This window comes from Pseudophryne corroboree, chromosome 5 (assembly GCF_028390025.1).
Source record: "Pseudophryne corroboree isolate aPseCor3 chromosome 5, aPseCor3.hap2, whole genome shotgun sequence".
Lineage (NCBI taxonomy): Eukaryota > Metazoa > Chordata > Amphibia > Anura > Myobatrachidae > Pseudophryne > Pseudophryne corroboree.
Window position 1 is genome coordinate 166,407,157 of NC_086448.1, and position 144,179 is coordinate 166,551,335.

At 44.7% G+C, this 144,179-nt stretch overlaps 1 long non-coding RNA gene across 1 annotated transcript; it reads right to left on the reverse strand.

Annotated features, from left to right (window-relative positions):
• Positions 1–4,383: 4,383 nt before the first annotated feature.
• Positions 4,384–107,001, reverse strand: LOC134928890 (uncharacterized). Its single transcript, XR_010178102.1, has 3 exons — positions 106,857–107,001; positions 90,875–91,027; positions 4,384–4,488 (listed from the first exon to the last, which is right to left on the reverse strand). It is a non-coding gene; the product is annotated as an uncharacterized LOC134928890 (long non-coding RNA).
• Between the last annotated feature and the right edge of the window lie 37,178 nt (positions 107,002–144,179).

Consider the following 144,179-nt stretch of genomic DNA (forward strand, 5'->3'; position numbering starts at 1 on the left):
ATTATATCATTTACTTAGAAAATTCTTCTTCATAATGTCAGCTTCAGTATCAAATGTCTCAAGATTAGTACAGTTGCATCTGAGACATTGAAACTGACTGTTTGGTATGCTATGAATCCAATTAACTAGGTGGTTGCTTTCTTGATCAATATACGAGTTAAAATCTGTGGGTTTAAGGGCCCTACACACTGGCGGATCCGCCGCCGAGCTGCCCGACGGCGGATACGGCCGACGAGCGACCCGGCGGCAAGGGGGCAGTGACGGGGGGAGTGAAGTTTCTTCACTCCCCCCGTCACGCGGCTCCATTGAAGTGTAGGCAAATATGGACGAGATCGTCCATATTGGCCTGCATGCATAGCCGACGAGGGACCAGCGATGAACGAGCGCGGGGCCGCGCATTGTTCATCGCTGGAGCCTCCACACTGAAAGATATGAATGAGTTCTCGTTCATTTATGAACGAGATCGTTCATATCTTTCAAACAAATCGGCCAGTGTGTAGGGCCTATTAGTGTCCTTTTTTTGTCATCTATTACCCTCTGAATAAACAGTAAGGTCCAGAAGGTTAACCTTATTGGAGCTGATGTCAAAAATGAGTTCAATACCCCTATTATTGTTATTCAAATGATTACAAAAGGAGTCTAAGGACATTCTGTCCCCGCCCCAAATAAAGATAATATCGTTGATGTTGCTGGCCCAGAGCACTAGACTAGCACCCCACTAGTGGTCTATCCATATTGTCTGAGCGTCTCAGTGGGTCATGAATAAACTAGCATACCCCAGTGACACCCTAGTGCCCATCACCATGCCTGCTTGTTGAAGACAGAAATCACCTTCATACCAAAGAAATTATTGTTGAGAGTGAAAGAGATACCATCCAAAATAAACAGTCTTTCCCTAATGTTGATACATTATTTATTAAGATGGTATTCAATAGCATAAAGACTATGCTGATGTTGTATGATCGTATATAAATGATTTGATGTCAGCAGTTAAAAATAACCAGGTTTTCATACAATATCTGCAAGTTTTTTAATTATAGCAATGGCATCTTTTAAATAGGATTTCATCTTTAAAACAAGTGGTTGTATTTTTGAATCCAAAACCCCTGACAAATTGGCAGTTATATGGGGGAGATTCAAATGTTTGAAAATTCGATTTGGGTGTCTGTTTTTCCCTGTCTATTAGATAGGAAAAAACAGACTCCCAACTGACTTTTCAAACATTTGAATCTCCCCCATAGAGTTCACTCCAGTCACAATTGGGTGGCTTGGGGGATTGTGTAGGCTTTGTGCACCTGGCAGTAAGTATATTACCAGAATAGATGGATTGTCCAGTTTAATATACACTGCCACATTCATTGTCAAAACACCAGTGCCTGTATACATTTCTAAACAAACACAATTTTTTTTCTGTATATTGGCTGAGGGAATCACCCTTCAATTTTTTTATACTGTAGGTACAGTATCTTTTTCAGAGAATTGTCGCATCAGTTCTTTATAGTAGTCATCTTTATTAAGAATGACTACCACCTGCCCTTATTAGCGGGCTTCATGACTATCTGACTGTTACTTTTCAGTAATAATACAGGTTGAGTATCCCATATCCAAATATTCCGAAATACGGAATATTCCGAAATACGGACTTTTTTGAGTGATTGAGATAGTGAAACCTTTGTTTTCTGATGGCTCAATGTACACAAACCTTGTTTAATACACAAAGTTATTAAAAATATTGTATTAAATGACCTTCAGGCTGAGTGTATAAGGTGTATATGAAACATAAATGAATTGTGTGAATGTACACACACATTGTTTAATGCACAAAGTTATAAAAAATATTGGCTAAAATGACATTCAGGCTGTGAGTATAAGGTGTACATGAAACATAAATGCATTCTGTGCTTAGACTTAGGTCCCATCGCCATGATATCTCATTATGGTATGCAATTATTCCAAAATACGGAAAAATCCAATATCCAAAATACCTCTGGTCCCAAGCATTTTGGATAAGGGATACTCAACCTGTATATGTCTTAGAGAATATAAGGGTGTTCTCTTTGAAGTGACCTGCTGCAGTGCATCACTGAAGTGCAGAACTACTTCATTGTTTAATTGTTTACTTGCTAAGATCAAGTATGGTCCCACCAGTGTGTAGTTGCTCCAAGGGTTAATTCTCAGCACCACTGTTACACACTTAGGGTTACCACACCAGTGTGACACACTTAGGAAATAAAAATGTACTGTAACTATACAAACAGTGTTTTGCTAACTGTCTATTGATTATCCACCTCAGCCAATACTAACACTAAGGGGGAATTAATTTGATAGTGCTGGCACCAGTGTGAATAACTGATGTGGAAACTGTAGAGCACCAAGTGCCATTGGTGTTAAAGGTGAATGTCAGCTACGAAGGTGCGTGACGGTTGACCGACGTGCTTCAGTGGAGCAGCTCACTGTCAAAATGAACCTGGGGGCTACCAGACGTGTGTCTAAAATGACAGTTCAGCCTATGTAGCTGCTGTCCATGCTGCACACAGTGGTTACCCTGGCTATGAGCTGGTGGTCATAATAATGTGACTCAACCGTGTAGAAGTAGGTTACAAATTTTATCAATACAGTGGCAATTGTCCAGTAAGCTTGGACAAATAATAATAATAGTAATAACAACAATAATAATAATAAAATGATAAGTTACATAAATATATAGCCAGTGTAGAATGCGGCACTCAGGATATGAAAGAGAGTCATAGGCAATATGGGTATATTGATACCTATATTGCCTGTGACTCTTTCATATCCTGAGTGCCGCATTCTACACTGGCTACATTGATCTTTATGAGGGCACCGGGAGCAGCTGAGCATTGCTATATGGAGTGCCGGTCCTACAACTGTATATATATATGTGTGTGTGTGTGTGTGTGTGTGTGTGTGTACATGTATTTTGAAGGCTATGCCCCATTAGCTACTGTTATTATGACATTGGGGTAATTCAGAGTTGATTGCAGCAGCAAATTTATTAGAAGTTGGGCAAAACCATGTGCACTGCAGGGGGGGGGCAGATATAACATTTGCAGCGAGAGTTAGATTTGGGTGGGTTATTTTATTCTGTGCAGGGTAAATACTGGCTGCTTTATTTTTACACTGCAATTCAGATTTCAATTTGAACACACCCCACCCAAATCTAACTCTCTCTGCACATGTTATATCTGCCCCCCCCCCCCCGCCCTTGCAGTGCACATAGTTTTGCCCAACTGCTTACAAATTTGCTGCTGCGATCAACTCTGAATTAGGCCCATAGAGAATGAAGGAATGCAGTTATAAAAAAAAAAAAGCTTTGACACAGAATAGCAACTGACACAGCAACAGGGTAAAACTGTGTCCATGATTAATATACACTCCTGCTGTGTCCCTGGTTCAGGTTGTGGAAGTGTTGCATTGTTTGTAATTTATCAGAACTGCTTTCAAAGATCAAAGGATTGGCTTTTAATGTTTCTCTGAAATAATATGGATATGATTCTTATTTAATGAAATGTGTTTGCCGGTATATAATTACCACAGCAGGCTACTACTTATTTCAAGGAGGAGCATGCTAGTTAGAATCGTTCACAGCATTTATATATGGATTTATTTTAACAGAACATGCTTTGAAAAAGACTTATGCTAGATGGAACGTGCCAGAAAATTAGGATTTGATTTATAAGGCTGTTGAGTATTGATGAATAGTCCTTTGACATCTTAAAGCTGAAGAACAATTCCAGAGTGCGTTTTGTATCAGGAGGAGACTACTCAGTATGGCTTACAGATGGCATCTTATCATGTCCTGATTAAGGGTCTGGCTGCACTAGGCTAATACACTTATAGGCCCTACACACTGGCCGACAATCCTCAAAGATATGAACGATCTCGTTCATTATTGAACAAGATAACGTTCATATCTTTGAGTGTGGAGTCGCCAGCGATGAATGATGCGCGGCCCTGCACTCGTTCATCGCTGGTGCCCCGTCGGCTGTGCATGCAGGCCAATATGGACGATCTCGTCCATATTTGCCTGTACTTCTAGGGAGCCGGGTGACGGGGGAGTGAAGAAACTTCACTCCCTCGTCACTGCCCCCCTTCCCGCCACCGGGTTGCCCGTCGGCCGTATCCGCCGTTGGGCAGCTCGGCGGCGGATCGTTAAATGTGTAAGGCCCATTACATCACTCCTCTCCCGCCCATGTTTATGTTCATGTTCCACAACAAATCAATGAAAAATTCCTTTGACCTAAATTAATTCCCATTCTGAGATCCTAATACATTAAATGCCTTCCTCACAACACTAGGCTCATGAGTTTAATAACTGACCAGAGCCCTACTTGTGTGGGCTTTGTATGTTCTCACCTTGTTTTAAATGTTTTCCTATGGGTGCTCCAGTATTCTTCTATAGTTCAAAAATATCCTGGTAGGTTAATTATTCTCTGTTCCCCTGGAAACTCAACAGTTCACTGTTCTCTTCAGATTTACGAAATAAAGATTATTAACAATATTAATTTATTGCATATATTATTCTCAAGATAATGAGTTATTGGTTACTGTTATTGTGTCTCTATTACACTTTGAAATATAGTTCATTATTTGTAATAATATAAATATTTAATACTTGGTTTTGGATGCTCCTTAAATGTGAAAAATGGTTTATTTATAGAAATTTATCAAGAGTATAGATTTATCCAAACACTGTTTTAGTAGCTTTATGGTATTACATGGAAGTCAGTTTCCAACTCCACTTCCCTGTTTTGATCCCCCACATCTACAGCGGAAGAATGTGTACACCTAGTCACCCCCTCTCTCACCCCTGTCATGGAAAGAGTTTTCACTATAACCCCCCATCCCTTACTATTCAATCCCATGCAGTGGTGTAGCTTACATTATGACATACTGTATGTCATGTTGCAAGGTTAGTTTGTGTGATGCGGCAACTGCTCTTCAGATAGGTTGTCTCTTGTTGTCTACACTAGATTACTTTCTGTCCATTCTTCTGTGAGAGGGGTGGTGCGGTGCGATGCCTGCTGCCGCGCAGGTGTAGACTAGCTGCTTACCAGGCGTCGCACACTCTCACCTTCAGGCCGTGAGATAAATCGATAGTCCTGGTACACTAACTGCACCCAGACACGATGTTCTGCATGGAAGACGATAGAGTAAGAACCGTCCCTTCCTAAAGAAGACCAAATCCCACAATAGGGATTTCGGGCTTAGGTGAAGGTCATCCTCAGCACTCTTGGCCTCAGAGCCCGAATGATCACCTATAGGTACTTGTGCACCAGGTGAAAATTCAACCTTGCACCGGGGTGCAACGTCCACCGTCCGCCCAGGAGAAAGGAGCATATGTAGGGATAAACACACCCCGATAGGGACACGCAAACAGAGATGTTTCTCACTGTCAACAATCTTGCACTTCACCTGCTTCTACACTTACAGGAGACAAAAACACCTAACTGGTGGAACACCACTACACTAACTGCAACAACAGAGCCCTCAGACTAACTGTGTGTTTGTGTGTGTGTGTGTGTTGCGACAAACTAACACAACAGCTCTAACAAACGTTGCCCTGCACGTAAACAACAAACATTACAGAACAAAACTGTATGACAGTGTCGTCCCTTTAAATTCCTATCTGTTTACTGTTGTTACAGCAATCCCTACATACCCAGAGCTGGACAGCCCTTCCATATCCCTAGCTGTTATGGCTACGTGAGGGAACCCAACTACTACGTGTGTGGAGTTGGACCGCTCCTCCACACAGGGGAATGTACCTAACCTATTGGGGAATGAGCGCTGTATAGCCCACCCACCTCCTTGTACACTTCTTAGTTGGACCTACTGCCCAGGATTTTCCAGTGGCTCAGGCTGCCTGCCTAAATGAAAGACACTCTATTGATCTGTGCATAATGCACCGAACACCTTATTAATTATAAATGAAGCTCAGGCCTATGGGCCTGCCTACTGAGGGCACGATGGAGTATCCTGGGACTAGTGCCCAGTACCACCCTCATGTGGAGCTCACTTAAACCTGGGCCTAATGCTCCCTTATTAGCCACAGATAATAGGTCTGACTTTGACCCACGGGCCTAGCGCCCGCCTAACATGGAGCCGATTGGGTGACCTGGGCCTAATGCCCAGACTCACCTTATACACATAATGGGGGTGGGGTTGACACTGAACTAATAGGGCCTAGTGCCCTCTAATGTGCCCACATGCTATAAGCCTAAATTTAGCCATGGGCCTAATTCCCGCCTACTTTTCCCCCCACATGCCTGAGACCTGACTGTGACCACGGGCCTAGTGCCTGACTGCCCTGGTGGTCAAGATAGGGGGTAGGTGACAGGTGCCCTCACCAAGGGCCTACCTGTCCATTGGAAGAGGCACCAGGGGGGAGCTTGGTTTTGGGATGGGGGGACAGCCTCGGACTTCACCCCTGGCCTTTGGGTGCCTGGAGGGGGATCTCTTGATTTAAGGGGTCCCCACTCCCCCAGGGAACCTCAGCCAGGGGTGACTAGTTGGGGGGAGTGATGCTTTGGCCTCAGGGACCTATATAAAAGTGTCCCCCAGCTGCAGCATCACCTCCCTGGCTAGTGGAGCCCGGTGCTGGTTTAAAAAATCCGTGGTACCCCTACGTCTTTTGTCCCCCATATTTTTGGGACCAGGACTGGCCCAAGAGCCCAGTGCTGGTTGTCTAAATACTGGTTGTCTAAATACCCTACAAATTTTTCCTCCAGTATTTAAACAACCAGGAACGGCTCAAAGAGCCCGAGGCTGGTTATGCTTAGGAGGAGGGACCCCATGCAATTTTACTTTTTAATTTTAACACTTTTAGTCACTTTTACACAGAGAAGCATGCAGGGATCTCACTGATCAGTGCATGACTATCTAAACACACCAGCCAGAAGCTTGTCTATTTGAAAGCTCCATTTTTGTACAAATTCTATACTTTCCCGGCAGTGTTTGGCTATTGTCGGCAGTGATTTGAGAATACAAATTATTAGTAAATTCCCGTCTTGTATAAAATAACAGCTATTTTTGACCGATGGTCTATTGATTCGTATTTTTTTGGATGGCTGTGTATCTCAATACGAATAACCCCAACATTGCCGATATTTGTGTTTAGTAAATTCCCGAGATGATACTTAGAAAAAAAAGCAAACTAGAATGGCTTCGGGAGCTTAGTAACTTTCCACCTTTGACTGAACAGAGTCACATATTCAGGATATCCTTAATGTTAGGATCCAGAGCCAGCAGCAAGAATCCAAGTCACAATGTTTGTCCAAGAGCTTACTTGGCACTTCTAACTACTGCTACAGTATTAACTGAGTGTAGAGCTTACACAGGTGGCAAGAGGCTTTTATATTATATTATTATAATTATTACTCTTATTATAATTATATCTATTATACACGCACCCCATCCTAGGGGTAGGGAGCACGTGAGTGCACCCCTCTCCTGGAAATGGTGAGTACAGTAGATCCTCGTGTGTGCATAATAGGGTTAATTTTTAATTGGCCCATTTGTGATCATATCTCTCTCTCTCATGCACCCCTAAGCTCATTTACTTTTAACCTGGATGAGCTGCTGTTTAGGTGTGTTGGTGACTATTTCACTTTGAAAGCCAGTAGTCAGTTGGCATGTGAGCTTTAAACCAGGTAAGCACACTTGTGTAGTTGTGTTGGTGACTGTCTTACCTTTTAAAAGCCATAAGTGTGGCAGGTAAGCTTTAAACTAGGTAAGCACATTTTCCCCTATGAGACAGCAGTAGCCAGGTTCCTAAAAAATGTATGTGAAAGTTTATGTGATAGAGTAGGACGGGTGGTATTCATGTGACCGCCGGTCTGCTGACCGACAGTCACATGACCTCCTCCACCATCCCGCCGGCTCAGTATCCCGATGGTCGGCATGCCGACCAACAGGGACTATTTCCACTCGTGGGTGTCCACGACACCTATAGAGTGGGAATAGAACCCGTGGCGACCGCAGGTCGCCACCAAACCCGCTAGGGGCTTGCTGCACTCTCACCTCCCCGCAGGAATCCCGGCGTCGGTATGCTGCCCGGCGGTCAGGAGATCGCCGGTCAGCCATACTACACCCAGTAGGACTTGCAGTGAAATGGGGTCCCGTGGAGTGGGCCGCAAGCTTACATGCATTGTACAATTCATAAACCAAAACCCCATTGTTTATTCAGATGTATACTAAAGCATTAAGGTGAATTAAGCTGTCAAGGAGAGTGCAGGGATCTCTGTATATGTATATTTGAATTCGGTGGTCACAACCCACCACACCCCAACCTAGGGGTGGGGAGTACGTGAGTGCACCCCACTATTGGGAATGGCGAGTGCACAGTCCATTAGGCAGCACTCCCTTACAACATCAACTGCCCCGGTGCCCTCCGATAGTCCTCCCCGGCCAGGAGTCCAAATGCAGTCAGTCGTAGTCAGCGGCACTCAGGTAACAAAAGAGACTTAAAATACCTGATGACTTTAAGTCTCTTTTGTTACCTGAGTGCTGCCGACTACGACTAATTATTTATATATATATATATTATTGAAGACCTTTTTAAACTTTTATTAAATTAAAAAATTCCTGACAATTTTCACCCCAAAAATTGTCAGTAAAGTGGTTGATGATGTTTCACTATAAAAAAAAAAGCCTACCATCTCCTGCACATGACTATTCTAGGGTTCAGATTTATGCTTTGATTATTTTATTGTTTCTTTTCTATACAGGTAATATATGCATTGATACCAGCCAGTGTATTATCACCATTTTTATTTATATTGTGAGTTCTTAATCATGCCAAAAAATGTAGAATAATAAAATATTGATTACTGGCACTTTCTTTTATTTGTTTGTATTTTTGAGAGGGGCTATGTCTTACACTTTATTATTTACAGAGTGGGAACACTAGTGTTTTTATAATGGGTGCACACAGGTCCCCCTCCTCTCTTGAAACGCTCCTGAGTGGGCAGCTACTGTAGGTATAGGTAATGTCCTTGAAATTGTCTGTTACACTTCGGGGTTCCAGGCTCCAATGTGTGACAATAAAATTCTGATTACTGGCGCTTTGTTTTGTTTGTATTTTTCATATGTGGGTTGAGTTATTCCTATAGCTGAAAGCAGCAAGTAGTCAGGTGATTACACTCCGGTAAACCTGCTAACTAATGATACCAGGGCCGGCTCCAGGCACGTTCGGCTTGAGCGGCCGCGCAGGGTTTTTAAGGGCGGCTGTCACTTTCAAATTTGGTGCCGGCCGCTAGCCAATCAGTGCTCGCGAACCGGCTCCTGATTGGCTGCCGGATTGTGAGCTTTGATGGGCTCACGAACTGGTGCCATATTTGAGATGCCCGCCGCACTGCCACAGGAGATGGGTAGACCGTACTTACTGAGGGGAAGGAGAGGCACGCGCTGAACTCTCCTCCCCTCAGACACCAGCAGCATGCCCTGTCCGTGGAGGCCAGCGGTGGTGCAAGGAGAAGGGGAGCCCGGCAGCGGTGTTTGAAGAGGAGCCCAGCAGCGGTGTTTGAAGAGGAGCCCAGCAGCGGAGGAGCCCGGCGGCGGTGTTTGAAGAGGAAGAACCCAGCAGCAGAGGAGCCCGGCGGCGGTGTTTGAAGAGCAGCCCAGCAGAGGAGGAGCCGGCAGCGGTGAGCAGCACTACTGGGGCCATATCTGGATCTGGCACTGTGGGGCATATCTGGATCTGCCACTGTGTGGCGTATCTGGATCTGGCACTGTGGGACATATCTGAATCTGGCACTGGGGGCATATCTGGTGATATATATTTATCTGGCAATGGGGATATATATTTATCTGGCACTGGGGGCATATCTGTATCTGGCACTGTGGGGCATATCTGTATCTGGCACTGTGGGGCATATCTGTATCTGGCACAGTGAGGACATGTGTATCTGGCACTGCTGGGGGGCATATCATGTGTATCTGGCACTGCTGCGTGGCATATCATGTGTATCTGGCACTGCTGGGGGGCATATCATGTGTATCTGGCACTGCTGGGGGGCATATCATGTGTATCTGGCACTGCTGCGGGGCATAGCATGTGTATCTGGCACTGCTGCGGGGCATATCATGTCTATATGGCGCTATACTGGAGACATTATGTGTAAGGAACACTGCTGTGGCTATTATGTGTAAGGCTGCTAATTGTGTGTGTGTGTGTGTGTGTGTGTGTAGAGGGGGTGTGAAAATTTATTTATTTAATTTATAGTTTGATAATATGAAGTTGTGAGGCCACGGGCATTTTTCCAGGAGCACGCACGCCTTCAGCGTGCACATGGAAGGGGGGGGGGGCTTCGAAATTTTGTCACTCGGGGTGCTAGTTGGCCTAGAGCCGACCCTGAATGATACATACAGTATATCTGATTACATTCTGCCTATGATAGCATTGACCATGTGCCACCTACCTGTATATAATAACCATCCCGGTAAATTACTATTGCCATGCAGTCATCCACAAATGTCATCAGCCACCTGCAAGGTATGCAGTTAATATCCCAATGGTCGGGGATCCCGGTGGTGGAAATACCGACGCCGGAATTCCAACAGCAGTGGAAATGCCGGCGGCCGAAATCCCACCCGCCGCCCTCAATTCCCACTAAGGTGGTGGTCCACGCCACCACCTGAGGGGAAATATCATAGTGTAGCAACCTACGGTCGCCACCGGGCCCGAAGCATGGCGAGCGGATACGCTGAGCTCAATGTCGGGACTTCGGCGTCGGCCACCTGACCGCCAGGATCTCGAATGTCACGAAATCATACTGAATCCATCTGCAGAATATCCACATTTTCGCAATTTCGACGGGTGAAATGTCGACATTCTACAGGGACCAGACAGTTTGGGTTAAGCTATGGCAGCAGAGGGTTAGGGTTAGACACTATTGGAAGGATTGTGGTTAGAGTATGGGAGGGGAGGTTAGGGTTAGGTACCAGTAATACTTCAAGAAGCCAGACAGGATCCACCCAAAATTATCAGGACATCACATTAGACAAGTGGCATAACTATAGAGGGTGCAGGGGGTGCAGCTGCTATGGGGCCCCAAATGCAATTCCACTACACCCTCTAAAACAATATTTTTCTTCATTTTTTTCATTTGTAATCACTGCTGTTGCGCCGGGTTTGGAGCCAGGCAGTTTACTTACAGGGAGGGAGGATGGAGAAGGGAGGCAGGAAGCGGAGCCACTTGTTCTGCAGAATCCAGAAGCATGGATGCACCTGCAGAAGCGTCGCCGGTGGTGCGTGGCTGATGAATATGCACTGTATAAACACAATCTGCACGTCCGTCAGCTTCTGCAGGTGCTTCAGGATACTGCAGAACAAGCGGCTCTGCCTCCTACATCCCTCCTAACTCGCGGTAAGTACACTGCTGGGATCCGAACCCGAAGCGGTAGCAGTGATTACAAATAATAAAATGAAGAAAAAATAAATAAATAAATAATAATAATAAATTTATAGAGGGTGCAATGGGATTGCCATCGAGCCCCCACAAGCTACCAAGCCCTATAACAGCTCCATCCCCCTCACCCTGAATAGTTAGAGGGGCCAGCCATGTCTGTCCATATATGCCCACTTTCATCTGTCCGTCTATGGCCCCTCCCATGCATCAGTCTATGCCCCTTCCTGTCTGCCTGTCTATGCACCCTCCCATCCATTCATCTATGCCCCTTCCTGTCCGTCCGCCTGTCCTATGCCCCCATATGGTACGAATGCCTGTCCGCCCATGGCCCTGTCCATCCGTCCGTCCATCTATGCCCCCTCTATTCCATCCATCTATACTCCCATATGGGGCTCTATCCGTTCTTCTGTCAGTCTATGCCCCCTCCCGCCTATTCATCTATATCCTTATATGGTGCTCTGTCTGCCCATGCCCCAATCCAGCCATCCCCCCTGTCCGTCTATGCCTCCACTCTTCATCCTGTGCTGTGTCTCTCCTGCTCACTCCTCCCTCTCTCTCCCTAACACTCTCTGTTTCTTGATCCTCCCTTTCTCTCTCTCCCTGACACTGTCTCTCTCTTTCTCTCATTCCCTCTTTTTCCATGAAAACCCTCTCTCCCTCTCTAACTCTCTCTAACACTCTCTCTCTCTCTAACTCTCTCTCTCTAACTCTCTCTCTCACCCTGACACCCTCTTTCTCTCACTCTCCTTTCTCTCCTGCCCCAGAGGGACATTGTAGTGACAAAGGCCGAGGGGGGGGGTTTCAAGGTTTTGCTATGGGACCCACAAAGTTCTAGTTACGCCCCTGTATCAGACGATGTATTGGACAGTATATTGTTCCAACTGTAAGTTATATTTCAGTTTGGACACACGCCTCCACTTCTACATCTCTTTACACATTCGAAATCTGACCCACCTGCAGTTCAACATGGTTTTCCCAATCCAGAATTGGCCCCATACTCTATGTACTGTACATAACTCAGCAAGTCTGACGTCTAGTGCCCCAGTCACACCAATCAAGTCTCATCTTAAACCCTAAAACTCCACCCATCTTTCTTTTTGATAACAACTTGATGAATGTAACTTATGTTCTATGTCTGTCTATGAATATATCTTTTCTTTTAAGAATTCTATGTTATGTAAAGTAAGCAATATGGCAGATCATACTTGGTAGGTATGATTACGCACATAAATACAATTATTTGCTCAAATTTGCCTATAGCCATGTGTTTTATCTATAAGGCCCCAGTGTACAGCTGCATGGTCCATGAGTTTGCTGACAACGCTTTTCTGCCTCTTATAGATTTTCAAGAGATACAAATGATTTTCATAAATGATTTTCAGCGTAGCCAAACCTATTTAGAGTAAAAGCATCTATTCCACACAGTTGTCTTGTACTATTTGGTTAGAAAATAAAATATGAACAAGCTATTTCCCATCTGTAGTGTACATTTCTGCCTTAGCTTGCACACTGTGTTTTCCCTTAGAATACTGGGACCATCTCTGCCAAGTTCTGATCGGGTCTTGGCTTCATTACCATCATGAGACGAGTAATGACATTTTTCCATAATGCACTAAAAAATAAATTGATCTGCTAATGACAGATGTCTGCAATGGCGTTTCAAGGTCAGGACATAGCACTTTAAAAAAAAAAAAAATATTGGAATGTTGTTATGTAAAGTGAAATTCCACATCCACAGTTAGAACCGGCCTATTTTATTTCTTGCCACCATAAATACTGTGTTTTTCTTGTGAATACAAACCTGGTAAGAAAGCATGATGATCTACAATCTTATGCTTTACATTTCCCATCTGCTATGGTTATTATTTTATGTCTGTGCTAAATTTAGTAGTCAGTAAACTCTTCCCATTTACCGGGTTTGAGAAATTTTGCAGATCAGCACCATTGTTGTCACCTTTTAAGGGGCACATCCAATGAACAGCAAAAAATGTTTTGGCTGAAATTAATGTGCCTATCATGCTCCATTTCTGATTAACAAAGATATGCGTGCTCCCCATTCATGCACCATCCAATTGGAAAAAACTTGCGCTGTAATTTTTGCTGTTATGCTGAAATAAACAGATCGGAAAAAAAGACTCTCACTCTGATCTGTTTGCTGACATACTTACCTCTGGCTCTGAGCGCACTATCAAGTGGAGACACTAAGGAACTAATCTTTGCCTTTAGAATTGCCCAAATCTTGGTTCCTAGATTATCTTACGTTTGAAATGATTTGACTGGTGCGGAATCACAATACCTTTTCCTACATGTTATGTTGAAATATGCAGAAATGTATTTATTACCAGAAATTTATATATTGCACAAATATTCCACAGCACTTTTCAAAGAATATTTGGCCCGTCGCATCTGTCCCTGCCCAGGGAGCTTACAATCTATTTTCCATACCGCATGCACACTAGGGTTCATTTTTTGTTGGGAGCCAGTTAACATAACAGTATTTTGTGGGAGTGTGGGAGGAAACTGGAGTACCCAGAGGAAAGCCACGCAAGCATGGGGAGAATATACAAACTATACAAAGTTAAGGTGCATATACACTAGGCGACGTGCTCTATGAGCGACATCGGCTAGTGTTTGCCCCTCCCGGGCTGGGCGGTCGGTGGCTGTCCGTACACACTGAGCGATATGAACGTTCATATCGCTAAGTGACGTCACTCAGCAGCCGGGTCGTGCAGTCAGCTCCTGGACGACAGTCCAGATTGTCTTATCGCTGGTGGCATACAAACTTGCCGAGAAAATGAGTGACGTCACTCAGGAAGGGGAAAGAGTGACGTCGCTCAGGAAGGGGGAAATGAGTGACGTCGCTCAGGAAGGGGGAAAATGAGCGACGTCACTCATTTTCTCGGCAAGTGTGTATGCACCTTTAGGGCCATGGAGGGAATTGAACTCATGTGCTGTGAGGAAGTAGTACTAACCATTACACCATCCATGCTGCCTGTAAAAGATCTCTATTAATGTTCAAAAGCAAAATATTTGAGACTTCAAATAGCAGATATGTTTTTATTTTTAGCAACAGTGAAAACATTATAGGAAGCAACTTTTCAGCAAATAAATGTTCTGGTTAAATTTAGGGGTGCACACACATGCCTGTAAGGTGATTTATGAGTTATTTTAAGCCACTTTAAAAAAAAATGGTTAAAAACACCTCTCTGTGATTGGGTATAGGGTTACACTGTGGTTAGGAATAACTTTACATTGAAAAACCCACTGTCAACATTGTAGCGGTAAACATTCTGGTAAATAATGTCGACAATATGTCAGTGCAGACATTGTAAATGCCAACATGTTCAATGTCCACATTCTTACCATGTTGACATTCTGAGTGCTGACATTCAGAATGTTAAAATATACCACACGCCTTCTACGTGTGCAAGTCGACATACAATAACACATCTTATAATTTAGGGCCTAATTCAGACCTAATCGTAGATGTGCGAAAAAACACACATCTATGATCAAAATCTTTGGCATATGGGGGGACACCCAGCACAGGGCAAGTCTACCCCACATGCCGGGTCCGGCCACCCCCCCAGAGACATGCGAAAGCATCGCACAGCAGCGATGCTTTTGCACCTGATGAGTAGCTCTCTGCCTATGCAGCCTAGCTATTAAGGCAGGCGGCTACCCACCATGTTTAGGGTCGCTGCTGCTGCATGTGACGCCTGCATTGTCCGGACCATGGCCCCCAAACGCCACTACAATGCCGCCGACATGCCCCGTGACCGCCTTTGCCTGATTAACAGTGACATGCAGCGACCAGGTCTGAATTAGGCCCTTAGTTTCTACGGGGCATATTTATCAATACTATTTTTGCTAACGTTATCACACCCTTTTTTCATTATTATACAGAAATGTATCAAAGGACAATTGTAGGTGAGCATTTGCAAATTCTCCTCCATGTCCTTAATATTGCATTTTTTTTAGCGAGCAGATTGCATTTTCCATACTTGTAATTAGAAATGTTATATGCTCAAATTTACTAAAATCTAATTGTTAAAAAAATACCGGAGGGAGCCCTGTGATAATAACACCATCTTCAGCTACTTTAGCTCATCCTTCCCTATTGGTCACTGAGATCAGCCATGTGTGTCTGGTAGACCACAGACTGATTATGTGTGATGAACGGTGTCACAGCAAGAGCACAGGATCAGATGACTGGAGCTCACCGATCACCGGTCCTGGGTGCAGAATAGTGTAATCTTTGCGAACAATACACTGAAAAGTGCAGGGAAAGGATTCACAGGGACAGAACTTTCTCGCAAGCTCTATCCCTACATGCAATATTTGAAACTTCCTTTGCAATCAGATCGGTTCTTGGTGCGGGCAAGAAGTGCCTGCGCCCGGGCGCTGCGGCCTGGGGGAGCGGCCGCAGTCACCCCGCAGGCACCGCCGTCTACCCGCACCCCGCTCCCCGGCTGCAGCAGACGCCGTGGGCAACCGCTGCAGCCGGCTCCAGTGACAGACACTAGAGGTCATTATTGACCTCTAGTGTCTGTGCGGCGCTGCTATGGGAGAGACGTCATGACGTCTCTCCCATAGAGAGGAGCCGCGGGAGGCCAGGCGGAGCAGCAGCAGCAGCGGTCGGGAAGCAGGAGCGGGGCAGTGGTAAGTATTTTTTGTGTGTGTGTGTGTGTTTGTAAGCGGCTATTAAGGGGCACAACTACTGGGGGCAAAACTTTCGCACTGGGCGCCACAAGGTGTAGAACCGGCCCTGTTTGCAATGTATTCAAATATTACATCGCAACTTTTCTTACATCACATTTGCATCTGTGAAGTGGATTGTGATAAATATGCACATAATCCTTTTGTTCCTAAACAATGTAATCTTGCATCTATTCTGATATGAAAACTGTTTTCCTCTGGGAAAGGGAAGCCAGGTCAGCACAACAGGGAGCATGGTACCATCATAAGGGGGTGTTCCAGGGGTGTGGAGGCATGATTGAATCATCGCATTGTAAAGCAGGGGGCAGGGCTACAATGAGGTGGTTTAGTGCGAATTGCATCATCGACCCACCCACTTTCCCTCTGGAAGTGGGTGTCTGTGGTGATTTATGAGCAAAAGCAAGTGGGTGCGGGGTTGTAGGCCAGCTCCAGAAGACTTGCCCACTTTTCCAGGTGACCGGAAGTGCCACTCAATTTTAGGTAGCCTACTTGCCATTCTTATGCACCATTTCATTTGCTGACTCTAGCAGCTTCTGGAGTCCTTGGTTTTGTGGATATTGTTTGACAGGAGTTTTTAGCTAATTATAGGAAATGCTTTTCTAAAATGGATTACTCCATGAAAGGGTCTAATGCAATGTTAACATGGTCGCTGCCCAGTTACCTTCCATAAACGCACATTTCATGGTACGTGTAGCCTGTCGATGAACCATACTTACCTAATTTCCCAGAAGCTGTGGGAGACTCACTATTTTTTGGGTAGTCCCCCACACCCCTAGAAGAGTGGGTGGCTCTCCTGCGTCCTACCTACCTCCTAGTAAAGTGGGCAGGATGGGGAGATGCAGTAATACCGTGATTCGAAAGTGTGGCTTGAGGGGGTGGGGCTAAATGGCATCAAACTGTATAACCGAATCCATGCATTTTGCCACTATGGGGATGGGGCCTAATGATGAACAAACTTGCCATCTGCAGCTCCTCTATGGACTTCTCCATGAGATGAGAACTTAAAACTCGTCAAGTATGCGATGAACTGATAAATCGATACACATTTGCAAGCTTTACCAATATGCATAAGTATGGTATGGAGTACGCACAGTCACCATTATCTTTTTACATCACTTCCTCGGTATGCAGATATATGTGAGATCTGTCTGCATTTCCACTTATGAGTCAGCTCCTTTATGTCCGGCCAGCTTCACACTTCTCCTATACTGAAAATATGCTGAATGTCTGTGCTATGCCATACTGTATGTCTTTAAAATAGGAATTAAGGCATAAAAATACAAGTCTTTACAAAGCAGGAACTAGAAGGGTTTATGCACAAAATCTATTGATCATGACATTAACAGGTAAATTATTGCAACCTAAAATTGTACTTAATCCCGAAGGGGACATTTTAAGAAACATACTATAGTTTGCTTGATTAGCTTTGCCAATTTGGTTTGCAAACCATGTCAAAAGTAGCTTGCGCTCATGGATCCACTTTTACAGATCGAATACATTTTTTTTAAATCATGTGACCTAATTACAGTATTCAAACATTCTGCATGTAACTGAGTGAAATTGTCAGTTTGTATAGTTAGCATTACTATATGTCACATCTCATTGTGCTACATCATGTACAGGTACAGAAAGTGACAGAAGACAATGTCCTCTGGTTTTCTGTTTGCCCTATGAAACATATCTGTCAGATACATAATAATTAAAATAATTACAGTGGTATTCTATACGACAGCGGTGTCTCTAATGTTATGTTCTTCTAATTGAAGTTGTCTTAGAGAGTCAAGGGCATGACATCTTCCATGATGGTAGTGCAAAGTATGATTTATTTGTTTTATATACTAACAGGAAGTATTGCAAAAAAAGAAAGAGAAGAGTGAGAGAGAGATAGATAGAGAAGAAAGAGAGATGAGAGAGACAAGCATATTAATCATCACTTAATTTCGGCAAAAGTAGGTGAAAATTAACATTTTCACCTACTTTTGTAAAAATTATGTTTTGGGGCCATTTATCATGAAGGTAACGCAGGAGATATCACATATCTCTCCTGCTTAACTTTCAATGCCAATCTGGCACGGGCACCCTATACATAAGTATGGGTACCTTATTCATCAAGCTCTGAAAAAAACAATATTTTTGCTGCTTGACTGCGGGAGCATTTGCCATCTTCATATGGGAGCATTCGCCATCTGCATTACCTATGGGAAGCCATCCTGACTTGCGAACAGGGATCCTTCTGGATACCTCTGCCCCTCAGGGCCGGTTCTAGACCTTGTGCGGCTAAGAACCTGATGTGTGACATTGAAACTGCTGTGATTTTGATAATTTTTCCCCACTGGAATTTTGTTGTTCAAAAAATGTATTAAAATACAAAATCGTTTTTTTTGCACAAAAAAACACCAAATTTATTTTTGTATACTTCTATTACCTCACCATCATTTTATTTTCTACATTATGTAAGAGAATTAGCAGAAGCCTCAACTTAAAATACGAAGGTATAGCAGACAAAGGGGCTGCATGTGGAATAATGGGAGGGGTTTTTCAACAGGGATGTATTATTGGGGGTGGAGTTTTCTGATTAGTTATGGTAAGACATGGAAAATCCATCTTCTCACCATAGCAGATTATCATCAGCCCTGTGTACTGGTTAAAATGAGTACTGAGCTGCTGGAACTTCTGACGTACAGGGACTCAAGATCAAGATGTACCTGCTGTGTCTAGGCTACTAGGGCTCAAAAGATCTGTCTCCCTGTGCCAGGGCCGTCTTTCCGTATGGGCTCAATGGGCTCTTGCCCAAGGGCCCCAGGAGTATAAGGGCCCTAGGCTGATAACTGAGGGTCCCCTCTTTCCAGGGGTACCAGATTTTTGAAAATCGGCCTTGGGGAACCGGAGATATCCAACGTGAAAGCAGTGGTCCCCATCCGAGCCTGTTAATTGCTCTTCCCAGCCAGATATCTCAGGTTCTGTCTGACTTAGAGTTTTTCTGAGGGTATAATCCAAAAGCTGGGACTCTCCCCTTTTGCTGGACACTGGCAGCTTGTCTCTACTGTGCCCAGAACCAGAGATATCAGCCTTCCAGCAGCTGGTCCCTGCTCCAGCTCCACGCGCCTGGTATACAGTTTTATATATTCATTGGAGGATTGCTCTGGCTCCTGAACTCTGATCCCCAAGTCCCCAAAACCTTCTGAAAGGTGGGAATCTCTAGTTTTTTATCCCATTCAAAACAAAGAAATATATTTTCAGGAACTTGAGATATATGCAGTCAAGCAAGCTGCCCTCCCACCAGAAAATGATGAATATTAAGCCTACTCCACTATCCATCCCTCCCCTGTGTATTAAACACCCCCTACCACCCCAGAAGTCATGTACCGGGGCCCCTTCATTCAGCCCAATGCCTTCTTCTACAGTTTAGTGTTCTCCCTCCCGCCCCATCTGTGCAGTAAAGGAGCAATTAGCAGAAATTACTGCTCCAGGTCCTACATGCTGAGCGGAAGATAGAACACCCCCTACCACCCACGGGACATCAAAGCTGCCGCTGATAGCACCCCTCACCCCTACCGCTGGAGGATGGGTAGGGGGCCCAATGCATTGCTGTGCCCAGGGGCCTACACTACCGTTAAGACGGCCCTGCCCTGTGCAACTAAGACCTTCAACTGTTCTGTAAAAAAAAAGTAAAGTTTAATTCTAAATAAATTTTCGTGCTTTTTACTACACAGTATATCTACAGCATACAGTGCTACACTACTGTCGGAAAACAAATCCACAGTGTATATAACACTGCAATTAAAAGTTAAGTGTTCTTCTGAGGAAGAATTAATTTTGCAGGATTGCACTCAAAGCGTACCTGTCACCCCTATTTATAACCATGTTGCATATCAATTCACTAGAAACCAGCATCTTATGAATATACTGTACGTCAGGTCTCATGAATATGTGTCAGACAGTGCCTCAGCAATTTAGCTAGTTACTAGCAAATTTATTGGCTGCATTCTGGTTCAGCCCACAGTTTGGATGCCTCCAATGTGTACAGTGTCGGACTGGGGCATGTAGGGACCACCGGGGGAATACAATGGTAGGGGCCCATGTTTAAGGGTGTGGCCAGTCTCTAGAGGGGGTGTGCCCAGCCGCCACATTGGTTTGCCAAACCATTTTGCAAGTGTTAGTCCCCTACATAAATATGTACATTAAATATGCATGCATGATAATATACTAGATTAGTAACAGCACAGTCTGGAACCTGATTCCTAGAGGAGGGGCTGGACTCCCAGGCAGAAGGGACCACCAGTGGTTTCCCCTGTACCCCTGTGGGCCAGTCCAACCCTGAATGTGTACTGATTACAGGACCACATAAATAGTGAACTAACTGTAACTTTTAGCCGGGAGTTCTAATAATTAAGCTATTAAATTTCCAGATTCAGAAAGAACTGGTTGATGTGCTCAGTTTCAACCAAGTGAAGGTCTACTGGGCGGAACATTTTACCCTTTTGACCCCCTTTGGAGTCTAAAAAAATCCCTACTTAGTGGGTGGATGCAAATAACTGTCACAGTTTCAAGACCACCCGGCAGGTCACATGTTCCAGGTCACCCAGCAGTTTGTCGAAGTCAGAAAATATTACAACACATACATTGCGTGCAAACACCACATAGATGGCCTCCGTGTGCCTACGTGTTCGGCTGTGATTGCACATGTTCGCAAATTACGTATGGTCGCTCCCGCGGTCCTGCGCATTAGAGCGTGGTATGAGTAATTACAGTGGAATTTGTACTCTCATGGAAAAGCCACAAAGACATATCATAAATCTAATCTATATATTGTATAAATCCCACACTTTGCTTTTTCTTCTAAATAGCATGAAGATCGGTCACACATAAATTAAAACTCCCAGAGACTAAAATACAATGGCCTTATTTGCAATAGGCTTTGAAATTCTATGAAGAAGGCAAACACCTTTGTTTACTAGGATAGCCGAGTTTCTATTTTAAACAATAAGTACTGGATTGTCATTGTCTCACCTGAAGACAAAAACAAACGAAGAGACAATACCCAAGAACCGAAGCTGCGAGAAACTCAATTAGCAAATAGCTAACCAAGATACAAACCAGACATTTAGAAATCTGAGATATTGTCATTCATAGTTTGAACTCTTGGAGATGTATGTGTTTGTATGTGTATGTGTGTATATATATATATATATATATATATATATATATAGAGTATATGGATATATGTATATCTTGAGGATGGAAATAGATAATTATATCATGTGTGGGATCATATTGTTCAGAGTCACGTAAACATTAATCTGATGGGAATAAGAATATTATTACATATTACCACATTAAGTTATTAATAATACCAGATTTATGTATGATTAATGTGATCGGTGTAACTGGTCATGGGGCGGGAACTGAGATGCAAACAACAGAAACCACATCTCAAGTCCTAGCCATCGCCCACTTCTTGAGCTGACCAATGATCTCCGGTGCACAGGATATGTCCCACCCCCGAACAATGGAAGAAGAGCACACAGGGTCTATTGTATTATGTTTTGATCTACTGTATAAAAGATCCCTGCTGCAGGCCTGGTCACACAAGACTCACAAAGTTATCTATCTAGATGACCGAGGACCGGACCGGGAAGCACAAGAAAAACCAAAGTATGTATAATTGACTGTAGCCATTATTCTTTTGCATTGTATTGCTTTGTTATTGTAACCCCCTTTCAGTAATAATACGCTGTGGTGTCGGAACCCAGTAGTTTAATTACAATCTGGTGTCGTGTCTTCCTTTCCCGGCTAAGGTTTAAATTGTATTACTATTATCACATTGCATAGCTGTTAAGGGTTCACGGTGTATCATTGGGTGTGTACGCGCTGTGTGTACTTTGTACAGCCAGTGCGGCATTTGTACGCAAAGTCCGTACTCGGTACGGGACTCTGTACGCTAACAGTGTAAAAAGTCCGTAGGTTGCGGATTAAGTATAGCGGCCGCAGCGGCTTCATTTAAAGTGTATGAAATGTCTTTTTAAAATGTTTGCTTTTAGTCCTGTATGAAAATCAGCATTCTCATTTGGGGGCATCGTCCAGTTTTCCACATACTCGCAGCCTAACAGGTCACAGCAGACTTAATCTATCAGCAAAAGGGCGGACAGAAAGTATCCTACGTAACCTTTTCTTGGTCGGTGGATACACTAAAAACCCTACTTGTGTGCTGATTAGATGACGTCTGTTCTGTATGGTTTGTAGAGATGCTGGTAGAACCCGTAAAACAAACAGGGAAAAAACTATTTAAAAATCTGAGAATTTTTTGGTGCCAAAAGTGTACACAACAAAAGGCACCCATACTTTGTATACCCTCTCACATTGTTGCCATAAGACTCAGATTGCTAGATTCATTTAGATCTGTGTGAAACCGGATACATTTGTTGCTATATAGTTAAAACTAAAATAAATGTTTAAGGAAGTAAGTGTAAAGCACAATCGTAGTCTGGCCTGGTTGTAAAGGTTTATACAGAAAAAAAACTGTGTGTTGTGTTAAGTGAGCGATTATAGTTAGTATTGCTCACATTTATAGAAGTTGTGGGATTTGATTTATTGCGGACGTACGGTTTTGTACACGTGTCTCGGACAAAGTACAGGACTGCGCACGCAGCGTAAGAGACACGCATGATCGCGTGTTTACGCAAAGTGCGTAAGAGTACGGGCGCTAAGTACAAATTACACAATAGTATCGTTTAGTTAAAAGGTGGGACAGTAGCCATGCTACAATAGCACAAAACTGCCCGGTTTCAAAAGCAGATTAGTATAAAACTTTTGTTTAAAACTGTATTGCCTCTGGGGTAAAGCTGCCTATCTGAATGAATTAGAATTTTCTGTACAGAAAAACAAAAGTGTATTTGAGTGAGTGAAAGCGGACAGAGTGGAACTGAACCCAGAAACTGAAGTGGTCTGAAGTGGTAACACCTGGTTAGTAGAGGCCAGGCGGCGTAGGGTTCGCTACCCTGTGTGATTAGAACTGAAGTGGTCTGAAGTGGTCTTAGTGATCCCATACCACTAAGTGCTAAAGTGGTCTGGAGTGATCTAGGCTAGGTGGTCCAGTTGAAAGATACCGAAAAAATTTTTTTCGCTGCCTCTCTCAGGAAAATATTCCAAACAGAACTTCCACCGAAAGAAATTACGGTGTTGTAAGGTCTGATAGGAGCCCTAAGTTGGGTACATTGCCTTCGCTATCAACAGTGTATGGTAGTACTGGCCAGCGTGGGCAAGAGCGAGTGGAAGGCGCTTGGAGATACTTCCACTGTCTACGTACATTGAGTATTTTGGTGTTTGTGGGAATTTTTTTTTGTTATTAAAAGAGACCCACAAATATGGGAGCCAGTTGCTCAAGTAAGGGACGTTTAACCAGGGTTCAGGTTGAAGAGCCGCGGCCCAGGGTGTCAGCGAAGTTTAAAGGAAAAAGTATTGTGTGTGAAATATGGTCCACACGCTGAAGACTTTTTGTCTGAATAGGAACGTATGACTGACAAAGATAGGGCACCATTCCCTAAAGTGGGCAGCTTTGAACCAGAGGTATTGCAGAACTCAAGCAGTAAAATATGTCTTCTTAAATCCAGAAAACAAAGGATTAGACATAACGATTGTTTAAAATTATGGCAACTAGAGGGGGAGATGCAAAGGGAACAAACTCGTAAAGCAGGTTCCAAACTTAGCAGGAATGGAGACACAAACACACCATTACCGACACAGGTCGAAGAAAAAAAGATGACTGCAATCAATGGTACATCTGTAAATGATAGTAGTGTGCAAAAACAATGTATTAACCCTAATTTTTGCAAGATGTATCCTGTTTTGAAGTCTTTTCAAGGTTATAGGTCACAGGAAGATGAAGGATAGAGCCAAATCACAGCCCTCCTCCAAGCAGTCACCTTGCAGGAAACTCAGGTGGGGCCTGTCCAACCAGGTAGAGCAGTAACAATATTCCCCAATGAAAGAACTAGTGAGGTCACAGCTACCGGTAAGTGTGAGACAGTTTATTGCACAGAGACAACAACACCTCACAGTAAACAGATTAGGAACGGAATGGTAGGATTACATCCTGTCTTGGAAATAGTAACTCCCAATAGGAGGACCGATAGTCAGGGAGTAGTCCTCACCAGGAATAATGCAATGTTTTGCCCGTGGCCCAGAGATGAGCTGCGGTCAATCATTTCAGAATTCCCCGACCCTCGGAAGCATTTAGCCAGATGTCAGAAGTTTATCAGAGATCTGGGTAATGCGTATGAACCGATAAACAAACACTGGCGGATATTTTTGAAAGCGTGCCTACCCCCTAATATTGACACCCAAAAATGTATCACTGATTGTAGATTAGAGTCGGATAGTCGTATGACTGACAAACACAATCAGGAGAACTCAGAGCAAATTAACATGCAACTAGAGTTGTATTTCCCCACAACTGTTAAGTGGAGAAGAATTTTGCTCCATAAAACAGAGGGAAAATGAAATGACATCTGAATATTTCCATCGGGCCCTGCAAATAATGGATAGATACATTGGGGTATCAAATACAGGGAACGATGCGAATTACAGGGAGGTGGCTGTCTCTGTGCTAATGGACGGACTCAATAAGACAGTAAGGGACAGGGTACAAACAACTTTGCCTAATTGGAGAGGGGTCACAGTAACTTGTCTTAGAGAGTGCGCAATTGAACACTACAAGAATATTGTTAGGCGTAGAAAATAACAGGAGGAGAGGCTGAGAATTGAACGTATACAGGCCCTTACACCAAAGTCTCATCAGCCTAAACCGCAAAACCCTGGTGGTAAGAAAAGGCCAATAATATGTTACACTTGTAAAAATAAAGGACATTTTGCTAGAGATTGTAAGAGTAGTAGAGCACATAGCCAATATAGACCCCTAGACAGAGAAAACAAGCCACGTTATTAAACACAGACGGGATCAAGGGACATATAATAAGGAATCACGAGCCATATAGAAAACAGATTCGGTTAATGGGAAGAACGGAATAAATGCAACTTTACCCTTTTAACAAAATTTACTGGGGTTGAGAAGAGGTCTCTAAACTTTTGCTTCTTTCTCTAGCAGAAGTGACCTCTAATTAACTTAACATAAGTTTTGTTAGAGATGGTATACATATAGCGTGCTCCCGCCCAGAAAGTACGAATTATGGGGATCATTCCGAGTTGTTCGCTCGCAAGCCGTTTTTAGCAGCTTTGCACACGCTAAGCCTACGCCTACTGGGAGTGAATCTTAGCATAGTAAAATTGCGAACGATGTATTCGCAATATTGCGATTACACACCTCGTAGCAGTTTCTGAGTAGCTTCAGACTTACTCGGCATCTGCGATCAGTTCAGTGCTTGTCGTTCCTGGTTTGACGTCACAAACACTCCAAGCGTTCGCCCAGACACTCCTCTGTTTCTCCGGCCACTCCTGCGTTTTTTCCGGAAACGGTAGCGTTTTTTCCCACACGCCCATAAAACGGCCTGTTTCCGCCCAGAAACACCCATTTCCTGTCAATCACATTACGATCGCAAGACCGATGAAAAAGCCGTGAGTAAAATTACTAAGTGCATAGCAAATTTACTTGGCGCAGTCGCAGTGCGGACATTGCGCATGCGCATTAAGCGGAAAATCGCTGCGATGCGAAGATTTTTACCGAGCGAACAACTCGGAATGAGGGCCTATGTTGGATACCCACGAAGACTAATGTTGCATTTCACTGTTTTAGATGCATGTCCATCACAGGTAGAGGAAATGATCTCAAAGATACCGGGTTCCCTATGAACTTAGAATGGACAGGACACTGGATTGATGGCTGGGATAGTCCCAGTAGAGATATAACACACATAGAATTTTTTTTAGGGGAGCAGACCGAGTAGAGAATCATTCCCCCGTAGTGCCCAATCCAGATGTAAAATTTTGTAAAATCTTCTTTGCCTCTACAAACGTATCTGTTACTAAACTCTATGTGATTTGTCTTCAAAGTTTCCTCTTCATCTCTTGCGTTCACCGACAGGATTACAGTTCAGACGCCACATGCCTACTCTGTCTTTCAGAGCTCCTCCCAAATCCAGTATATCTCACCAGCGTAAGGACATAAGGACACCAGTATTTATGCAGTGTGCCTGGTCATGCACAAAGGGTGGAGAATGAGAATACTGGTGAAGGGAGACTGTGCACAGACACCGATATGCATGATGTTGTGACAGCCTGTTGGTGAATGCCAAACCTGACATTTTTCTTTTCTTAATTTACTATTTTTTTTTCCTCTCTCTTCTCTCATCCAGAGATGGTTTACTTCACACAACTGATAACACACGATAGTTAATTTAATGTGCAAAATGTGTGTTCCCTAAAGGAAAAGGCAGTCTGGAGGTCAAAGGGGTATGGCCAGGAATCCTCAGGACTGTGGACAGGTGGACAAGGTTGCCTCTTATACAGGTGGGAAGGACCATACCAAGTCTTGTTAACCAGCACGACAGCATTGAAGGTCGCCGAAAGAGAGACTTGGGTCCACTCGTCCCACTGCAAGAAGGTCGCTGACCCGGAGAGAACTCGTGACAAAGAGCAGAGTGTAGAAAATCTCGTATCACTGGAGTGTCTGTTCCGGGAAAGTTGAGAGGCAAGACTGTTGAAAGGCATCTGAGCACAGAGAGTAACAAGACCTAGAACGGTTGTCGTACCACTTTCTTTTTTCACCTCCCCCTGCATTTTTTCCTCTCTTTTCTCCTTCTTATTTTCCTCCTTTCCCCTAACGAAATGGATCGATCACAAGAGACTGCGTTTCGGGTTCTGTTAGTAATTCTGGTTTTGATAAGGACAGTTTGTTTTGGTGAGGGTCCCAGAGAGGTTGAGCAGGGATCTGGAATGGGTTCTGATGGCAAGTATGAATTTGTAGGATCTCAGGATCAGCACATCACTTTAGTAAAGGCTGGCATCAGTAAGCGCTCTGGTAGTCAGGGAGCCCGGAGGCACTGTGAGGGGTTATTGTCTGATGAATATTGTATTTGTAGGAATTGTGAGAATATAATATAATATAATTCCACTGCTCCTTACATCTCCAACCTCCTTTCCCTTCATACTCCCTCCCGCCCCCTACGGTCGACTAATGACCATCGCCTCTCCACCGCCCTGGTCACTGCTTCCTATGCACGAGTTCAGGATTTTGCCCGTGCTGCACCCCTTCAGTGGAACGCACTCCCCCGCTCCATTAGACTCTCCCCAACCTTGCAAAGCTTCAAACGGGCACTAAAAACCCACCTATTCATCAAAGCATACCCTCCCGATGCATAACCCAGTGCTTAAGCCGCGCCTCCACCCCCCTGCCTCATGCCGTGAACATCTCAGCTTTGCTTGCATACTGCCATCAGGCTACCTCCCACTTGCCTGCACCTCTTGTCATCTGTCTGTCGCCCCTCCCCAATAGATTGTTAGCTCTTCAGAGCAGGTCCCTCTTTCCTCTTGTTATCTAAGCCCTCGTCTCAACACATTTCACTTACAGCTCTCCCCTACTCAACGACCATCTTTATCCTGCTAGTAAAGGCTCATCTCCATCTATGGCCACCAGCCTCTAGTAGTACGATGATCACTCCCTCAATACTTACATCTTAGCTGTATTATGTCTTGAGAATGTGTGGTGCTCTGTTACCTGTACTCTATTTCTGTTATTGATTTACTGTAATGCAATGTTTTGTCCCCTGTACTGTCCTTTGTACGGCGCTGCGAAACACATATGGCGCATTATAAATAAAATGTTATAATAATAATAATAATAATATAGTTGAGGATGGGTACATCCAGAGATGTCAGTCCAACCTTAATATCGACATGGACCGTCATCCGTTAAGTGATTACCACTCACTAGTGGGTAAGGTCTTAAACCAGACAGAATGCTGGGTGTGCTCAAAGGTACCTCAAGGTCAGAGCAAGTCAGGATTAGTACCTTACCCTTTAGCAATAGATGAGGTACTCGAATTACGGGGTGGGAGACCGGTGGACAAGAAATTAAATATCTCTAGGCCCCCTAGTTTAAAGCTCCACCAGTATCATGTAGACATGTCCTTATTGTGTTTTAATATTTCCAATTACCGAAAACTGGGAAATTGGGAAGTGACGTGGAATAACCAGACAATGACCTTTTCACACAGAGCTGATAGCATACCTATAGACTCTGAACTTGTACGCCAAATAGCCAAAAGTGGGAGGTATTTCCGGTATAGGTATACTCGTGGAAGCAAGACCATGTGGGTTGGAAAAGTATCGCCAGGGTATTGTGCTCATATCATCCAGCCCGATACTTTTACTGAGCAGATGGGAGAACTAGGGATTGGTTTCTTTACTTGGAAAATTTGTAATATGGTAATGTTATATTTTGTCCCCTATGTTCTCCCAGATGATGCCTCTTTCATATGTGGAAGGAAGGCGTACAAGTGGCTTGCCCCAAGCTCAGAGGGATTGTGTTATATTGGGAGAGTACTGCCAGAGGTCATGACCATAGCCCATGATAAGATGAAAGACGTTCACCGCAGTGCTCAGGCTCCTTATACTCATACTCACTATGAACACATCATCAAGAGACACCTCATAAATAGGGCAGAGCACGGAGCCTCTGATTTAATCCACAAATCCACCGGGATTCAGTTCCTTCTCGCATTAGACATCACCCGTACTGCCAGAGGAACTATAAATTATAGGTATATCCATCACTGAGATGTATGACGACACCTTCAGGTTTGCGGGAAGGGAGTTACAAGCTTACAAGCATAGGTGTGCGCAGGGGGGGTGCCTGGTGCGCACAGGCACCCCCTAATGTCTGGCACCCCGATCTCACATGCCTGATGCAGCAATCGCCGAACATGCTGATTACTGTCTCCTCTGCGCTGCACCCGTCAGGATTGCATTGCTGACCGGACACCTGGGTTAATCAAGGGTGCCAATAACACCGACTTTCAAACTTCCGGCTCCACCTCCATGTACAAAAACAGCGTGATGTGAAGTGATTACGTCATGCTGCTCGCACGCCCACCCGGCACACCCGCCACACGCCCACCTCTCTTCTTCTATGCTATGCCAACGCCAGCCACTGATGAGGATCAGCATGCAGCCAGCGTTCCTCTTAGGAAGACAAATTCAATACTGGCAGGCGATCGGCAGCAGCATTGACACGTCTCTCGTTTTTCCGCCAGCAGCAGTAATTGGCTGTGACTGTCAGTGTCAGTGAGTGACTGACTTGTAAGTAAGCTGCTGCAGCTTGCAGGGGAAAGAGAGGGGGAGCCAGACCAGGCTGAGGAGGAGCAGTGTAATTGCAATGTGTGCCATCAGGGGTGTTTGTTTGTTGCACACCACAACATCTGACAATGTATCTACTTTATTAGGATTGGTACAAGGGTGGATATTTTATATTACATTGACCATTAATAGATGGTGCTAGACATGCCCAAAAGGTGGTGCTAGACACACCCCTCCGATGGTGCACCCTCTAATAAAATGCGCTGCGCACGCCTATGCTTACAAGAAGGAACTGATTCAGCACAGGATGGTCCTTAATTATGTCACAGCCGTGACAGGTGGGTACTGTGTTACTCTAGCAACTCAATATGGTATGAAGTGCTGTACGTATATTACAAACAGCACTGACGACCCCACGGAGATCATCGATCAAAAGATGGACGATATCTTACAGTTGAAGTGGGAGTTCAGGAGGAAGCACAACCTTACCTTAGCGACTGTGAGTAATGAACTGACCGGCTGGGTCTCATGGTTGAACCCACGCAAATGGTTCTCAGGTTTAGGAGAGTGGGCTCAGAATGTCATTATGAGTGTGGGGAAGTTTCTCCTTTGTATCCTGGGAGTCGTCATAATTATTGGTTCGATAATTAGGTGTGTTTGAAACCTAATGCGGCGCAAGCACGGCACAAATTTGATGAGTCTAAGGAGCGAGGGCGCTGTCATAGCAGCAGATTTAATTTATGACCCATCCATAGAGACAGCGTTATGATAAGGATTGCAAATGAATTTCATGGCCTGTTTCTTTCACCCGTTTTTCTTTTGTTTCCCCCTCTGCCCAGATACATCCATGCGGAAAAGACATCAGCCCTACCCAAAATGTTTATGTGAATGTATTTTATATATGTGTCTTATCTTCATCTCTGCAACCTCCAGTAAATGGCACACATAGTCGACAGGTGATATCCCCATATACTAGCACTCACATATGTTTCCCCCTCCATGTATCATCAACAAAATGTACACCCCATTTGTTGGAACAAAAAAAAAGCTGAAAAGAGCTCGGTAGTGTTTGGTGGCCCATTTACAGACCCTTAATACGGGATGAGAAGGATTTAATGTATACTTCGCAACACCTCGAAGCTTATCTAGAACATATACGGCAAGATGATACATGCCCCTCAGACATGGATTCATACATACATGCTTTTTACTATCCCACTAGGTCATACATTTCCCACCTACAACTCTTCCCCGATCATCCAAGCTTTTGTATATATTGAATAGGTAATATTTTTTTTCCTGTTTATTGATTAGTTAGTGGCAGTTATTGATGACTGCCAAAGGGTGGACTGTCGAAGTCAGAAAATATTACAACACATACATTGCGTACAAACACCACATAGATGGCCTCCGTGTGCGTACGTGTTCGGCTGTGATTGCACATGTTCGCAAATTGCGTATGGTCGCTCCCACGGTCCTGCGCATTAGAGCGTGGTATGAGTAATTACAGTGGAATTTGTACTCTCATGGAAAAGCCACAAAGATCATACATCTAATCTATATATTGTATAAATCCCACACTGTCTGCTTTTTCTTCTAAATAGCATGACGATCGGTCACACATAAATTAAAACTCCCAGAGACTAAAATACAATGGCCTTATTTGCAATAGGCTTTGAAATTCTATGAAGAAGGCAAACACCTTTGTTTACTAGGATAGCTGAGTTTCTATTTTAAACAATAAGTACTGGATTGTCATTGTCTCACCTGAAGACAAAAACAAACGAAGAGACAATACCCAGGAACTGAAGCTGTGAGAAACTCAATTAGCAAATGGCTAACCAAGATACAAACCAGACATTTAGAAATCTGAGATATTGTCATTCATAGTTTGAACTCTTGGAGATGTATGTGTTTGTATGTGTGTATATATATATATATATATATACACATATATAATTCCTAACAAATTGTAATAGCAGGAGTATGTGTGTGTATACGTGTGTATATATATATATATATATATATATAATATATATGAGTATATGGATATATGTGGATATATGTATATCTTGAGGATGGAAATAGATAATCATATCATGTGTGGGATCATATTGTTCAGAGTCACGTAAACATTAATCTGATGGGAATAAGAATATTATTACATATTACCACATTAAGTTATTAATAATACCAGATTTATGTATGATTAATGTGATGGGTTTAACTGGTCATGGGGCGGGAACTCAGATGCAAACAACAGAAACCACATCTCAAGTCCTAGCCATCGCCCACTTCTTGTGCTGACCAATGATCTCCGGTGCACAGGATATATCCCACCCCAGAACCAATGGAAGAAGAGCACACAGTGTCTATTGTATTATGTTTTAATCTACTGTATAAAAGATGCCTGCTGCAGGCCTGGTCACACAAGACTCACAAAGTTATCTATCTAGATGACCGAGGACCAGACCGGGAAGTGCAAGCGAAACCAAAAGTATGTATTATTGACTGTAGCCATTATTCTTTTGTATTGTATTGCTTTGTTATTGTAACCCCCTTTCAGTAATAATACGCTGTGGTGTCAGAACCCAGTAGTTTAATTACAATCTGGTGTCGTGTCTTCCTTTCCCGGCTAAGGTTTAAAGTGTATTACTATTATCGCATTGCATAGCTGTTAAGGGTTCATGGTGTATCATTGGGTGTGTACGCGCTGTGTGTACTTTGTTCAGCCAGCGCGGCGTTTGTACGCAAAGTCCATACTCGGTATGGGACTCTGTACGCTAACGGTGTAAAAAGTCCGTAGGTTGCGGATTAAGTATAGCGGCCGCAGCGGCTTCATTTAAAGTGTATGAAATGTCTTTTTAAAATGTTTGCTTTTAGTCCTGTATGAAAATCAGCATTCTCAAGTTGCACAGGGAGAGTTCACCAACTGTTCATTTTCTAGATCACAATGGTTTTGCATTTTAAATGGCAGGCAGACGTTTTGCCGCAAAACTCACAAACGAAGCAACCAATTACAACACCAAAATAATTCCGCAAATTTACAGATCAGGCTTTAATTTGATATATGATGTGCCCTGCTCAGACAACGATAACATAGAAATAAGTGACTCATAAAAGTTGTCCTTGTGCTATTAATATATAGATAGTGCATGGAATACTGTATGTCCATGTGGGACAGGAGAACCCTTGCCTGTGAGAAACCATGTTTTTTCTTATAATTTGAAATGCTCCAGTTAAATCACTGCATAACTCAGAAGAGTGTTACAATTGCAAAAAAAAACATACAGTTACTGTATAAAATGAGATTATCAGCAAACAAATCATGTTACTGTCACTTCTAGCAGAGTTTGAGGATCCGGCAGCAGAGATTTGCCCGAGGAGGTAGCAGGCTGTGAATGAACCAGATGAGGGGGCTGGATATAGTTCCTTCGCATGGGACACGGACCAATGAAGAACGTAGGCGGGGTTTGAGAGTCAATGGAAAGTATTTATTATGTACAGGGCTGAGGTAGAGAACCGAGGCTGGAGCACGATGGTTAAGACGTGGCTGGAGGCAAAGAACTGTGGACTGTGATTTGAAGGACGAGACTGTAGATGATGAACTGTGGATGATGGTTGAAGACGTGGCTGGAGACGAGGATTGTGGACTGGTTTGGAAAACGAGGGTGAAGATAATAATCTGCAGGCGGTGGTCGGTGGTACAAAGGCGTGGCTGGTGAAGGAGATCTGTGGAGTGTGGCTTGAAAGACGAGGCAGAAGACCCGGGGCCGACTGTGCCCAAAGAGTCTTATTGGACCGGGTTTTCCAGGGGCGCTTCCACAGGCAGTAGCAGGGTAGGAACGGCAGGGCTGCAGCAGCAACAGAGAACCGACCAAGCAGGATCAGGAGGAACCAGAATACAGCAGGAATCCTGGGAGTACAGGCTAAAGCACCTACAACAGGGTTGTAACTTGAGGCACTGGCATCCCTGTCCTAAACCAGCCCCCTTTTATAGGGAGAGCTTCCCCTGGATTGGCTGTAAGAGACAGGAAACAGGAACTATGCTCAAAACTTGGTCTGCAACATGGCGGCACCCAGTAATGCAGACCTTTTAGCAAAGCCACATTGCTCACTGCCCCTGGTCTCCTAGCAATGGCTCAGCAAGAGCGACCCACTGTAGCGACGTCCCGCCGCCACGAGCGGACCCCCTCACCGCCGCTACTGCTGCCCACAGATCTGGCGCAGCAGCCCACCTCTGCCCGCACATTGCCAAGGAAGCCAGCCCCGCGGCCCCAGCGTACCGGTAAGACTCCGGACGCTGACTCTTACTATCTAAAGAATAGTGTCTTTGTAGCTGTACCTACTGTGGTCATCAGTTGTCATCAATTCATATTCTGAAGATCACCTTAAACATGTCCATGCAAATCTGACTGAATCTGCAGTGAGAAATCCTCATGATTTTTTGAAGTTTAGTAACCTGGATCTAGTTGGCAGGTTCCTTTTTGTGGATTAGAGGAAACTTTTTTATTTTACCAGCAATAATTAAAATAGATTTTTGAATTATATAATTCAATATATGAATTATTTGTTCGCTTGTCTGTATTACTTTATTTGATTTATCAAGTTCACTCCAAATATCTGTATTTTTATACCAAGCAAAAATTCAATAAATCCCATGTTTGATGTGTGTTTAATTTTTTTTCACTAGATGTTGTCCTCAGCACTGCCAGGTTTATTTTCCCCTAACTCTCCTTCTGTCTCTACCTCTTACTCCACCCCCCCCCCCCCCCAAGCTGTGTATTTCTATTTCTCCATCTCACAACTTCCTCTTTGTTCCCTCCTCTTTTTCAATGTAACTTTTTCTCCCCCCCCCCCCCCCCCCCCCCCTCCCCCCCAATCTGTTTCTCTCTTCTCCCTTATGGTGCCCATACACTTGTGAAATTATCGGTACTAGCCTTCGATTTCGACCACAGCTGTGAGAGAAATCGGGGGATTGTATGCACATTTTAGGTGCCTTTCGACGCGATGCGCGGGCACGCCGGTCGAATCTCTTGTCTCAAGATATTATGTGCTGCACTTAATATTTATCAAATCGAAGTGCGATCGCATGTGTTTTTAAAAACACATGCTGTATATCGCACTTCGACGTGCGATAGGCACCCGCTCCCACTCGGCGGTGACGTGCCCATCACGTGACTACCATGCGATCTATCACATGATCGCATGGTAATCACTTTGGCAGTTCAGGTGCAATTTCATCGCACCTGAACTGCTGGTGCGATGCCCCGTGATGTCGCGTCGCTGGGCATCGCACAAGTGTATGGCCAGCATACCTCTGACTTGCTCTTCTCTCTCCTCTTGTTCTCCTGCATCTCTGTGTCCATGTCTCAGTTTCTCTCTTATATCTCTATCTATTATTGATCTTCTCTCGTCTCTCTTTTTATTTCAGCTTTAATACCTCATCCTCCACATGGTCTTCAGTTCAGATATTGTCACACTGACCAGAACATGCATGCACTATGCACTTCCCTGCACTGGCTAGAGCGTGTACAATGGACCTAAGGCACATTCATGCTTGAATTGTGTTTTTAACTTCATGGAGGGCTAGTCTAATTATTTTGAAATTGTTTAGAGGGTCTCATGGGCACAGTTGCCTGGTGGGTATGGGTAAGTTTTTTCTTCAATAAACTCAGGTGTGCTCTGTGCATGTCAGGTCCAAAGTGCACGCATGAGCACCAAAGTGATAACATGATTTATATTAGTACTTAGTTTTATTATAATGACTAATAAAATCAGCTGTGTTTTTGAGATAATTTTAAAGTGTTTCATTGAATTATAGATTGTGTATCCATATCCTCCTGGATTATTTAGATGTAACAGCACCACCTAGTGTTGAAACTAGGCAAACTGTTAACTGTATTGAAATAAGTTGTTTACTGTTCTGTGTACGCTTAATAAATTGTCACTATGCACATTTTATAAATGCTCATAGTACTTTTTTAAATTAATTTTCAGAAAGGTATAGGCTAGGAGAAGAAGGACCTGAAGGATCTACATGTGTTGGAGCAGACTCCGGAACTAGGATCCAGTCCCTGACTGCTCAGCATACAGCTGAAGTCATCTGGACACACAGCACCCATGCACTGCTAACTATAGGGGAGATGTACTAAGCCTTGCAGGAGATAAAGTGTAGAGAGATACAGTAGGAGCCGATCAGCTCCTAACTACATGTGTTTCAAAAATGGCAGGAGCCGAGTGTCTGGTTCTGTATCTCTCTCCGATTTATAACTCAGGGCCGGATGTACTTTTGATGAAGCTGGATGTCTTGTAACCAGCGAAACGTGTAGAACCCGAACTTGTGAGCCGATACCACATCAATTGATTCTGGACTCCTGTCATCCATCTCTGGCATCAATTGGACATTGTGCTCCACCATTTGGATCAAGCAGATAAGCACCTTTCATTTGGACTCCCTTCTGGCCATAAATGGACAATTCCTAAGCCTGACAGCACATCAAGGGACGACCATAATCGATTTCTGATAATATCCATCATTTATATGCTGACTGTGATCCTTTGGAGGAGGTCCTAGCCTAGTGAAGATTTACCTTTAGGAGTCAATATAGTGGATCATCTGAGAATCAATTATTTCAATTTTATGGCATTTTTTTTGTCCTATCAATTTGATGCCATTGTTTTTTACTAAAAGCTTTTATTTTAAACCTATATCCTTTTATACAGTATATACTCTTTTGAATGTGTACTGATAAATAAATTGTCTAATATTTATTTTACAACAAACCACCCAGATTGTCTAAATATTTACAGCCAGCACTGGTTCCTATATTGCTTTTTGGGAGATGTACTAAGCCTTGCAGGAGAGAAAGTGGAGAGAGATAAAGTACCAGTCAATCGGCTCCTAACTGCATATGTTTGAAAAATGTCAGGAGCCGATTGGTTCTGTATTTCTCTCCAATTTATAACTCAGGGCCAGATGTACTAAGCCAACCAGCTCCCAACTGTCATTTTTCAAACCCAGCCTGTGACATAGCAGTTAGACGCTAATTGGCTGGTACTTTATCACTGTGAAATGTATCATTTTTCAAGGCTTAGTACATCTCCACCTAAATCTTAGTAGATCGACCACAAAGAATGAGTGTCCCTTGACTGGACAGCACTGCCTGCTTTTAATCAGACTCCCAGTGATTCCCTCCGAACCTACTGGCTATACCTGCTTTCCAGCTAGCTATACCCAGGAGCCATCTCTGGCTGGGGATCCTCAAGACGTCCATTAATATGACTGCAGAAATTGACTGTAATTGTTTTCTAGCAGACATCAGTATGGAATTGAACAATCTACTGGTTAAACCATATTATTCTAAGTCCATTGCATATCAGATTGTGGACTGCAAGTACTTCAGAGGATACAGGTTGAGTATCCCATATCCAAATATTCCGAAATACAGAATTTTTTGAGTGAGAGTGAGATAGTGAAACCTTTGTTTTCTGATGGCTCAATGTACAGACACTTTGTTTAATGCACAAAGTTATTTAAAATATTGGCTAAAATGACCTTCAGGCTGCGTGTATAAGGTGTATATGAAACATAAATGCATTATATGATTATACTTAGGTCCTATCACCATGATATCTCATTATAGTATGCAATTATTCCAAAATACGGAAAAATCCGATATCCAAAATACTTCTGGTCCCAAGCATTTTGCATAAGGGATACTCAACCTGTATTTGTTTAACCATAGCGTAACCAGGACTACACCTTCCTGTCACCAGAAATATACCAGCAGTACCTGTGCAATCCATCCGATTTATACAAATTTAAACTGTTATTCAGGATAGGTTTGCAGATACCACAGCACAATTACCTTTGAAAGGCAAAGATTTTCATCCATTGAACTATAAGTAGGTCCAGAGACTAATTTCATTTAGTGTGTGATATACTGAATTAATACAAGAAGATTTGCACCCTATGTACCTTTGTGTTTGCCCAATCTTTGTGTACATCACCCTCCTTCTTCCTTACACACTAGTGTTATAATACACTGACCTATACATCCTACTAGCACCTGTTCATCCCCCCCCCATCCCCAGTAGTAACAAGCAGTAATCTGTCACACCCCTGTCCGTTCTCCAGACCCATCCCCCTCTCCGTCTCTCCAGACCATTATCCTTCTCCTTCTCTCTGGTTTTAGCCTGATTCCCCTCTCTGGCTCCAGCCCTATCCCCCCTCACTTTGGCTCCCGCAGCCTCAGTCTCTGGAGATCCAGCCAAACTTACCTTTTATACCTCCTGCTGCTCCTCTTCATGGCTCCACTGCAATTCGACTGAGTGATGAATAAAGAAAATTATTTCCATGGCCACTGGGCTCCTATTCCCTCCTTATGCCTTAGCTGCTGGTTTTCCAGTCCCTCTTCATCCCTCCGTAGAGGGACTGTCGCAGCCGCCAGGCTCCCAGTCCTGCTTCATGCCTGTGTCATGCAGTGTTCCCTGCAGCGGCACAGACAGGGCCAGCTGAAGTTTTCAAAACCTACGGCAAACTGGTCTCTGTAGTCTCCTCAATGGCTGGGACCCCTCAGAGTTTCAGGGCCTGCTACAACTGTACCCTTAGTACATCCTGTAGCCAGGCCTGGTTTTACCAGTCACAGGCCTATCATTAATCATCACACAGTGACAAGAGGGTGCAGAGCCGTTTTCTACTACTCTCCCATTTTCTATTAACCACAGAGACATCGGACCTGTTGTTGCTATAGATTACAGTGACAGCCCCACAATCCTATTTAGTCAGTACCATTACAAGGGTTTGAGCCTTATTAAGAGTTGTATGCAAACCCAATGGTTTGTGTACAACTCTGATGTCGGGAGGACTGGTCCTGGATAGTCGCACACAGTGCCCTCTAAGCTGTAGCCTGGCTGAAAGGCTGTGGCTATTCTGTGGTAGGTAGAGGGCGGCGCCGTGCAGCAATCCTGGAAATAAGGACATGTCATCCCTCTATCCTGGGATTGCTGAGGCCAGGGTGTGCATCTTCTAGCACAGATTTACTATCCTCTGCTATAGATCTGAGATGGCCATCTGAGTAACCTGAGGGTTTTTGCAGATGATCTGATGCTGCGGTCTTGGATGCAGCAGTGCATCACAAAAGCTAGCCGGAGGTGTCTATGTACACAAGTACTGTATATTAGTATTAGTATATTTACACACAGCAGCCGCATCCAAAGACACAGCAGCTGTGTAAATATGTAATTCCTAGAAAAGCCTGGAGAAACCATCCTGGTGGGCCTAGTTTAGCAGAGCATGCAAAAGGGATATTTAATTTTAATGACCAAGATTGTTGAAATGACATAAAGGTGCGCAAGACCATTTACACTGTGAAAATGCTCAGAGTTGGGTTTCTCGTCCCCTACTGCTGATATGACACTGTTTAGTCCATCTGGAATATGATGTATTAAGAATAAATAAAATTCTGTCGAATAAAATTTTGAAAGGGGACTTTGGTTGTCTTTTATTTAATCACATTTTATTTGACATTTGTGCATGTGTCTTCATTTTGTTTTTTTACACCTTTGGTTTTACCGGCAAGTTGAACGAGGTGCAGTTCCCATTCCAGAAGTTCCAACAGGCCAAAAGAACTATCAGCTTTCTCATAATGTATATTTATACACAGGGCACTATACATGGGGATTCTTTTATTACTGGCCGATAAGTGTCCCTGCAAATGCATTTCTATGCTTTTTACAAAGCAGTTATAGGTCTTCAGTGTGAAAAGTGCATTTTTAGGTGTACTCTGAGTAGTCAAATAAAAGAGCTACATATGTACAAATTGTCACATACAAGACAATTCCCTTATTTTATAACTCGAATGGTCAGTTTAAGCCATAACTGAGGCTAAACTAAGATGTTTTTAAGGAGAAAAACTGAGATCTTTTACTTTAGCTAATAGTAGAATGCTGTTATATAAATTGTGCGTTTCCAGTACCTTTGCCATAGAGTGGAATGCTTTTAAGAGCAGCTTTCTTTCTTCCTAAGTTTATCTCCACTGTGTTCAGTGGATGGAGGTGAGGGCATGGATTCCAGATGACCCTTGCTCTACAGACCAGAGCAATGATAATCATTTTGCTGAGGGATAGCGGCGGGGGCGGAAAATGGTTGCGATATTCATCACAGATGCGATCGCATTGCAAATGCAGGAAGGAGGTGGTATGCACCTCTTCCTACATATGCATTGAAAAGGATTGCAATTGCAAATTCTTTCTGAATTAGGCCCAATGTTCCACACCTTTATGTTTGCTTGATGTATCGGAGCTAAATCATTCTTACAATTTATGATTGATAAAATATTGCTTCAATATTGTGACAAAATAATTAGTATATTCAAGGTATTCAATTTTGAGGTCTGTTGCTAACTTACAAAGGCATTTCCCAAGAGCAGCATATACACTATAATCACTTGCAATTTTTTCCCCGAACACCGCCCTGAAAATATTTTTTTTAAAACTTGTCCACGAAGTTTTTATTAGAACCCCCCCCACCCCACTGTTTTTGTAATTTTAAATAAAAATTTAAAAAATTCAAATATCGGAACATCGGTCACCATCGCAACATCACGACCATCCATCCTGATGTTGGTAAGGGAGAGAGAGCTGTTGGGTGAGAGGGAGGGTGACGCTGGGCTGTCCGGTCACTGCTGGCCTCAGATCGGGATGGGGGGGGGAGAAGGGATGTGGGGGCAGAGGTGTGCAGAGCTGCAGCTGTTTTTCCTTTTGTAATGCCGGCAGGATGGGTGATGATGGGCTGTCTGCCTGATCACTGCTGGCTGCAGTGATCGGGACAGAGGGAGGAGGTGGAAGGGAGGCCGGAGCTGGGTTGCCACTGATGCACGATCACAGAACGCAGTGATGGGGATAGAAGAAGAGAAGAAGGGTAGGAGGGGGGGTTTCCAGTGGGTGCACTGGGGGTGGGGTGGGAATAGGGGTGCTGTATTTCTGCCAAATCACTGTAGCTAGCAGCAGGGATGTAACGAGGGAGGCTCCAGTGGATCGCGAGCTTCAGGCGCTGTAAAAGATAAAGGGTGCGCAACCACCTGACCAACCCCCTCTCTCCGTCTGCTATACCATGGGCCGCTGTACAGGCAGCCACAGAGCAGGAGGAGGAGAAGCAGAGGGGCGGACACTGATTCGGACTCAGAGACTAGGTAGGGTACAATCAGACCAGAGGCGACAGCAGGAGACACTGACAGTTAGCACATGCAGGAGCTCTCCCGCCCTCTTTATATGTCTCACTGTCTGCTTGTAGCTGTGTAGCAGGGTTATTTCTGTCCTGCAATACCACTCTCTGCCCCAGCTGCTGCAGCACCTCTCTATATCCAGATGCTGCAGCACCTCTTTCTGCCCCAACTGCTGCAGCACCTCTTTCTGCCCTAACTGCTACAGCACCTCTCTCTGCCTTGGCTGCTGCAGCACCCCACTCTACCCGGCTGCTGCAGCACCTCTCTCTACATTGATACTGCAGCGCCTGTCTCTGCCCCAGCTGCTGCTGCAGCACTTCGCTCTCTGATATAAGCGTTTCTACTGTGGCATAATGTGTATAAGTGGCTCTACTGTGGCATAATGTGTATTTGCGTCTCTGCTTTGGTGTTACGTGTATAAGTGGCTCTTCAGTAGTGTAACATGTATAAGGGACTCTACTGTGTGTCGTAAAGTGTATAAGGGGTATTACTGCGTAGTGTAATGTAACGGACACTACTAATTGGTGTAATGTGAATAACGGACTATACTATGTGGTGTAATCTGAATAGGTACCATTATGTGGCCAAGCCCCATAAAGCCACGTCCCCATATTTTGGTGCGTGCCTTCGATGCGCACTGTTCCTATATTAAACATAGGGAATGCCCAAATGAAACTTCCACCCTTACCTCCACAAGGTCAATTTTTTAAAAATATTTTTTCTTTTCAAATGTAACATGCCACCACATGTTGGCCAGGCCCCCAATTCAGTACAGGGGAGGGGGCGCCAAAACATAACCTTGCTCTGGGCACCACGGCACCTAGCTACACCTCTGGCTAGCAGTGATCAGGATACACTGGGGGTAGAAGCAGTTGCAGGAGGACTGGCAGTTTTCTGCGAATGCGTGTTTCTGACTGGTCGCATGACTCGCATCAGATGTGACCATGTCAGGGAAAGACCAGCCTGGTGTGGTCACATCTGATGCGACCATGCCAGGCAAGTGGTCAAAGAGCACTGGAGAGACGATCAAGTCACGGCCTGATTCTGACGCACACGCATTGCCAATGTCAGACACAGTGAGACACACGCACTGCCAAAGTCCTGGAAAATGTTACTGCGCACACGTGAACCAAAGTATCCAATGACATCTGTAATTGCGTATTATAGTACTTTGCTAACACTTGAGAAGGGGTTTGTGATCCCTGGTCCTTTCAAGGTGGAGACTGGAAGGAGATAAAAAGTAAACGCAAAAAGTGTCAGTTGTGTGTTATTGGTGTGTTACGGGCGGGTCAGGGAACGCTGCTTCAGAGGCCATGTTTAGTTGGATCTGAGGAGAGTGGCTAGAGTAGACTCTACAGTAGGCTAGCACAAATGTTATTGGTGAGACTGATGTTGCGCCATTGAAGTGTTTACAATCTCCATCACAAATGCACAGATCACGGAGCCTGAAAGTAGGCATCTCAGCACTCATGCAATCCATCGCACGGTGGAGGACAAAGGGATGGCTGAGATTAGCATTTGCATACTTCTACAATGGCTATTGAGAGAGCAGCTGCATAACCAGCCATCTCTGAACCAGGCTCTGTATCATAGAGCAGAGATGGCTGCACACTGACCAGGAACAGGAATAGTTTTCCCGGGATCTGATACTTTCTGCTTTCTTGTTAGCAGCTTCATTATTTATTACTGCAACTGGTATGCAACATGCATAAACAGAGCAGGCTTGTCTTCTCTTCTGGAACATCTAGGAGAGTCTCAAATTTGCATGAAGTGTAGGCCATACTTTCCAACTCCCATATTCTGCGGGAAACACTAGAGATGAGCGGGTTCGGTTTCTCTGAATCCGAACCCGCCAGAACTTCATGTTTTTTTTCACGAGTCCGAGCGACTCGGATCTTCCCGCCTTGCTCGGTTAACCCGAGCGCGCCCGAACGTCATCATGACGCTGTCGGATTCTCGCGAGGCTCGGATTCTATCGCGAGACTCGGATTCTATATAAGGAGCCGCGCGTCGCCGCCATTTTCACACGTGCATTGAGATTGATAGGGAGAGGACGTGGCTGGCGTCCTCTCCGTTTAGACACTTGATTTACTAATTTTGGGGAGCATTAGGAGTACTCAGTAGTGTACAGTGCAGAGTTTTGCTGATAGTGACCAGTGACCACCACTTTTATTTATAATCCGTTCTCTGCCTGAAAAAAGCGATACACAGCACACAGTGACTCAGTCACATACATACCATATCTGTGTGCACTGCTCAGGCTCAGGCCAGTGTGCTGCATCATCTATATATATTATATATCTGTCTGACTGCTCAGCTCACACAGCTTATAATTGTGGGGGAGACTGGGGAGCACTACTGCAGTGCCAGTTATAGGTTATAGCAGGAGCCAGGAGTACATAATATTATATTAAAATTAAACAGTGCACACTTTTGCTGCAGGAGTGCCACTGCCAGTGTGACTAGTGACCAGTGACCTGACCACCAGTATATAATATTAGTAGTATACTATCTCTTTATCAACCAGTCTATATTAGCAGCAGACACAGTACAGTGCGGTAGTTCACGGCTGTGGCTACCTCTGTGTCGGCACTCGGCAGCCCGTCCATAATTGTATATACCAGTGACCTAACCGTGGTTTTTTTTTCTTTCTTTATACATACATACTAGTTACGAGTATACTATCTCTTTATCAACCAGTCTATATATTAGCAGCAGACACAGTACAGTGCGGTAGTTCACGGCTGTGGCTACCTCTGTGTCGGCACTCGGCAGCCCGTCCATAATTGTATATACCAGTGACCTAACCGTGGTTTTTTTTTCTTTCTTTATACATACATACTAGTTACGAGTATACTATCTCTTTATCAACCAGTCTATATATTAGCAGCAGACACAGTACAGTGCGGTAGTTCACGGCTGTGGCTACCTCTGTGTCGGCACTCGGCAGCCCGTCCATAATTGTATATACCACCTAACCGTGGTTTTTTTTTCTTTCTTTATACATACATACTAGTTACGAGTATACTATCTCTTTATCAACCAGTCTATATATTAGCAGCAGACACAGTACAGTGCGGTAGTTCACGGCTGTGGCTACCTCTGTGTCGGCACTCCGCAGCCCGTCCATAATTGTATATACCAGTGACCTAACCGTGGTTTTTTTTTCTTTCTTTATACATACATACTAGTTACGAGTATACTATCTCTTTATCAACCAGTCTATATATTAGCAGCAGACACAGTACAGTGCGGTAGTTCACGGCTGTGGCTACCTCTGTGTCGGCACTCGGCAGCCCGTCCATAATTGTATATACCACCTAACCGTGGTTTTTTTTTCTTTCTTTATACATACATACTAGTTACGAGTATACTATCTCTTTATCAACCAGTCTATATATTAGCAGCAGACACAGTACAGTGCGGTAGTTCACGGCTGTGGCTACCTCTGTGTCGGCACTCCGCAGCCCGTCCATAATTGTATATACCAGTGACCTAACCGTGGTTTTTTTTTCTTTCTTTATACATACATACTAGTTACGAGTATACTATCTCTTTATCAACCAGTCTATATATTAGCAGCAGACACAGTACAGTGCGGTAGTTCACGGCTGTGGCTACCTCTGTGTCGGCACTCGGCAGCCCGTCCATAATTGTATATACCAGTGACCTAACCGTGGTTTTTTTTTCTTTCTTTATACATACATACTAGTTACGAGTATACTATCTCTTTATCAACCAGTCTATATATTAGCAGCAGACACAGTACAGTGCGGTAGTTCACGGCTGTGGCTACCTCTGTGTCGGCACTCGGCAGCCCGTCCATAATTGTATATACCAGTGACCTAACCGTGGTTTTTTTTTCTTTCTTTATACATACATACTAGTTACGAGTATACTATCTCTTTATCAACCAGTCTATATATTAGCAGCAGACACAGTACAGTGCGGTAGTTCACGGCTGTGGCTACCTCTGTGTCGGCACTCGGCAGCCCGTCCATAATTGTATATACCACCTAACCGTGGTTTTTCTTTCTTTCTTTATACATACATACTAGTTACGAGTATACTATCTCTTTATCAACCAGTCTATATATTAGCAGCAGACACAGTACAGTGCGGTAGTTCACGGCTGTGGCTACCTCTGTGTCGGCACTCGGCAGCCCGTCCATAATTGTATACTAGTATCCAATCCATCCATCTCCATTGTTTACCTGAGGTGCCTTTTAGTTGTGCCTATTAAAATATGGAGAACAAAAATGTTGAGGTTCCAAAATTAGGGAAAGATCAAGATCCACTTCCACCTCGTGCTGAAGCTGCTGCCACTAGTCATGGCCGAGACGATGAAATGCCAGCAACGTCGTCTGCCAAGGCCGATGCCCAATGGCATAGTACAGAGCATGTCAAAACCAAAACACCAAATATCAGTAAAAAAAGGACTCCAAAACCTAAAATAAAATTGTCGGAGGAGAAGCGTAAACTTGCCAATATGCCATTTACCACACGGAGTGGCAAGGAACGGCTGAGGCCCTGGCCTATGTTCATGGCTAGTGGTTCAGCTTCACATGAGGATGGAAGCACTCAGCCTCTCGCTAGAAAACTGAAAAGACTCAAGCTGGCAAAAGCACCGCAAAGAACTGTGCGTTCTTTGAAATCCCAAATCCACAAGGAGAGTCCAATTGTGTCGGTTGCGATGCCTGACCTTCCCAACACTGGACGTGAAGAGCATGCGCCTTCCACCATTTGCACGCCCCCTGCAAGTGCTGGAAGGAGCACCCGCAGTCCAGTTCCTGATAGTCAGATTGAAGATGTCAGTGTTGAAGTACACCAGGATGAGGAGGATATGGGTGTTGCTGGCGCTGGGGAGGAAATTGACCAGGAGGATTCTGATGGTGAGGTGGTTTGTTTAAGTCAGGCACCCGGGGAGACACCTGTTGTCCGTGGGAGGAATATGGCCGTTGACATGCCAGGTGAAAATACCAAAAAAATCAGCTCTTCGGTGTGGAGGTATTTCACCAGAAATGCGGACAACAGGTGTCAAGCCGTGTGTTCCCTTTGTCAAGCTGTAATAAGTAGGGGTAAGGACGTTAACCACCTTGGAACATCCTCCCTTATACGTCACCTGCAGCGCATTCATAATAAGTCAGTGACAAGTTCAAAAACTTTGGGTGACAGCGGAAGCAGTCCACTGACCAGTAAATCCCTTCCTCTTGTAACCAAGCTCACGCAAACCACCCCACCAACTCCCTCAGTGTCAATTTCCTCCTTCCCCAGGAATGCCAATAGTCCTGCAGGCCATGTCACTGGCAAGTCTGACGAGTCCTCTCCTGCCTGGGATTCCTCCGATGCATCCTTGCGTGTAACGCCTACTGCTGCTGGCGCTGCTGTTGTTGCCGCTGGGAGTCGATGGTCATCCCAGAGGGGAAGTCGTAAGCCCACTTGTACTACTTCCAGTAAGCAATTGACTGTTCAACAGTCCTTTGCGAGGAAGATGAAATATCACAGCAGTCATCCTACTGCAAAGCGGATAACTGAGTCCTTGACAACTATGTTGGTGTTAGACGTGCGTCCGGTATCCGCCGTTAGTTCACAGGGAACTAGACAATTTATTGAGGCAGTGTGCCCCCGTTACCAAATACCATCTAGGTTCCACTTCTCTAGGCAGGCGATACCGAGAATGTACACGGACGTCAGAAAAAGACTCACCAGTCTCCTAAAAAATGCAGTTGTACCCAATGTCCACTTAACCACGGACATGTGGACAAGTGGAGCAGGGCAGGGTCAGGACTATATGACTGTGACAGCCCACTGGGTAGATGTATGGACTCCCGCCGCAAGAACAGCAGCGGCGGCACCAGTAGCAGCATCTCGCAAACGCCAACTCTTTCCTAGGCAGGCTACGCTTTGTATCACCGCTTTCCAGAATACGCACACAGCTGAAAACCTCTTACGGCAACTGAGGAAGATCATCGCGGAATGGCTTACCCCAATTGGACTCTCCTGTGGATTTGTGGCATCGGACAACGCCAGCAATATTGTGTGTGCATTAAATATGGGCAAATTCCAGCACGTACCATGTTTTGCACATACCTTGAATTTGGTGGTGCAGAATTTTTTTAAAAACGACAGGGGCGTGCAAGAGATGCTGTCGGTGGCCAGAAAAATTGCGGGACACTTTCGGCGTACAGGCACCACGTACAGAAGACTGGAGCACCACCAAAAACTACTGAACCTGCCCTGCCATCATCTGAAGCAAGAAGTGGTAACGAGGTGGAATTCAACCCTCTATATGCTTCAGAGGTTGGAGGAGCAGCAAAAAGGCCATTCAAGCCTATACAATTGAGCACGATATAGGAGATGGAATGCACCTGTCTCAAGTGCAGTGGAGAATGATTTCAACGTTGTGCAAGGTTCTGATGCCCTTTGAACTTGCCACACGTGAAGTCAGTTCAGACACTGCCAGCCTGAGTCAGGTCATTCCCCTCATCAGGCTTTTGCAGAAGAAGCTGGAGGCATTGAAGAAGGAGCTAAAAGGGAGCGATTCCGCTAGGCATGTGGGACTTGTGGATGCAGCCCTTAATTCGCTTAACAAGGATTCACGGGTGGTCAATCTGTTGAAATCAGAGCACTACATTTTGGCCACCGTGCTCGATCCTAGATTTAAAGCCTACCTTGGATCTCTCTTTCCGGCAGACACAGGTCTGCTGGGGTTGAAAGACCTGCTGGTGACAAAATTGTCAAGTCAAGCGGAACGCGACCTGTCAACATCTCCTCCTTCACATTCTCCCGCAACTGGGGGTGCGAGGAAAAGGCTCAGAATTCCGAGCCCACCCGCTGGCGGTGATGCAGGGCAGTCTGGAGCGACTGCTGATGCTGACATCTGGTCCGGACTGAAGGACCTGACAACGATTACGGACATGTCGTCTACTGTCACTGCATATGATTCTCTCAACATTGATAGAATGGTGGAGGATTATATGAGTGACCGCATCCAAGTAGGCACGTCACACAGTCCGTACTTATACTGGCAGGAAAAAGAGGCAATTTGGAGGCCCGTGCACAAACTGGCTTTATTCTACCTAAGTTGCCCTCCCACAAGTGTGTACTCCGAAAGAGTGTTTAGTGCCACCGCTCACCTTGTCAGCAATCGGCGTACGAGGTTACATCCAGAAAATGTGGAGAAGATGATGTTCATTAAAATGAATTATAATCAATTCCTCCGCGGAGACATTGACCAGCAGCAATTGCCTCCACAAAGTACACAGGGAGCTGAGATGGTGGATTCCAGTGGGGACGAATTGATAATCTGTGAGGAGGGGGATGTACACGGTGATATATCGGAGGGTGAAGATGAGGTGGACATCTTGCCTCTGTAGAGCCAGTTTGTGCAAGGAGAGATTAATTGCTTCTTTTTTGGGGGGGGTCCAAACCAACCCGTCATATCAGTCACAGTCGTGTGGCAGACCCTGTCACTGAAATGATGGGTTGGTTAAAGTGTGCATGTCCTGTTTTGTTTATACAACATAAGGGTGGGTGGGAGGGCCCAAGGATAATTCCATCTTGCACCTCTTTTTTCTTTTCTTTTTCTTTGCATCATGTGCTGATTGGGGAGGGTTTTTTGGAAGGGACATCCTGCGTGACACTGCAGTGCCACTCCTAGATGGGCCCGGTGTTTGTGTCGGCCACTAGGGTCGCTAATCTTACTCACACAGCTACCTCATTGCGCCTCTTTTTTTCTTTGCGTCATGTGCTGTTTGGGGAGGGTTTTTTGGAAGGGACATCCTGCGTGACACTGCAGTGCCACTCCTAGATGTGCCCGGTGTTTGTGTCGGCCACTAGGGTCGCTAATCTTACTCACACAGCTACCTCATTGCGCCTCTTTTTTTCTTTGCGTCATGTGCTGTTTGGGGAGGGTTTTTTGGAAGGGACATCCTGCGTGACACTGCAGTGCCACTCCTAGATGGGCCCGGTGTTTGTGTCGGCCACTAGGGTCGCTAATCTTACTCACACAGTCAGCTACCTCATTGCGCCTCTTTTTTTCTTTGCGTCATGTGCTGTTTGGGGAGGGTTTTTTGGAAGGGCCATCCTGCGTGACACTGCAGTGCCACTCCTAGATGGGCCCGGTGTTTGTGTCGGCCACTAGGGTCGCTAATCTTACTCACACAGCTACCTCATTGCGCCTCTTTTTTTCTTTGCGTCATGTGCTGTTTGGGGAGGGTTTTTTGGAAGGGCCATCCTGCGTGACACTGCAGTGCCACTCCTAGATGGGCCTGGTGTTTGTGTCGGCCACTAGGGTCGCTAATCTTACTCACACAGCTACCTCATTGCGCCTCTTTTTTTCTTTGCGTCATGTGCTGTTTGGGGAGGGTTTTTTGGAAGGGACATCCTGCGTGACACTGCAGTGCCACTCCTAGATGGGCCCGGTGTTTGTGTCGGCCACTAGGGTTGCTTATCTTACTCACACAGCGACCTCGGTGCAAATTTTAGGACTAAAAATAATATTGTGAGGTGTGAGGTATTCAGAATAGACTGAAAATGAGTGTAAATTATGGTTTTTGAGGTTAATAATACTTTGGGATCAAAATGACCCCCAAATTCTATGATTTAAGCTGTTTTTTAGTGTTTTTGGAAAAAAACACCCGAATCCAAAACACACCCGAATCCGACAAAAATAATTCGGTGAGGTTTTGCCAAAACGCGTTCGAACCCAAAACACGGCCGCGGAACCGAACCCAAAACCAAAACACAAAACCCGAAAAATTTCAGGCGCTCATCTCTAGGAAACACACAGTTTCTCGGGTAGTACCCCCGCAGCCCGGAAGAGTGGGCACCCCTCCCGCAGTGAAGTTGGCAGAATGTGAAGCTAAATAGTAGACTCCGCGGACCCGGCAGAGGGGGTGATATGCTAATAGCGTCACTTTAGCCCCTCCCCTGTGCAAATATTGCCACACAATATTGCCACACAAGTTTTCCCATAAGGGGCCGGGGCTAGTGACGTGATTTGCTCAACCCCACCCCCGTCACTGCCCACCTGCTTATCCTCTCTGGGCATCTCCCAGAGAGGAGATTAATAATGTTGGTAAGTATGATGTAGGCAGCCTCCTGCATCCTACCCACGTCCTATTAATGTATGTAGGATAGGGAGAACAATGCAGGGAATTGTGGGTCCTTGTGAAGAAGACAGGGTCATTATGACATTTCTCATTGAAACACGTAATTTCGTCATTGCCCCCTCACAATGGACCTGTGATTTGTGCCAAACCCTGCCCCACAACCAGTTATCCATCAAACAATGATTATTGGTTAGTTTTCTAACTTTCCATCTTCTTCTGTTGCCCTCACACACTTCCATACCCACAGGTATATAACTACAGTGCTTTATGGACACCCAATAGTATTAATATACATTTATTTGGAGCTTTCTATAGAGACTCTGCCCAACTTTGGCTACATACTTTTCTCTGGCAGTTTCTTGGGAACTATTGCTTCCCTATATTTTTCTCTATTGAAGTCTTCACCTCATTGTCTTGCCTATTATGCTTTCCCCAAAGCCTGGTTAACTTTTTCTACTTGTGATAAGCCACTTTCTTATGAACCAGGGATCACAGTGGCAGCAGCAATCTGAATTTGTAAGACTAAATTGCCCACAATGCATTGCGTTTTTCAGGAAACGCACCAGTCTTCTTAGATATTGTCCCAGTAAAACTTCAGCTCCCAAAATACACTGCGTGCACAGAATAGAGAGAGACAGAGAAGAATTTTATAAAAATGGCACAAAACGAGATGAGAAACCTACAAAGAAGGGACAGAGCAGAATCCTTTTTGTAGAGAGAACACGACTAGAGATTACGCATTGTACAGTGCTGTAGGACAGCACTAAAGCTTGGTACACATTAGACAATATTTTGCCCAATTTATCGTTTTAAGACGAATCATAACAACAAATCGCCCACATCGTCCAGTGTGTACATACTGCCACGCACTCCAGTGCATCTTTTGCAGTGCAGCCAGATTTAAAGATACAGTATCTTTAACGATTTTATTCAAATGATCTAATGTGTACACACTACCTGATATACAGTGTATACATTAGGGATGTGCGCCGCCCCCCTCATGGGTTTTGGATCTTTATCTCCTTCAAGTTTTGGATCTGTATTTGATTTGCCAAAACCACCCTTGTGGGTTTTGGTTTTGGATCTGATTTATTTATTTTTTACAAAAAATCATAAAAATAGCTAAAATAACAGAATTTGGACCTGTTTTTGTTCCTACAGTGTTATTAACTTCAATAACATTCATTTCCACTTATTTCTAGTAAATTTTGATCACCTCACCGCTCACAATATTGTTTTCATCCAGTTTAGGCCAAAAGGTGGCACCGAGGTAGGTGGTTGACTAAGCTAAGCGACAGCAGTAGGCAGCACAAACATGTGGCACTTAAACTACCAACATGGCACATCTAGGAAACACCAAAAATTAATTTACACCCGGCGCTGATAAAAAATTATTCCCAACAAATCCTAGTGGTCAAATACCAATTCAGAAATAATTTTAATAAGCAGCAGGAGAGCCCTGACTTGGGGTTAACAAGTCAAATCAAGCACCGGAATTCCCAGGTGCATATATAAGATGTTTTGGACCCCTGCAACAATATTGGACCTCTATCTTGTCACCGCTATTGCTACTGACCACCAACCGAATAGGAACCGGGAGGCGAGAGACCGTGCATTGGTACTTGCATGCAGCACACAGAGGTTAGGACTCACAGAGCCCTGAGGTCGGGAAAATACCTCCAACAGCAGGAGCCAGCACAGGTGCTGGATCCCGCAGCCAGAGACCACCTCGTTCGATACTGGGACTCTCCCTTGCTGACACCGCCGGCAGAAGCCACACGTAAGGCTCCAGTGTGGAGCGGTTTGACATACTGCACTATTTATTGCTGAGTGGCAAGTTATTGAGGAACTTTGATACAAAGTAACTGTTTAGGAATCAAATTGATATATGGGGATAACCCAAATCGGCATTGATTTTATAGAATATAAAAGTGAATCTGAGTCGACAGACTGAGTTTTAACCGTATACACTAATATATACTTCTGTGCACAGAACAAGTTTGGATCCACCTCCTTAGAGTGTTTAATGTATTGCATGTGATTGTATATTGCTACTTTTAAGACCGGTCAAGTTTCTATAATAGTGAAATATTTTTCTTCTTCATAATAAATTTTATATTATATATTAAATACAAAGTTTGGTTTTGTTGGACTTTCAGCCATATCGTATTTTAAATAGCGCAAGAGGGCATTCGTTTGAGTACATCTAGGAAACAGAATGGCACTGCAGTGGCAGACAGGGTGGCAGTATAATAAACTATGAAAATGTTTGTCATCTACACAAGAAAACAGTCAGCAATGTACGTGCATGAATATTACACTGCAATACCACCTACAGTGTCACAATACTTGGATGAAATTGGGGTACCATCTACCGTGTCACAATATGTGTATGAATATTACATGTTCATACCACCTACTGTGTCACAATACATGGATGAAATTGGGGTACCACCTACATTGTCACAATACGTGTATGAATATTACACTGCCGTACCACCTACAGGTCACAATATGTGTATGAATATTACCACCCACAGTGTCACAATACGTGTATGAATATTATAACTGCAGTACCACCTACAGTGTCACAATACTTGGATGAAATTGGGGTACCACCTACCGTGTCACAATACGTCTTTGAATATTACACTGGATGGACAAACAGAGCACCCTTGCAGGACACATTAGCCCCTTGATGGACAGACAGAGCATCCCTATATGAACAGAGCACCCCTGGAGGACACAGCAGCCCCTTGATGGATGGACAGAGCACCCTTAGATGGACATAGCACCCTTGGACGGACACAGCAGTCCCTTGTTGGACACAGCAGCCCCTTGATGGACAACACAGCACCTCTGGATGGACACAGCATGGACACACCACCCTGGACAGACACAGATCGTCTGCACTATACTGTACAAGCTCCATAGCTGGAATGAAAATGGGCAGGGACCTTTATAGAATCCAAAACCAGCGAGTATCCGAGAGCGGGAGGATGATGTTTTGCCTTGATTGGGATCAGAGTCAGGCAGGAAACTTGAGCTGGACTTGGTTCCCACTCGGACCGGGTAAGTTCGGGTGGGTCTGGTTCTCTGCTTATCTCTAATATACATTGTATATATCATTAATGAGCAAACAACCTAAAGATGTACAATATATCATTAGGTATTTTGAAGGAACAAACAGAGTGTACGCACTATGGGGGTGATTCAGACCACAGGCGTTTCTACAGAGGAGGGTGCCCGTGTGCACCTCCAGGTGGGCCCCCTCCTCTGTACGGCGCTGTAGACTCCGGCATTGTGCCGGAGTGTACTGCACATGCGCAGGTCTCCGGAAACATGGCGCCCACCATGATCCGGAGACCAATTTGGCTACCGAGCATGCGCGACGGCCGTTTTGGCGGCGATTTCCGCCGTGATTGCAGCTCCCGGCGATGGACTCCGGAAAGGTAAGTATTAAAATGGGTGCAATGGGTACAGTATGGGCCCCCCTGGACCCAGGGGCCCGTGTGCACCGCACCATTTTCACCCATTATAGAAATGCCAATGATTCAGACCTGATCGTTAAGCTGCTAACTTTGCTGTCCTGCGTTCAGATGTCACCGCCTCCAGGTAAGTATAAAGTTGTTTGATATCACTTGCACTTGTGAATCCTGATGATGGGGTATCATTCCCCGAAATGTTGTAATGTTTGCACTATGTAGTGTGCACTAAAGTTTTCTTTGTCTACGAGTCTTGGAGTGCCCCCTTGTTCTTATATATTCTGGTATTTTATATTATAAAATCCTGAACGTCAGGATTCCGGCGGCCGCAATACCGACAACAAGTCTGTGGAGTTTTTTTCTGGCTACTGCTGAATGAGGAGACATATATAGGACCCTGTCTATTTGTCAGTCTCGGGCCCCACAATTTCTGATGGCAGCCCTGTTCTGATGGCAGCCCTGTTGATACCACTTATAATAAATTGAATAACCCCACTAGACCTTACATAAAGTTAATATATATTCCACATAATATGAATAACACCCACATTGTTAACAATGATACCAACCAAACATTACATATATAGAAAAGACAGGAGAGAGGGGAGAGGTGGGATGGAGAAGACAGGTGGAAGATGGATCTGTGATTCCCGAGTCCCACACAGCTCCTTCCACATCTCCAAACCCCAGAACAAGTGAAAAACAAATGCCGCCATCAGAAGGCAAGAGTCACCTTCCCTATGGCAAGATTCTGCATGTACTAACCAGTGAAACTGGCCCTGACAATTAGCCCTCTTCTAGATTTCCATTCTTAGAGTCCTGCATTTGGCATCACACTCTGTTACATAATCTCCAATTGATTCTCATACATTCACACTTCCTAACCTTTTGTCTAAACTGCTGATTAATTAGTGTAGTCTTAGCATAGGGTCCCTCATTCCGAGTTGTTCGCTCGCTAGCTGCTTTTAGCAGCTTTGCACACGCTAAGCCGCCGCCTACTGGGAGTGAATCTTAGCTTTGCAGAATTGCGAACGAAAGATTCGCATAATTGCGAATAGAAATTTCTTTGCAGTTTCTGAGTAGCTCGGGACTTACTCTGCCACTGCGATCAGTTCAGTCAGTTTCGTTCCTGGTATGACGTCACAAACACACCCAGCGTTCGCCCAGACACTCCCCCGTTTCTTCAGACACTCCCGCGTTTTTCCCAGAAACGGCAGCGTTTTTTCACACACTCCCATAAAACGTCCAGTTTCCGCCCAGAAACACCCACTTCCTGTCAATCACACTCCGATCACCAGAACGATGAAAAATCCTCGTTATGCCATGAGTAAAATACCTAACTTTTGAGTAAAATAACTAACCGCATGCGCTCTGCGAACCTTGCGCATGCGCAGTAAGCGACTAATCGCAATATAGCGAAACACGGCAACGAGCGAACAACTTGGAATGACCACCAGTGTTGGTTTGGGAGAGAGAGAAAACTTATAGTGTGCTCTACTGATTCTGTTTGTACTTGAGATACGTTACCTTGTTATATATTATTTAGTGTTACATGATTAATTTAACTTCTCTTAATGATATAACGAATAACAGTTCTTAATCAGCAATTTAAACCTTGGTCTGTATAACGCACAATACTTTACAATTATTTCAGATAAATATATGCACAGCACATTACCTACACAGATAAATGCAATGAAGCATGTACAATATCTTTCAGGTGTTTCTGATTTTAAATAACTAATCTGGTGGTAAACTGTAATTAGCAAAGGCAAAGCTCATATTTTAAAGATTTCATCACTGCAGGTGTTCCCTGCAGGGTGTTCAGAACAAACTGGATTACTGAGCAGTAATGATACTGAACACTTGATGGCACTGTGATTCCAATTTTCTTACATGCATTTTTGATTTTTTTTTTAATCATTCATTTGAAGAGGTCAAACTTACATCGGTAGCACAGCTGAAACTGTATGGGTAATATATATCTCTCGGTATTTAGGACACAGCAATTTGTAGCTAGACATGATAATGATTATTATTCAGTACGGATGTATGATGACATATTCTGATCTACATCAAGCAAAGCTTCATTTAAAATATATTTTTCTAATTACCACTTGTTTGTGCCAGACTATGTGAAATTGTGCTAGCTGTATAATAAATCAAACAATCTAGATAAATAGTAAATTATTTAATAATTTTCTTTCATGTGGGAAACAATTCTTTTGTGCTTCTATAATTTAGTCAGGTGGAGTTTATCAAAAACATATGGGGCATGACTCACACGCAGTGCTGAAATGCACGCATGTGGCCGCTGCTTTAAGTACATATGCATCTGAGAAATACTGCATATGTGCACCGATTGTTTCCATACAGAGACACAGAGCGAATTTGGATGCAGGGACTGCGTAATTCAGTGAGTATTCCTAGAAAGTGGCTAGGTGTAGATATGCGGGTGTGTTCCTGACAATGGCTGCATCTAAAGGTGCTCAACTGGACACAACTTACACAGAACACCATATTCACACGGAGAAACTGCACCTGCAATTACCGGGGTGCACCAAGACCGATTTGCACCACTCCAATATGCTGGACGTCTAAGATTTGTAGAAATCGGCTGCAGCATTAGTCTATGTGCGACTCTTAATCAGCTCTATGAACTACTATGTGGTTAAATCCATAGAAGCAGTGGTGTCACTAAGGGTGATGAGCGGGTTGCACCCAGGTGTCACCCGCCGTGCAGCAACCGGCTCCTGTCACTGTGTAGGAGCTGACACTGCAGTCACAGCAGTCTTTGCGGGCTGCCCACATCTGCCAGACCTCTGGAGTGATGAAAATGGGGGTTAGGGACGCGAAGCCACAACCCCTCCCATGAAGCCATGACTCTCTTGCAAAGCCACTCCCCTTTTTACGGGGAGCACATACTGTAGATCACTCAAACCTGCACCGTCTGTCATAGGGGTAGGTGACGCCCCTGCATAGAAGCATTACCATGCAGGGAAATAATAAGGCGTGAGAGGGTTCATCCAAAATGTATGTTTTGTGAATACATATAAAAAATACAAAGAGTAATGTATACTAATTATAACTTATGTAATTTGCACTTTCAAATCCACTCTGTAATAATAATCTTTGGGTATGCCAAACTGTGATAAGTTAACTTTGATGATTGCTGTCACTCTTAATCCAAAGCTCCCAACTTTTTGGTATATGAGATCGGGGCCGTGCCACGCATTGAAGGTGCTGGCCTTGTGTACCAGGGATCATGGCTTTTGTGGAAAATGCAGCGACAACAAGCCATGCCCCCCATTTTTGTTACTGTGGGAACTGCTGGTCATCCCCCAGTTCCACCCTCCATGGAATAGCATACACAAAGCATCTATTGGCAGCTGCTCTGCTAGTGAGAGGAAGTCCTCCTAACTCTTCCTTAGTCACTGCAGTCGGCGGGTGAAACAGCGGGACAGTGTCCGAAAAACAAGACTGTCCTGCCAAACACTGCCCCAGTTGGGAGGTGTGATGAAACCCACTGATTGAGAGCATTGATATGGTCTTGTGTAGAGATGAGCGGGTTCGGTTCCTCGAGATCCGAACCCCCCCGAACTTCACGTGGTTTACACGGGTCCGAGCCAGCCTCGGATCTTCCCGCCTTGCTCGGTTAACACGAACGCGCATGAACGTCATCATCCCGCTGTCGTATTCTCACGAGATTCGTATTGCATATAAAGAGCCGCGCGTCGCCGCCATTTTCACTTGTGCATTGAAGATGATAGCGAGAGGACGTGGCTGCATTCTCTCAGTTTCTGTGCTCAGTGTGCTGCAAATATCTGTGCTTAGTGTACTGCAAATATCTACGTTCTCTGCCTGAAAACGCTCCATATCTGTGCTGCATTGTAATTGTGCGCAGTATATAGTAGGAGGACAGTGCAGAATTTTGCTGACCACCAGTATATATATAGAAGTACGGTACAGTAGTCCATTGCTCTACCTCTGTGTCGTCAAGTATACTATCCATATCTGTGCAGCATTGTAGTTGTGCGCAGTATATAGTAGGAGGACAGTGCAGAATTTTGCTGACCACCAGTATATATATATAGAAGTACGGTACAGTAGTCCATTGCTCTACCTCTGTGTCATCAAGTATACTATCCATATCTGTGCAGCATTGTAGTTGTGCACAGTATATAGTAGGAGGACAGTGCAGAATTTTGCTGACCACCAGTATATATATATATATATATATATATATATATATATATATATATAGCAGTATGGTACAGTAGTCCATTGCTCTACCTCTGTGTCGTCAAGTATACTATCCATATCTGTGCTGCATTGTAGTTGTGCGCAGTATATAGTAGGAGGACAGTGCAGAATTTTGCTGACCACCAGTATATATATATATATATATATATATATATATAGCAGTACGGTACAGTAGTCCATTGCTCTACCTCTGAGTCGTCAAGTATACTATCCATATCTGTGCTGCATCGTAGTTGTGCGCAGTATATAGTAGGAGGACAATGCAGAATTTTGCTGACAACCAGTATATATATATATATATATATAGCAGTACAGTACAGTAGTCCATTGCTCTACCTCTGTGTCGTCAAGTATACTATCCATATCTGTGCTGCATTGTAGTTGTGCGCAGTATATAGTAGGAGGACAGTGCAGAATTTTGCTGACCACCAGTATATATATATATATATATATATATATATATAGCAGTACGGTACAGTAGTTCATTGCTCTACCTCTGTGTCGTCAAGTATACTATCCATATCTGTGCTGCATTGTAGTTGTGCGCAGTATATAGTAGGAGGACAGTGCAGAATTTTGCTGACCACTAGTATATATATAGCAGTACGGTACAGTAGTCCATTGCTCTACCTCTGTGTCATCAAGTATACAATCCATATCTGTGCTGCATTGTAGTTGTGCGCAGTATATAGTAGGAGGACAGTGCAGAATTTTGCTGACCACAAGTATATATATATATATATATATATATAGCAGTACGGTACAGTTGTCCATTGCTCTACCTCTGTGTCGTCAAGTATACTATCCATATCTGTGCTGCATTGTAGTTGTGCGCTGTATATAGTAGGAGGACAGTGCAGAATTTTGCTGACCACCAGTATATATATAGCAGTACGGTAGAGTAGTCCATTGCTCTACCTCTGTGTCGTCAAGTATACTATCCATATCTGTGCTGCATTGTAGTTGTGTGCAGTATATAGTAGGAGGACAGTGCAGAATTTTGCTGACCACCAGTATATATATATATATATATATATATAGCAGTACGGTACAGTAGTCCATTGCTCTACCTCTGTGTCGTCAAGTATACTATCCATATCTGTGCTGCATTGTAGTTGTGCGCAGTATATAGTAGGAGGACAGTGCAGAATTTTGCTGACCACCAGTATATGTATATAGCAGTACGGTACAGTAGTCCATTGCTCTACCTCTGTGTCGTCAAGTATACTATCCATATCTGTGCTGCATTGTAGTTGTGCGCAGTATATAATAGGAGGACAGTGCAGCATTTTGCTGACCACCAGTATATATATATATATATATATATATAGCAGTATGGTACAGTAGTCCATTGCTCTACCTCTGTGTCGTCAAGTATACTATCCATATCTGTGCTGCATTGTAGTTGTGCGCAGTATATAGTAGGAGGACAGTGCAGAATTTTGCTGACCACCAGTATATATATATATATATATATATATATATAGCAGTATGGTACAGTAGTCCATTGCTCTACCTCTGAGTCGTCAAGTATACTATCCATATCTGTGCTGCATCGTAGTTGTGCGCAGTATATAGTAGGAGGACAATGCAGAATTTTGCTGACAACCAGTATATATATATATATATATAGCAGTACGGTACAGTAGTCCATTGCTCTACCTCTGTGTCGTCAAGTATACTATCCATATCTGTGCTGCATTGTAGTTGTGCGCAGTATATAGTAGGAGGACAGTGCAGAATTTTGCTGACCACTAGTATATATATAGCAGTACGGTACAGTAGTCCATTGCTCTACCTCTGTGTCATCAAGTATACAATCCATATCTGTGCTGCATTGTAGTTGTGCGCAGTATATAGTAGGAGGACAGTGCAGAATTTTGCTGACCACAAGTGTATATATATATATATATATATATATATATATATATATATAGCAGTACGGTACAGTAGTCCATTGCTCTACCTCTGTGTCATCAAGTATACTATCCATATCTGTGCTGCATTGTAGTTGTGCGCTGTATATAGTAGGACAGTGCAGAATTTTGCTGACCACCAGTATATATATAGCAGTACGGTAGAGTAGTCCATTGCTCTACCTCTGTGTCGTCAAGTATACTATCCATATCTGTGCTGCATTGTAGTTGTGTGCAGTATATAGTAGGAGGACAGTGCAGAATTTTGCTGACCACCAGTATATATATATATATATATATATATATATAGCAGTACGGTACAGTAGTCCATTGCTCTACCTCTGTGTCGTCAAGTATACTATCCATATCTGTGCTGCATTGTAGTTGTGCGCAGTATATAGTAGGACAGTGCAGAATTTTGCTGACCACCAGTATATGTATATAGCAGTACGGTACAGTAGTCCATTGCTCTACCTCTGTGTCGTCAAGTATACTATCCATATCTGTGCTGCATTGTAGTTGTGCGCAGTATATAATAGGAGGACAGTGCAGCATTTTGCTGACCACCAGTGTGTATATATATATATATATATATATATATAGAGCAGTACGGTACAGTAGGCCATTGCTATTGATATGTTACTGGCATATAATTCCACACATTAAAAGATGGAGCACAAAAATGTGGAGGCTAAAATAGGGAAAGACCTCGTGCTGAAGCTGCTGCCACTAGTCATGTCCGAGACGATGAATGCCAACAACGTCGTCTGCCAAGGCCGATGCCCAATGTCATAGTAGAGAGGATGTAAAATCCAAAAAACAAAAGTTCAGTAAAATTACCCAAAAATCTAAATTAAAAGCGTCTGAGGAGAAGCGTAAACTTGCCAATATGCCATTTACGACACGGAGTGGCAAGGAATGGCTGAGGCCCTGGCCTATGTTCATGGCTAGTGGTTCAGCTTCACATGAGGATGGAAGCACTCATCCGCCCGCTAGAAAAATGAAAAGACTTAAACTGGCAAAAGCACAGCAAAGAACTGTGCGTTCTTCTAAATCACAAATCCCCAAGGAGAGTCCAATTGTGTCGGTTGCGATGCCTGACCTTCCCAACACTGGACGGGGAGAGGTGGCGCCTTCCACCATTTGCACGCCCCCTGCAAGTGCTGGAAGGAGCACCCACAGTCCAGTTCCTGATATTGAAATTGAAGATGTCACTGTTGAAGTACATCAGGATGAGGATATGGGTGTTGCTGGCGCTGAGGAGGAAATTGACAAGGAGGAATCTGATGGTGAGGTGGTTTGTTTAAGTCAGGCACCCGGGGAGACACCTGTTGTCCGTGGGATGAATATGGCCATTGACATGCCTGGTCAAATTACCAAAAAAAAAATCACCTCTTCAGTGTGGAATTACCGTGTAAAATAGGTGAAGTTCGGGGGGGGGGGGGGGGGGGTTCGGATCCCGAGGAACCGAACCCGCTCATCTCTAATAATTATATTTACTTCTTCGGAGACAGTAATCATCAGGAAAATGGTGCGGTGGGCATTTTCCTGGTGGCTTGCGCATGCACAGTGGAGATGTCCCCAGAAACAAGGCATGGGTGTTATGTTCCCAAAACCCTGCACATGCACAGTTGATTCAGGCACAAAGCCAGCTGCCAGAGTCTAAAACGCTACTGCCAGAGAGATGGGGGCTAACATGGAGCGTGAACACAGGACATCTCCTCTCTTAAACTGCCCCCTGCATGTTTTACTTCAGAATAATAATTATTGGCAGATGCGTAGACGTCGGTAGGTGCATAGCGGATGTGAGCAATAAGGTTAGTCCGCTTGTTGATTCCAAACCAGAGTAGGTTATATTGATGATAACAGGATATACAATAGGTGGTATAGGATAAGCAGCAGTCAGTATAATAAGGTATCAGTCTCTCATGTACTAAGTAATGTACAGTCATACAGCACTGTAATGCTCCAGTAACACAGTGACATACTTGGGCACATGCAGACCCTTTTATAGAGAAAAGTAAAGAACATGCACCTTCAGTTTAATCAGACTGACCTTTACATTTGTTAACTCGGACATGTGATGTTATTGAGGCTTATGAGTAATGCACAATAAACTTCAGTTAAGAGACAACTTGTAGCGTTTAACCAATTAACTACATCAACAAACGTAACAATGAATTTCAATTAAATGTGATTGCACTCACTTCAGTAATGGAAGCTGACATGCCGCAAAGATGGCAAGATAAATGATTGAAGTTGGTGTAGGACTGGCATGATTTTGAGGACCTGTGAAGTGGACTGGAAGCTCAAATGTTTTGACTGAACTATGAACTATTATCTCATACTTTCATTTTAATAGTTTTATACAGATTTGCAGTAGTAAGGATGGTGACCACAGCTGTCTTTTTGTTTTATATCCATATGGACACTTAAATTATCATGCAATAGGTACCATGCATAATATGGGATTTACCAAGCACAGTCTTATTCCTTTTCAGTGGTTATTTAAATTAGGAATGGGGGATAGTTAGATAAAAGGTAGAAGGCAAATTAAAAACAACTAATAATTATGTAAATGTTATTCTCAAAGTTTTAGAAATAAGCTACAATAATTAATTTCAATAATTTGAACATGATACAAGAATAATTATGAATGGCTTATGATTAGAGCTTTAAAATTATTACAAAATGGTTCTCACCAGCAGCGGCTGCTGCCCCTGGGCTGCAGCACTGTCCAAAGTGTGCAGGGGGAGCTGGCCAGGACATATGAACATACATGTGAAGTTGTATGTAACATATGTCCTGGCTTCCTTCCCTGGGAATCAGCAGCCGCTGCAGCATGAAAAACACTGCTCAGCCTGTCAATAGTCATTTAGCCCACTCCCAGAATCCCATTGGCTGGTTTCACAGGAGTCTGGGGGCAGGCTAAATGACGATTGACAGGCTGAGCAGTGTGTGGCATGCTGCGGCAACTGCTGATTCCTGGGGAAGGAAGCCAGGTCATATGAAACATATGGGCAGCAGCCACCGGTGATTCTCGAACGACTAAAATCCACAAGATATTCTCAAAACTGAGACTCAATGCACACAGATTCAATCATGTGCAAGTTTGAACATGTTTAAACTAGAGATGAGCGGGTTCGGTTTCTCTGAATCCGAACCCGCCCGAACTTCATGTTTTTTTACACGGGTCCGAGCGACTCGGATCTTCCCGCCTTGCTCGGTTAACCCGAGCGCGCCCGAACGTCATCATCACGCTGTCGGATTCTCGCGAGGCTCGGATTCTATCGCGAGACTCGGATTCTATATAAGGAGCCGCGCGTCGCGGCCATTTTCACACGTGCATTGAGATTGATAGGGAGAGGACGTGGCTGGCGTCCTCTCCGTTTAGAAATTAAAATAGATAGGAGAGTGAGAGTGAGACACTTCATTTACTTACTGGAGCTTAGGAGGAGTTATACTAGTGACTGATGACCAGTGACCTGACCCACCAGTGCAGTTTTATAATTTATTATTATTTAATAATCCGTTCTGTTCTTGTTCTCTGCCTGAAAAAAACGATACACAGTGACTCAGTCACACTCACATACCATATCTGTGCTCAGCCCAGTGTGCTGCATCATCTATGTATAATATCTGACTGTGCTCACACAGCTTAATTGTGGGGGAGACTGGGGAGCAGTTATAGGTTATAGCAGGAGCCAGGAGTACATATTAAACAGTGCACACTTTTGCTGCCAGAGTGCCACTGCCAGTGTGACTGACCACTGACCACTGTGACCAGTGACCTGACCACACTGACCACCAGTATAGTATATTGTGATTGTCTGCCTGAAAAAGTACACTCGTCGTGTGACTTGTGTGGTGTTTTTTTATTCTATAAAAATTAAAAAACTCATTCTGCTGACAGACAGTGTCCAGCAGGTCCCTCATTATATAATATATACCTGTCCGGCTGCAGTAGATATATATATATATATTTTTTATATCATTATTTATCATCCAGTCTATACTAGCAGCAGACACAGTACGGTAGTTCACGGCTGTAGCTACCTCTGTGTCGGCACTCGGCAGTCCATCCATAATTGTATACCACCTACCCGTGGTTTTTTTTTTCTTTCTTCTTTATACATACTACATCTCATTATCATCCAGTCTATATTAGCAGCAGACACAGTACAGTACGGTAGTCCACGGCTGTAGCTACCTCTGTGTCGGCACTCGGCAGTCCATCCATAATTGTATACCACCTACCCGTGGTTTTTTTTTCTTTCTTCTTTATACATACTACATCTCATTATCAACCAGTCTATATTAGCAGCAGACACAGTACGGTAGTTCACGGCTGTAGCTACCTCTGTGTCGGCACTCGGCAGTCCATCCATAATTGTATACCACCTACCCGTGGTTTTTTTTTCTTTCTTCTTTATACATACTACATCTCATTATCATCCAGTCTATATTAGCAGCAGACACAGTACAGTACGGTAGTCCACGGCTGTAGCTACCTCTGTGTCGGCACTCGGCAGTCCATCCATAATTGTATACCACCTACCCGTGGTTTTTTTTTTCTTTCTTCTTTATACATACTACATCTCATTATCATCCAGTCTATATTAGCAGCAGACACAGTACAGTACGGTAGTCCACGGCTGTAGCTACCTCTGTGTCGGCACTCGGCAGTCCATCCATAATTGTATACCACCTACCCGTGGTTTTTTTTTTCTTTCTTCTTTATACATACTACATCTCATTATCAACCAGTCTATATTAGCAGCAGACACAGTACGGTAGTTCACGGCTGTAGCTACCTCTGTGTCGGCACTCGGCAGTCCATCCATAATTGTATACCACCTACCCGTGGTTTTTTTTTCTTTCTTCTTTATACATACTACATCTCATTATCATCCAGTCTATATTAGCAGCAGACACAGTACAGTACGGTAGTCCACGGCTGTAGCTACCTCTGTGTCGGCACTCGGCAGTCCATCCATAATTGTATACCACCTACCCGTGTTTTTTTTTTTCTTTCTTCTTTATACATACTACATCTCATTATCATCCAGTCTATATTAGCAGCAGACACAGTACAGTACGGTAGTCCACGGCTGTAGCTACCTCTGTGTCGGCACTCGGCAGTCCATCCATAATTGTATACCACCTACCCGTGGTTTTTTCTTTCTTTCTTCTTTATACATACTACATCTCATTATCAACCAGTCTATATTAGCAGCAGACACAGTACGGTAGTTCACGGCTGTATCTACCTCTGTGTCGGCACTCGGCAGTCCATCCATAATTGTATACCACCTACCCGTGGTTTTTTTTTCTTTCTTCTTTATACATACTACATCTCATTATCATCCAGTCTATATTAGCAGCAGACACAGTACAGTACGGTAGTCCACGGCTGTAGCTACCTCTGTGTCGGCACTCGGCAGTCCATCCATAATTGTATACCACCTACCCGTGGTTTTTTTTTTCTTTCTTCTTTATACATACTACATCTCATTATCATCCAGTCTATATTAGCAGCAGACACAGTACAGTACGGTAGTCCACGGCTGTAGCTACCTCTGTGTCGGCACTCGGCAGTCCATCCATAATTGTATACCACCTACCCGTGGTTTTTTTTTCTTTCTTCTTTATACATACTACATCTCATTATCAACCAGTCTATATTAGCAGCAGACACAGTACGGTAGTTCACGGCTGTAGCTACCTCTGTGTCGGCACTCGGCAGTCCATCCATAATTGTATACCACCTACCCGTAGTTTTTTTTTCTTTCTTCTTTATACATACTACATCTCATTATCATCCAGTCTATATTAGCAGCAGACACAGTACAATACGGTAGTCCACGGCTGTAGCTACCTCTGTGTCGGCACTCGGCAGTCCATCCATAATTGTATACCACCTACCCGTGGTTTTTTTTTTCTTTCTTCTTTATACATACTACATCTCATTATCATCCAGTCTATATTAGCAGCAGACACAGTACAGTACGGTAGTCCACGGCTGTAGCTACCTCTGTGTCGGCACTCGGCAGTCCATCCATAATTGTATACCACCTACCCGTGGTTTTTTTTTTCTTTCTTCTTTATACATACTACATCTCATTATCATCCAGTCTATATTAGCAGCAGAAACAGTACAGTACGGTAGTCCACGGCTGTAGCTACCTCTGTGTCGGCACTCGGCAGTCCATCCATAATTGTATACCACCTACCCGTGGTTTTTTTTTCTTTCTTCTTTATACATACTACATCTCATTATCAACCAGTCTATATTAGCAGCAGACACAGTACGGTAGTTCACGGCTGTAGCTACCTCTGTGTCGGCACTCGGCAGTCCATCCATAATTGTATACCACCTACCCGTGGTTTTTTTTTCTTTCTTCTTTATACATACTACATCTCATTATCATCCAGTCTATATTAGCAGCAGACACAGTACAGTACGGTAGTCCACGGCTGTAGCTACCTCTGTGTCGGCACTCGGCAGTCCATCCATAATTGTATACCACCTACCCGTGGTTTTTTTTTCTTTCTTCTTTATACATACTACATCTCATTATCAACCAGTCTATATTAGCAGCAGACACAGTACGGTAGTTCACGGCTGTAGCTACCTCTGTGTCGGCACTCGGCAGTCCATCCATAATTGTATACTAGTATCTATCCATCTCCATTGTTTACCTGAGGTGCCTTTTAGTTGTGCCTATTAAAATATGGAGAACAAAAATGTTGAGGTTCCAAAATTAGGGAAAGATCAAGATCCACTTCCACCTCGTGCTGAAGCTGCTGCCACTAGTCATGGCCGAGACGATGAAATGCCAGCAACGTCGTCTGCCAAGGCCGATGCCCAATGTCATAGTACAGAGCATGTCAAATCCAAAACACCAAATATCAGTAAAAAAAGGACTCCAAAACCTAAAATAAAATTGTCAGAGGAGAAGCGTAAACTTGCCAATATGCCATTTACCAAACGGAGTGGCATGGAACGGCTGAGGCCCTGGCCTATGTTCATGGCTAGTGGTTCAGCTTCACATGAGGATGGAAGCACTCAGCCTCTCGCTAGAAAACTGAAAAGACTCAAGCTGGCAAAAGCACCGCAAAGAACTGTGCATTCTTCGAAATCACAAATCCACAAGGAGAGTCCAATTGTGTCGGTTGCGATGCCTGACCTTCCCAACACTGGACGTGAAGAGCATGCGCCTTCCACCATTTGCACGCCCCCTGCAAGTGCTGGAAGGAGCACCCGCAGTCCAGTTCCTGATAGTCAGATTGAAGATGTCAGTGTTGAAGTACACCAGGATGAGGAGGATATGGGTGTTGCTGGCGCTGGGGAGGAAATTGACCAGGAGGATTCTGATGGTGAGGTGGTTTGTTTAAGTCAGGCACCCGGGGAGACACCTGTTGTCCGTGGGAGGAATATGGCCGTTGACATGCCTGGTGAAAATACCAAAAAAATCAGCTCTTCAGTGTGGAGGTATTTCAACAGAAAAGCGGACAACAGGTGTCAAGCCGTGTGTTGCCTTTGTCAAGCTGTAATAAGTAGGGGTAAGGACGTTAACCACCTCGGAACATCCTCCCTTATACGTCACCTGCAGCGCATTCATAATAAGTCAGTGACAAGTTCAAAAACTTTGGGCGACAGTGGAAGCAGTCCACTGACCAGTAAATCCCTTCCTCTTGTAACCAAGCTCACGCAAACCACCCCACCAACTCCCTCAGTGTCAATTTCCTCCTTCCCCAGGAATGCCAATAGTCCTGCAGGCCATGTCACTGGCAATTCTGACGAGTCCTCTCCTGCCTGGGATTCCTCCGATGCATCCTTGCGTGTAACGCCTACTGCTGCTGACGCTGCTGTTGTTGCTGCTGGGAGTCGATGGTCATCCCAGAGGGGAAGTCGTAAGCCCACTTGTACTACTTCCAGTAAGCAATTGACTGTCCAACAGTCCTTTGCGAGGAAGATGAAATATCACAGCAGTCATCCTGCTGCAAAGCGGATAACTGAGGCCTTGACAACTATGTTGGTGTTAGACGTGCGTCCGGTATCCGCCGTTAGTTCACAGGGAACTAGACAATTTATTGAGGCAGTGTGCCCCCGTTACCAAATACCATCTAGGTTCCACTTCTCTAGGCAGGCGATACCGAGAATGTACACGGACGTCAGAAAAAGACTCACCAGTGTCCTAAAAAATGCAGTTGTACCCAATGTCCACTTAACCACGGACATGTGGACAAGTGGAGCAGGGCAGGGTCAGGACTATATGACTGTGACAGCCCACTGGGTAGATGTATGGACTCCCGCCGCAAGAACAGCAGCGGCGGCACCAGTAGCAGCATCTCGCAAACGCCAACTCTTTCCTAGGCAGGCTACGCTTTGTATCACCGCTTTCACACAGCTGAAAACCTCTTAGGGCAACTGAGGAAGATCATCGCGGAATGGCTTACCCCAATTGGACTCTCCTGTGGATTTGTGGCATCGGACAACGCCAGCAATATTGTGTGTGCATTAAATATGGGCAAATTCCAGCACGTCCCATGTTTTGCACATACCTTGAATTTGGTGGTGCAGAATTTTTTAAAAAACGACAGGGGCGTGCAAGAGATGCTGTCGGTGGCCAGAAGAATTGCGGGACACTTTCGGCGTACAGGCACCATGTACAGAAGACTGGAGCACCACCAAAAACTACTGAACCTGCCCTGCCATCATCTGAAGCAAGGAGTGGTAACGAGGTGGAATTCAACCCTCTATATGCGTCAGAGGTTGGAGGAGCAGCAAAAGGCCATTCAAGCCTATACAATTGAGCACGATATAGGAGGTGGAATGCACCTGTCTCAAGTGCAGTGGAGAATGATTTCAACGTTGTGCAAGGTTCTGATGCCCTTTGAACTTGCCACACGTGAAGTCAGTTCAGACACTGCCAGCCTGAGTCAGGTCATTCCCCTCATCAGGCTTTTGCAGAAGAAGCTGGAGACATTGAAGGAGGAGCTAACACGGAGCGATTCCGCTAGGCATGTGGGACTTGTGGATGGAGCCCTTAATTCGCTTAACAAGGATTCACGGGTGGTCAATCTGTTGAAATCAGAGCACTACATTTTGGCCACCGTGCTCGATCCTAGATTTAAAGCCTACCTTGGATCTCTCTTTCCGGCAGACACAAGTCTGCTGGGGTTGAAAGACCTGCTGGTGAGAAAATTGTCAAGTCAAGCGGAACCGACCTGTCAACATCTCCTCCTTCACATTCTCCCGCAACTGGGGGTGCGAGGAAAAGGCTCAGAATTCCGAGCCCACCCGCTGGCGGTGATGCAGGGCAGTCTGGAGCGACTGCTGATGCTGACATCTGGTCCGGACTGAAGGACCTGACAACGATTACGGACATGTCGTCTACTGTCACTGCATATGATTCTCTCACCATTGAAAGAATGGTGGAGGATTATATGAGTGACCGCATCCAAGTAGGCACGTCACACAGTCCGTACTTATACTGGCAGGAAAAAGAGGCAATTTGGAGGCCCTTGCACAAACTGGCTTTATTCTACCTAAGTTGCCCTCCCACAAGTGTGTACTCCGAAAGAGTGTTTAGTGCCGCCGCTCACCTTGTCAGCAATCGGCGTACGAGGTTACATCCAGAAAATGTGGAGAAGATGATGTTCATTAAAATGAATTATAATCAATTCCTCCGTGGAGACATTGACCAGCAGCAATTGCCTCCACAAAGTACACAGGGAGCTGAGATGGTGGATTCCAGTGGGGACGAATTGATAATCTGTGAGGAGGGGGATGTACACGGTGATATATCGGAGGATGATGATGAGGTGGACATCTTGCCTCTGTAGAGCCAGTTTGTGCAAGGAGAGATTAATTGCTTCTTTTTTGGTGGGGGTCCAAACCAACCCGTCATTTCAGTCACAGTCGTGTGGCAGACCCTGTCACTGAAATGATGGGTTGGTTAAAGTGTGCATGTCCTGTTTATACAACATAAGGGTGGGTGGGAGGGCCCAAGGACAATTCCATCTTGCACCTTTTTTCTTTAATTTTTCTTTGCGTCATGTGCTGTTTGGGGAGGGTTTTTTGGAAGGGACATCCTGCGTGACACTGCAGTGCCACTCCTAGATGGGCCCGGTGTTTGTGTCGGCCACTAGGGTCGCTTATCTTACTCACACAGCTACCTCATTGCGCCTCTTTTTTTCTTTGCGTCATGTGCTGTTTGGGGAGGGTTTTTTGGAAGGGACATCCTGCGTGACACTGCAGTGCCACTCCTAGATGGGCCCGGTGTTTGTGTCGGCCACTAGGGTCGCTTATCTTACTCACACAGCTACCTCATTGCGCCTCTTTTTTTCTTTGCGTCATGTGCTGTTTGGGGAGGGTTTTTTGGAAGGGACATCCTGCGTGACACTGCAGTGCCACTCCTAGATGGGCCCGGTGTTTGTGTCGGCCACTAGGGTCGCTTATCTTACTCACACAGCTACCTCATTGCGCCTCTTTTTTTCTTTGCGTCATGTGCTGTTTGGGGAGGGTTTTTTGGAAGGGACATCCTGCGTGACACTGCAGTGACACTCCTAGATGGGCCCGGTGTTTGTGTCGGCCACTAGGGTCGCTTAGCTTAGTCATCCAGCGACCTAGGTGCAAATTTTAGGACTAAAAATAATATTGTGAGATGTGAGGTATTCAGAATAGACTGAAAATGAGTGTAAATTATGGTTTTTGAGGTTAATAATACTTTGGGATCAAAATGACCCCCAAATTCTATGATTTAAGCTGTTTTTTAGTGTTTTTTGAAAAAAACACCCGAATCCAAAACACACCCGAATCCGACAAAAAAAATTCGGTTAGGTTTTGCCAAAACGCGGTCGAACCCAAAACACGGCCGCGGAACCGAACCCAAAACCAAAACACAAAACCCGAAAAATTTCCGGCGCTCATCTCTAGTTTAAACTTGTTTGGCTACATTGCATTTTCATTTTAAAGATTTTACATTTGAAACATTTACTGTTCTAATAAAAAAAACCTCAATAATCTATAGCCAAACCAGGCCAAACAGGCAACAATTTACACTTTATTTCAATGTATTTTAATAATAAACTGCGATTGCAAATGGGAAAAATGAATTCAAACTTAAAAGTTCAAAACTTCGAGGTTTGCCAGAGGCCACAGTAGTCATACCAGATCGAACCTGACAATTGTAGAGAAAACAAGTTTGAGGCAATTGAAAAAGGTCAATTATTTAGCCATCTTTTGTAATGATACCTGTTATATTTAGAGATGTGCACCAGAAATTTTTTGGGTTTTGTGTTTTGGTTTTGGATTCGGTTCCGCGGCCGTGTTTTGGATTCGGACGCGTTTTGGCAAAACCTCCTTGAAAATTTTTTGTCGGATTCGGGTGTGTTTTGGATTCGGGTGTTTTTTTTAAAAAAAACCCTCAAAAACAGCTTAAATCATAGAATTTGGGGGTAATTTTGATCCCATAGTATTATTAACCTCAATAACCATAATTTCCACTCATTTCTAGTCTATTCTGAACACCTCACAATATTATTTTTAATCCTAAAATTTGCACCGAGGTCGCTGGATGACTAAGCTAAGCGACCCAAGAGGGCGGCACAATCACCTGGCCCATCTAGGAGTGGCACTGCATTATTAGACAGGATGGCACTTAAAAAAAATGAGCCCCAAACTGTCACAACTGAGGGTTTAGGCTGACAGGAGGAAGCCTCAGTTGTAGGGGCTGAAATGAAATTAAACTTGGGAGGTTTAATCAGACCCCTGGACATGTAAGTGTAGAAGGATTACCCGAAGGTGTGACCATGACAACCAGGTTAAAAGTCAATAAAAGCTTTATTAACAGACTCCGTGTTGAAACAACAGTATTCACTGTTGATAAAAGCAATGGCAAATAATACAGTTCCTGGATCACTATAACCATGGAAGGTATCACAGAGCACTGGTAGGTTGAGGAACAGATGTTAAAGTCCTTTGATGGAATAACCTTGCCAGGTCTGGCTGTAGTAGTGAAGATAGCCAAGGAACACGCCAGTAGAAGTATAGATGTAGTTGGTAACTTGAACAGACTGTTGTAGATACTGGATGGAACCAGCCAGGTGGTAGAGACACGGAGTGGATGCTGAATGGAATCAGCCAGGTGATGAAGACACGGAGTGGATGCTGGATGGAACCAGCCAGGTGATGTAGACACGGAGTGGATGCTGGATGGAACCAGTCAGGTGATGAAGACACGGAGTGGATACTGTAAGATGCTAGGGAGCGTGGAAACAGAAGAGTTGAAAAGAGGTTACCGGTGGTTGTGGATACTGCTGATAAGTAGGGATCCGCTGGAACAACACCGGCACTTTAAGGGAACTGGATACTGCTAGAAGCTGACCGCTGGAAACAGATGGGTTAATAGCTGGAAGCTGGAATAGCCACGGAGGACTGCAGAGTCAGGCTGCACCGCAGGATGGAAGACAGGTGCGGGTCTCTTAGTGGATGCTGGAGACAGGAGCTGGAACCTGGAGAAACAACCACAGGAGAGAGAGAGAGACTGGAACGAGGTTTGACAATCAAAGCACTGACCATTTCCTGGTTCAGGCACAGGATACTTATACCTGCTGCAGGGCAGGCATTGGCTGGCCAATATTGCAGATTCACAGTGCAGCGGATTGGTGGAGATTGAACATGTGACTGGAACAAACATGGCTGCGCCCATGTTAGTACTGGAGGGAAAGTTGGTTTGGAAAACCATGTGGAAACATAGCAGCAATGGCAGCGCCGGCCGCGGAGGACAGGAGACGCCAAACTGACAACTGCATACTGAGACACAGGAGCGGCGGCGGAGGCCGCGGAGGACGGGAGACCCCACACTAGATTCAAACATGGCGCCGCTGTGACAGCGTCTCAGAGTGACAGGAGGGATATGCAGAATGTGGACATCAGTAACACAGATGAGATCCGGCCCTGGAACGCTGAGCCAGCTTCAGGAGGCATCTAAAAGGCAAGTAATGGCGTCCAGATACCCGGATCATGACACAAACATCACATGATGCAAAGATAAATACAAAAAAAGAGGTGCAAGATGGAATTGTCCTTGAGCCCTCCCACCCACCCTTATGTTGTATAAACAGGACATGCACACTTTAACAAACCTATAATTTCAGCGACAGGGTCTGTCACACGACTGTGGCTGAAATGACTGGTTGGTTTGGGCCCCCACCAAAAATGAAGCAATCAATCTCTGCTTGCACAAACTGGCTCTACAGAGGCAAGATGTCCAACTCCTCCTCATCGTCCGATTCATCACCCCTTTCACTGTGTACATCCCCCTCCTCACAGAGTATTAATTCGTCCCCACTGGAATCCACCATCTCAGGTCCCTGTGTACTTTCTGGAGGAAATTGCTGGTGAATGTCTCCATGGAGGAATTGATTATAATTCATTTTGATGAACATCATCTTCTCCACATTCTCACTGACAAGGTTACCGGCTGCACTAAACACTCTTTCGGAGTACACACTGGAGGGGGAGGGGGGGGAAGTTTCTGCAAGGGCCTCCAAATTGCCTCTTTTTCCTGCCAGTATACGTACGGACTGTCTGACGTGCCTACTTGGATGCTGTCACTCATATAATCCTCCACCATTCTTTCAATGGTGACAGAATCATATGCAGTGACAGTAGACGACATGTCAGTAATCGTTGGCAGGTCCTTCAGTCCGGACCAGATGTCAGCACTCGCTCCAGACTGCCCTGCATCACCACCAGCGGGTGGGCTCGGAATTCTTAGCCTTTTCCTCGCAGCCCCAGTTGCAGGAGAATGTGAAGGAGGAGCTGTTGACAAGTCACGTTCCGCTTCACTTGACAAGTGTCTCACCAGCATGTCTTTGAACATGTGCAGACTTGTGTCTTCCGGAAAGAGAGATACAACGTAGGCTTTAAACCTAGGATCGAGCACGGTGGCCAAAATGTAGTGCTCTGATTTCAACAGATTCACGACCCGTGAATCATGGTTAAGCGAATGAAGGGCTCCATCCACAAGTCCCACATGCCTAGCGGAATCGCTCCGTTTTAGCTCCTCCTTCAATCTCTCCAGCTGCTTCTGCAAAAGCCTGATGAGGGGAATGACCTGACTCAGGCTGGCAGTGTCTGAACTGACTTCACGTGTGGCAAGTTCAAAGGGTTGCAGAACCTTGAACAACATTGAAATCATTCTCCACTGCGCTTGAGTCAGGTGCATTCCCCCTTCTTTGCCTATATCATAGGCAGATGTATAGGCTTGAATGGCCTTTTGCTGCTCCTCCATCCTCTGAAGCATATAGAGGGTTGAATTCCACCTCGTTACCACCACTTGCTTCAGATGATGGCAGGGCAGGTTCAGGAGTGTTTGTGGGTGCTCCAGTCTTCGGCACGCGGTGGCTAAATGCCGAAAGTGGCCCACAGTTCTTCGGGCCACCGACAGCATCTCTTGCATGCCTATGTCATTCTTTTAAATAATTCTGCACCACCAAATTCAATGTATGTGCAAAACATGGGACGTGATGTAATTTGCCCACATGTAATGCATGCACAATATTGGTGGCGTTGTCCAATGTCACAAATCCCCAGGAGAGTCCAATTGGAGTAAGCCATTCTGCGATGATGTTCCTCAGTTTCCGTAAGAAGTTGTCAGCTGTGTGCCTCTTATGGAAAGCGGTGATACAAAGCGTAGCCTGCCTAGGAATGAGTTGGCGTTTGCGAGATGCTTCTACTGCTGCCGCCGCTGCTGTTGTTGCTGCGGGAGGCAATACATCTACCCAGTGGGCTGTCACAGTCATATAGTCCTGAGTCTGCCCTGCTCCACTTGTCCACATGTCCGTGGTTAAGTGGACATTGGGTACAACTGCATTTTTTAGGACACTGGTGAGTCTTTTTCTGACGTCTGTGTACATTCTTGGCATCGCCTGCCTAGAGAAGTGGAAGTGGAACCTTGATGGTATTTGGTACCGGGGACACACTACCTCAAGAAAATCTCTAATTGCCTGTGAACTAACGGTGGATAGCGGACGCACGTCTAACACCAACACAGCTGCCAAGGCCGGAGTTATCCGCTTTACAACAGGATGACTGCTGTGATATTTCATCTTCCTTGCAAAGGACTGTTGGACAGTCAATTGCTTACTGGAAGTAGTACAAGTGGTCTTCCGGCCTCCCCTCTGGGATAATGATCAACTCCCAGCAGCAACAACAGCAGAGCCAGGAGCAGTAGGCTTTACACTCAAGGATCCATCAGAGGAATCCCAGGCAGGAGAGGACTCGTCAGACTTGCCAGTGACATGGCCTGCAGGACTATTGGCTTTCCTGTCTAAGGAGGAAATTGACACTGAGGGAGTTGGTGGTGTGATTTGAAGGAGCTTGGGTACAAAAGGAAGGGATTTAGTTGTTGCTTTTAATTTAGATTTTTGGGTAATTTTACTGAACTTTAGTTTTTTGGATTTTACATGCTCTCTACTATGACATTGGGCATCGGCCTTGGCAGACGACGTTGATGGCATTTCATCATCTCGGTCATGACTAGTGGCAGCAGCTTCAGCACGAGGTGGAAGTGGATCTTGATCTTTCCCTATTTTACCCTCCACATTTTTGTTCTCTATTTTTTAATGTGTGGAATTATATGCCAGTAATATATCAATAGCAATGGCCTACTGTACTGTCTCTACTACTACTGCTGCTCACCAAAATGCTGCACTGTCCTACTATATACTGCTCACAACAATGCAGCACAGATATGGATACTTGAAGTGATACGGAGCTGCAAGATACAGCAATGGCCTACTGTACTGTACATGTATACTGGTGGTCACCACAATGCTGCACTGTCTTACTATATGCTGCTCACAATAATGCAGCACAGAGATAGTATACTTGACACAGACTGCAAGATACAGCAATGGCCTACTGTACTGTACTATATGTATACTGCTGGTCACCAAAATGCTGCACTGTCCTACTATATACTGCTTACAATAATGCAGCACAGAGATAGTATACTTGACACAGAGCTGCAAGATACAGCAATGGCCTACTGTACTGTACTATATGTATACTGCTGGTCACCAAAATGCTGCACTGTCCTACTATATACTGCTCACAATAATGCAGCACAGAGATAGTATACTTGACACAGAGCTGCAAGATACAGCAATGGCCTACTGTACTGTACTATATATATACTGCTGGTCACCAAAATGCTGCACTGTCCTACTATATTCTGCTCACAATAATGCAGCACAGAGATAGTATACTTGACACAGAGCTGCAAGATACAGCAATGGCCTACTGTACTGTACTATAATTGTATACTGGTGGTCCCCACAATGCAGCACACTGAGCACAGATATGGAGAGTTTTCAGGCAGAGAACATAGATATTTTCAGCACACTGAGCACAGATATTTGCAGCACACTGAGCACAGATATTTGCAGCACACTGAGCACAGATACGGAGCTTTTCAGGGAGAGAACGCAGCCACGTCCTCTCCGTTCAATCTCCAATGCACGAGTGAAAATGGCGGCGACGCGCAGCTCTTTATATAGAATACGAATCTCGCGAGAATCCGACAGCGGGATGATGATGTTCGGGCGCGTTCGTGTTAACCGAGTAAGGCGGGAAGATACGAGGCTGCCTCGGAACCGTGTAAAATAGGTGAAGTTCGGGGGGGTTCGGATCTCGGAGAACCGAACCCGCTCATCTCTAGTTATATTCACAAGTGTCATCATGGTAGGTAAAAAGAGAGTCGGTAAAAGGGCATGACAGATACTGTAGATGTTTCTGTAACTCTTTAAACTAGTGAGAAATGTTTTTCACACACAAAAAGTTTATAGGACTCCCCGACAAGTCAAGGAGATGAATGCACTGTTAGTAAAATTGCTCTCACTGACATTAGTGTCAATGAAAGATTCTGTAGCAATAATTTAGGGGAATTCAGTCAATATGCATGATAGGGTCTGGAATGTCCTCATTATTGAACCAGAAAGAGTAATGGATTCCTTGCTGGTGCTATCTCTAGCAGTGATAGTTGGCAACAAATTGTTTCCAGGGGCACGTTACAGCTGAGCAGGTGCTTCTAAGTTCATTCAGTCTAGGAAGCCTTGAGGTACAATGCCAGATGGAAAATTACCTATGTGACTCTATCACGGGGTAACTGATTAGCGAAATGAAGGAATTGTGGAATACATAAATCAAATATGCAACTTTAAAAACAACATAGCTCTCTCTGCACCATATACTGTATATCAAAATAAAATAAACGAGAGCCAAAATTGTCCTCGAAGGATGTATGAGCTTATTATACAGTAAGTGGTAGGAAAACTATTTAATAAATACAGTCAGAGAAATCTCAGCAAGGAATGGCAGTATATACAGCTAACCTCAGTACACAATATGGTCTAGGGCAGAAATGCTAAGATAATTATCGGACGGCTGGCAAAAATAAAATTATAACATTGTTAATATTCTGAGTACTCTGAAGAACAACAAATAAGTATAAAAATCCATGTTCTGTTAAAGCTATGTTTACTAGAGGGGAGGTATTGATAAAACTCACAACATTAAATGGGCAGGAACTCCCAGGCTCATTACAATGCAGCTAGTGCTGGATGGGATGTTGACTGTCATAAGAACGGCACTGGCATCCCGATATACAGACTCTCGACAGGGGTTGGATAAGTATGCTTACCACCTAACCCTAACCCTCCTTTTCCACAGCCAAAGCCTAACCACTCTTCCCCCCTCCCACATCCTAACCCAAACCCTCCCCGGTGGTGGACCTGGGGCATAAGGGAGAGAGCACACTGTCCAGTATACACAGTTAAATAGCTGCAGTGGAAGTTGGTTGTCTAGCAACCAAGACCTGGCTGGCACATGGGAGCTGGCCTACTCCAGATAGCTTGTGTGCCAAAGGCAGGAAGGAGAGGGTTTGTAATAAAATATATAAAAGAGAAGAGCAATTAGGAGGAGTGGCGGAGGTACCTGCTGAAGGAGAAGATCCATGTCCTCAATATGTGCCACGCGGAGGACCAGGGGAAGGATAAGTCCAATTCCTTTAGGAACAATAGAGGGTCTGAGAGAAAGGAAAACTTCTGTGACTGGAGAAGTGAGAAGCTGAAGGAGGTTGGCAGCCATTTTCTTGTATATCAGTACAGCAGCAATATTATTATCCTTTATTTATATGGCGCCACAAGGGATCCGCAGCGCCCATTACACAGTACATAATCAAATGAGCAAACAAAAAAACAGCACTTACAGTTCAAGACAATATAGGACAGGTATAGAAAACCCGGGGTTAGGTGCCATCAAGAGAAGTAAGGAGTATAAGATTGTGTAAGTAAGAAAAGGAAAGGCACATGAGGAAAGAAGTCCCTGCTCTTGGGAGCTTGCAATCTAATAGGTGAGGTACTAACAGACCGGGGTGACACAGAAGGGGTAGACCGTGAGCATAGACAAGAGGGTTAGGAGGAGAGTTGGCTGGGTTTGGTGAAGAAGTGGGTCTTGAGAGCCCATTTGAAGTTTTGTAGAGAGGTGGAGAGTTTGATGGGGAGAGGTAGAGCATTCCAGAGATAGGGAGCAGCACATGCAAAATCTTGTAGGTAGGAGTGGGAGGAGGTAATCAGTTGGCAGGAGAGACGGCGTGCATTAGCAGATCGAAGAGGACGGGTGGGAATGTGAAGAGAGATAAGGTCAGAGATGTAAGAGGGAGAAGAGTGGGTGAGGGCTTTGTAGGTGAGTGTGAGAAGCTTGAATTGGATTCTGAATGGGAAGGGTAGCCAGTGAAGGTCCTGCAAGAGAGGGGATGTGGATGTAGTACGTACGGTGAAGAAGATGAGACTGGCAGCAGCATTAAGGATAGATAGGAGTGGAGAGAGGAATTTGACAGAGGCCAGATAGGAGGAGATTGCAGTAGTCCAATCTGGAGATGACCAGTGAGTGGATGAGGGTCTTAGTAGCATCCTGGGTGAGATATGGTCTAATGCTAGAGATGTTTTTTAGATGGAAATATGTTCCCTGCCTGTATTAGGAGTAACTTAGGAGCAGCGTCCATTTTCCCTTGGTCTGAAGCAAGAACAGAAAGCTGTGTCTGGCAGCAGGTATTGATATTATTATTATTATTATTATTATTATTCTATAAGCTGAGCAGGCATTGGTGTCTTGTTATAGTACAGCTGCTGCATTATTATTATTATGCATGTAGGTTACACTGTAGTGTCCTATTACTACAATACAGGTGGCACAGGCGCTGCTGTTACTATAATAGAGGTGGTGCAGACTCCATTGTTACTATAATGCATATGGCTATTTATCAATCAGGGAAAACTGCAGTGTTAGCTGCTGGCTGTGATGTTGGTTTTTACTTTATTTTAATTGAACAAGTAAATAGTTAAATATAGCTAGGTACACCTCTATGACCTCCTACACTAAAGATAAGCAAGTTTTTAATTTATTTTAAAGGATTTTGTCTACATATTGCTGTATATATTTTTTGTACCTTCATATTGTTTATTGATCTCCCAGTGAGCCTTTTTTTATATACATACAAAAATCTTTTTATTCAACTTTTTTATCTTTTGATTCTTGTTGGTATTAAATTATATTTTAATTTTTATTGGCTAGATGATCACCTTTTTTATATAAAATATTGCATATTTTATTCTCATTTTATATGGTACAAACACCACTGGTTGCTGATACCCCTATCTCCCCCTTTCTTTTAGTTAAATAACTGAAATAACTTCCGTAGTGGCTCTACTGTGTTGTAACGTGCATAAGGGGCTCTACTATGGCATAATGTCTATAAGGGGCTCTACTGTGGCATAACATGTATAAGAGGCTCTACTGTGGTGTAATGTGTATAAGGGGCTCTACTGTGCATAATGATGTGTACAAGGGGCACTACTGTGTGGAGTAATGTGTATAAGGGGTACTACTGTGTGGTATAATGTGTATAAGGGGTATTATTGTGTGGTGTACTGAGAATAACAGACACTACAGTGTGGTGTAATGTGACTTACGGGCACTACTATGCAGTGTAATGTGAATTTGTCCTATTCTGGTCCACGCCCCTTCCCCATGAAGCCATGCCCTATATTTTTGATGCCCACCTTCGGTGTGCACTGTCCCTATTTTAAATATGGTAGGAAAAGGAAACTTGCCCTGAGTGCCACAAGGTCTAGAACTGGCTCTGGCAGCAGGTATACAATACAGGGGATGCATTTAAGTTCCCGATGGACGGGATCCCGGTGGTCAAAATACTGACACCGGGATCCCAAAGAACACCATATACTCGGCGTCTAGATACCGACGCCGCTTGGGATACCGGCGTCAAAATACCAAAAGCTGGAATTCAGAACATCCTTCCAGCAGGATGCGCTGGCCTCTCCTACCCGGCGCCTACCTGCTTTGCATCCCTTTGCTGAACGGGTAGTGCCGGGCCTGGTTATAGTCATTATAGACTTCAATAAAAGAGTAAGAGACACAGGCTTGGACTGGCACACAGGGGTGCAGGGAAACCACCGGTGGGCCCAACTTCCTGGGGCCCCCCACCTCCTGCTCTAAGGATAAGGTTCCAGACTGTGCACTTGAATTATACATTATACATTATACATATGTTACCTTATACTGGACTATGGTGTATTTTCTACAGTGCATTGCTGTTGTTAATCTGTTATTAATCTGGTACATTATCATGCATGCAGCATCTGAATTTGCTGTATATATTTATGAAGGGGCCCAGACGTTGCACTCTCTAATGGTTATTCAAACCAATGAGGTGGCAGGCCACACCCCCTCTGCAGACTGGCCACACCCTTGACATAGGCCCCTACCACTGCATTCCCCCGGTGGGCCCTACATGCCCCAGTCCGACACTGAATAGACAGATGTTCAATGGCCATTCAGAAGATATTACATTTTGAGAAATAATTCATTATAGAGTAATTCTTTCTGATAGTACACTATTAACTCATCACAGTATATAGCAGAGGTACTCAAACGCGGTCCTCAAGGCACCCCAATGGTCCAGGTTTTATGTATAACCATGCTTGGCTACAGGTGACATAATTAGTATCTCAGTCAATTTGATTTAACCATCAGTGCTGATCTATGGATATACTTAAAACCTGCACCATTGGGGTGCCTTGAGGGCCGCATTTAGGAATCTCTGGTTTATGGACATACTGTATGTAAAACATAGTGGAATTAGACTACTAGTATATTTACTAAATACATAGTAAATTTACAAATGCAGAAATTGCCAACAGGAACTCTAGACAAGCAAAGAGAACTCACACCAACGTATGGTCACTCCTTATTACACAAGATGCAATTTCACACACCCAGCAGCAGGTACCGAGACAATACTCAAAAAACAAAATAGTTGTTTGCCTGGGACAAAATAAACCTGGAGTTCTTTAGTTAAAAGTTACGAAAACACTGAGGTCTAGTTCAAATGTGCACCACCAGAAAGAAGTGACCATTGATTAACTGTAATATAATAATAAAATATTATAATAAAATTACTATTTTATTTTCAGGGAAAATTATTGAGTTCATTTTTATATCAGATATAATCTAAAAATAGAACAATATTTTAGATAAAGCCAATAGCATTACTGAAAGTGCCCTAACTTAAGTGTTACAAATGTTAAGTTACTTTAATTGGTAAGAATGCATATTGGGCCTGATTCAGATTTGGTATAAAGCAAAAAAGCAAGTAACTTTGTGTCTGGAGGCACATACATTTATATTTTTTCTGTGCAGGTTAAATACTGGCTGTGTTTGCATGTAGCCCACAAATGTAACACAGCTTTATTTTTACACTACAATTTAGATTTCATTTTTAACACACCCCACCCAAATCTACTGTGCATGTTACATCTGCTCCCCCTGCAGTGCAATATGGTTTTGCCAGATGCTTGGTTTTTTTTTGCTTTGCTTGCGAATCAGAATCAAGCCCATTGCTTATGAAAAAAAAATTGAAGTATATATATATATATATATATATATATATATATATATTGATAAATTTTTATACATAACAGTTTGGTATATTGTGATAACGCTTGGAGACGGTTACATTTTACATAATAACATAGTAACATAGTTTATGTTGAAAGTATAGAGAGCTAATATGGCGCCAACTTTAAACCAAAGCAGCTACCCCCTTTGCACCAAAGGTAATCCCTTTTACCAGAGTGTGAATGTGAACATATATGGAGTTGGTGCAATAGGGTGCGCTTAAAGGTGAATCTAAAATGTGGCAAACTGGATACTTAGGTGTGAAAAATAAAAAGTAATACTTCCCTTAATACTTCATATATGCAAAAAGGTCCTTAGCAAAGTTCCATATAGAAGAAAACAGATAAAAAAGCATATAGTGTAGTATATTTAAATAGGGAAGATTTAATACAATGGACAATTCAAAATACAAATAAAACTATAACAAATATCACACACATAAAAACTGACAGTCCTTCTCTTAAAATAATATTTCCCCAAATGGATGGTGATATGGGTGGAGGATTACCAGAAGAGAGTGTATAGTGGGCGTTTCAGATGTAACCTTAGGGTAACTGGCTCCGGACCTGGTTCCCTCATCCACGTCACAAACGTCTGGTCAGCCTTCCCCCTTTCCGCAGTTCATCATATTCTCCAATCTCCTGCTGCTACGCGTTTCGGGATCAACCCTTCGTCAGGCAGTGAGAGTGGAGTGTGTAGATATCCTATTTGTACCTTCAGTGAGATGCATTTCCGGTTCAGGGGTCAAGCCTGAACCCAGATAGGAAGTACATAATCATTTTCAATTTTAGCTTCAATGGTCTAAACCAGAGGTTCTCAAACTCGGTCCTCAGGACCCCACACAGTGCATATCTTGCAGGTAACCCAGCAAGTGCACAGGTGTATTAATTACTCACTGGCACATTTTAAAAGGTCCACAGGTGAAGCTAATTATTTCACTTGCGATTCTGTGAGGAGACCTGCAAAACATGCACTGTGTGGGGTCCTGAGGACCGAGTTTGAGAACCTGTGGTCTAAACAGTTAAACTAATAACAAGCATATATGATATAAAACAAGCTTAAAAGCTTAAGAATCACCACAAAATTGTGTACTGGGAGATCGCGTCCCGGTTACCGGAAGTGACGTTCTCGCGACTTCCGGTCGCGGCCGCGATAATTTATAAACTATAGTAACATAGTATCTAAGGTTGAAAATAGACAATTGTCCATCGAGTTCAACCTATTTGCAGTCTCCTATGCACGATTATTTTGTATTAAATTTTGACTGAAGTTGATGACTGCCGATACGTTTTACCCCTCTTTTTTATAATAACCATAGTGCGTGACTATGCCCCGTAACCCTGGATATCCTTATCCATTAGGAATTTATCTAACCAATTCTTAAAGGTGTTGACTGAGTCGGCCATTACAACTCCCTCAGACAGGGAATTCCAAACACGTATCGTCCTTACCGTAAAAAAGCCTTTACGCCGCATTGTGCGGAATCTCCTCTCCTCTAACCTGAGCGAGTGTCCACGAGTTCTCTATGTTGATCTAACCAAAAACAGGTCCTGCGCAAGATCTGTATATTGTCCCCTATGAATGCCAAATTGATTTCTCACAAATATTTAAAATGCCCGCTCTAATATATATTGTAAATGCCTGCATCTCTTATTACCATATCCCATGAATGTGCGCTATACATCGCAAAACACTGCATCCCATAAGAGAAAACAATACACCCACACATTATCTGAGTTCCAAAGCCCATTGATGTATATATTTGTTATTAAAAGGATATGGATTCAATATATATTACAAAGTACAGTATACCTATAGTTACATGATTACAACTCACACAGTAAGCATTTAATACATAAAGTTACATACAGTTACATGCCATTACATACAGTTTCAGTTACAGGCCAGCGATACAATTACCATTCCCTCCAATGCATCTTATGTCTCTCTCAGTAAATAAATACAGGAACTGATCTGCCAGCAAGTCCATCATCGTCTCAGACCTTACAGCCACTAACTTCCTGTGTGGTCAATGTGTTATCTAGTTTCTGGGGGAGGGATTCACGATGAGTCACCAGTTCCTTTGTATATGCTGAACAGGTTCAGCCTTGGGGACGTCCAAAGGGGCTGGCCTGAGTTTCCTGTTCATTACCTGTTTGGAGTATCTATTGTTCTAATAAAAGTGATTTTAGCTTTCATACATTTAATTATAATTCCGTGTTGCAATGTCCTACAACTTAATAACAAGTATCAAATGAATCCACACATTAATCTGGTCGTTTTAACAGTAAACACAACAGGTCTATCATGTTTCGTTCAAATAATACACATTCATGACATTACTTCATTAGATAATTTTAAATCATCATGATGTCTGGCGCTTGATATTATTATAATTATGTACTGTATGAAATAAGTGTCGAATCCATCTCTGTGGCATGTCCGTGTAAATGCGTGTGTTACCATACATTGCTGTGCTCGCTGCGCGTATTTGCAAGTATTGCGACTTATAATGTGTGTAGTTTGTATGTTCTCTTTATGTAATATTTTTGACTTCGACACCCCTTATATATTTGTAAATGTTGATCATGTCCCCTCTTAATCTCCTCTTTTCCAGTGTAAACATGCCTAGTCTTGCAAGCCTTTCCTCGTATTCCAGCGTCTCCATACCCTTAATTAGTTTGGTCGCCCGCCTTTGAACCTTTTCTAGCTCCAGGATATCCTTTTTGTAGTAAGGTGCCCAGAATTGTACACAGTATTCAAGGTGTGGCCTCACAGGTGATTTATATAACGGGAGTATAATACTCTCGTCCCTAGCATCAATTCCCCATTTTATGCATGCTAATATCTTATTAGCCTTCTTTGCTGCAGTCCTACTTTGGGTACTACTGCTTAGTATGCTATCTATGAGGACACCTAAGTCCTTTTCCAATACAGAATCCCCTAATTTTACCCCATTTAGTAGATAGGTGTTATTTTTGTTCTTGTTACCACAGTTACCTTACACTTGTCTGTATTGATGCACAGTCTCCATTTCGCTGCCCAAGCTTCTAATTTAACTAAGTCATTCTGAAGCGACTCAGCATCCCCCTCCGCATTTATAACTTTACACAATTTGGTATCATCTGCAAAAATTGACACCATGCTCTCTAGGCCTTCTGTTAGGTCGTTAATGAAAACATTGAACAATAGCGGTCCTAATACTGAGCCTTGTGGCACACCACTTAGTACTTCAGTCCAAGTTGAAAAAGATCCATTAACCACAACGCGCTGCTCCCTATTATCTAACCAGTTTTTGTCCCAAGTGCATATTGTGCTTCCTAGCCCTGATTTTTGTAGCTTGTAGATAAGTCTCATGTGTGGTACAGTGTTGAATGCTTTGGCAAAATCTAAAAAGATTACATCCACCTCTTTACCCTGATCTAGGTTTGCGCTTACTGTTTCATAAAAGCCAAGTAAGTTGGTTTGACAGGATCTGTCCTTCATAAACCCATGTTGATTCCTTTTAATGACCTTATTGACTTCAAGGAACTTCTGAATACTATCTCTTAGAATACCTTCCAATACTTTCCACACTATAAATGTAAGACTAACTGGTCTATAATTACCTGATTCAGCTTTACTTCCCTTTTTGAATATAGGCACTACTTCCGCTATACGCCAGTCTTTGGGAACCATACCTGATATTACTGAATCCTTAAAGATCAAAAATAGCGGTTTTGCAAGTTCAGAGTGAAGCTTCATTAGAACCCTTGGGTGAATACCATCGGGACCTGGTGACTTATTAATCTTTAAATGTTTTAATCGGTCACAGACTACTTCCTCGCTTAAATAAGTACCTATCAGTGGGATATTCTCATTATTGAGATTATGTGTTAGTCCCTGAATTGGGTCCTCTCTAGTAAATACTGTTGAAAAAAACTCATTTAGTGTGTCCGCTATGTCATTATCAGTTTTGCTTAAGACTCCCAACTTGTCTTTTAAAGGGCCTATACTCTCCTTCTTTAATCTCTTGCTATTAATGTATTTAAATAATTTTTTGGGATTCGCTTTGCTTTCCTTTGCTACTAGTTTTTCAGTTTCTACTTTAGCCGCTCTTATTTCCTTTTTGCATATTTTGTTACATTCCTTATAGTGCTGAAATGACTGCTTCCCCATCAGATTTTTATTTTTTAAATGCTCGCCTTTTCTTGCTCATAAGTTCCTTTATCTTTTTGTTAAGCCACATCGGTTTATGATTTTTATTCCTTTTTTTTGCTGCTCGTAGGAATAAATTTGAGTGTATTTTTAGCTAGCAGGAATTTTAGTACCTCCCATTTCTCCGTAGTATTTTTTCCTAAAAACAAACCTTCCCATTCAATATCCCTGAAAAATACCCTCATCTTTTCAAAATTCGCTTTGCTAAAGTTTAGAGTCCTAGTTGAGCCAGTATAAGGCTGCTCCCTCCATCATCACATGACTGATAACAGACCTCTTCTCCACTCGGCTGATCATGAACTGTGCCACAGTCATTGGCATTTCTTTTATGGACGCAATGTGTGCGGTGCACACAGGCCCCTGGCTTCAGGGGGGACTCACACCGCACACATTGCACCCTTATTTTAGTACTCACCACTCCGTATTCTAGCTTCGGCCACTGCAGCTGCTGCGGTCGCGCAAAAAATCCCTTTGAAAATGGCCGCCGAGCATGCGCAATTTGAATTTTGTTTCTGGAACCTGGTGGGAGCCATGTTTCCGGAGACCTGCACATGCGCAGTAGGCTCCGGCATAGTGTTGGAGCCTACGGCGCCGTGGAGAGGAGGAAGTCCACCCGGAGTCTGCACATGGGTCCCCTCCTCGCTTAAGACGCCTCTGGCCACAGTAAAATATCTGCAGACTATTTTACAAGCAGATCACTGTTACTCAGCAGCCACAGGCTTTTACACTAAAGTTCAGTTCATGTGTTTTGCTGGACACCCTTTTATTGTCATTTACATTGATTATTGTTAATATTTTTATTTTTTATTCTGTTTGTTTATATTTATTTTATTTTGACACATACAAGTTGAATATGGTTTAAAGGGCCCTACACACTTGCTGATGTATTAAATTTTGACGATGATCGATCTGAATGATGATCGATTAACGTCCAACGTTCATATTGCCTGCACACATCGGCAAGTGTGTAGGGCCCTTTATTCCAGCTTCAAGTTCTGGGAGTTTTTCCCCCCACTATTTCATTGCATGTGAATTTTTTTTTGAGAAGCAGAAACCATAAAACAGCTGCTGGAGCTCCCAGATACTCAACATAATTAGGAATGTTTTGCTTGCTTTTGTACGCAGGGGCTGATGCAGACTTTGGGGGTAATTCAGATCTGATCGCAGCAGCAAATTTGTTAGCAGTTGGGCAAAACCATGTGCAGTGCAGGTGGGGCAGATATAACATGTACAGAGAGATTTAGATTTGGGTGGGTTAGTTTGTTTCTGTGCCGGGTAAATACTGGCTGCTTAATTTTTACACTGCAATTTAGATTGCAGATTGAACACACCCCACCCAAATCTAACTCTCTCTCCGTGTTTGCCCCTAGTTCTTCTGCTGAACATACATAAGTACAGGTGTTCCTGACCAGGGACGTGCGGTGAGCTAAATGGCTCAGGAGGCACTGGCTAGCACCAGATCAGATTTACACACAATATATGAGCCAAAGGGTACATCTGGGCATTATACACAGGTGCAGCAGTATAAACTCCTTGAAATTTGGTGAGTTTTGATCAGAGATGTGCGGAAAAGATACACAGGTGAGGCACTGCCTCACCTGCCATAGACTTTTTACTAGAGATGAGCGGGTTCGGTTTCTCTGAATCCGAACCCGCCCGAACTTCATGGTTTTTTTCACGGGTCCGAGCAGACTCGGATCCTCCCGCCTTGCTCGGTTAACCCGAGCGCGCCCGAACGTCATCATGACGCTGTCGGATTCTCGCGAGACTCGGATTCTATATAAGGAGCCGCGCGTCGCCGCCATTTTCACACGTGCATTGAGATTGATAGTGAGAGGACGTGGCTGGCGTCCTCTCCATTTAGATTATAAGAGAGAGAGATTTACTGGAGCTTAGGACTAGGAGGAGTACTGTAGAAGTGTAGAGAGTGCAGAGAGTTTACTAGTGAGTGACCACCAGACAGTGCAGTTTATTTAATATATCCGTTCTCTGCCTGAAAAAAGCGATACACACAGTGACTCAGTCACATACCATATCTGTGTGCACTGCTCAGGCTCAGCCCAGTGTGCTGCATCATCTATATATATTATATATCTGTCTGACTGCTCAGCTCACACAGCTTATAATTGTGGGGGAGACTGGGGAGCACTGCAGTGCCAGTTATAGGTTATAGCAGGAGCCAGGAGTACATAATATTATATAGTGAGTGACCACCAGACAGTGCAGTTTATTTATATATCCGTTCTCTGCCTGAAAAAAGCGATACATACACACAGTGACTCAGTCACATACCATATCTGTGTGCACTGCTCAGGCTCAGCCCAGTGTGCTGCATCATCTATATATATTATATATCTGTCTGACTGCTCAGCTCACACAGCTTATAATTGTGGGGGAGACTGGGGAGCACTGCAGTGCCAGTTATAGGTTATAGCAGGAGCCAGGAGTACATAATATTATATTAAAATTAAACAGTGCACACTTTTGCTGCAGGAGTGCCACTGCCAGTGTGACTGACCAGTGACCTGACCACACTGACCACCAGTATAGTTAGTAGTATACTTATATTGTGATTGCCTGAAAAAGTTAAACACTCGTCGTGTGACTTCACTTGTGTGTTGTTTTTTTTTTTATTCTATAAAAATAAAACTCATTCTGCTGACAGACAGTGTCCAGCAGGTCCGTCATTATATAATATATAATATATACCTGTCCGGCTGCAGTAGTGATATATATATATTTTTTATATCATTTATCATCCAGTCGCAGCAGACACAGTACGGTAGTTCACGGCTGTGGCTACCTCTGTGTCTGCACTCGGTAGGCAGTCCGTCCATAATTGTATACCACCTAACCGTGGTTTTTTTTTCTTCTTTATACATACATACTACTACGACATCTCTTTATCAACCAGTCTATATTAGCAGCAGACACAGTACAGTACGGTAGTTCACGGCTGTGGCTACCTCTGTGTCTGCACTCGGCAGGCAGTCCGTCCATAATTGTATACCACCTAACCTTTTTCTTTGCATCATGTGCTGATTGGGGAGGGTTTTTTGGAAGGGACATCCTGCGTGACACTGCAGTGCCACTCCTAAATGGGCCCGGTGTTTGTGTCGGCCACTAGGGTCGCTAATCTTACTCACACAGTCAGCTACCTCATTGCGCCTCTTTTTTTCTTTGCGTCATGTGCTGTTTGGGGAGGGTTTTTTGGAAGGGACATCCTGCGTGACACTGCAGTGCCACTCCTAGATGGGCCCGGTGTTTGTGTCGGCCACTAGGGTCGCTAATCTTACTCACACAGCTACCTCATTGCGCCTCTTTTTTTCTTTGCGTCATGTGCTGTTTGGGGAGGGTTTTTTGGAAGGGACATCCTGCGTGACACTGCAGTGCCACTCCTAGATGGGCCCGGTGTTTGTGTCGGCCACTAGGGTCGCTAATCTTACTCACACAGCTACCTCATTGCGCCTCTTTTTTTCTTTGCGTCATGTGCTGTTTGGGGAGGGTTTTTTGGAAGGGCCATCCTGCGTGACACTGCAATGCCACTCCTAGATGGGCCCGGTGTTTGTGTCGGCCACTAGGGTCGCTAATCTTACTCACACAGCTACCTCATTGCGCCTCTTTTTTTCTTTGCGTCATGTGCTGTTTGGGGAGGGTTTTTTGGAAGGGACATCCTGCGTGACACTGCAGTGCCACTCCTAGATGGGCCCGGTGTTTGTGTCGGCCACTAGGGTCGCTTATCTTACTCACACAGCGACCTCGGTGCAAATTTTAGGACTAAAAATAATATTGTGAGGTGTGAGGTATTCAGAATAGACTGAAAATGAGTGTAAATTATGGTTTTTGAGGTTAATAATACTTTGGGATCAAAATGACCCCCAAATTCTATGATTTAAGCTGTTTTTAGTGTTTTTTGAAAAAAACACCCGAATCCAAAACACACCCGAATCCGACAAAAAAAATTCGGTGAGGTTTTGCCAAAACGCGTTCGAACCCAAAACACGGCCGCGGAACCGAACCCAAAACCAAAACACAAAACCCGAAAAATTTCAGGCGCTCATCTCTACTTTTTACTCCAGAGTTTTGGCTATAAAAATGATTAGAATAATACAAAGAAGATATTTCAAACATATTCCTTATATTTTTCATATACTTTATACAGTCAAAACTCTGGCTTGAACGTAAGTATGACAGGAAGGGCTCTGCCTCACCTGCCTCACCCCACCGCACGTCACTGTTCCTGACATATACACAACTCATTCGCTGGCTGGTAACAGGATGTTTGCACATAGGCTAAGTTCACTGAGGTTGTGTATATTGGCCCTCATTCCGAGTTGATCGCTCGCAAGGCGATTTTAGCAGAGTTACACACGCTAAGCCGCCGCCTACTGGGAGTGAATCTTAGCTTCTTAAAATTGCGACCGATGTATTCGCAATATTGCGATTACAAACTACTTAGCAGTTTCAGAGTAGCTTCAGACTTACTCGGCATCTGCGATCAGTTCAGTGCTTGTCGTTCCTGGTTTGACGTCATAAACACACCCAGCGTTCGCCCAGACACTCCTCCGTTTCTCCGGCCACTCCTGCGTTTTTTCCGGAAACGGTAGCGTTTTTAACCACACGCCCCTGAAACGCCGTGTTTCCGCCCAGTAACACCCATTTCCTGTCAATCACATTACGATCGCCGGAGCGAAGAAAAAGCCGTGAGTAAAAATACTATCTTCATTGTTAAATTACTTGGCGCAGTCGCAGTGCGAATATTGCGCATGCGTACTAAGCGGAATTTCACTGCGATGCGATGAAATATACCGAGCGAACGACTCGGAATGAGGGCCCTTGTGTATATTGACAGATTTGCACATATCCATTGGTTTCCAGATAGATCTCTTGCTCCAAGTACAGGGCAAGTGAGCACTAACAATGATATCTAGTGTATGGTATTGGTGCTTCGGTTGCATTTATATTGTCCGTACAACTCTGCATCTGGATTAGGTTCCCTGCATGAATTGCAGGTGTAATTACAACTGACTTGCAGCAACTCTTACCATGCTTTCCAGGGTGGATGCCATTATCCCTGGGTTCTGCATCTCCCAAAACGCATGCACATTAAGCAGTTTTCATTGGCATGCCAATTAGTTCCACAATTAAACGTAGTCCTAAACATTTTCTACTTATGTACCATCCTTTAAAATGCGACATGAATAAGGGAAATAAATTCTCACCTCTGATATATATTAAATTAGCGCCGCCATCTGAATCACAGCTTGGATCTTCTGAGGAGTGTCCTGGATGATGAACACCTGGCGGGAGATTCAGGAAACCCCCTGCCCACCACTGAATCACTCTGACAACCGTATGAACTGCAGACGTCACCCCTGCACAAAACAAATGACTTAATGCAGGGTTTTAATGGATTGTGAAGGTTATTCAGGTTTGTTAGCAAACCAAAAAAGTTAGCAACTGGGCAAAACCATGCTGCACTGCAGGTGGGGCAGATGTACCATGTGCAGAGAGAGTTAGATTTGGGTGGGTTATATTGTTTCTGTGCAGGGTAAATACTGTCTGCTTTATTTTTACACTACAATTTAGATTTCAGTTGGAAAACACCCTGCCCAAATCTAACTCTCTCTGCACATGTTACATCTGCCCCACCTGCAGTGCAACATGGTTTTGCCCAGTTGCTAACTTTTTTGGTTTGCTAACAAACCTGAATAAGGCCCTATATATGAAAATGGACTTTGGATATAAATAACAAGATAATAAATAGACCGTATATTAATAACACAAGCATATGAAAATATAGTAAATGAGCATTAGCCTCTAGGCAAAACCTTTAAATGTGGTTTCTCAACTCAAGAATATCAGCAGCAAGATGAATATAATGGGGCAACAGCTAGGACATACAATTCATCACTGGCAATATATCGATTAGTACTTCACTACAACCTGAAATACTGAACTCAAACAACAGACATAAGCACTTTGCAAACTTCATTGGGGCAGATGTTTTAAGCCTGGACAAGTGATAAAGCAGTGATAAGTGGAAGGTGATAATGCATCAGCCAATCAGCTTCTGTCAATTTACATATTGGAGCTGATTGGCTGGTGCGTTATCACCTTGCACTTACAGTATCTCTGCTTTATCACCTCTCCAGGCTTAATACATCCAAATGGTCCTGGTAGTTTCTCAGTGTAATCATGCAGCTTGGTTGAACTGTCTCTGACACACAAAACTTCCCACAGGCAATAAACAGACTACCAACTGATCTCCGCAGCAATGTAGGTTAGGCTAGTACTTACTGTATAGTTCAGTGGTTCCCAAACTTTTTTGAGTCACGGCGCCCTAGAGTATCTGATTTTTTTTCATGGCAACCCTAAGCCAATAGTTTCATATTGAAAAATTTAGAAAGAAATATTAAATTAAGTAAATCGTCTTTATGGTGGTCATTCCGAGTTGATCGCTAGCTGCATTAGTTAGCTGTGCAGCAATGAGGCAAAAAACGGCACTTCTGCACATGCAGCGCAATGCGCACGTGCAACGTACTCTTACAACGGCCGAAGTAGTTTCACACAGGGTCTAGCGAAACTTTTCAGTCGCACTGCTGGCCGCAGAACATTGACATGAAGTGGGCGTTTTTGGGTGTCAACTGACCGTTTTCAGGGAGTGTTCAAAAAAATGCAGGCATGCCAGGAAAAACGCAGGCTGGGCGAACGCAGGGCGTGTTCGTGACGTCAAAACAGGAACTAAACAGTCTGAAGTGATCGCAAGCGCTGAGTAGGTTTAGAGCTACTCAGAAACTGCACAAAAAAACTGTGTAGCCGCTCTGCGATCCTTTCATTCGCACTTCTGCTAAGCTAAAATACACTCCCAGTGGGAGGCGGCATAGCGTTTGCACGGCTGCTAAAAACTGCTAGCGAGCGAACAACTCGTAATGACCACCTATATATCATCCTTAGGGTAACTTATGTGGTGAGGGACAAGATTTGCTTCTGATTGTCAATATATTTTATGATTGTCAGCCATTAACACTGGTTTTGCTTTTTACATTGACCATGCAGAATTTTAATAGATTCAGGACCACCAACCCGAGGCACCCCTGCAAGTGTCCCGAGGCACCCCAGGGTGCCACGGCACACAGTTTGGGAACCACTGGTATAGTTCCCCAACTGTCTGCATTGAGCAACTCCTCCAGCATTAGGGATGTAACCAATGAAATGTGATAACTTCAGTATAAGTGATGATAACATTATTCTCATGTTTAAAGAGAGGGACTCCAAAATGACACTACCACCCCCCTTTTTTAACTACAGTAATATAATATCTGCGTTTATGTTAATCAGGACTGCTCCCACCTGTACCCATTTTCATTCTTCTCATGTTTCATGTTTCTTTGTTCTCATTGGTTTTTAATACTCATGTGAACTGGTAATGAGAAGCTGTGTGGCCATGCATACAGCAAATGCAGGTCTATAATTAAAAATACCCTAAAGTCCAGAGGTTCTCAAATGCAGTCCTCAAGGCACCCCAACAGTCCAGGTTTTAGGTATATCCATGGCTCAGCCCAGATGGTTAAATCAAATTGACTGAGGTGCTAATCAAGTCACCTGTGGCCAAGCATGGATAAACTCAAAACCTGGACCGTTTTTGAACCTCTGCCCTAAACAAAAGTATATATATATAGCCACTACATTGTAGAATGGAGGTTATGAGCATTTCTCACTTACTGTAGCTGACCCTCCAATATGACCCGCCCCACTAGGTACAAAATGCTCTGTTTCTGGACTTTCCTCTTAATTTATTATTGCCATCACCTGTGTTGAACTAGTTAAATGATGAGAAAGCTGTTTCTTCACAGGTGATGGCAATAATAAATGAAGAGGGAAGTCCAGAAAGAGAGCATTTTGTACCTAGTGGGGCGGGTCATGTTGGAGGGTATGCTGTAGAACAGCATAAACCCCATTATACAACTTCTCTCCATTTCATTAACTGTCTAGTTTATTAAATAAAATTCCAGACTTTCGGCGAGAAAACAGGATGACTTTTTCTATGCAGAATGGTATCAATCAGGCTTAACGATAGCTGTGCCCAGACATGGTTCTTTGCTGTTAGTAAATGGCAATTGCCCTTTTGACTTTCATGCATGGATGAAATTCTGTTGCTGAAGTGTCTTTGAAGTCTCGGAGTGTCCCGATGTCAGTTGATCCATTTCATGTGGTGTGAGTGGTAAACAATCCACAGCAAACATTTCCATCTAATCAAAAATCTGAAATTACCCAAAGCAGTCATGTAACCACTCCTGGAGTCAAAGGCAATTAATGACTGCTGGCACTCTAAAATAGGTGATAATAGACATTAAAAGCAGTGAAGTAATAACTTACGGCAGTGTCCTGTGATAAAATCTTTAATTAAACTTAATGTGATGAAAAAATAAAACAGCAAACAAAACGTGCAGAGAAAACAGCATTGCTAAATGCTTAGGTGCAGGTTGTTCTGTGGTTTTATGTGCAATGAATACATTTTCTGGACCTCTGGTTCGAGACTGACTACGGATCTGCATGAAAGTTTTTTTCCCCTGTCCTCCTTAAGATGACTCCCTTTGCAGAAGCTCAATGGTGTACATAGAAATAGTCAGCTTCTGCAAGGAGATTTAAAGCGGATATTCATATGCATACCCATGGTAATTGTTTAATGTGTGGGAAGGATAAAGATATTTTATTATATTGTTTATCATGTTATCTTATATTATATATATTTATATACTGCTGCAATTCCACATACAGAAAAGGGGAGTGATACACACTACTGTAATATAGACACAAACATGTTTACTATAGAAGGAGGGCTGCTTGACCTCTCAAAAATTTTAAGTACATAACCCATTGGGTCCAGATATTATATACTGAAGAATATTAAAAGAACTGACATTACTGCTTGTAGCACTGTTAACCAAACTTTGTATCCCGACAGCCGGCATACCGACACTTTTTATCCCTCATGGGGGTCCATGACCCCCCTGGTGGGAGAATAAAATAGCGTGGCGCGCATAGCGGCGAGCGCAGCGAGCCGCAAGGGGCTAATTTGTGCTCGCCATGCTGTCGGTATGCCGGTGGTCGGGCTCCCGGCGCCGGTATGCTGGTCGCTGGGAGCACGGCCGCCGGCATACCATACTACACCCCACACACAGCCACATATGCACACACATATACAATCACACAGCCACATATACATACAGCCATGTATGCACACACAGCCACTTATACATGCACATTATTATTATTATTATTATTATTATTATTATCCTTTATTTATATGGCGCCACAAGGGTTCCGCAGCGCCCAATTACAGAGTACATCCACATCCACATATACACACACATATATATACACACTCAGACACATATACACATACAGCCACTTAAACATGCACAGTCACATATGCACACACACAGCCACATATACACACATGTACTAAAGCCTGCACTCTGTCACCAACCCTGGCACTATCCCCATGAGTCCAATCTCCCAGTCTCACCTGTTGGTCACCACACTGCTGCCACCACTGCCGCTCCTTACTAAAACAGCTTGAGCTGCTGAGGCGGGAGATGGGCAGTGTAGCTGTCATGAGGAAGGCGCACTGCCAGACACTGACAGCAAACTCCGCCACTGCTACAGTATGTAAATAAACAGTGTATGCTATAACAATGGACATAAGTCATGTTCCCATCTAATGCCATGAAAGATGAATTGAGACCAATCAGTGACCATTATTAGGATGACAGGTCTACAATATATTATAGGTTAGATTATTATTACATACAGTACCTTCCAACATGACCTATTCCCTTAGGTATACTATTAAGTGCTCTGCTCCTGGACTTACTTGCAGTGGCTGTTCCAGAGGTGCGGCTGCCTCACAGTCCAAAATTCAAATAGTGGCGCCACACCAACTGTAACCCAAAACACTGCCAAACATAAGGACTCAATGGCAGTTGGTGTGGCTCCCCTATTTGAATTTTGGACTGGGAGGCAGCCCCACCTCTGGAGAAGGAAGTCCTAATACAATGGGTCATGTTGGAGGGTATGTTATTATAGTGTGGACTTTGGGGTTAGCCAACAGTCAATCTAGCTCCCAGAAAGTGTTTCTAGTTTCTATACTAGAAAATGTGCTCATGCAAGGCTCAAAGTGCATCTAAATGAACAATGTTAATTAAACTGTATACTAATGATATCATTAAAACTATCAAATTGTGTGTTACATGATCCATCTTACAGGATATGCATCCAAATACATGCGAATACGCTACAAGGAAGCTATTTTTTAGCTGTCAGTAGTGTAAGTATCGGATGATTGCCTCTAACATATATTATCCTAAGTATTTCATTATTTTGTCTTTAGTTCTGTTAAAAACATCCAATTGGCTTTCATGTATTCATTGTGTAATGTTTTAGTACTTACATTTAGAGTGATAGAGTGAATTATACCTGCTAATTTGCCAGACTGCGCAGTTTCCCCATGCTCTGATAATGGATGCTTTGATATTTAGTGTGTCTATTACTTCCCAGAGAACTTCAACTCTGTACAGTCTATAAGGTTGCAGGCACACTGTGTTTCTGAATAGTCTGCATCGGAGACGTTTATCATGGATGGATTTCTGTTTGGACCACTGAGAATGCTACATCTAATCAGCAATGAGTCGGATGAGTAAAATGATGCAATCTGATGACATCTTTCATGAAACATTGTTATAGCTTATTCTGAAAATCACCAATGAGAGATTTCCATAATCCCTATTCTAAATGAGTTCAGTGTTCATAAACTTTGATGTAAAAAAGAATGTCCAATTAATGTTAAATCAGAGATCGGGCTTATTTGTTTTCATTTTACAGAGTTGTTCATTAAATGTGCAGCTATTCATCGTATCATTTGGCACAGCGTGTTTCTGATAAATTTAAATTAATTTACAAAGTGTTTCACATATATATTAGTACCCTGAGGTTTCCTCGTTATGTCAGATTGTTCGACATTAGGTATGCAAAAATTTATAGGCAAATTAGAAGTCCAATTTAGCTAAAATATTAGGCGCATTTTAAACTAGAGAGGCAGGGAAGTGTATAATCACACATTATGCTAACTGTGGCATGTTATAACTCATGGCTGAAAACTGGAATTATATACAGTATGAAATAAAGCTTTGAGTCCGTTGAGATCATTTGTAGACTCCTGTTTTTCCTAAACTTTAAATTAATACGATCCTGGAGTATGTACTTAGGTCCGCTGGTGACCTTTGCTTGGGATGTGTTTCCCTCAGAGTTCCAGGCTGACATTGACTTAGACTTTATTACTTAGCTTAACTGTCTTGGTTACCTACGCTCCTTCAAAGAAGGCTCCATTTTTCAAAGTCACAGAGGTCTTCTTGCAGCCATGCTAGACATAATTATAGGCAATCAAAGTGCCCACGCATTTCTATATGTGGCCTTGACTATGCTGGAGTATTATTTGTTAAATTAAGTCATTAACTGCACTTGTTTTCAATATACTTAGTGTCCGTCATTTTTGCGGATGTTTTCCAGTTCTCCTGTAATTGCACAAGACACTTGGCACAAATTAGACGGTATCCGGTCTCTAGGTCGACCGCACTTAGGTCGACAGTCATTGGGACGACCACTATTGGTCGACATTCATTAGGTCGACATGGTCACTAGGTCGACATGACAGAAGGTTGACATGAGTTTTTCAATTTTTTTTTCATTTTTTTAACTTTTTCATACTATACGATCCACGTGGACTACAATTGAGAATGGTAACCTGTGCTGAGCACAGGTATAGCGGAGCGAGGCACCTTGCCCAAAGCATGATGAGTGAAGCGAGCCATGCGAGGGGACACGGTGCACTAATTGGGGTTCCCGGTCACTCTACGAAGAAAATGACACCAAAAAATCTACAATAAACTCATGTTGACCTTTTGTCATGTCGACCTTGCTCATGTCGACCTATTTTTAGGTGTCGACTTAGTCACTGTTGACAAATAGTGGTCGATCTAGTGACTGTTGACCTTAGTGTGGTTGATCCTATGAACCAAACCTATTTAGACACGGTCACAGGTAGCGTTTAGTACTTTTTCTTAACTTTTGCATCTTATTCACATCGTAGCCACATATAAAGTTGCTCATATTGTACCGGACACACTAGATGTGTGCTTTTGTCACAAATGAGTTGGTATTACTATTAATCAAAAACACACATGGCTTGAGGCATGGCAGGTTTGCTGTTATCGGTACCCTTTGCCTTTTTTACCCAGATAAGCAACTTAGTCACAGACAGAAGTTCATGAAATACCATTTTCGTTAGACATTGTACCCTTGCATTGGTTGGGGTAAAAGTCTGTTTGTTAAAACTTCACCTACATCTAAAAATTATATACAGTATATACTGTACATCTTACTTGGCAACTCCCCGGAGGGGATATGGAGGTCATCACTGTGGAAGGATGGGCATTATTATGCCCCAACCTCCAAGACATAATGCTGCAAATTGCAGGAACATGAAGAATGGGTGCGGCCAATATAACACGATCTGCAGTGAATGACATCATCGTGTTCTCCATCCCCTCCCTCATTTCACAAGACAGTGGGTGGGATGCAGAAGTGTGACCTACTCTCCCCAGAGTCTGTGGGGACTCCCTAAAATTTAGGAGAGCTCCCGATATGCCTGGAGAGTAGCCAAGCATGATACTCATACTGTAGATCTTAGCACGTTTGAAGAAGTTCTGTTTTCTTGTTATTTTGTAGCAACTTTCTTTGCAAAACAATTCTAGGAGCTGTGAAGTAGTTCCTAAGCTTGAGGGGACCTATATTTAAGTCCTGTTTTGCCATCTGCTATCACTTAATTGACATCTGCTATCACCTCTATTTGCAGCAATTACGGATTAATTAATGGGTCAATTAATCATTAAAGTTATGATGGGATGGAAATAACTTTCCTCCCATTATTTTAAAGCTTCTTCACCACTTGCTTTTCACAGCAGTAAGGGAGGTTGCTTGCACTGGGCATGCATTGGGCTGTGCACGTGGACACACACTGCTGCGGGGATGTATCCAATGATCCTTCTCTGGCAATATTGTAGTCTATAAACCATCAAGCTCAAACCCAAATTAAATAAGGGCCTAGGAACAGATCACTGTGAGCCCTCACTTACCCTGAAAGCACTGGGCTAGTTGAAGGAAGGAGTCATGATTTATAGGCAGCTATTCCGAAAGCACACATTTTTTCCACAACCCCAATGCCAGTGTTGCTGCTGATAAGTGTGAAAGAACTAAAACTCCCATCAGCCCTTGCCACCAGGAGCTGGAAGCCATTTATACTTACATGGCTCTTACTAGAAGAGGGAAAGCTTGCTAGCCACCAGGAGGTGCATGGAGACCAAGGAGCACAAGCAATTGGTGGGGAAGAATTTCAGGGGGAACGATTCAATGCTGTCCTGTGTGTGGAACTGAGAGAGAAAGCAGTAAGGAGAGAGTGGGAAGAAAATGTATGCTCGGAAGGAGAGGGAGAGAGTTACTGTACTTGTAAATGACACTTCAAATATGATTCTGTATAGTCCAGACCTTCATGTACAGTAGGCCTGCACTATTTGTTGGAACTTTACTTATTTAGTATACAAATCCCCTCCATATCGGTCTATGCCTGCTGCTCTGCCCCTATCTGTGGTAGACACTCTCTATTAATGATGAAGGGATGACATTGGGCGGGATGTAATGAAGTCCAAGTGCGGTGTGCTTGCGGGATGCCAGCCAAACCTGGACTTTTTTTTTAAAAGGGCAATGATGTACAAGGATGAACCATGCCTTGTACATGATTGGCCTTTTAAAAAAACAATCTGTACTGTATGGAAGTGATACTCTCTGAATTGTATGTTGCTCAATAGGAAGAGCTGTATTTGTATTTGTGGGCATGTTATCTAATCATAACTTTTCACTACCTACTTACTTACCAATTACTTTGAAATCTCCTTTTATCGTGCATGCTGAAACTGAGCTCTGTATATTAGACCATAAAGGGGATCCTATGTTAAGTGCCCTGGACCCTCCAAAGTCCTAATCCAACTCTTGTCAAGCTATTTATAGTGGCATATATATAGTGGATGCAAGGTGTGCGGTGCACACAGGCCCCTGGCCCAGGGGGGCCCACATCGCACATCCTGAACCCATTTCTTGAATACTTAACCCTCCAGAGTGCCGCATCAGCAGCAGCAGCACTGCACAAGTCACCCGGAAAATGGCACGGCAGATATTTTCCAGGGCATTTCACGCATGCGCAGTAGGAAAGTAACCCAGAATCCTGCACATGTTGACAAGTTTTTAGCACAGCTCTACGCAGAGCCATAACTAGACATTTTGGTGGCAGGGACTATAAGTAAAACAGGGATAGTGCGTGTCAAAGGCACACACCACAAATATAGGGGCATGGTTTCATGGGGAAGGGGCATGGTCACTAAATAATGCCAATACATTCTATGCCGCACATATGTCTCCATTATTAAAATTACCCCACACAGTAGTGCCACGTATACACATTACACCAGGTAGCGCCCCTTTTCACACATTACACCACAGTAGAGCAGAGCCCCTTTTACACACTACGCCAGGTACAGCCCCCTTTTAAACATTACTCTAGCTAGAGCCGATCACACATTCCAGGTAGTGCCCCTTTTTACACAGTGCGCCAGGTAGAGCCCCTTTTACACATTGCACCAGGTAGAGCCCCCCTTTACACATTGTGCCAGAGACACTGCAGGGGGGGGGCAAAGCATCCTCTCGGGGGAAGGGGGGGGTGCACTGCAAGCCTGCTACGCTCTACCTTGTCTGTATAGTGGTGAGCTCAGCAGCAGAGAAGTAGCTGAGCACACACCAATTCATATAGGGCACTGCTGCAGCAGCGGGAGGTGGGCTCTGCCATGTGGGTGGTGTTGTCAGATGGTGCACCCACAGTGCATATACGCTGTGGGCAAGGTACCATTGGCACACAGCTAATTACGGTCCCGCCTCTATGATCCTCTAGTGAAGCTAGTGCTCAGAAAGTGAAGCTGTGCTGCCGGTTAGAGAGAAGGGGGCCCAGCTGGAGGCTGCATACGGGCCCCCTCCTTTTTTAATATGCCCCTGTACGTGTGTGTGTGTGTGTGCATGTATATACATATATATATATATATATATATATGTGTCAGCTGCTCTGCTCGGGCTGGTCGTATAGTAGCCTTGGTGCTTTTTGGTGGCTTGCCTTTACACTGGAACCAACACCTCTGCATCACTCCCTCCCACAGCGTTTTACAGAGCAGGTACAGTAACTATATTGGAGTAGCTTTTAATGTACTGTGTTGAGGTGTATTAATTTTATATTGGGACTAGTTTGTGGGGAATTAATGTTATGTGGGTGTTAGTGCAGGCTGGTTAATATTAATATGCATGCTGGTGGGTAAGGTTAATGCTATGTGGAGACTGATGTAACGGAATATGAATGTTATGTGGGGCCTAGTGTAAGTGGTGATCCACTTTGTACTCGTGCGATGCGCCTGCACATTAAGGTGAATACGCATGCGCAGTTTACGCCTGATCGCAGACTGTATGAAAATGCAGCCTAGCGATCAGGTCTGAATTACCCTCAGTGTCACATAATTACATCCCTTATGAGATATGTCTAAAATAACTTTTTTAATCTGAATTAGAAAATCCTGTGTTCAAAATGAACAAACACAATTAGTCATATCTCTGAAAATGCAGATGAGTTTGTTCTACAATTAGAAGGAAAGTCTCTAGACAGAAATTGTGAGCTGGTGGCTAACGAAGTTGAAAACATTCTCAGTACTTTGTTTTGATATGGATGTTAATGTGGCCATTATCCAAATGCTACTCTTAGCTCATACACAGGTTTTATGGTGTATTTGTCTTTTCCTGGTTCTCACAAGTGGGGCCCCAGGTGTTATGTTGTGATAACACATGCAAATAGAAAGGTTGTGAAATAACTGCTTGTATCTGAGAACAGACAACTCAGGGCAGTGTTTAGCTCATTGTCATTCTGTAGGCTCTGTGATGTGTTTGTGAATACATGCAAATGTGTTAGATAAGTCATATCATATGATGTCTTCTGTATGCAGCCACAACACTTTCTGCAGGACTGTGTTAATTGCAACATAGTTGTAACTACCATACAGGGCTGTTTCTTGGGCCGGGAGAGCCATGCAATCGCATGGGGCGCCGCAGCCACTGTTAGCCGGCCAGATAGAATACTGATAAAAATGTCCTACTCAAAATTGCTGCCGCCATAGAGGAGATAGGGACGAAGACGCTAATATGTGGAAGTGCCGGGGGCCGCATCTACCCGCTGGGGCCCGCGGCCTGAAACATCTTGAAAACGAGCAAAAAGGTATCAATACTGGGGCAGGCCAGGGCATAATAAGTTATGCTGGGCAGTACTGTGTGGGGCATAATAACTTATCAGGGGCATTACTGTGTATCATACATAGTAATGCCCCTGACACTTTATTATGCCCCACACAGTACTGCACAGGACAACTTATTATGCCCCACAGTTACACGGTGTACAGATAATTATGATGCAGGGTTCAATATTGTGTGGGGCGTATTATGATGCAGAGGGAATTACAGTGTGGGGCATATTATGGTGCAGGCGGCATTATTGTGTGGGGCATATTATGGTGCAGGGGGCATTATTGTATGGTGTATAATATGGTGGAAAGGGCATTACTGTGGGGGCATAATTTTGTGGAATTTTTTTCTTTCCTGTAAGGTAGTTTTGTCTTGCCACGCCATGCCCCTTTTAGTGAGGCCACACCCACTTTAGCGAGGCCACGTCCCCTCTCTGGGATGCAGTGGGGCCCTTTCCTGTCATCGCCTGTTGTAGACATATGTTGTTTGCCCCCTTTTGGAGACTATGTGGACACTTACACAGTTTTCAATGGGGCCACTAATTGTTTAATTCCCCTAAATAGAGAGTTTATATAGTACAAATGGGCATATTTATTAAACTTACTGTATTTAAAGGGATATCCTCCATGAACGAAGGGGGATACCTGCAGAATTTAAGCATCCCCAGGATATATGTAGGGGAAACCACAGCAGATATTAAAGAATGTTAAGAATATTGAAATATGTGTGTACAGCTGGCAGTGGTATTGCAGAGTGCTTTAACACAACAGCAGATGCCCTCAGTCGGAATGTAGTCATGTGACTGGTGGTCAGGAGACCGACGGTCACATAACCTCCCCCTACATCCTGCTCTCTCACAATCCTGACAATCCCGACGGTCAGCATGCCGACCAACAGGGACTATTCCTACTCGTGGGTGTCCACGACACCCATAGAGTGGGGGAATAGAACCTGTTTCGACCACAGGTCATCAACGAGCCTGCAAGGGGCTTGGTGATTTCGCCTCCCCCACCGGGATTCCGCTGCTGGTATCCCGGCATTGGTATGTTGACCACCAGTCTCCTGACAGCCGATCAAGCATACCACACCCCCTGAGTCAACAAGTGGCGTGGTTTACTGAACCAATGGGGTGGTTTACTGAAGTAGCAATGTGAAGGTACAGCCGTACTCATGGTTATGCATACACTGGTTTATAGCATAGAGTGGAGCTTGAGCATAGTGGAGTATCTGAGTAGTGCTGCGGTCTCCAAGCGGTACCAGGCTCTCTAGTGGTATTTAGTAGCCTTTGTAGTTGTGTAGAATCAAATATATTGCAGATCTTCCAAAGCTAAATAGATGTCTGTCTCCCACTGTGGTGCTCTAACACAGTGACAAGATGTCACTAAACATGTGGAATATTAGGTTCGGTGGCAAATTTTGTTAGGGATTGAAGCCTCCCTGCAGGAACCAATATAGAGCATGCACAGTAGCACTCTCTAACACCAACACAGAGTCCAGGTGGCAAGTTCAGGACCAGACCTAGCCCTTGTGCTATTGGTTTGTCTGCTATACTGGTTCTGGGCTAGGTAGCCTACAGTAGGTCTGGTCATGAACTTGTCTCCTGCATTCTAACATTCTTTGGGTGGAATTCAATTGTTTGAAAAGTCGGTTGGGTGTCTGTTTTTTCCTGTCTATTAGATAGGAAAAAACAGACATTGAATTTACTTTTCAAACAATTGAATACACCCCTTTGAATTGCCTCCTGCCCTGACCTCTTGTCTGCAAATTGTGTTCTACGTTCACGTTCGGCGAGCACATTGAGCTCTAGGGTAAAGAGGGCTTCTATAATCGAAGGTTGGATTTATTAATCAGAATTTAAATAAAAATACACTCCCAACTCTTTGTTTAACAATAGGGTCAATTTTGACAAAGAATTGCACTAACATCCCTGATGTGCAGAAATGCATGAAATACCAGGAATTCTGGGCATAATTCAGATCTGATCGCAGCAGCAAATTTGTTAGCTGGTGGGCAAAACCATGTGCATGCAGGTGGGGCAGATATAACATGTGCATAGAGAGTTAGATTTTGGTGGGTTATTTTGTTTCTGTGCAGGGTAATACTGGCTGCTTTATTTTTACACTGCAATATAGATTTCAGTTTGAACACACCACACCCAAATCTAACTTTCTCTGCACGTTACATCTGCCCCTTCCCCCCCTGCAGTGCACATGGTTTTGCCCATTAGCTAACAAATTTGCTGCTGTGATCAGAGCTGAATTAGGCCCACTGTTTGCATCTATTTCCTTAATTTGGATGCAGTATTGTAGAATCATCCTAATTGTGCTGGTCGGAATCAATGAATCTTGCCCAGTTTTCATATTGCATCTTCGGCAGTACATTCTTTTTGGTGCAGCTGTGTTGCAGATTGCTGATCCATTTTTATGAAAGTCAGCATTTACATATTATTGGACAATCACTGCACTTTCAAGTGACATTCCACCAGGAATAGTAAACCAACATTTGGGGGTAAATGTAATAGGGTCCATGTTGCCGGAGGATTTCTCCTGAGAATTGCAATATTTTTAAAGCAGCAATCTTTATACAAATACCACCATTCTCGGACAAATTCCTGGACCGACAGCAACTAGGATCTATTACATTTACCCCCTGGACTTTGCACTGGAACATGAGCAAGATATTATATTAATGACAACGTTTGACCGGTCACTAGTCTAGCTAAGCTTTGGCTTTGGTGGAAGCATTTATTGGTTATCATTTATTTATTATTAGAACTGATATTTTTTTGGACCACAAAAATAATCTACTTTGTATCCCAATGAATTGCCTGTTCATTTCTACATTTGTGTGAGTAGATTGTGTGGCTTATGACAAGTTCAGAAAACAGTTTTGTTTAGTGGTGATCGTTGTATTTACTGTTAGGGTGTAATGTATATAAAAACAGGATAAAATAAATCAGACAGCAAAATGCTACAGTTCAGTTTACACTGATAGGTAAAAAATGAAGTCACACATGGCAGGACAGTAGTCTGGGCAAATAAATAGTCACATGGCCTGATTCAGTGAGGTATGTAAACCTGGTGATTTACGCACATCTCCAATTATTTGTGGGACTGTGCATGGCCATGACCCATTCTATCGAGTCCTGTGTGATCACTGGCAGTGCCTCCAAGCTGCAGTCTGATAGGATGCATCCATTTGGGGGCAGGGAGGGGGTGGCACTAGGCAGCATTTTACAAAACGTGGTGTATCATCCCCATTTTGTAAGCAAGCTATGGCCAGGGTCTGTGTTGGAATTTCCTGGCCTTGCCATCTGAGGGTTACTCAGATGGCAAATGTTCAAACAATTGATCATATGCTATGTCCTCAGACGCAGCAGCAGGTCAGAGAGACATGCAGGAGGCATCTACTTACACAAGACGCCTCCTACTGCATTTGCATATTTTAGCAGTAGCAGCTTCACAATGTCAACATTCTGGCAATGTCAACATTATGTCAATGTTGACATAACACACGTCGACGTTCTGAATATCAACATTTTGTACCACACCACAGAAAACTGGGTTGTGCACTTAGGTGAATAATCAATCATGTTGCGCAATCCAGTTGTCTGCAACATTGCAAATCACATTGCTCACCCAATTGTACTCTGCAATGCTGACCTGCCATTCCACTATTTAGTCATCCCATTACAATAAACAGCCATTGGGAATTCTCCTTGAGCGTGCAGGTGTCTCTTGCATAACACTGATTGGTAAAATATTTGCAGCTAAAAACAGATAGAAATATGATCTAATAGATTACATTATACATTGATTATTAACACTCTCTACCATAAAAATCTTTTTTCGGTAGTTCATAACTCTCCTTTTGTATCATTCCTCTGAGGAAACAACATCAAACTGTGAGCTTTAATGGATATAAATTGAATTTCCTCTTTTCAATTCTCATTTGCTTTAATCTCTGTAACAAAATTATCCGCTGTAGTTTTGTGTTCATTATTTCTTTTTTTTTTATTAATTCTTTTCACCTTTAGTATCTACAATTTGTACTAATGTAGAGTTGCACTTTTATTTAATTGCTTTTTGTTTAAGCTTAATTCCAATACAGTCTCCATGGAGCTGTGTGTTATTTGGACGGGATCAGTACTAAATCCCGCTGGACGGGATCCCGGCGGTCGTGCTGTTTTTAATTTACTATGTGCATGATTCCCAGCAATGTTCATGGAGAAATAATTTTGGACATATTTATTTGGAAAATTGTGCTTTACTATCCCAACTTCAACCTGATAGCAAATCTCCCAAGACCATGAAAGTCACACCAGACCTCAGCTTTGTATAAGGTACAAAAAGGGCTAAATTAAACAGGAGATGTATAGGAAACTTGTTGCACTTTGAAATATGTTTAAAGCAAATTGGTTGATGTTAATATTGAGATGAAACATGTTTATTTTCCCATACAAATCAATATCTGAGCTTCAGAAGAAATCAACACAGCACATAAAATAAATCATAGTGCCTTATGATGATTTGGACACATTTTCAGAGAAAATGTTTGCAATTGTTACAAATACATGTTTATTTTGAGGTACTGTACATATGCTCTACTGTTAGAATCCAGAATAAGCACAGTTCATCACCTTATGGTTATGTTAGCTCTAATGGTTTTAATCAGTCTCCTGACAACCAGTGAGCTGTGCAGACCAGGAGTTATCATGCTGAGCTGTGTTCTAACTTTTGATTGGTACATCTGAGTTCAACTTACTTGTTTTCTGGACTTGGGATGATTGGCTGTTTTAGTCTTTTTAGGTATTTCCCTCTGACACTCTTTTGTGTGTTGTATTCAGTCTGATGTTGTCTGTCCTGCTGTTTAGTTGGATACCGGCTCTGTTCTGCTTAGTAGAGCTAATTCATCTCTACTAAATGGAAGATCTGTTAATATTTACAGGTATTTACAGTGCTATCAGAAGACTTGCCCATTGTCTCTCTACAGCTGTGCTATTCAGGAGTCTGGAGCCCTGCTAGTATGTCACAACAGTACAACTAATCTGGGCTATTCCGAAGAGCTGCCCAGCATCTTTGTACTGCATCCAGATGTAGCCACACTCATCCAGCTTGCAGCTTGGGGTATTCATGTTAACATAAGCACAGTAAGTGGGCCTGCCAGTAGGACGCGCATGTGCGCCTAATCATGTGCGCCTATAGGAATACATTTGTGACATAGCTCAGCATGCTTAGGCATATGTGTACCTACAGTAGGTGCGACACGTGCCTGTGCGGCTGAGTCACAGGCTGGATGAGCATGGCTACATCTGTGTATCACCTGTGATATTTAAGAAATGTGGCTAGAATAACTGTATAGTGCAAGTATCTGTGCTATGCAGAAAACATGTAACTTGTCAGTATTTCTTGACAGTTAAATTAGCTTTACTATGCCAAAAACCTGTTACTTGTCAGCATTTATCCATTGTATAAACTGCCTATGTCATTTGGAATATTGCAATTATTTGTACAAAGAAAAAACAGACTGCGCTGTCTATATATATATATATATATATATATATATATATATATCCTGCTGCCAAACCCTACAAAAGATGATCACCCTGTACCAAAGAAATATGTTGCAATATGTAGCGATGTTGGCGCTTGATACCATATTGAAGCATAAATGAACGGTTTCTTTTAATTATATGGCAACTTACTGTAGCTATTAATTCCTCCGCCTCCGCTTTATGTCTCACTGGACTCCTCGTGCTTGGGCTTCTGTATCTCTTGTCTGGCCACGGTGTACTAGGTTGTATGGACAGCTACCTATGCCATGTCTCCATCTTCTAATGCATAAAATGGCTTCTAACAAATAAAAACAGGCTTCGCCAGAGATGATATACAGGAAGTGTCGTCGCTCATCTCTGAAGAAGTCCGAACAGGTGAAAAGCATTAGAAGAGGAGGCAAAGGATGAGACCGCCACATCAGCTGTAGCTGTCCCTACAAGCTACTACACTGGAGGCACAAGCCATCTCTACAGAGCAACCTCTTAAAAACTAGACCAGCATACCACTGGGGAAGTACAACCGGGGAGGTAGCGGAGAGATGAGGGACACAGAAGCTCAAGCACCAGGAGTCCAGTGAGACATAAAAGGGAGGTGGAGCTTTCACCCTTACCGGTAAAGTACTAGCGGGATGCCGCTATTCATAGACTGATGCAGACTTTGAGTTGTCACAGGAACTTACTCTATCAGTTTTTACCCCAAGAACTGAAAGTGCAGTACTATTGGGACTTCTCATATGATAGAATTTGTATTGCAGTGCTGCAAAGTTTTCATTGCTTTGATGTATAATTGATGTATAATTCTAAGAGACCGCATACTTAATATACTGTATAGATACTCTTCTACAAGCCATTTTTATGCAAGTCAGAAAAAACTTTTTATATCCAGTTGTATAAAATATGTTTTTCCTATGAAATGTTGAATGCCTATTAATAAATGTTCTGATTGATTAAGCAGTTCATTGATATTGTATTAGTTGAGAGATACCACTATGTATTGACCAATTATTGAATTTACCAGTTACATTATTCTGGAAATATTAAAAAATATTTCACATATATAGTTTTACACAGTTATTTGAGGCATCTACTGGAGGACTTAATAGTTAAGTTGGAGTATTAACTAATTAAAAGTAACCATTCATCTATTCTTGAATATGGTATCCAGCACCAACATCGCTACATATTGCATCATATCGCAACATATTGCAGTTATCTGGGCTATGCAGAAAACATGTTGCCTGTCAGTATTTCTTCACTTTGCAAACCACTTGTGCCATTTGGAAGATCTGTGAAATATATCCCTGCAGTATAATTATCTATGCTATATAGAAACCCTGCTAGCATAGTCTACAGTGTAAATTACCAGTGCTAGCTGTTTCAATATATAATGTATGCTTAGTTAAATGGCCTATTTAGCTAGGGCGTTTTGGTTTTTAGTGCCATCTAGTTTGATGGTACAATTAGCAATTGATTTTAGTTTTTATGCCATTTAATAAGTTTGAAGTGTCCTGCTCCTTTTAAGTATATACAGTAGGTCTGTGATCTTAAGCCTGCACTGCCTAGATGTTAAGTCCTGGTGGCAGGCCGAGTACCAGTGAACGATAGTAGTTCTGGTAAAGGGGGTTGTTATAGGTAAAGCACTCAGCAAGTGGGTTCTGCAGGCTCCAGATCATGGTAGGCATTCATAACACATACAATAAGTACTATTTACTATGGTATGTTAAATGCATCGTTGTCAAGTGCATAGATAGCTTGAAACAACATAAACTAAATGCATTGATGGATTGAAACAACATAAACTAAAAGTGTTTTTGTACAGATCTACATTATTGGTTTTGACTACTCATCACTTATATTCATTATATGTACCGCAATTGGCAGCTCAAACTTACTATGACTAAACTGTATCTGTAGTTTATACATGATTGGATGCAGCCTTTTTTTGTGAACTGAACTCATATTCAGTCAATTAATTTACTTGGAACTAATGATATCCTTTTAACCCCTCTCCTGAGTTTTTTCAGAAATGTAGCCCAAAGGTTACAATGACCACTGACTAATGCCATCATGTTTTTGCAGTTTCCTTAGAAATCTAAGGGGATTGATTTGCTACCAAACAAGAAGAGACATTCAGGCGTACTTAATTTTTGTGTGTATCCTCCAAAAATAGCTATTTCCTGATGTTTTCCTGCAAAATAATGTTAATAAATACTTTATGTCCCAAAACAACAAATACACTATGGGGTCAATCCTATTACACATGAAGGGTGCAATGTGCCGTTGCAGCAGCGTTTAAATGCTGCAAACTCTTACTCTTCGCGGGCTGGTTTCTGCTGGAACTCGCACAAAAGTGTCCTATGGGGCAGCAAAGCACTTTTGGGCGAAATCAGGCCGCCGTAAAGTGCGGCTGCTGCCGCGATGATTGGCACCCACGATATCATTGCGGCTATTAGGATTGACCCCTATGAATCCAGTTTCTGAGCTCAGTTGCATCAAAGCTATGACAGTGGAATCGTGGGTCTTGCAATACAAACTGCTACATGGCGCAACCCATACAAAAAGATACCACTGTTTATATAGGCGCTTAGTGACGAACTGGATGAACTTGATAGTTCTTTTGTTGTTCACAAAATGTTTCCTTAAACAGAAAACATATACAACAAATAGTGCAGATGGTACTATTCAGATATTATCATACAGAAAGGTACTAATTTCAGACTCCTACCAGAAGAGATGGTCTACTAAAGTGTAGACAAACGAGCATAGGGGGATCGGACCACTGCCAGTCACGTTCTTTCCATCATAGTAGTGTCATACTCCATAATTGTATAAAAAACATAAATGGAAAACTCCACGTAGTGTAATACAGTTTTATTTACATAAAATTCTAAAAACAATTTGTAAAAAAAGCCACAAGGAGAATATAAGGTGGACTCTCACCAGAGGTAATGGTCTACGTGCAAGGTAGACTAAAATCGCATGTGTGTATATCGCAGGCATCCCTGGACAGATGTTCCGCACAACAGAGGGTCCGATGAATATTCTCCTTTCCTCCTGACCCATGGCGCAAAACTGAATACAAATTAACAAACACATGAAAGAAATAACTAATATATGAGGTTAATGTGGAACTATGAAGCTGAGGAAATAAAAATTACCGTAAAGCCTTTACATGGGGCGGATGCATTAATTAAATAGTCCAGAAGAATAGTGTCTAGAGAATTGCTAATTTTATTAATCACATAAACCTGTGTGACTCCCTGTTCCTGATCTTCTGCTACTTTGATTAAAATGCATTTAGAATAGATGACCTTTAAGATATTGTAATGACACACATTCTGCAATATGAATGACAACGTCTGAACAATATTTTTACTGTTTAATCAAATCCGCTTCAGCTCTGGACAATTTGACAGTATTACATTGCTGCTAATTTTATTATAAATTCCTATTCCTATTATTTTATTTAATTCTTAACCACAAAGCATTCAAATGAACTTGCTTCAAACACTAATGCCATATATCAACCAATCATGGCATCTAAGCTTGATTTAACAACATTACAAAACTATGTTTAATATATTTAACTCTAATTAAATATTGTATGCTAATTTGTTTGCTGTAATAAAACACATTTAAGTTATAATTTAGATTACATTTTTGGATTATTCATACTGAATAGTGAAATTGTAACTAGAAGTGTTTCCCATTTAATCAAACTGTTCGTAATATACACTATACAGTACACTGCAAGCATATGTGTTAAAAAGTTTCCTGAAATATTTTTTATTGTGGGTCTGTTTCCAGAGGTGTCTTAGCAGACATGTAGGCCCTGAGCAATGCAATGTACTGGGGCCCCTACCCACTCATTCACGGGAATAAAAATGTAATGAAATAGAGAAAACTGGATAGTACAATCAGAAAGGGGATATGAATCCCCCTCCCCCCAACTAATTAAATAAATAAAATAAATAAATCCTGTCTTTGCCCCTGTATACCATGTCCACATCCTCTCTCCACCCTTCTTATTCCCCCACACTCCAGTCTCATCCTCTTCCTAACCTCACACATCGCCAACATCCTCCCCTCCTCGTCCTCTTCCCTTCACCTCAGCCCCGCTCCATCATCCTCCTAGCCTCATCCATCCTCCCTTCCATCCTCCTCCTTACCTAACAGTGGGAGCTGCCTCAGCTGTTGTCAGAGAGTGGGGCTGCAGTGTCCCTGCAGCAACACCTCTCCTCACATGCCTCCACAAAATATATAATGTACCTGTCACTATCCGGGTTACAGGACACCATTATTTACCTTTTAGGTGTCACCTGAGGCTGGCTCAGCGTTCCAGGGCAGGGTCTCAATCTTGCTGCTAAACATCCTTTCTTCATATCTCCTCTCTGCCAGTCCGCAGATGCTGTCACAAAGAACTCTTATTAGTGGAATGGCGTTTCTAGCCCATCACGGCCTCCGCCGCCATTACTGCACTCTCAGAACTTGTATTGCTCTGCATAGTGTCTCCTGTCAGCCGCGGCCTCCGCCGCCATTGCTGTGCTCTTAGCGCCTGGATGGATCAGTGTGGTGTCCCCTGTCAGCTGCAGTCTTTGCCGCTATTATTACAGTTCAAAGCACTAACAGGTCTGTGCAGTGCCTCTCGCCCGCTGTGGTCTCTGCCGCCAGCTCTGTGGGGTTGCTGTGCAGCTTGGCGTCCACTGTCCCCTGCGGCCGCAGCCGCCATTACCACAAAATTTCCATATGGAATTACAAACCAGGTTTCCCTCCAAAGACCAGTATGGGTGCAGCCATGTTGGTTCTGATCACATGACGCTATTTCCTCCAATCTACAGCACCGCTGAGTTCTGCCTGATTGCTGATCCAATCCCTGCACTGCTGAGGGTATAAAAGGACTGATCCTGAACCAGGAGGTTGTCAGTGCTTTGGTTGTCATTACCAGTGTATCCTGTCTCTGCTCTCTGTGATTACTATCTGTGTTCCAGGTATTCCAGCTCCTGTATCTTCAGTTCTTCAGAGACCCACACCAATCACCACCCTGCGGTGCCTGCCTGACTCCATAGTAACCTCATTGTCCTCTGCTATTGGCAGTACTTTAAAACACCGGCTTCCAGCATTTGTCTCCCAGCGATGTTCAGCTTCCTGATGTCATCGGTGGTCCATCATCGGTTCCCCTAATATCTTCAGTGCTCAAGTCATCTGTTCTTTAAATTAATCGATCTCTAGCCTCACCAGTGTCATTCAACTCCTCTGCTAACACTGGTTCATCTGCACTTCATCCACAGTTCTTTGTTACCGGTTCCATCCGGCAAAACCGGCAGTCTACTTGTACTACTCACTCTACAGCACGATCAGCCTCTGTACAACATCTGCTGACCAGTTCCAGCTTTCATCTACCATACAGCACCTAGGTGACGGTAAAAGGACTCTCCATCTCCTCCTCTCCCAAGCTAGCCTTGTGCGGAAACATCACCTAAGGGAGTACCAGCTTTTGCTATTTCTTGTGGAACTGTGTACTGTTTTAATTATTTTTCATATCATATCTCTGCAACTGCCGATGTACCATCAGAACTGTGTTCAATAAACAAACATTCATTTTATCCTTGTTGTCGTGGTCACACCTTCGGGCACTGGTGGTACAAGTCATCTGTATGTCTAGGAGTCCTATTCTACCGCCCAGATTTACATTTACACCAGCCCCTACAACTGAGGCTGTTTCAGGTCAACACCAGCCCTCAGTTGTGACAGCACCTCAAATCACATACCTCCTAATATCTAATTCGGGGACAAGCATAACATATAGTGGGATAATGGACATTAAATATATCAGGGGTGATGGGCATAACACACACACTATATATATATATATATATATATATATATATATTAGAGATGTGCGGCTGGCACTATTCGTGTTTTGTGTTTTGGTTCTAATTCCACTTTCGTGTTTTGGTTTTGGCTTGGTTTTGCCAAAACCACCCTTTCGAGTTTTGGTTTTGGATCTGGATGATTTTTGAAAATAACATACAAATAGCTAAAATCACAGAATTTGGGGGTAATTTTGCTCCTACGGTATTATTAACCTCAATAACATTCATTTCCAGTCTATTCTGAACACCTCACAATATTGTTTTTAGGCCTAAAAGTTGCACCGAGGTGGCTGTATGACTAAGCTAAGTGACACAAGTGTGTGGCACAAACACCTGGCCCAGCTAGGAGTGGCACTGCAGTTGCAGACAAGATGGCACTATTTAAAAACTGGTCCCCAAACAGCACATGATGCAAAGAAGAAAAAGAGGTGCAATTAGGTAGTTGGATGGCCAAGCTAACTGACACAAGTGTGCGGCACAAACACCTTGCCCATCTAGGAGTGGCACTGCAGTGGCAGACAGGATGGCAGATTTAAAAATTAGGCCCCAAACAGCACATGATGCAAAGAAGAAAAAGAGGTGCAATGAGGTAGCTGTATTACTAAGTTAAGCGACACAAGTGTGCGGCACAAACACCTGGCCTATCTAGGAGATGGCAGATAGGATGGCACTTAAAAAACACTAGTCCCCAAACAGCACATGATGCAAAGAAGAAAAAGAGGTGCAAGATGGAATTGTCCTTGGGCCCTCCCACCCACCCTTATGTTGTATAAACAGGACATGCACACTTTAACAAACCAATCATTTCAGCAACAGGGTCTGCCACACGACCTTGGCTGAAATGACTGGTTTGTTTCGGCCCCCACCAAAAAAGAAGCAATCAATCTCTCCTTGCACAAACTGGCTCCACAGAGGCAAGATGTCGACCTCATCCTCATCCTCTGATTTCTCACCCCTTTCACTGTGTACATCCTCCTCCCCACAGAGTATTAATTCGTCCCCACTGGAATCCACCATCACAGGTCCCTGTGTACTTTTTGGAGGCAATTGCTGGTAAAGGTCTTCCCGCAGGAATTTATAATTCATTTTGATGAACATCATCTTCTCCACATTTTGTGGAAGTAACCTCCTACGCTGATCGCTGACAAGGTTGCCGGCTGCACTAAACACTCTTTCGGAGTACACACTGGAGGGGGGGCAACTTAGGTAAAATAAAGCCAGTTTGTGCAAGGGTATCCAAATTGCCTCTTTTTCCTTCCAGTATAGATACGGACTGTCTGACATGCCTACTTGGATGCTGTCACTCATATTATCTGCCACCATTCTTTCAATGGTGACAGAATCATATGCAGTGACAGTGGACATGTCAGTAATCGTCCTGACTGCCCTGCATCACCGCCATCGGGTGGGCTAGGAAATCTTATCCTTTTCCTTGCAGCCCCAATGGCGGGAGAAATTGAAGGACGAGCTGTTGACAGGTCACTTTCCGCTTGCGTTGACAATTTACTCACCAGCAGGTCTTTGCACCTCTGCACAAAGAGAGATACAACGTAGGCTTTAAACCTAGGATCGAGCACGGTGGCCAAAATTTAGTGCTCTGATTTCAACAGATTGACCACCCGTGAATCCTGGTAAAGCGAATTAAGGGCTCCATCCACAAGTCCCACATACTTTGCAGTAGTGATGTGCACCGGAAATTTTTCGGGTTATGTGTTTTGGTTTTGGATTCGGTTCCGCGGCCGTGTTTTGGATTCGGACGCGTTTTGGCAAAACCTCCCTGAAAATTTTTTGTCGGATTCGGGTGTGTTTTGGATTTGGGTGTTTTTTTACAAAAAACCCTCAAAAACAGCTTAAATCATAGAATTTGGGGGTCATTTTGATCCCATAGTATTATTAACCTCAATAACCATAATTTACACTCATTTCCAGTCTATTCTGAACACCTCACACCTCACAATATTATTTTTAGTCCTAAGATTTGCACCGAGGTCGCTGGATGACTAAGCTAAGCGACCCAAGTGGCCGACACAAACACCTGTGTTACGCACACCAGTGCTAACAGGAGTATACCGGTGTATGAACAGAGAGGGAAGCGAAGCAAACGAACTCACAGACAGTATAACATAACATACACAGGAGGTGATGGAATAACAAATAAACACAAAGTGAACGGAGAAGCCCAAAGGCTCAGGAATTGGGTGTCTCCCTAGTGTCAGGAATGCTCAGATGGAATAGAGCGGACAATGAAGCGAGGTGTAGTGATTTAACATGTGGAGCACCTGAATGATGTAGCTAAGAGCAACAGAAAAAACCCCAAAGGGTTACCAACGGGTGTGGGAATAAACTCCTTGGTCAGAGATAGAAATATAGACAAAAGGAGAGTATCCACAATCCTTGCAGGTTCAGCTTACTGCCACTAAACTGACACCTGGACGCCCTGCACAGTGAGGGAGGATTAAGCAAGCAGGTCTGAGAGTACAGCCGCAAACCTGCTGGGTTCACAGAATAGCAAAAGAACACCAGCAGGTCAAACAACTGACTCCATTCTTACTGCTAGGTCCGGATTGGCAGAATGAAGTACCGAATCCCAAGGCCTATTCGCAGTAAGCAACAAGTAAATACAAAGTCACACAGTACTAGCTAACTCTCTGGAACTGACTAACAAACAAAGATTCAGGAGCATTTGCCTAGCCTGAGAGGATGGTTTATATAGCAGGTGCTGTCCACGTCCCACTCAGACCTCACAGACTGTGAGCACAAAACCAGCGCCGGATTCCCTGCCGTGCACAGAGCCTGTAACCACTACACAGTAAAAACCCGGACCGGAGTATCAGCTGCGCTCAGGTTACTTCGCTAACACTTGCCTCCCGGTTGCCATGGCGACGTGGCAGCACAGAGCAGGAGATCCTAACAACCTGGCCCATCTAGGAGTGGCACTGCAGTGTCAGACAGGATGGCAGATCAAAAAAATTGTCCCCAAACAGCACATGATGCAAAGAAAAAAAGAGGCGCAATGAGGTAGCTGTGTGACTAAACTAAGCGACCCAAGTGGCAGACACAAACACCTGGCCCATCTAGGAGTGGCACTGCAGTGTCAGACAGGATGGCAGATTAAAAATATAGTCCCCAAACAGCACATGAAAAAAAGAAAAAAAGAGGTAGCTGTGTGACTAAGCTAAGCGACCCAAGTCGCTGGCCCATCTAGGAGTGGCACTACAGTGTCAGACAGGATGGCAGATTAAAAAAATAGTCCCCAAACAGCACATGATGCAAAGAAAAAAAGAGGCGCAATGAGGTAGCTGTGTGACTAAACTAAGCGACCCAAGTGGCCGACACAAACACCTGGCCCATCTAGGAGTGGCTATGTTTTTATTAGAAAAATTGCAACAACAAAACAAAGCAATCAACAAACACGAGAAAAAAATCAACTTACATAAACAAAGGTGATACCAGCCAAAAGCCATACTTAATATTGTCCAAAGTCTTTAGTCCGACTACGATGGCATAATATATCAGATTAGTGTATGAAGAGGCAATGCCAAATAAACTCAAAAGTCCATAGCACTGGCAAGATTAATAATAGTTTGTCAAATAGACAATCAATAGCAATATACAGACCAATATGTACAAAATCAAGCCTTAACACACAACAAAATCCAAACATAGAGAAAGTGAGGTGAGCTTTTAGTCGTATGTTAAAACCATAGCATAAAAAAAACTATAACACAAAATCTACAGGGGGTGAAAGAAAAGAAAGCCAGAAGGATGAAAGGAAGGAAAGACTTCAGCCACCCACTCAAGGGGGTCTCAGATGGCGCCAAAGCCTGGACCAACTGACGGCATCCATCCTCCCTCGATCCATATCCATCATCCTCTTTACCTCGTGAAGAATGGTACCAACCACCTCAGTACAGGGAAGGACTAACCTTCTAAGGGAAACTAGACACCGTGCACTCCAAGTGTGGTACCTGACCGCTAAACTAACTAAGTAAATGGTGACTAAATCAAACCTCCCAAACCTCTTTTTGAACGCCCCATACGCCCACTCAGGGTAACTAAGCCCCGAAAGGCACGGAAGGCGTAAAGCGGCTGAAACGGCTTTGTAAATTTTTACATTAAAGGGACACTCGAGCAAGAAGTGGTCCACAGTCTCCACCACCCCAGGACAGTCCTCACGTGGGCAAACACGATCACTGGCACCTCGAAACCCGATCTTCCCCCTAACATAAAGCTTCCCTTGAAAAAGAAGCCAGGCAATGTCCCTGAACTTCAGTGGGATCCTCCGAGAATTAATCAGATTCAACCCAGCTGAGTACACATTGCCCGGGCAGTCCCTTAGCGATGGCTGGGCATAAAAATTAGATCGCAAAATGCTCCTCTCCAACTCCCTTCTAGAGAAGCCTTTGACTTCACTCATCAAAATTCCCCATAGCCTTGTCACCTTCAAGCACAAGATGACGTAGATCGGGAGGTATCCGCATTTATCAACTCGGAGGTTTCTCACCTGACCGCCATCTATCCATGACCTGAGGAAGGGGTGCACCCAAACCCTAAAGCCTTCTACCCACCGAGGGGGGGCCTCTAAAAACAGACTCCCAAGATGTAACTTTACAAAAGTGGATGTGAAAAACACCACAGGGTTGACCATACCAAGTCCACCCTCTGCCCTCGGTCTGTAGGTGATGCCTCTCTTAACGAGATTCATCCTGTTCCCCCACAACAACAGGAAGAACAAAGAATAAATCCTGGACCACAAAGATTGAGGCAAACAGCACACATAACTGACATAAAGAAACACCGGGATCAGGTGAGTCTTACACAGGTCAACCCTTTCCCTGAGAGAAAATTTCCATCTTCTCCAGCTCTCTACTTTACGGGCAGCAACTTCCAGCCTACTCACCCAATTTAGAGTGGTATAATCACCACGACTAAACTAAATCCCTAAGATTTTGATTGACGAATTGGCCCGGGGAAGGCTGTCCGGAAGGCTGAACTCCTCACCTTCCTCCCCCATTCAGAAAGCTTCACATTTGTCTTGGTTTATCATGGAGCACGAGGCCCCAGAGTACTCGCAGATAAGGTGTTCCACATCACGTGCCTCAGTCGTAGACGACACGACAATCGTGACGTCATCTGCATAGGCCACCACCTTCAGCAGACACTCCGGCCCCAATTGCACCCCTTCGAGTGCACCACTTTCAACCCTCCTGACGAAAGGGTCGATTGCGAACACATACAGAAGGGAGCTCAAGGGACAACCCTGACGGACACCGGAGTTAACCGCAAAGGCAGGACCTACCCAACCATTGACAAGCGGGAAACTCTCGGCCTGATTATAAATAACGCGAAGCCAATCCACCACCCTCACTGGAAGTCCATACCTTTCAAGCAAGGCCCACAGGTACTCATGATTGACTCTATCGAAAGCCTTAGACTGATCCAATGCCAGCAAGTACTTTCCCCACTTCTCAGCACGACATCGCTCCACAGCCTCCCGGACGCCAAGGACAGCACTAAAGGTGCTACGGCCTTTCACGGTACCATGCTGAGAAGAAGAAAGCAACAGCCCGGAAACTTCCATCAGCCTATTGAAGAGCACCTTTGCCAAAATCTTCCTGTCTGTATTGAGAAGAGCGATGGGGCGCCAGTTCTCAACACGAGATGGATCCTTACCTTTGGACAATAATATGAGGGAGGGAGCAAACCCTCAGCCAGGCTCTCATTAAAAACCTCCACAAGATGAGGAACCAAGAGGTCCGAAAATGCCTTAAAAAATTCAGATGTTAAGCCATCCGGGCCCGGAGATTTCTTTATAGACAAACTGTCTATGGCCTTCCTGATCTCCTCCGCCGTCACATCACTTCCCAAAGAGTCAAAAGAGGCATCAAGGCCCCCGAGCCCAGGTGTCTCCCTAAGAAACCTTTCCATCCTTTCTGATGAGTGGCTGCTCGGACAAAAGATCGGAGTAGTAGGATCTGATGACCCCCAGAATGCCCTCCCTATCCTCACGAAGGACACCCCGAGAATCAACCAAACCCCGCACCTCCTTCAGATCAACCGACTTTCTACAATTCTGACAGGGATCTGGTGAGTGGTAAACTCCATAATCCCTCTCCAAAATCAAGGAAGCCATGCGACTGTATTGATATTCCCTCAACCGAGCCTTCACCCGAGAGATCTCCCCACTATCTCCACGATCAGAGATCAAGAAATCAAGTTTCCTTCGCAAGTCATAGTAGGCATTTTGTTTTCTCAAGTTTTTCCGGGCTACCAGCCTACGGAAAAACCCCCGAGTACGCTTTTTACACTCCTCCCACCACTCGGATCTACTCCAACCTGCCTCCAAAAGAGTCTCTTGTAGTTGAAATAAATCTCTAAAGGACTGTCTCACCATCTTCTCCTTCAGGAGCCCCGAATTCAGCCGCCATAGACCCCGCCTTTTCTGAGGGGTTTCCGAAGCATTCAAAGCAAAACTCAGAATACAGTGATCGGAGAACTCTACTAGCTTCACCTCAGGAGGCAAAGTTTTCGCGGACTCCTTAACAAAAAACCTATCTATCCTAGACCTACGACTACCACAATAGAAGGTGTAACCCGCGAGGTCTGGAAAATGGCGAACGTGCACATCCACCAGACCAGCCTCCCTAGTCATGCTAGCTAAAAAATTGGAATCATGACCCAGGGTTGTCTTTGTGCCCCCCCCTGTCTTTTGGCCTAGTGATAGCATTAAAATCGCCACCAAAGACAATCTGCCGGGCTGAAAAAAGAAACGGTTTTATCTCCGTGAAGAGACATCTCCTGTCCCTTGGGGACTGGGGCCCATAGATGTTAATTAGCCGTAGGTTCTGTCCCTTCAAGTTGATATCCAAAACCATACACCTACCTACCTGTAACTCTACAATCCTGTGCACGGTTACCATACCGGTAAAAAGCACCGCCACCCCACCGTACGGCTCGGCCGCAAGAGACCAGAAAGACGGTCCACGCCTCCATTCACGCTTTGCTCTATGAAGAACCGCCAGATCACCAATCCTGGTCTCCTGCAAAAATAAAAAATCAGCCTCAATTGTGCTGAAAAAAATCAAAGGCCATAAAACGAGCACGTTCGGACAAAACGGAAGCCACATTAATTGTGGCACATCGTATAGGCTGGGGATCCATGTTTCATTGGATTGTAAGGTAGGACCCAATCACTTTCTCTTTGCTTGCCTACTTGACTCCTCATCGGAGCCATACCTTTTAAAACTAGTCCCCAAGGGAGAGGATCATCCTCCCCAACAAACACCTCCTCAGTATCACTCTCACCTGCAGTGGGAGAGACAGAGAGGTCCATGCCCCGAGCCTCCCCCAAAACAGCAGAAATATCTCGGCCCAAATCATCATGAGGAGGACCCGGATCAGGAGGCTCCGCTCCTGGAGAAGCGGGAAAGGACCTAGGGTCCACAGGGACAGGGGGAGGCTCCACGAGATCCTGGGGCAATGAGGAAAGGATTTGAGGGGTACAGGAAGGCATGGAGGAAAAATCCCCCACATCTACCCCGACTGAACTCAGAGGTTTCCCATCAGTGTCTGATGTTACCACCGATCTAACTTTTGAAGACACATGACCAGAACTATCAACCTCATTACTTCTTCTCCTCCTTTCACTCCTCCTACACCCCTTCCCCTCCACCATGGATGCTACTTCCCCAAAGGAACTCTTAACAGAGGACCTCCTTTTTTGTTTCTTGGGTTTATCCTTTGGGACCTGGACAAGCTGCCCTTCAGATAAGACGATATCACTGTCCTCCACCTCAGACTCTTCCTCAGAGTTAAACTGAAATCTATTAACACAAAAAATACCAGGGTCTGAATCCCTTCTTTTGGCCAACCTTTTCCTTGACTTAGATTCAACCACCTGAAAGCCATCTTTATCCACCTCAGCAGACACCTTCCTCACCACACTGTTCTTCTCTACCACCGCCCTCACCACTTGCTTTTCTACAACCTCCCGTCGCTCCTCCTCAAAAAGACGACCCATTTCCCTCTCTAGCTCTTCCCCCATAACCTCAAGGTTATGGGAGGCCTTGGAACACCTACTATAAGGATGGCCTTCGCACCCACAAAGGTTGCAGGTTACGTTGCCACAATCCCTCGCCACGTACCCAGTTTTACCACAGAGGGCACATTTCAGGACAGTACAGTCACTGCTTAGGTGACGAAAGTCTCCGCAGCGGTGACACTGTCTAGGTTGACCAGGATAAAAACATTGGATTTTGTCTCTCCCAATGAAAGCAGCAGAGGGAACATGGCAAGGCACCTGACCATTATGCCTAAGCCTGATCACAGCCGACCAGGCTCCACCCCACACACCTTTTCGTGAAATCAATCTTCACCAGAGGAGACAAGATGTCGCAATATCGACTTAACCAATAGCCAATATCTGCAGCAGGGAGGGACTCATTCCTGACCAATACAGTTGCACGGACTCTATCCTGGCGAGTAACAGCCGCCGCTTTATAGCGAAAATACGGCTCACACCCCTTCTTTAGCTCCCACTGTTCCCAGAATACCCGCAGCCCTTGGTAAGATATGAAACTAAGGTCGTAGTCAGGGGTCTTTACAGGGTGGATGCAAGCAAAAAGATCAGGGGCATGGAAACCCAATGAGAACACCATTTCCAGGAAATCCCCTTTAGAAGGGGGTTCCTCAACCCCTATCCACTTAAGTGAAACTACGTTGCGACGCTTACCAGCCTGATCAGAAGCCGAAAACACCTTTGGAGCAACAATCCTATTGCCACTTGAGACAGCACCTGCATAAGAGGACAAGCCCGGCTTAGGAACTACCTGAGGCGAGGCCTGCCCAACAGAGCCCACAACATTACCCCGCCCCGCACCCTGCCCAACAGATACAGAACTAGCATTTTTATTGGCCAAAGAGGTTCTAATAACGGATATAGCTGGCAAGGATCTCACAGGTACGCCCAAGCTACCATATAGACCATCAACAATAGCCCGCTCCTCTGCAGATAAATCTTCTTTCCTTAATGCCGGAAGACCTTGGGCAAGTCCACACAATGACACTGGACCCACCGACACACTCTTAACACCAGTCTCGGCAACATGTTTTGTTTTAGCCCTAGCCTTAGAGCAAGTGACACCATCAACATTAGTGCCAGTGGCGTCTTTGGCACCACTCACTCCTGCCACCATGCTTGGCTTGCTAACGCCACCACCCGTAGGCAGATTGGGGAGACTCGCCTCAGCCATCTCACCGGCACGCGCCGGATCCACCATGGACGCAACCTGCTTCCCAGCGGAGGAGGCCAGATCTTGGGAGGTCGACCCGAGCAAGCAACACCAGCCTGAACAGCGACACCTCCCAGACCACCATCCAACCGCTGTTCCACAATCAAAAGAGGAGACGCCTCCTCCACCATAGCAACATTACACTCCAGGCCCTGATCCATCGCAGAATCCACAGCATCTTCACCAGCAGAAGCACCACCATCACACCTTGGATCCTCTTCCTCAGGCACGGTCGATCCACTTGGCTCACACTCAATTTTCTCCTCTTCCTCCAGCTCTTTCTGAAGTGCTAGCATCCTGGCCTCCAAACATATACATTCAAGCTCCAACATGCGTATGTCCCCCTCCATCCTCTCCCTTTCCCATTTTGGACAAGTGTTCCTCCTCCTCTTCTTCTCCGCAATCAAAATCCCCTTCTTAACAACTAACATTTTCAACTCAGCAATGTCAATACTCGATTCACCAGTGCTAGCAAAGTCCTGCATCTCCATCTCCTTACTACCCTCATCGATAATTGCCATGCTAGTCCTACAAGAAGATTGGGAGTCGCCAGACGACAAACCCGTCTCACAGACAGACTGCTCTGTCACTTTGTCCTGGACCTCCACAGGCAGGTCAGAGGATACACTCCGGGCACCAGCCGTCCTACACTCCAACTTAATTGTCGCAGGGAGATTACCCCCAATTGCAGCGGATAAGAGTTGTGCTTGCGTTTGTTCGGTGTCAGAGGATACCACATCGAGCAACGAACCTGACTCCACCAAGGCATCACACTTCAGCCCCGGCTTCTTTGTTTTTGACACAGAGGCCACAGTGGCTGGTTTCTTGACAGCACCGATCCCTGAGCTACCCACAATAAACTTTGCAGGGGCTACCACAGGTTTAACAGCTCTGGACCTGGTCACCGGTCCCACGGTAGCATCAGTAGCAGCCACAGACTTTACCTCACACACCAACAAAGCAGATCCAGATGGCACGGAAACGGGGGGACTTAAATTCACTGTACAGGGGGTCATCTTCACTAGACACTCCTCAATTTTCACAGCAACCGAGCCCCCAGTCACTTTTTCCTTAATCATAGATGTTTCATCACCAGTTGGGCACACAGGATTTTTTTTAAGCACAGCAGATGTAGAAATAGGCGCCACTTGAACGTCACCTTCCTTAATCATTGTCACTGATTTATTGGCAGCCAAACTTAACATGGGGGGAACTACTTTAGTAACACCTGTTGGCATGGATGGAACATTAATAGCAGGGGGCTTTATTCCCTGATTGTCCTTATCACAATCCAAAACCTCCTCCCCCTCCTTTTGATTTTTTACATTAAGGCTGGCAGCAGTGCACACTGGTGCCGCAGACCCAGAGGCCACTATACCAGCCCCTGCATCTACAGAGCGACGATCACACGCAGGGAACCCGCCGACGGCCGGACTTACTAACCTCTTCACCGTCGCGTCAGCAGGGGCTCCAGCGGCAGAACACTCTCCTTCCAGCGGCTTCACTTCCAGATGCCGGGTCCCGACGCCATTCACAGCGCTTGCAGGGGGGAGCTCAGGGCTGCCTATTAAGGTCTTCACCGGCTCTCCTGACCACCGGACTCCGCCGCTAGCACCCGCTGAAAAGGGAGCACTGCCCCCGGTACTCTGCAGCGGCTCCACATAAGATTCCATGCTCCGGCCATTAACAGATGCAGCAGGGGATCCACTAGTAGGCAAACTAGGAGCAGTCTTTGCAGGATCAGGGAACACTGGTGTAGATAAACCAGCTGTTGTAGATAGGTCAGTAATTGTAGTTAAACCACAGGCTTTAGACACAGTGCTGGGGCTTTCCACAGTGACCTCCATAGCAGACTGCATGCAGGATGATTTTACAGCAGACTGGAACACTGGACTTGAATCCCCAGCACCAGAGCCTTTGCACAGTATAGGTTCCCCTGGGTCAGGCTCCATAACCGGGGGAAACTGCTTCTCCTTACCCCTGGGAGGCTCCATCCCAGCTGGGAAGGGCTCCAGGGATCTTGGGTGTAATCCGACACTCGAGTGGAACTCAGGAGCTCACAACACACACGTCTGACCAGGCCCATCTAGGAGTGGCACTGCAGTGTCAGACAGGATGGCAGATTAAAAAAATAGTCCCCAAACAGCACATGATGCAAAGAAAAAAAGAGGCGCAATGAGGTAGCTGTGTGACTAAGCTAAGCGACCCAAGTGGCCGACACAAACACCTGGCCCATCTAGGAGTGGCACTGCAGTGTCAGACAGGATGGCACTTCAAAAAAAAGTCCCCAAACGGCACATGATGCAAAGAAAAATGAAAGAAAAAAGAGGTGCAAGATGGAATTGTCCTTGGGCCCTCCCACCCACCCTTATGTTGTATAAACAGGACATGCACACTTTAACAAACCCATCTTTCAGCGACGCGGTCTGCCACACAACTGTGACTGAAATGACTGGTTGGTTTGGGCCCCCACCATAGAAGAAGCAATCAAGCTCTCCTTGCACAAACTGGCTCTACAGAGGCAAGATGTCCACCTCCTCCTCATCGTCCGATTCCTCACCCCTTTCACTGTGTACATCCCCCTCCTCACAGATTATTAATTCGTCCCCACTGGAATCCACCATCTCAGGTCCCTGTGTACTTTTTGGAGGCAATTGCTGGTGAATGTCTCCACGGAGGAATTGATTATAATTCATTTTGATGAACATCATCTTCTCCACATTTTCTGGAAGTAACCTCGTACACCGATTGCTGACAAGGTGAGCGGCTGCACTAAACACTCTTTCGGAGTACACACTGGAGGGGGGGGCAACTTAGGTAAAATAAAGCCAGTTTGTGCAAGGGCCTCCAAATTGCCTCTTTTTTCTGCCAGTATACGTACGGACTGTCTGACGTGCCTTCTTGGATGCGGTCACTCATATAATCCTCCACCATTCTTTCAATGGTGACAGAATCATATGCAGTGACAGTAGACGACATGTCAGTAATCGTTGGCAGGTCCTGCAGTCCGGACCAGATGTCAGCACTCGCTCCAGACTGCCCTGCATCACCGCCAGCGGGTGGGCTCAGAATTCTAAGCCTTTTCCTCACAGCCCCAGTTGCGGGAGAATGTGAAGGAGGACCTGTTGACGGGTCACGTTCCGCTTGACTTGACAATTTTCTCACCAGCAGGTCTTTGAACCTCTGCAGACTTGTGTCTGCCGGAAAGAGAGATACAACGTAGGTTTTAAATCTAGGATCGAGCACGGTGGCCAAAATGTAGTGCTCTGATTTCAACAGATTGACCACCCGTGAAGCCCTTAAGCGAATTAAGGGCTCCATCCACAAGTCCCACATGCCTAGCGGAATCGCTCTGTTTAAGCTCCTCCTTCAATCTCTCCAGCTTCTTCTGCAAAAGCCTGATGAGGGGAATGACCTGACTCAAGCTGGCAGTGTCTGAACTGACTTCACGTGTGGCAAGTTCAAAGGGTTGCAGAACCTTGCAAAATGTTGAAATCATTCTCCACTGTGCTTGAGTCAGGTGCATTCCCCCTCCTTTGCCTATATCGTAGGTAGCTCTATTGGCTTGAATGGCCTTTTGCTGCTCCTCCATTCTTTGAAGCATATAGAGGGTTGAATTCCACCCCGTTACCACCTCTTGCTTCAGATGATGGCAGGGCAGGTTCAGGAGTGTTTGCTGGTGTTCCAGTCTTCGGCACGCGGTGGCTGAATGCCGAAAGTGGCCCGCAATTCTTCGGGCCACCGACAGCATCTCTCGCATGCCCCTGTCGTTTTTTAAATAATTCTGCACCACCAAATTCAATGTATGTGCAAAACATAGGACGTGCTGGAATTTGCCCAGATGTAATGCACGCACAATATTGGTGGCGTTGTCCGATGTCACAATTCCCCAGGAGAGTCCAATTGGGGTAAGCCCTTCTGCGATGATGTTCCTCAGTTTCCGTAAGAGGTTGTCAGCTGTGTGCCTTTTATGGAAAGCGGTGATACAAAGCGTAGCCTGCCTAGGAACGAGTTGGCGTTTGCGAGATGCTGCTACTGGTGCCGCTGCTGCTGTTGTTGCTGCGGGAGGCAATACATCTACCCAGTGGGCTGTCACAGTCATATAGTCCTGAGTCTGCCCTGCTCCACTTGTCCACATGTCCGTGGTTAAGTGGACATTGGGTCCAACTGCATTTTTTAGGACACTGGTGACTCTTTTTCTGTCGTCTGTGTACATTTTCGGTATCGCCTGCCTAGAGAAATGGAACCTAGATGGTATTTGGTACCGGAGACACAGTACCTCAATCAATTCTCTAGTTCCCTGTGAACTAACGGTGGATACCAGAAACATGTTTCTCACCACCCAGGCTGCCAAGGCCTGAGTTATCCGCTTTGCAGCAGGATGACTGCTGTGATATTTCATCTTCCTCGCAAAGGACTGTTGGACAGTCAATTGCTTTCTGGAAGTAGTACAAGTGGTCTTCCGACTTCCCCTCTGGGATGACGATCGACTCCCAGCAGCAACAATAGCAGCGCCAGCAGCAGTAGGCGTTACACTCAAGGATGCATCGGAGGAATCCCAGGCAGGAGAGGACTCGTCAGACTTGACAGTGACATGGCCTGCAGGACTATTGGCTTTCCTGTGTAAGGAGGAAATTGACACTGAGGGAGTTGGTGGTGTGGTTTGCAGGAGCTTGGTTACAAGAGGAAGGGATTTAGTTGGCAGTGGACTGCTTCCGCTGTCACCCAAAGTTTTTGAACTTGTCAATGACTTCTGATGAATGCGCTCCAGGTGACGTATAAGGGAGGATGTTCCTAGGTGGTTAATGTCCTTACCCCTACTTATTACAGCTTGACAAAGGCAACACACGGCTTGACACCAGATGTCCGCATTTCTGTTGAAATAATTCCACACCGAAGAGGTGATTTTTTTTGTATTTTGACCAGGCATGTCAATGGCCATATTCGTCCCACAGACAACAGGTGTCTCCCTGGGTGCCTGACTTAAACAATCCACCTCACCATCAGAATCCTCCTTGTCAATTTCCTCCCCAGCGCCAGCAACACCCATATCCTCATCCTGGTGTACTTCAACAGTGACATCTTCAATTTGACTATCAGGAACTGGACTGCGGGTGCTCCTTCCAGCACTTGCAGGGGGCGTGCAAATGGTGGAAGGCGCCACCTCATCCCGTCCAGTGTTGGGAAGGTCAGGCATCGCAACCAACACAATTGCACTCTCCTTGGGGATTTGTGATTTAGAAGAACGCACAGTTCTTTGCTGTGCTTTTGCCATCTTAAGTCTTTTAAGTTTTCTAGCAGGAGGATGAGTGCTTCCATCCTCATGTGAAGCTGACCCACTAGTCATGAGGAACATAGGAGAGGGCCTCAGCCGTTCCTTGCCACTCCGTGTCGTAAATGGCATATTGGCAAGTTTACGCTTCTCCTCAGACGATTTTAATTTTGATTTTTGGGTCATTTTACTGAACTTTAGATACTGCGCACAAAAACTGAAATGCACCACAGGTATGGATGGATAGTATACTTGACGACACAGAGGTAGGTAGAGCAGTGGCCTACTGTACCGTACTGCTATATATTATATACTGGTGGTCAGCAAACTGTGCAAAACTGAAATGCACCACAGGTATGGATGGATAGTATACTTGACGACACAGAGGTAGGTAGAGCAGTGGCCTACTGTACCGTACTGCTATATATTATATATACTGGTGGTCAGCAAACTGTGCAAAACTGAAATGCACCACAGGTATGGATGGATAGTATACTTGACGACACAGAGGTAGGTAGAGCAGTGGCCTTCTGTACCGTACTGCTATATATTATATACTGGTGGTCAGCAAACTGTTCAAAACTGAAATGCACCACAGGTATGGATGGATAGTATACTTGACGACACAGAGGTAGGTAGAGCAGTGGCCTACTGTACCGTACTGCTATATATTATATATACTGGTGGTCAGCAAACTGTGCAAAACTGAAATGCACCACAGGTATGGATGGATAGTATACTTGACGACACAGAGGTAGGTAGAGCAGTGGCCTTCTGTACCGTACTGCTATATATTATATACTGGTGGTCAGCAAACTGTGCAAAACTGAAATGCACCACAGGTATGGATGGATAGTATACTTGACGACACAGAGGTAGGTAGAGCAGTGGCCTACTGTACCGTACTGCTATATATTATATACTGGTGGTCAGTGTCGGACTGGAGCATGAAGGGCCCACCAGGGAAATGCAATCACAGGGGCCCACCAAGGGGCGTTGCCATATGCTGGAAGGGATGTGGCCATTTGACCAGAGAGGAGTGGCCAGACATTATAGGCACCACCTACAGGGCCGTCTTTTCGTATGGGCTCAATGGGCTCTTGCCCAAGGGCCCCAGGAGTATAAGGGCCCTAGGCTGATAGCTGAGGGTCCCCTCTTTTCAGGGGTACCAGATTTTTGAAAATCGGCCCTGGGGAACCAGAGATATCCGACTTGAAAGCAGTGGTCCCCATCCTAGCCTGTTAATTGCTCTTCCCAGCCAGATATCTCGGGTTTTGTTTGACTTAGAGTTTTTCTGATGGTATACTCCAAAAGCTGTGACTCTCCACTTGTGGTGGACACTGGTATCTTGTCTTTACTATGCCTAGAGCCAGAGATATCAGCCTTCCAGCAGCTGGTCCCTGCTCCAGCTCCAAACGGCTGGTATGCAGTTTTATATTTTCGTTGGTGAATTGCTCTGGCTCCTGAACTCTGATCCCCAAGTCCCCAGAAACTTCTGAAAGGTGGGACTCTCTAGTTTTGTATTCCATTCAAAGCTAAGAAATATATTTTCAGGAACTTGAGATATCTGCAGTCAAGAAAGCTGCCCACCCCCCCACCGGAAAATGATGAATATTAAGCCCACTCCACTATCCTCCCCTCCCCTCCCCTCCCCTCCCCTACGTATTAAACACCCCCTACCACCCTGGAAGTCATGTACCAGGGCTTCTTCATTCAACCCAATGCCCCTTCTACAGTTTAGCCCCATCTGTGCAGTAAAGGAGTAATTAGCAGAAATTACTGCTCCAGGTCCTACAAGCTGAGCGGAAAATAGAACACCCACTACCGCTCGCAGGACATCAAAGCTGCCGCTGATAGCACCCCCCACCCCTACTGCTGGAGGATGGGTAGGGGGCCCAGTGCATTGCTGTGCCCAGGGGCCTACACTGCTGTTAAGACGGGCCTGACCACCTAGCATAGTATATAAAGAAAAAGAGCTCTACCTCGCTGCCCACTTCAAACTGTTGTGAATGTGCCGGGGTACACCAGGAGAGAACAGTAGTATATGTGCCCTGGTTACACCAGGAGAGAGCAGTATATATGTACCTGGATTACTCCAGGAGAGAGCAGTAGTATATGCGCTTCGATTACACCAGAATGGAGCAGTAGTATATGCGCCTTGCTTACACCGGGAGAGAACAGTAGATACCCCAGTATAGTGCCAGATTCAAATAATGACCCCAGCAGTGCCAGATACACATACGCCCCCAGTAGGGCCAGATACATATACGCCCCAGTAGTGCCAGATACATATACGCCCCCAGTAGTTCCAGATACATATATGACCCAGCAGTGGCAGATACACATATGCCCCCCTTGTGCCAGTTACATATACTGCCCCTAGTAGAGTGCCAGATACACATATGCACCCAGCAGTGCAGTGCCAGATACACATACGCCCCTAGCAGTGACAGATACACATATGCCCCCACAGTGCTGCTCACCGCTGCCACCCGGGCTCTGCTGCTGCTCCCGCTGCCTGCTGCTCCTGTGTCTGAGGGCCGGGGAGTGCCCTTCAGTCCGACTCTGCTGCTGGGACATGGTGGTGCTCTAACCTACCGGCCGGCGCCTAATTTTTTGGGTAAGCGAATATAGATTTTGGCGCCCCTCACTATGGATATTGTGGGAGGAGCTACAACGTGGGTGGGGCACAAACTGGTCCCCCACCCACATAAAGCCAGATCCACATAAACACTGAAAAAGCCAGATCCACGTAAAAAAAAAAAAACAACAACATTGTCTGTCTCCATGGCTGGGGTCAAGTGGACTTTGGGCACAACAAAATATTTCCAAATGTGAGTTGTTTAAATAATAACTAATTTAATAAGATTCTAAAATCTGTACTGTATACACTCTTAATACCGGGGGTAATTCCAAGTTGATCGCAGCAGGATTTTTTTTAGCAGTTGGGCAAAACCATGTGCACTGCAGGGGAGGCAGATATAACATGTGCAGAGAGAGTAAGATTTGGGAGGGTTATTTTGTTTCTGTGCAGGGTAAATAATGGCTGCTTTATTTTTACACTGCAATTTAGATTGCAGATTGAACACACCACACCCAAATCTAACTCTCTCTGCACATGTTATATCTGCCTCCCCTGCAGTGCACATGGTTTTACCCAACTGCCTAAAAAATCCTGCTGCGATCAACTCAGAATTACCCCCACCATTATTTCAAAGCATTATATGTTGGTTCTAGAAAGTAAAATGGTCACAGTTAAGCACAATCCTTAATAAATCACATACAGTAAATAAACCACATATAAACATATAATTAATTACACAACCATATACATTAATGCAGTGAATGTCTGATGTTCTTGCCCCACCTCTTAGGGATGGCACTTAGGGCCTAATTCTGAGTTGATCGCAGCAGCAATTTTGTTAGCAATTGGGCAAAACCATGTGCACTGCAGGGGGGGGGGGGGGGGGGGGGGGGGCAGATATAACATGTGCAGAGAGAGTTAGATTTGGGTGGGGTGTGTTCAAACTGAAATCTAAATTGCAGTGTAAAAATAAAGCAGCCAGTATTTACCCTGCACAGAAACAAAATAACCCACCCAAATCTAAAGGGGGGTACTTACGGAGCGATCGCTGCTTAAAATCTAAGCAATCTGACTAGATTGCTTAGATTTTAAGTCTGAACGCTCCGTGTAGCCCCTACAGCTATAGCGATGCGCAGCCCAGCGCATCGCTATCGCTGGTGCTAGATTGGTCTGCCGTGCAGGCCAACCTAGCGGGTCGCTCATTTCACCGCGCTGTGCTGAGCGGCGGGAGAGATGTGTACTGAGCGGTTCGCTCAGCACACATCTCTCCCACATCGGCCAGTGAGTACTGGCCTTAACTCTCTCTACAAATGTTATATCTGCCCTCCCTCCAGTGTACATGGTTTTGCCCAATTGCTAACAAACTTGCTGCTGCGATCAACTCAGAATTACCCCTTTAGTGCTGTAACAAAATAGTGCAAACTGATTTCTATTTAAAGTACTGCAATTGGTTCATAATATGCAGTTCAGTTCCTGTTTAATTGTGGATATATAAACATACTTTACTGTGGGAAAGGAGGCTGCTAACCGCTCTGATTTTAACCTCACCAGTGTGAAAGTCTAGCCATCAGGTGTGGATTGGGGACTCAAAGTGAAAACATAAACACATATGGCTGAGGGCAGGCTGTGACAGGTAGGGGGCAGAGGGCGGGATGTGACAGGTAGGGGGCAGAGGGCGGGATGTGACAGGTAGGGGGCAGAGGGCGGGATGTGACAGGTAGGGGGCAGAGTGCGGAATGTGACAGGTAGGGGGCAGAGGGCGGAATGTGACAGGATGTGACAGGTAGGGGGCGGAGGGCGGGCAGTTAGAGGATAGGGGCTCGGGCTGTGACAGCTAATGGGCATAAGGTGAACTGTGATAGGTAGGGGATAGATCGCGGGCTGTGACAGCTATTGGGCAGAGGGCGGACTGTGGGGGTCATTTTGACCTGATCGAATGCTAGGTGTTTTTGCTGCGCTGCGATCAGGTCCGAACTGCGCATGTGTATGCACAGCAATGCACAGGCGCGTCGTACGGGTCTACATCGATGGATTTAATGAAGAATCTATTCACACTGCTGATCGCAAGGAGATTGACAGGAAGAAGGCGTTTATGGGTGGCAACTGACCGTTTTCAGGGAGTGGTTGGAAAAACGCAGGCGTGTCCAAGCATTTGCAGGGCGGGTGTCTGACGTCAATTCCGGGCCTGGACAGGCTGAAGTGATCGCAGCGGCTGAGTAAGTTCTGGGCAACTCAGAAGCTGCACAAAACTGTTTTGTACCGCTCGGCTGCACAAGCGATCGCATACTTGCAAAGCGAAAATACACTCCCCTATAGGCGGCAACTATCTGATCGCAGCGCTGCAAAAAATAGCTAGCGAGCGATCAGGTCTGAATTAGGCCCTCTGACAGGTAGGGGATAAAGCGTGCACTGTGACAGCTATTGGGTAGAGGGCCGACTGTGACAGGTAGGGGATAGAGCATGGACTGTGGCAGCTAGTGGGCAGAGGGCAGACTGTGACAGGTAGGGGATAAAGCGTGCACTGTGACAGCTATTGGGTAGAGGGCAGACTGTGACAGGTAGGGGATAGAGCATGGACTGTGGCAGCTAGTGGACAGAGGGCGGATTGTGACAAGTAGAGAACAGAGCGTGGGGACAGAGGGTGGGTTGTGATTGATAGGGGGATAGAGTGCGGGCTGTAGTAGGTAGAGTGCAGGCTGTTCAGAGTCTTCCAGTGCCTGGCTGACAGCACAGCAGGCTGTGTGGTGGGGGGCAAGGGGGGAGGAACATGGATGGGATGGAGGAGCAAGGTGGGGGGTATTTGGGAACAAGGGGAGAGAAGAAGAAAGGGCTGTGGAGCTGGAAGGGGAAGGCTTCTTACCCTCAGTAATTGTTTGGCAGGTGCTGCCCTCCATCCGTCTGATGTGGCTGCAACCCGTAGTAGCTGCAACTCTTCCTCTGTACATCCCTGTCCCTGCATCTAGAAATAGATGGCACATACAGTGCCAGTGGGGAAGCCTGGAGAGGAAGACCGTGCGGGAAGCTGTGCAAGTACAGAGGCGCCAGGTTGGAGGTTGTGCCTACCTGCAGAGCTGCCCGTACTGGGTCCTAGTGCCCGCCGACTACTGTCTGTAAGTAACAGAGGCAGCGCAAAGCGTGCCTCTAATGCTATCGGACAGAATTTGGTGTGACTTATTTCCATAGTGGGGAAATCGAGTCCAGGTTGCAGCAGGGGGGCATGGTCCAGGCTGCCCGGCGTCCTCCCCACTCTGGCGCCTTAAGGTGTGTACACACGGTGAGATATTTGCTTGCGATTTTGACTATACAGTCAAAATTGCAAGGAAAGTTAGTGCAGATCGCAAGGTGAAAGTCACCTTGCGATCCCGATGCGATGCCAATGCGCGGTCCCGTGAGGTTGGATTCGCAAGCCTAGATACACTGTGCAGGCAAGTCAATTTTGACTATCTCGTAGAAAAGATAGTCAAAACTGACACTTAGCCAAAATCCCACATAGTCAGTATCGCAAGCACAGTCATCTAGGCTTGCGATACCGACCACAGTCCCTATTGCACAGTGAGAATCGGGCATAGCCCAAATCTCACCTTGTGTACACACCTAAACTCTGTTGTGAATGCAGCGTGATGGTTGGGCTGGCCCTGACAACACTCCTATTACCCCCACACAGTATTGCTATATCAGCTTCAATGTAATATACCTTCATTATTAACAATACAACCCCCCAATTCAAATTAACATACACACCCACAGGTGACAATGACAGTAATCCACCCACACACCCAGATCCAGAGCCGGATTAAGGCAGGGGCTAGAGGGGCTGCCATCCCGGGGCCCTCACACATTAGGGGCCCTCACCCTATGTTTTGTAGGAGTCTTCCATCAGCGGCTCAGCTGTTCAATAACAGCGACCACCGAGGAGCTTCTGTACAGTCAGTCTCGCGGGACAGGGAAATCCCGCAAGGCAGTGACTGCAAGCCGCCGGACAGCCTGCGCTCCAAGCTGCACTCTAAGTGGAGGGGTGTGTGTGTGTGTGTGGGTGTGTGTATGTGTGTGCGTGCGTGCGTGCGTATGGCCCCGGTAGCGAGACTGTGTCAGAAATCATAGGTGGGGGCCCCCACAATCTACATTGCCCTGGGCCCCCACCACCCTTAATCCGGCCCTGCCCGGACCTCATTAATCCACACATTGCTCTCCCCATGCACTTACCTCACCGTGAAGAAAGTGCCTGGTCTCTCTGTACACTGCGGAGCTCCAAAGTAGGAGGAGCGAGATGGAGGGGACACACACAGAAGCTGGCAGGCAGGGGGGAGGATGGGGCAGGGACTAGGGGATGTGATTAGGGACAGGTAGAAGAAGGACAGAGGATGGAAAGGGGCGGAGACTCACGGAGGAAAAGGGGCGGGGCTTAAAACCTAAGAGGAAGCTGAGGCAGGTTGGTTCTATATTGGAGTGGGAGAAGGGACCTTCTGACGTATCTAGGGGAGGAGATCTGTCACCAGGGGGAGGAGCTGCGGCCGAACAAGGTACCGCTGGCGTAGCTCCTCCCCCCTTGTGTCGTGGCTCCTCCCCCTGACGGAAAAGGTCCCTTAGGCCACTTCACATCACAGTAGTTCCCAGCCTAATCAATACAGCAGTCTTGTGACCAGCTGGGCGACCTGGGGGGAGGTTAATGATATCATCGTGGTCAGTCCTCACCCCTCCAAATGCAGCCCGCCAAGCCCCGCCCCTTACAGAAAGGGGCGGAGTCATGAAGCAGAAGCAGAAGGAGAGCATCGGGGAATTACTCTGATCCCCAGCCCCTGTCCAAGCCTGTGCTCTGCTGATGGCAGACAGAGATCTGCTACTGCTGGGGATGGAGGAGCAGCCGGATGGGGGCCTCCCTCCTATGTGTAAGGGCCCGGTCGGAGAGCTGAGGGGACTGGCTGCAGGTATGCCGTGCACAGAGGCCGCTACCGCCCTGACTCCCACCAGCAATCACCAAAGTCCACACAGTCGCCGCCGCCACTAGGCTGCTGCGACCACTCCTGCTGCTCTGTCTGAGGGCCGGGCAGGAGAGCGCAGCGCGCCTCTCCTGCACCTCGGTCCAACTCTGGTAAGCCCTGCCCTCACACAAAAGAGGGCGTGGCTACGAACCAGTGGGGCCTATCGGTGATCTCCTCCGCTCCCTGGTGGCCTAGTCCGAGCCTGCTGGTGGTCAGCAAACTGTGCAAAACTGAAATGCACCACAGGTATGGATGGGATAGTATACTTGACGACACAGAGGTAGGTAGAGCAGTGGACTACTGTACCGTACTGCTATATATATATAGTTATACTGGTGGTCAGCAAAATTCTACACTGTCCTCCTACTATATACTACAATGCAGCACAGATATGGAGCATTTTTCAGGCAGAGAACGTATAATACTGGTGGTCACTGGTCAGCAAAACTCTGCACTGTCCTCCTACTATATAATACTGCTTGTCCCCAGTCCCCACAATAAAGCAATTAGCACACTGAGCACAGATATTTGCAGCACACTGAGCACAGATATGGAGCGTTTTTCAGGCAGAGAACATAGATATTTGCACTTGCAGCACACTGAGCACAGATATTTGCAGCACCCTGAGCACAGATATTTGCAGCACAGTGAGCACAGATATTTGCAGTACAGTGAGCACAGATATTTGCAGCCCATTGAACATAGAAACTGAGAGGACGCCAGCCACGTCCTCTCACGATCATCTCCAATGCACGAGTGAAAAATGGCGGCGACGCGCGGCTCCTTATATAGAATACGAATCTCGCGAGAATCCGACCGCGGGATGATGACGTTCGGGCACGCTCAGGTTAACCGAGCAAGGCGGGAGGATCCGAGTTGCTCGGACCCGTGCAAAAAAGGTGAAGTTCGGGCGGGTTCGGATCCCGAGGATCCGAACCTGCTCATCACTACTTTGCAAATCCGCTCCGTCTTAGCTCCTCCTTCAATTTCTCCAGCTGCTTCTGCAAAAGTCTGATGAGGGGAATGACCTGACTCAAGCTGGCAGTGTCTGAACTGACTTCACATGTGGCAAGTTCGAAGGGTTGGAGAACCTTGCACAAGACAGAATTCATTCTCCACTGCGCTTGAGTCAGGTGCATTCCCCCTCCTTTGCCTATATTGTAGGTGGATGTATAGGCTTGAATGGCCTTTTGCTGCTCCTCAATCCTCTGAAGCATATTGGGGGTCATTCCGTGTTGATCGCTCGCTAGCAGTTTTTAGCAGCCATGCAAACGCTATGCCGCCGCCCACTGGGGAGTGTATATTAGCTTAGCAGAAGTGCGAACGCTTGTGCAGCCGAGCTCTGCAAAAACAGTTTGTGCAGTTTCAGAGTAGCTCTGATCCTACTCAGCGCTTGCGATCACTTCAGCCTATTTGACATCATTCACCCACCCAGCGAACGCCCAGCCGCGCCTGTGTTTTTTCAGACATGCCTGCGTTTTTACAAACACTCCCTGAAACGGTCAGTTGACACCCAGAAACGCCCCCTTCCTGTCAATCTTCTTGCGGCCGTCAGTGCGAAGGAAAACTTTGCTAGAACCTGAGCACGACCACAAAGAGCTTTGTACCCGTACGTCGCGCGTGCACATTGCGGGGCATACGCATGCGCATAAATGCCGTTTTTTTCACCTGATCGCTGCGCTGCAAAATTCGGCAATGAGCGATCAACTCGGAATGACCCCCATAGAGTGTTGAATTCCACCTCGTTACCACCTCTTGCTTCAGTTGATGGCAGGGCAGGTTCAGGAGTGTTTACTGGCGCTCCAGTCTTCGGCACGCAGTGGCAGAATGCCGAAAGTGGCCCACCGACAGCATCTCCTGCACACCCCTGTCATTTAAAAAAAAATTCTGCACCACCAAATTAATTGTATGTGCAAAACATGGGACATGCTGGAATTTGCCCAGATGTAATGCACGCACAATATTGGTGGCATTGTCTGATATCACAAATCCCCAGGAGAGTCCAATTGGGGTAAGCCAATCTGCAATGATGTTTCTCAGTTTCCATAAGAGGTTGTCAGCTGTGTGCCTCTTACGGAAAGCGGTGATACATAGCATAGCCTGCCTAGGAACGAGTTGGTGTTTGCGAGATGCTGCTACTGGTGCCACTGCTTTTGTTGTTGCTGCGGGAGGCAATACATCTACCTAGTGGGCTGTCACAGTCATATAGTCCTTAGTCTGCCCTGTTCCACTTGTCCACATGTCCGTGGTTAAGTGAACACTGGATACAACTGCATTTTGTAGGACACTGGTGACTCTTTTTCTGATGTCTGTGTACATTCTCGTTATCGCCTGCCTAGAAAAGTGGAACCTAGATGGAATTTGATACCGGGGACACAGTACCTCAAATAATTCTCTAAGTCCCAGTGAACTAATGGTGGATACCGGACGCACGTCTAACACCAACATAGCTGTCAAGGCCTCAGTTATCCGCTTTGCAAAAGGATGACTACTGTCATATTTCATCTTCCTCACAAAGGACTGTTGGACTGTCAATTGCTTACTGGAAGTAGTACAAGTGGTCTTCCGACTTCCCCTCTGGGATGACGATCGACTCTCAGCAGCAACAACAGCAGCGGCGGCAGCAGCAACAGCAGGTGTACCACTCAAGGATCCTCCAGAGGAATCCTAGTTAGGAGAGGACTCTTCAGTCTTGACAGTGACATGGCCTGCAGGACTACTGATGTTCCTGACTGAGGAGGAAGTTGACGTTGAGGGAGTTAGTGGTGTGACTTGCAGGAGCATGGATTCAGAAGGAAGAAGGGATTTAGGTGTCAGTGGACTGCTTACGCTCATACCCAAAGTTTCACAACTTGACACTGACTTATGATGAATGCGCAGCAGGTGACATATAAGGGAGGATGTTCCTAGGTGGTTAACATCCTTACCCCTACTTTTTACAGATTGACAGAGGCAACAGATGGCTTGACACCTGCTGTCCGGATTTGTGGAGAAATAATTCCACACCAAAGAGGTGACTTTTCTGGTAGTTTGACCAGGCATCACAATGGGCTTCTTCATACCATGGACAACAGGTGTCTCCCCCGGTGCCTGACCTAAACAAACCACATCACCATCAGAATCCTCATCGTCAACTTCCTCCTCAGCGCCAGCAACACCCATATCCTCATCCTGGTGTACTTCAACAGTGACATCTTTAATTTGAATATCAGGAACTGGACTGTGGGTGCGCCTTCCAGCACTTGCAGGGGGTATGCAAATGGTGGAAGGAGCCACCTCTTCCTGTCCAGTGTTGGGAAGGTCAGGCATTGTAACTGCCAACACACTTGTACTCTCCTTGGGGATTTGTGATACCATCTCAGAACGCACAGTTCTTTTTTGTGCTCTTTCCAGCTTATCTCTTTTAATTTTTCTAGCGGGAGGATGAGGGCTTTCATCGTCATGTGAAGCTCAATCTCTAGCCATGAACATAGGCCAGGGCCTCAGCCGTTCCTTGCCACTCCGTGTCGTAAATGGCATATTGGCAATTTTACGTTTCTCCTCAGATGACTAAAATTTCTTTTTTTAGATTCTTTTGACTGAACTTTGGCTTTTTGGATTTTACATGCCCTCTACTATCACATTGGGCATCAACCTTGGCAGACGACGTTGATGGCATTTCATCATCTATGTCATGGCTAGTGGCAACAGCTTCAGCACTAGGAGGAAGTGGTTCTTGATCTTTCCCTATTTTATCCTCCAAACTTTTGTTCTCCATTATGTTTCTGGAGTTATATAACAAAATGTGCGGCACAGGAATGACTGATGGCTGATGGCCAGGACACTACCACTGGTCTGATGCAGCACAATACAACAACACTGTACGGGACTTGTGGTTGTTGTTATTATTATTATTTTTATAATAATACTGTAGCAGTGGACATATAGCAGCAGCATATACCACTGTGACTGCCTCATCACTGGAATGACTGATGGACAGGACACTACCACTGGTTTGATGCAGCACAACACAACAACACTGTAAGGGACCTGTGGTTGTTGCTATTATTATAATTCTGTAACAGTGGACATATAGCAGCAGCATATACCACTGTGACTGCCTCGTCACTGGAATGACTGATGGAAAGGACACTACCACTGGTCTGATGCAGCACAACACAACAACACTGTAAGGGACTTACACAGCTACACTGGCTATATGGCAGCAGAGGACACCACCACTGTGACTGGTAACTGGAATGATGCACAAGATACTTCCCCTGGTCTAATGCAGGACAACACAGCAACACTGAGAGGGACTTATACAGCTACGCTGGATATATGGCAGCAGAGGACACCACCACTGTGACTGGTCACTGGATTGATGCACAAGAGACTTCCCCTGGTCTAATGCAGGACAACACAGCAAAAATGCAAGCCAGCAGCACTGGGGACATATAGCAGCAGAGGACACCAACACTGTGACTGGCTGGACTGATGCATCACAATACACAGTCTACAACCCACACAAGTGGCTCAGGTAGTGCAGCTCATCCAGGATGGCACATCAATGCGAGCTGTGGCAAGAAGGTTTGCTGTGTCTGTCAGCGTAGTGTCCAGAGCATGGAGGCGCTACCAGGAGACAGGCCAGTACATCAGGAGACGTGGAGGAGGCCGTAGGAGGGCCACAACCCAGCAGCAGGCTGCTACCTCCGCCTTTGTGCAAGGAGGAACAGGAGGAGCACTGCCAGAGCCCTGCAAAATGACCTCCAGCAAGCCACAAATGATCAGAAACAGACTCCATGAGGGTGGTATGAGGGCACGACGTCCACAGGTGGGGGTTGTGCTTAGAGCCCAACACCGTGCAGGACATTTGGCATTTGCCAGAGAACACCAAGATTGGCAAATTCGCCACTGGCACCCTGTGCTCTTCACAGATGAAAGCAGGTTCTCACTGAGCACATGTGACAGACGTGACAGAGTCTGGAGATGGCAAGGAGAACGTTCTGCTGCCTGCAACATCCTCCAGCATAACCGGTTTGGCAGTGGGTCAGTAATGGTGTGGGATGGCATTTCTTTGGGGGGCCACACAGCCCTCCATGTGCTTGCCAGAGGTAGCCTGACTGCCATTAGGTACCGAGATGAGATCCCAGACCCCTTGTGAGACCATATGCTGGTGCGATTGTCCCTGGGTTCTTCCTAATGCAAGACAATGCTAGACCTCATATGGCTGGAGTGTGTCAGCAGTTCCTGCAAGATGAAGGCATTGATGCTATGGACTGGCCCGCCCGTTCCCCAGACCTGAATCCAATTGAGCACATCTGGGACATCATGTCTCGCTCCATCCACCAACGCCACGTTGCACCACAGACTGTCCAGGAGTTGGCGGATGCTTTAGTCCAGGTCTGGGAGGAAATCCCTCAGGAGACCATCCACCACCTCATCAGGAGCATGCCCAGGCATTGTAGGGAGGTCATACAGGCACGTGGAGGCCACACACACTACTGAGCCTCATTTTGACATGTTTTAAGAACATTACATCAAAGTTGGATCAGCCTGTAGTGTGTTTTTCCACTTTAATTTTGAGTGTGACTCCTAATCCAGACCTCCATGGGTTAATAAATTTGATTTCCATTGATAATTTTTATGTGATTTTGTTGTCAGCACATTCAACTATGTAAAGAACAAAGTATTTAATAAGAATATTTCATTCCTTCAGATCTAGGATGTGTTATTTTAGTGTTCCCTTTATTTTTTTGAGCAGTGTGTATATATATATATATATATATATATATACATACACACTATATATATATATATATATATATATATATATAATTATGTATACATAGAGAGAGAGAGCGTTAATAGCACCAATATAGGAGTGACCTCGTTAAATATAAAAAAGAAAAACTGTACAAGATACAGCAAGATTACCAGCAGAGAAGGGTGTATGCTTGGCTGAACAATACGGGCTCAACATATGAGCGTCCACAATGTAACAGGAGATACCGTCACCGACAGAATTATCCAGATCAGTCGGGATCGAGTACCTCAGGCAGTGATGGAGATTTCACTAATGCATCATCAGCCTCAGGAAATACATCTCACCCTTTAGGAGTAGTCACCCGTTCAGGCAATCAGCCAAATCTTCCCCACGGAAGAGGAGGTCGGGGCAGAACAAAAGGTTACAACACTCGACGACCTCCACGTCAATAACTGACCTGGTCATCAATCTTTCGACATCTCCACTAACAGAAACAGAATACAAGGTCCTTTCCAAAGGACTTACATTTGTACCGACTGTTAAACCTGATTCTTTTACAGCCAAGGTGGAGAATTATAAATTCAATAGGACTTTACGTTTAAAAGAACATTTTGGAGACAGTTTGAGTGCATCATTAGACACCACAGTTCCTGATAAATTAAAGAAAATAGCACCGAGGTCGAAATTTGATCCTAAGACCAATAGTCCATCAATTAGGACTTTCTCTCGTTTAACAGAACAAGTTTATCAGAAAGAAGTGACCATGCCGTATCATTCCAAGTTGATCCGACAGGAATTAACAGCACTGGACGATCTTTCCAAAAGGACAGACCTGGTGATACGTAGTGCTGACTAGAGATGAGCGCCTGAAATTTTTCGGGTTTTGTGTTTTGGTTTTGGGTTCGGTTCCGCGGCCGTGTTTTGGGTTCGAACGCGTTTTGGCAAAACCTCACCGAATTTTTTTTGTCGGATTCGGGTGTGTTTTGGATTCGGGTGTTTTTTTCAAAAAACACTAAAAAACAGCTTAAATCATAGAATTTGGGGGTCATTTTGATCCCAAAGTATTATTAACCTCAAAAACCATAATTTACACTCATTTTCAGTCTATTCTGAATACCTCACACCTCACAATATTATTTTTAGTCCTAAAATTTGCACCGAGGTCGCTGTGTGAGTAAGATAAGCGACCCTAGTGGCCGACACAAACACCGGGCCCATCTAGGAGTGGCACTGCAGTGTCACGCAGGATGTCCCTTCCAAAAAACCCTCCCCAAACAGCACATGACGCAAAGAAAAAAAGAGGCGCAATGAGGTAGCTGTGTGAGTAAGATTAGCGACCCTAGTGGCCGACACAAACACCGGGCCCATCTAGTAGGAGTGGCACTGCAGTGTCACGCAGGATGGCCCTTCCAAAAAACCCTCCCCAAACAGCACATGACGCAAAGAAAAAAAGAGGCGCAATGAGGTAGCTGTGTGAGTAAGATTAGCGACCCTAGTGGCCGACACAAACACCGGGCCCATCTAGGAGTGGCACTGCAGTGTCACGCAGGATGTCCCTTCCAAAAAACCCTCCCCAAACAGCACATGACGCAAAGAAAAAAAGAGGCGCAATGAGGTAGCTGTGTGAGTAAGATTAGCGACCCTAGTGGCCGACACAAACACCGGGCCCATCTAGGAGTGGCACTGCAGTGTCACGCAGGATGTCCCTTCCAAAAAACCCTCCCCAAACAGCACATGACGCAAAGAAAAAAAGAGGCGCAATGAGGTAGCTGACTGTGTGAGTAAGATTAGCGACCCTAGTGGCCGACACAAACACCGGGCCCATCTAGGAGTGGCACTGCAGTGTCACGCAGGATGTCCCTTCCAAAAAACCCTCCCCAATCAGCACATGATGCAAAGAAAAAGAAAAGAAAAAAGAGGTGCAAGATGGAATTGTCCTTGGGCCCTCCCACCCACCCTTATGTTGTATAAACAAAACAGGACATGCACACTTTAACCAACCCATCATTTCAGTGACAGGGTCTGCCACACGACTGTGACTGATATGACGGGTTGGTTTGGACCCCCCCAAAAAAGAAGCAATTAATCTCTCCTTGCACAAACTGGCTCTACAGAGGCAAGATGTCCACCTCATCTTCACCCTCCGATATATCACCGTGTACATCCCCCTCCTCACAGATTATCAATTCGTCCCCACTGGAATCCACCATCTCAGCTCCCTGTGTACTTTGTGGAGGCAATTGCTGCTGGTCAATGTCTCCGCGGAGGAATTGATTATAATTCATTTTAATGAACATCATCTTCTCCACATTTTCTGGATGTAACCTCGTACGCCGATTGCTGACAAGGTGAGCGGCGGCACTAAACACTCTTTCGGAGTACACACTTGTGGGAGGGCAACTTAGGTAGAATAAAGCCAGTTTGTGCAAGGGCCTCCAAATTGCCTCTTTTTCCTGCCAGTATAAGTACGGACTGTGTGACGTGCCTACTTGGATGCGGTCACTCATATAATCCTCCACCATTCTATCAATGTTGAGAGAATCATATGCAGTGACAGTAGACGACATGTCCGTAATCGTTGTCAGGTCCTTCAGTCCGGACCAGATGTCAGCATCAGCAGTCGCTCCAGACTGCCCTGCATCACCGCCAGCGGGTGGGCTCGGAATTCTGAGCCTTTTCCTCGCACCCCCAGTTGCGGGAGAATGTGAAGGAGGAGATGTTGACAGGTCGCGTTCCGCTTGACTTGACAATTTTGTCACCAGCAGGTCTTTCAACCCCAGCAGACCTGT